This window comes from Embiotoca jacksoni, unplaced genomic scaffold (assembly GCF_022577435.1).
Source record: "Embiotoca jacksoni isolate LCO1_2020_lvr unplaced genomic scaffold, fEmbJac1.0.p SCAF_3, whole genome shotgun sequence".
Classification (NCBI taxonomy): Eukaryota; Metazoa; Chordata; class Actinopteri; family Embiotocidae; genus Embiotoca; species Embiotoca jacksoni.
In genome coordinates, this window is record NW_027185381.1 from 11,919,720 (window position 1) to 12,023,358 (window position 103,639).

The window sequence follows — 103,639 nt, forward strand, 5'->3', positions numbered from 1 at the left end:
CATTTTTAATCCCTGAACATTGCAAATTGCTGATATGCAGAGAAATGTTTTTTTTTTTTAAATTTAGACTTAGGCAAAAGCTGCAAAAACTTCAATGGACTATTATATAATCTTCCAAAAACTAGCTCATCAAATTATTGTAGGGCATGCAAAAATCAGGTCTGTCCACTCTTGGTCCTTGACAACATGTGAGTTTTGCTTCGGATGGACCTGTCAGCTTCATCTCAAAGAAAAAAAGCATTTTATGTAAATTAAACTTTGCAGTGGCACTGAATTAGATATCTATGTTTACATACTAATCCAGTAGTTATCAGTCTTTGAACACACCAGATAATTTGCTTTAAATCAAATATCTGGCAGATTATAATCCTGGCTATTTTGAACATTGGCACCAAACACCACCATGCAGTTGTCGATTTATAATCCGGTTTACTATGCAAAACTTCCGTTTTTCTTCTCCTTCATGCCCCATTCTGCTCTCGGAAAGAAATCAACACCTTGGACGAGCATCTCTGACCATATGATATTTTATTGCATTGAATTCAGTAGCTAAAATAAAATGTGCCTAACATACAGGTGATGAAATCATCAGATTTGGTGGTTAAAAGGCAGCAAAATGAGAAATAAATATATAAATAGATGAATGACTGACACCTTGTCTCCTACACACACCTTTAAGTTGAATGCACTCAAAATAACCTCAAACTCAGTCTGAGCAGATGCCCCTGGCAGGTGGGAGGAGGAGGAGGAGGAGGGTAGTAATGAAGGATTGATCGAGGCCATTGGCAGTGACTGGCTAGTGACTGATAGTATTTCTCTTCCCTGGGGGGGGTTCAGAGTCACAGCAAACCTCAGGTTCAGTAAACAGGCAGCTAAAGCCACTGAACAGGATCCTCTGGTGGTCTGACCTGCCGGCCGGCCGGCTGCTCACAGTTTGTCATCAGCCGCAGGTCCAGAAAGGGAGAGACGTATCATCTAAACACATGAACTTATTAACAAGTAGAAGGACTTTAGAGTCTGTTTTTTTAAAAGCTGTCAGTGATACACGTCTTATTGATTGAGCATAGCATCACAAAGCAGCAATTATTCAACAACAGAAGTCAAATTTTACAATCAAATATTGTACAATGAAAGAGGTAAATATGCAGCAATATGACCCATCAGGGTTTCTTGATAATCATGTGTCCCAGTAACTGCTTTTAGCCCTTTGACTGGTTCAAGAAACATTCACATCAATCTTAGTGCATCGCTAGTTTCAGGATGTTTGATTATCCACGATTGCTTTTTCTTAAAATTCCGCTCCCTTGTTTTAATGAGTTCCAATTAAATTAGAATCTCACTAATTGACACAAGCATTTTGATTCACAGTTCCTTTTGTATACCCATAAAAAAAAAACATAGATTATTGCATACTATGCTAATGGCACACCAACCTCGCCTCATATGGATGTTCTGTACCAAAGTTATTGCCAGACTGAAATGAGTTGGCATCCGTTGTGTGGCTCGCCTGGTTATTCCACAGAAAACCGTCATTACCTTCATGTTCAACACAATCAAAATGAATCCCATTCAGACAGACAAACATTACATTACATTCATTACATAGTTTTTAATGTGATCTGATCTGTGTGACCCATTTGGGTGTGCAATATTGCTGAAAAGCTATCTTGGAAGACATGCCATCATCAAATCTCTACGTTAGGTGATCTCTGAAACGAGCAAAGTGCACAGTCTGTCTCTCCTCACATCTCTTTAGGGGTAAATCCTGCATTCACACGACACTCTCAGCAATGCGAAAGGATATTAAACAGAGGACTGCAATTTTTGGTTTCAATCATAACTCAATACTGTTGTGGACGATTTTAAAAACTCAACAGGTGTAGCTAAAAGGTAACACAAAAATGCAGGTGTCAAACAAATACTTCGAACAAATCACAGACGGTGGTTAGAATATAATACATAGAACAATTTATATTTTCATGAGGTGTTATATATATACCCATCAATACATTTGGGATTTTATTACCATATTCAAAGATGCAATATCCTGTAGAAAAAAATATCTGTCATTGTCCATTATCATCCATTTTCCATTCACTCTGATTAAAAATTAAACCACTGATCTCCAGTTTGATTTGAATAACACACCCTCCTATTTTATAATTTGACAAAGTAGTGGTTAAAACAATGCCAAGACGGAGCAGACCTTCCTTTTATTCAGGCATTACAGGAGGGTGTGTTTGAACCTCACAAGTTGGAGGGAAGTTTGGACTGTTTGTGTTCGTTCTCTAACATTTTAGCAGAGGATCTAGCGTGAGGAGAGTGAACACCGACGGACTGGTTCTGACGTTCAGGCCCTGAATGCGTCCGAATGTCAGGAGTGGCTTGACCCGGGATGGGGGTGTAGGGTTTACTGACAGCCATGGGAGAGGAGAAGGGTCTTCGTGCCCCTGCCACCACCTCAGAGGAGCTGCTCATGGCCAAAGGCCTTTCCTGGTATATAGAGCTGTGAGAGCCTGAGATAGTCTTTATTTCCTGGGTAAAGAGATCCACCGACTCGGCCCTCTCTTTGAGGGTACAGGCCACCCTGGCAGGGCATGAGGTCTGAAGGGTAAGAGGGCTGTGAAAGCCCAGGGTGCTGGGGAGCTCACTGTGGTAAACTGTTCTTCCCCTCACAGGGCTCTGTATGCTAGGACTATGGACTGGAGTTGTGTAACAAGGCGAGGCCTCGCCGGAGCCATACTGGGCCAGAGCGGCGAGGGCCGAGTGCTCCGGGAGAACCTGGGGGAGGAAAGCCGACTGGAGTCCTGCCAGGCTGTGCTGGGCCAGAGAGGATGCAGCCCCGGCTCCAACTGCAGACACTGGCTGAATAAATCCAGTGGAGGTGTGGGTGTTGGTGATGAAGGGAAAATGGGGGAGGTTCAGACCGCTGGATGTCCTATCTGCTCTGTCATGACTGGACCCTATCTGTTGTGTGGTGGCGTAAGAGGTTTGCTGCAAATGGCTTAGTATGGGGCTGACTGAGCTCGAGATCAGAGGGCTTATGATGGAGGTCAAGGGGGCTGGGAATCTCCCGGTGAGCCTCCCTGGCGCCCCCTGTTGGAGTAAACCCATTGGGTATGGCGGCGTTGTCATGGCACCATGGAAGGGCTGGGAGTGCAGCTGAGCGGAGCAGGTGTAGGAGACGGTGGCCGGGCTGATGGGGAACACAGAGGCGATGCCAGAGTGGGGCGGATGGGGCAGAGGCAGGTGTGTGGGCAGAGGGGTCAGGGGCTGCAGGCTGCTGGTGAAGATGGGCTGGGATGTCTGTGTGGGGGACAAAGGCCCAGCGGCAAGATGCAGTGTCCTCGGCAACGGCAGTGTGGGACTCTCGACCCCAAATCGGAAATTGGCAAAGTTGGCCGGAGACCCAGGCCCTGAACCACAGCTACTGGAGGTGTTCGCTCCAACATGTACTCTCTTTGGATAGCTGGTGGGGTCCTTCACGGAGCCAGCGCCTGATGCCAGAGGATGGTGGAAGAGGATGGGAGGCAGCTGGGAGTGGTGAGCCAAGGCCAGAGCCAGCGGGGTGGTGGCGGCAGCAGCCTGGAGCGGGGCTTGAACCAGCGGGGCCCAGATGACTGGGGTGGGTGATGAAGGAGGAGGGTTTAAAGTCGGTGCAGTGCTGGTTTGGATCAGCTGTGTGCACTGGGCCATGTCACGGTCATGCTGCACTATTCTTTGGATGATCTCGCTCTCTTGAAGGTTCAGTGTGCCAGAGCTTTGGTGATGCTGGACTTTATGCTGAAGAACAGAGCTCCTCTTCCCTGTTAAGAAAAGAGAAATAGGACCGTGCTTTTTTCAACAAACTGCCCTTTTTTCACAAATAGGTGCCGACTACATTTTATCAGAGCAATTTAGCAGCACCACAGCCTTAATTAGAAGGTTCAAATACCAAAAACCTATTAATTTGCAACCACAGTGCAATGCAAACACAGTGGTATCAAAATCCTTAAAACGATATGTCTAATTCTGCACACTGCTCCCACAACTCCTCTTGAACATTAAAGCAAAAAAGGGTTAACAAACCACTGCCCACTGTGAAGACTGTGTTTAACAAAAAAGACAAAGACCAAATTCTTAAAGTCCCCAACACATTTCATAAGATTGAATTCAAATATATTTTAATAGCTAATACTATTTTGTGGTACTCTGTAAAGCACTTTGTAACTGTATTTTGAAGTGCTACACAAATAAAGATTATATTATAACATCATGGATGCATTGATGTTGTGAAAATAACGATGATCTACTTTACATTTATTTGTAATAATCCCTTTGTAATATTTATTTTTAATGTACTGGAAAAAAATGCCATTGAAAACGGCATTGAATATAATATGTAAAGAATAGAACTGAACATAATTAATAAATAAAATATAAATAATAACTAAGTGTAAAATATGAAATGGGATCTTGTAAACTTGACAAACGACTCACCGATTCGGTCGAGGCGGTCGAGGGCCACGGTCTCAAATGCCCTCCTCATCATGGGATACTCCTCCAACACCTCGTTGAAGTTGTCCACTGACAGCGAGTACAGCCGGCAGTAGTTATCTGCTCGCACGCTGGCTGTCCTTCTGCCTCGAGTCAGCAGACAGATCTCTGCAGGCAAGGAGGAAAAACAAAGCTCAGTTATTTCTTTAAACGACTTCCTGCAAAGTCCAAGACGGGTACAAACACCAAGGACATTTTTTTTTTATAAATATGAAGTTATTCCCCCCTTCTTAATACACAGCAAAATAATTCCTATCTTTTTAAATCCATTCACAGAAGACAAGTAAAAAATGTTATTATTAGTGTGAGACGATAAAACATGAAAAGGCCGATGCCTCTGAACCCCACAGATGGAGCACTTAATGCAATTTCTGCAGCTTACAGTGTGTCCTGACCTCAGTTGCCCTGCCAGATCAGAAAAATAAAATAATGCGCCATAAAAAATGAAAAAAATAAAAAAACAGAGAGAGACATATTTTTCAGAACAGACATATTGAGGCTATAGACACAAACACGCACGCTCTCTCTCTTCCCAGTACTTTTTAATCAATTTAATATATTTATTACACATGACAACATGGGATTTCTGTCATATTTATCTTGTGGGTTGGTTTCCTGTCCTCACATCTGTGTGAGTGTTAAGCTGTGCCGAATAACTAACTGCAAGCCATGTTTTATGATCGACTTTCTATGTCCTGCAGGAATACGGCTAAACATAAAAATGTAGTTAGAAATTATTTCTATACTGGGATGTGAAAAGCTTTTTAGGTTGTCGATCACCCAACTGACACAAAATTATATATTCATGTTTCCAAGTTGACATTTGATGATGAAATTTCACAGCTGGATACAGGAGATACAATGAGGCGACCTAATTGACCTGAGGAAAGTTCTGTATTTCAGCTTTAAACATGGCGTTAAACAAAAGGGAAAACCCTGCAGATGGAATCAAAGATCACAGAGCTTTGTCCTCTTCGTGCCGAGCCCTTTTAAGGAGATGATGTGCACAATTTCTCTGAGCTGTAACAGTCATGGGAAGTTAATCTGCTGAGTGCCTAGGCAAAATATATCACAACAAATCACACATTCACCACTCTGTAATACACATTCAAACTAGCTCCACTGCTTGAATATATTAGCAGAAGGATGTGTGCGGACTCTACCTCCAAAATAAGAACCGTCAGACAGCTTGGTGTCATTGCTGTTCTTGGTCAGGACGCTGACGACACCATGCTGGATGAAGTACATCTTCTTGCCGATGGTTCCTTCTCTGATGATGTAGTCGCCAGGTTGGAAGACCTCGAAGCGCAGTTTAGTCAGCATGGAGGTGACAAAGTTGGGATCAGCGTTGGCGAACAGGGGCATGGAGGCCACCAGCTTGCGACAGTTAAAGTTGATGATCTCCTGCAGGAGACAGAAAAACGTGCTAAGGCAAGGCCTTCACAGCGCAAGCTCCTGGGCTGCCACATGTGTACATTTCAATCATTATAAAAGCAGGGTGGTTAACAACTTAGTGGTCTGTTAATGACGCTCTCTGTCCTCAAACAGTCTCTGGTCATTATTAATCAGATTACACGGCTATTAACATTATCATGCAAAGTAGGACGGCTACATTAGATTAGATAAATAATTAACTGCACACCGTTTAGAACAGGGATGCTCACTTCATTCTTTCACATATTTACCACAGATAACCTGACAACATAAAATATATATACAATAGTTTTGGCAACATTTTACCGCCATACTGCATTTGGCATTCATAAGCAGTATGTAAACATTTAACAAATGGATTATAACACTATAATGTAGCTGCAAGCCAATAAAATATCAGGATGTCCATACGTGTTTATCAGTGCACGGTATATGTCAAAAATCTAAAATTCTCCTGTAAAAAGTAATATACAATATACAACTGTGACTTCCTTTATTGTCATTGCCTCCCGTTATGGGTACCCACTGGATTATTTTACATGACAAACATATTAATAAGAACAGATATCTGCTTAAAACTGCCCTACAAAGTGTTTTAAACCATTTAAAAAAAATGTTTTGTGTACTTCTAAATGCTAAACAGAAGTATTTAAAATTGTATTTTGTTTTTAACTGTGATAGTTGTGAAGCCCACATGATGATGATTCAGAAGCATTTTTAAGAGGATAACAACATGAATGTGGATTATAGCTGACCTGTCGCAGCGGCTCATTCAGCTCCTCCAAAATGCTCTCCTCATCAAACATCTTGCCTTGATAACGGTGCTCGTAGTAGTCGTGGATCCTCTGCCGCATGTCGGCAGGGAGCTTGTGAAAGGACATGTACTGCTCCACTTGCTTATACTGCAACGACAACAAGAGTCCAATTATTACAATATTCAAATTAATGATAGTATGTGCGTGAACAGCCTCCACAGAAATCCATGTAACTGTAATGTAACAGCATTTGTGTCTGAGACAAAATGCAAAGTCATGTCAAAATGAATATATTTAACTGATTGATGTGTTGGCTCATAGGTGGGCTATAATGTGTCTCATTATGTTAACAGTCAACTGTCAGGCCATCTGTGAAACCTGCCCACAGTGCAATGTTGTGACTCTGCCCCATCTGACAATTACAGTTGCGCTCTGCAGGCTACAGCTAACGACATTAACTACTGTGCCCTTCAGCAGTGTGCTCTACCAGCACAACACTGTAAATGGGCAGTGTACCCAACCTAGGTATGGCATTTCCTGCGCTACGTCTCTGCCACGTCTCTGTCTCCTTTAATGTGTTAGAAAGGAACTACAGAAGCTCTGACATCTGTCAGTGATTTTCTCTGTTCCTCTGTCCTTTCCGTCATTCCTTCATTTGTAGTCTCAAAGTCGGGTGCAGTTTTTCACCTCAATGCCCCGCAGACCACTTGATGTCCGCTTTAAACAGGTGTGTAAAATATGTTTGTACAATCAAAAAGGTGGATTTAGTCTTTGCAACGTTCCTGGATAAAATGCTTTGTCACGTATTAACATTTCAGCCAGTGGTGGAGGAAGTAGTCAGATCTCTTACCCAAGTTAAAATAGCTCAAAGGAAAACCCACAATTACAAGAGCATTTCAAGTAAATGTACTATCAGCTAAATGGAAAAAGTACTCATGCAGATTTAGTTGCCCATGTGAGGGTTATTCTTATGGAATATGATGTATTATATTATAGGATAATTAAAATATATGCTTTAATGTGCGAGTGGCATTTTGCCTGTGTAGTTTTTCAAAGTGGAGCTAATTTAACTCTTTTATATATTTGGTGGTTAAATTTCATGTCTTTTTGTGCATAATCATAATCTAGTTGAAGATGTTAAATAAAAGTAAATTGTTGTATAAAATCTTTATACTCAAGTAAAATACTAAACTGTACAACAGTACAGTACTTACGTGGATGTTTATTGCTTAGTTACATTTAACTCTACTGAGTTACGTTGCTTTTCTATGACACACATTAACAAACACCCACCTTCTCTTGGTACTGCCTCCTCGAGGAGTCCAGAGACTGGATGAGCGCAGTCGCATGCCCCACAAACATGGCAAAGCAAGTAGCGCCCACAATCATGCTGAGGATAGTGAGCCACACGTCAGCCATGCCGATAGGGGGGTACAGGCCGTAGCCGATACACAGCATGTGACTCATGGCCTTGAACAGGGCATAGGAGTACTGCTGACCCCAGGTGTCATTCTGTGAGGGACGCGGAGGAGGAAAGAGAAGGTTTATCAGTATCCACAACATTATTGCTGCGTCACGTCTGAGGGAACGCGAACACAGACGATGAGGCCGTTCGTTCTCCAGGTTTGTCGGCATCCTGCTGAGGAGCTCCAACTGTCCTAAAGCATCACCTAATATGTTTACTTTTCGCTTTTATTCTTATGATATTTTTTGGGAGGTCGATTTCAATTTCTGATTTACCTATCAATAAAACTGACAGTGACAGTATATTTATCATATGATAACTGTTAAAAAAAAAAAAAAAAAAAAAAAAAAATATATATATATATATATATATATATATATATTATAATGTAGTTAGGAGCAAATATAAGGATATTTTAGGTGTTTTTTTAAATGGGCAGTTTTTCCAACAATTATGTCTCCCAGGACACATTATATCATACAATATATCATATATTGTCATTCCTTATCTGTTTGTATACCAGGTTTTGTTATGGATTTCTCACAGAGTTAAAGTTGTTGACAACTGCATGTATGAAAACTTGTATCTGCTAAATGTTTATGAGCAAGGATGAGTGTGTGTCACTGCAAACTGCTCATACATGCTAAACAGGGGAGGTTACAGTGTTACCTGATAGCTCTGCTGGTATTTATACATCTGTTGTGAAGCTAAAATATCAATTCCTTTATGTGATCATGTTATGGTTTTGTGAGGAACACATTTGGATGCTCTGAAATAATCCACTTACCACCATCTTGTTCCGAGTGACCCAGCAGTCAGGAGGGAAGTCTTGCAGCATGGGAACCAGGAACTGCAGACAGCCATCCCAGTGACACAGCAGCAGCATCATACCAATCAGGTTCATGATCCGCACCATCGCACTGGCCAGGTCATACGTCATGTGGAAAACCTATGACACAGATTTTTCAGAATTAAGGGAAAGGAACAATCATACACACGCACACGCACACACACACACACACACACACACACACACACACACACACACACACAAGATCTCTTTGTAAATAAATCTATGAAGCTTCAACTCTCTCTCATGCCATCAAAGGATTTGAAATATACAGTAGGTGCTGCATGTGCCAACAGATACAGGCTTCCTGTACCAGACCACACTTAATCTTCTATAGACCCCAAGAGGCTTTTTCAGTGTTGAGTAGATAGGGATGGAGCCGCAGATGGAATTATAAAATATGACAATGCTGGGAAATATCTGTTATTAAGTAAGTTGATTGCATATGTAAAAACAGTCATCCAGCCGTATTATATGTTTTCTCTTCAGAAAGTAATATCGTAATCGTTTCTCATAATAAAGTTACGAGAAATCTGCAAACAAGATAAACCTCCCTATGCACAGCACTTAGGCAAGAGAAGCATTAGAGAGTAGGGCTGTAACAAACAATCTTCATTAGCAATTAATCTGGTACGAAAAAAAAAATTTTAATAAAAATTATCACATTGAGAGCCACCTCTGTAAGAGACATAATTTCATATTAAATTTGACAAGCTAGCAGCAGAAAATGAGGGCCTTTTTTCCTAAACAAAAATGACTAAAATGGTTATCAAGAGTTCTTTGAGCAGACCATCATAAAAGGTTTGAAATATCCAATCAGTTGTGTGCAGTTTGCTATGAGGAGATCACAAAAGAAGCTCTCAATTGCTGGCCCTCACCTCTTCCCACTGGTGGATGTAGCGAATGAGTCTAGAGAGGCGCAGCAGTCGCAGCAGACTGAGGATCTTCGTGAAGCGGACGATCCTCAGGGCTCGGGCAGTCTTATAAAAGTCTGAGTCAATGCGTGTCTCCACTATGAGAAAGATGTAGTCCACCGGTATGGAGGAGATGAAGTCCACCACGAACCAGCTCTTCAGGTACTTGATCTTGATCTGATGCGGGTCCAGGATGATCTCTGTGTTGTCCTCCTTGACGATGCCTGTGCGGAAGTTGAGGACGAGGTCCATGAGGAAGAAAGTATCCGAGACCACGTTGAAGACGATCCAGGGCGGCGTGTGCTCGTCCTTGAAGAAGGTGATGCCCACGGGGATGATGATGAGGTTTCCAACCATCAGCAGCAACATAGTCAGATCCCAGTAGAACCTGAATCACAGCAATGGACACAACTCACACTGTGAACAACAAAACAGAAACGGGCTCTCGATATATCTATATATTTGTTTATCTGACACAATAAAAGAGGTCTCACATGCCTGCAAAATGTCAATAACACAATAAAGTCCAACACTTATTTCCCCTGTGGTCCTTAATTTGTAATGACAGCATTGATGCAGGAGTCCAGGTGCCAAAGTGACATGACACTAACATGAAATCCAAACAACACATACAATGTGTATCATTAGCAATAAAACACAACAGTAATATCGCTCTAAAACAGATCAAGAATGTTCTATTTTATATGCACTGTAGAAGAACATCTAATTTCATGAGATTATGAGCGTACACAAACTAAATTTCCCACAAAGCTTCAATCTAACGTCCTTGAACTAAAGTGGTTACTTATTGTTGTAAATTTGTCCAGTTTCTTCTACAACAGAATCTACATAAAAACAAATACCCATATTGGTATTGAACCTCAGCACATCATAAACACGGAATCATAAACTTCACTCATACCTTTGAAGGATGATTTGTTTTATTTTTTTCACTTTTATGCCTTCATTAGAGGTTTGACAGAGCAGAGATCACAAGGAATGAGGGGAGTGATGTGGTAAAAAAAAAAAAAAAACATGCAACAAGAATTGAGGGCCAATGTTGGCACCCCAAAATTCCCAAACCACATCGGTGCACTATGTCAGTTAGTTTCACTGTCAAATAATAATTTCATTAAATTGTTTTCTTAAGCAAACCTGCCAAAATTTGCTGGATCTAGCTTCTCAAATTTGAGAAATTTATGCTTTTCTCTGTCAGATGGTCAACTAAATATCTCTGGGTTTTTGACAGTTGGTCAGCTAAAATGGTCATTTATTTGGCTCTGGGATTTTTTTTGAATGGGTACCTTATGTCATTTTTGGACATTTTATATATCAACTGAGAAAATAAAGGGCAGATTAGAAGATAATGAAAATACTTGGATCCCTCTTTGAAAAGTTATCAGCAGCTTGAACTTTTTGATCTGTTGCCTTTGAGTAAAGTAATAAAAATAAAAACAAGAAGATTCACAGGAACAGAGTATGAAAAGAAACTAGTTTTATCAATGGCTGCCTTTTAGTTCACATGAACATTTTTAAAGCAAAAGTCTGATTCAGCTGTGTCTGTGTTTGCTGCCATTTCAAAGCAATTCTGTTCATGTGGAAACTTCCAATAGGCATTAATCTCTGTGCAACTTGCAGTCTCCAACTGTAACTCAAAAGATTTATGCCCAAATGAGCAGAAACAATGCAAACAAGCTGATGGAGCATAAAGAGTAAGAAAGCAAGAAACGGGTTGAATCCAGAAATTAACAATGGCCCAAATTAGTTCAATATTGGGGTTCTGGCCATATGGACAAGGTGAAAAATGGGTTATTGGAATTCATCTGAATTGCTCAGGAGGAAATATTGATCTTCACAAGTAACAGCAGTTCAATTTCATCTATAATTACAGGAAAAAAGAGGCTGCCATTTTGGAGAGTGTTTGTTTACCAGTGACCATCTGTGTGTGTGAATAAAAGGTGAGAAAGCATACACGCGTGTGTTTCTGTGTGTGTGATTGCACGTCCAATCCATTTCAGAGACCTAATTAACAATCGATCGATTCAACAAGGGCCTGTCACACCTGCAGGGTCAGCACAAACTCCAGGAGGGGGGACGGACCAGGAGGATGCATGTATTACATCACTTAAGGCTGCTGGTGCGATGTAGGAAAGCATGCAGTAAACACACGCAAGAGATGAGAGTGTAAGTCAGAGGAAAACCTTTGAAAAAAATCAAAGTGAAAGTTTCACTGTCTCACCAACAGGTATGATTCAAAACTGTAGTCATGAGTGTCCAGGAGAGGAAGGTGGAGTATGTGATGAGAATGTGATGTCTGTGCGTGTCTCAAACCATTCCACAGTAAAACAACTTGGAGGCGCAGTGAGCTGCACTGTGTAACTAACATGGTAACACCTGCTGGGCTTGAATGAAGATACATGATGGGGAAAGGTGGCAACTGGCAGTTAGCCCCTTCATATTCAGCTTGGATGAATTTAGTTCCCTGGGACTCTTAAATTGAAAACATTGAGCAGCACAATTTGAGTCAACAAGTATACACGCCTGTAGATGACAGAAAAGGTAAGAAACTACTGTTCTGTTGTATGCACTCCTAGTATAAAGGTCTATTGTTGCTATGGTTCTAGGATCGTGAGGCTTTGTGCTTTAAAACTATGTGGTATTTGGTTCGGAAATAGGCCGATGCCACCAGCCGTTTATGCTGGTGCGTGTTAAGCGGTTATGATGATGCTACGTTTCTACCTCTTCTAGTTACACTCAACCTTCACATCTCAAAAAGCAGGAATCAGTGAGGGCGGGGTGGCCATTTGTTCTAATCAGCTTTCTGTTGTTCTCTGCCAAACACAGCATTTGCATTTCTCTCTACATCTGCCCATTGTTCATGCAGTGACACACTGGTCCTAATTGCACTTCCCCTCTCAGGCTAAATCCACCGTTATCTCCATGGAATCCATGTCATCTCCAGAAGTCAGCTCCCATCAGCCAGATGTTGAGTAATTAGCATTACTGCTCTGCACACGTCACCATGCTGCAGAGCACTGGAACAGCTGGATCATTTTTTTTATTTTTTTCCCAAAGGTCTGCGGGGGACAGTGCATTACTGCCATCCCCTGCAGACCATCCTGTTGGCTCATCAGCTGACTGTGCACGCAGCATTTGTCCCACGAAAGATCAGACAACTTGCTGGTGTAATCTGATGTTCCCATCAAAATAAAGCTGACAGTTGTGGAGTCTATGGACGATGACTGGTCCAGAGAGGAATCTTGCACTATTTGGGTCAGAGTGCAACCACGTTAAAGAGCATGAGAGCACAAAGAGAGGGGAGTTACAAACAAAGTGAACACAAAAAGGCTTAAAATGGTGAAAGGAGCTTAGATCAATCAGGACAGCTGAAAAAGGGATCACATTTGTACTAGAGATACTTATCTCTTGCTGCCAGAGCGCAGCTGAAGCACAACAGCCTGCATGCAGCTCAGTGGCTTAACACACACCTGTACTGTGGCCCACCAGCAATCATATTAACCATATTTACACAGCATGCCAGTTCAGTATGTCTGCTGCTGCATCCACACAAAGCTTTAATAAGAGACGGCAGTTACTTATGGTATACAGAGACTCTGTTCAGAAAAAGATACAAGGAGACGATACGTGGGTTAATACTGTAAAGAGCAGATGCACAGTCGTCCAAACACATTCCTTACAATTGTTATTGATATCAGGGAGTGAAGTTACTGGTTTGCAGGATCAGAACCTGCAAAACTGGATTCAGCATCACCACAAAATCCTAGAATAATGTTTAGTGATGCAAAGGTTTACATTTGTAACTTAAAATGGGATATGCACAATAAAGCGTTCACCATAGGAGGCCCGCACCGAGAACTAAAACCCTGCTCCTGCTAAGAGTGTGACCCAAACCGAGCATGAAGTAATGACACCTCATACACAGAGTTAACAGCTGGCCGTCCTGAATCCTCAAAACATAATTTTCATTTCAATCTCTCTGTTTGTTTGTTTGTGTGTGTGTGTGTGTGTGTGTGTGTGTGTGTGTGTGTGTGTGTGTGTGTGTGTGTGTGTGTTTGTGGTGTGTCCCCTCCCCGTCCACACCATCTCTGCTCCATTAGACTAATTGTGTTGTAATAATCTCCACTGATGTGTGCTTCTAATATCTTGAATGGTCATGTTACCCTATTTTGATTACCCCATTTCCAAGCCCCTGCTGCACTCTCTGTAATCCATTGCCCTCACTAAATGATAAAAAAAAAAAAAAAAAGTGTAATTCAGATGAGTGGAAAAAAACTGCAGTGACACACATCGGCGTACGACTGACCGGTGAAAATATGATGACAGGGAGCCTCAAGGTTAAATGTCATGAAAATCCCTTGATGGTGATGATAAACAGACTTCTGCTTTGCATGCGGCATGCGATGAAATGGTAAATTAGGGAATTACAGGTTGGCTTAGTTTGGTGCACAACATTAATTCATGGGTATAGAAACCGGTACAGAAAATTGGTTGGTTAGATAGCCTTGTGAGAATGAAAACCATGCACACACATGCACTCACACACACACACGCACACATCTCTAGGCCAAACAAAAAAGAGGCTTATACTCCTGTAATATGAGCAGAATGACAATAAAATTATAAGAAGATTTTGCATACCAGTCAAGTCCCTCATGTTTCCCCAGAGGAATGGCTTCTAATGCATAGTCTTTTAAGAAAATAAACATTTTTAGAAGTTCAAACATGTATCTATTCAAGGTGTGTAACTGAAGCACAATCAGCTTATTATACACTTATTCTGCACCGGTTCACACACCTGATTATCATGTTATTGTAATCATACAATAGAAGACAAACACTCCTGGTATGTAGGGGGGATACGTGTGCCTTCCGAGTGTCCCCACGTTATGGCATTTTATGTCAAGTTTAGAGCATTTCAAAATGATGAGTTTTTTTGTTTTTTTTTACATTTGTAAAATGAGAAAATTAGCCTAAAATGTGTGAGAGGATCACTGTAGCACTCCTTTGTAAGACACCACTGCCTCTTAAGAAATGTTTTCTGCACATGAATTACCTAAAATCACTGTAGGGGTGGATTATCCAGAAGCCTGCAGACTTTACACGTTCCCTCTCATGCTCCACGGCCCTCTCACTCCCCAACATCCGCAGGGAGAACTTGTTGACTCCCGGCTGGAGCATCGCCCCAAACTGCCGGTGCATGAAGCCGGCTTGGTACAGCCGGTCATCTTCTGGTATGATCTGCTCGGTACCCTCCAACTTGATGAAACTTGACTCGTCAAACACTGACGGTTGCCCAACTGCGCCAATCAGCCCGCCCGTTGCCCGCTGCTGGGCCCCGGGGCCGTGCTCACCGGGGAAACTCTCGCTGACACCGGCATCAGCCTCAGGGATGAGACACCGTTGCTCCGCTAAATCTGACGCGGGAGCATGCCGCCCGGCGATGGAAGAGATGCTGCCCCTAAAAAAGCGACAGTCCCCGTTCAAGTTGGTTTTCACAGTGACGTTCCTGTCCCAGTCTTCGCTCCTGGCCTCCTCAATGCTCTTGCAACTGCTTGCAGGAGACGGAGAGGACAAATGTTTAAGCCGAATACTTTTCCTCTTAGTGTCCTTGTCGCTGTTGTCTCCTTCGTCAATCACAAAGGGTTTTTGCCCAATGTTTTGCGGCAAGCTGTACAGCCGTTTGCGCATGGAAGACTGAAATCTTTCCATATTGAAGAAGAAGAAAAAGAAGAAGAAGAAGAAGAGAGGTGCGCTCTAAGGACAGCCCGTAAAAACCGAGGGATGAATCATGAATCTCACACTTGGGGTGCTACTGGAGGCAAAACAGTGACGGCGCATCCGCAGGACAGGTCGTATCTTATCTGACACTTGGGACGTGCCGCTCTCCTCCGGTTCAAACATTGAGATGCGTCAACAATACGGGTCCACTTCAATCAGACAATCATGTAAAAGCGGTAAACGAGAAATGCATGTAAATCCAGGTAAGCTCACTGAGTGCAGACGGGAGCGCATCAGGATGCAGCATGCTGAGCGTCGGACGTGCCGGAGTGGGAGAATGCTGCTGCTGAGCTCCTCAATGACAAAGCATGATCTCCACCTCCCCTAAATATCTGAGCTCTCTGTCAGTGCAAGGTGAACACACACATGCACGCAGCTGGCACCGGCATTCAAAGAGCGCTGACATCACTGATCCATAAGCCTGGCGCTTTCTAATAACGTGAATATTGATGGAGCTGATCTATCGGGTTGCCATAGGAGCCAGGATGGCACATGCGCTTACCCCGCCCGGGCAGGACAACTGGAGAGGATGATTCAAGGATGCGATCTAGCCTTGGAGTTGATAGTGCACTAGTTGACAGAGAGGTGTTCTGGTCTTTATGCATTCAGCCTCATCTTGAACAAACAACACAGATATTGTGCCGACCACTTCATGGTTTACGATGCACTGAACTGAACTTACATTTATAGCTTCATGAAGGGGAGTTTTTATATCTGTATATAGATAAGCATGCATGCATCATTTTATATAATTACGCAACATCTCCACCGACAAATGTTATTCTCATTATTTCTGTATTCTGTATCACAAGGTTAGATGCTTCCTTACAATCAAGAAAAACATGTCATGTTATTCATTTTTAAAACTGTTGCAGCTTAAAAACTCACATCTCTTCTCAGTTAAATTTATATACTGAATCTTAGATATCCCTCAGGTACTCACCATTGTTGGCAGAACTGGTTTCAGGTATTGCAACAAACTGCCATCAAACTAGAGTCTCACATTCCCCTTGCAGGTTTTAAACCTTCGGTATGTGATGCTTTTTTGTTAATTCTTGTGACTTTCCCATGTTTTTCACAGGGGACAAATGTAATCATATACTGTACATGACCACATGTTGCATAATAACTTCTTGAACATGTGGAAAAGTTTCACATGGGAATTTACATGGGCTTCACATATTACAGCATGAAAATGTTCCAAAAATCACATTTCCCATTGGCAAAATACATGGTTCATGTGCACAATCACATAACATGTGCTTCATGTTATAGCGTGAGTTTTTGCACATGTGAAATTCAGTTGGTTTTTATAAAGATTATTTTTTCTTATTAATTTGTCTTGTTTTCACTTATCTGAGAAAAGAGATCTTCAAATGATCAAATAAACTTTAAATAAGACATTTCTATAACACAAAATTGATTTAAAAAAGTCACCAACGTCCTTGGAAGACTGCATTTACAGTATGGGTTTTGTAAGTTTACCAAAGTGTAATAATACAGCAATCAATTAAGATGCATAATATTTTATTAATAAACAAACCCCAAAATGAATGTAAGCAAATATGCCTGTAATTCATCACCCCACAAAGCTAATGTAACTCGACTGTACCTCACCTAGAGAGTTGGGTAGAGGGGCTGAAATATCTGAAATATATATTGATTACTGAACTGATTGTTTACATTTTCTGATTAAGCCTTCAACCTGTTGCTCAACACTGGAGGGCAGTCCTGTGTGAATGATACTCAACCTTAATGTTGAATTTGTTGAAACTTACTGGATGGTTTAAAGCTCAAATACAATACCAAGCTTCAACCTGTTTGGCAGATGCAGTGTTTTATTTCAATAACTGAAGAAGATGTTTCCAGTGACACAGAAAAGTGATGGAATACTTCCCTATACAACAGAAAACACATTGCAAATTAATTTGGTTAAAGGTTGTTGATATCTGGTTGTATTATCATTGTATGATTCCATGTAAATGCCACTAAATTGATTTAAACCATAGAGTAATTTCTTATGGCCAAATAACCAGGAAAACTGAAGAGTTTCTTTCTGTCAAAGTATTTCCTCATGAGACGCTGACAAATAAAATGTACTCTATTCAACAGACAACTTTTCTTTATTTTGCTTCACTTTTCCTATCAGTGGCCACATAGCATTCAGAATTCAAAATAGGGTGAATTGAGTAGAATACAACAAAATAAACAAACATTAAAAAAAATTTCAGGTTATCCAGATTTTTTGCTTGTTATGTGTCTCTACTTTCACTAACTGTGAAACTACAAAATAAATGCTTTTGTGTTTGTTGTCCTTTTTTCACCTGAGTGTTATTTGTGAGACAATATCTACTTTTGACCTCATGTTGGATTTACATGTTAAATGTAATGGACGTTATGCAAAAATAGGCATTTTGAATCCATCACGTGTTTTCAGGTTATCATATTGGGCATCTCGTGTATGTTTTATGCTGTTGTGAACTAAATCTGTAATTAGAATAATTGTAGAATCATTATGGGATAATTAGTCACACAATTAAATAGGAAGGACATAAAAACATTGAGTCTTAAACAACTTCAGTCAGATATCACGTGATGGATAAAAATTACTTACTAAGTGCCATTAAGTCCTCTATATCTAAACACAGGTCACAGGCCAATTTATATGATGTTACTGCTCTAATGTTAAGTGTCATTTGGTTTGTTCGACTTATCACAAAAAGTTTATTTTAACAACTAACTCTGTTTCATTTGGGACACATAAAGTTGGTCAGTTGACAAGTCGAAAACAAATCTGAAAGGAGGCACCACAAATCTCTCCATCAGGTTTGAAGGACTCTCCTGATTTGTCACTAAAACAACCCACTGATCTGTTTTAAAAATCGGTCCATCCCACTGATTTAAACTTCACCTGACATGGGAAGGATTAATCCACACAGCGAGAACAGCAAATAATTTTTCACTAAAGTCGTGTTCTTTCCACCGGTGGCTTTTTTTCAGGGTTCAGAATCACAGATGTCTTTTTGCTCTAAAAACTGACTGATTTTATAACAATTTTTATCCTGGTCATATATAAACTCAGGCCACGGCATTACATCATGGGAATTAGTTCCTGACAATTAATAGAGCACTGTAAAAGGTGAACAAAAAGAAAAACATTACAATACACAATTATTCTGCAGCTGGCAGTGGTTATGAAAATACTGTGGAAAACCCATTAGTAAGAAGTGGACGCAGCTGCTACCAGCCCGCAGCCACAACAACATAGCGCCCCCCTGTGTGCGCTTCTGCAAGTTCCCACATCATGTGTTTAATGTGCTGCCAATTGGTGTTAGAATATCACAGAGGAAAAGCATGGTTTCTTTTCAAATGCTGTCTGTACTGTGACTGTTGATTAAAAATCTCTTGCACTATACCTTCCTCTCTGTTTTAAGATTTGTCTCAGTGAAGTGGTTTCTTGCCTGTATTGAAACTTCATTTATAAGACAGCACAGTGACTCTATCTATCTTGCAAATTAAAATACTCTAATCAGTAAAGTGGGCTGCATATACAAATGATGCATGCACTAAAATAAATCCTCTAATTGTTTTGTTAATTTATTGTTATATATATATATATATATATATATATATATATATATCCGTCTATCACTATGTTTGTCGGCAGAAGATAGAAAGTCACACAGTCCGACCACATATCATTAAAGTTTTTTTCAACAGTTTGTGTTTTTTATTATCATGGTTAAACTGTTAATACAAAATGTATAGTCTGCACAATTGTCCAAAGCTGTGACGAAGCCTTCCCCACAAGGCTACAAACTTAATTTTGATGAAGTCATATGAGGTCAGTGGATTTTAATTTATATTCAAGTCAGAAAACAGTTTAATTAAACAATTTGGGTTCTAAAAATGCCTGAATCTGGTTTACAAATTCACCACACGTTGTTTAAAACTTGCAAATTTCTTGGAGTGAACAGTACGGAAAGAGAAAACACCTTTTGTCTGTTTGAGTGCTACTCTTGAATGGAGGGATGTGGTTTGAGAAAAAGTTCTGTATTTCTCTGCATAAAAAGATAATGTCTTAATTGATGGTTTTAATTGGACAAGATAAGACATTTCTGTGTACCTAGTCCACTTTTTGTCTTAGATTTCCAGGTCCCTGTTGCTCCGATGTGAACTAAATCACCGTCTGCTGTGACCCATTCAAAACCTCACCAGATGGTGCTGTTCTCCACATGCTTATATTTTTCTGCATTGCTGCTGTGTTGCCAATGTGCACCCATTAAAGGTATAACTGAATGTGTTTTTCAAAGGAATCAACTCCACAAGCACATTATCTGTTTTGAGATATTTTATTCTGAAAAATGACTCAGGATCTTGGAATTGCTTCAATACGTGTCAGCTCTGACGTGGGCTTTCTTTCACCGCCTCCCACGTCAGCAAGTCATGCAGCCATGTAGTATGCCATCAACGCTCTACGGTGATCCTAACTAGTTTAAAGCTTTGTCACAGAAATCAAAAGCTGCAATAATTTTCAATATATTGATATGGATAATAATTGCATAGGATAATAGCCATGCTGTACAATACACATAATTATAAAACAATGTTAGAATGATTAGTGTAGATTTCCTAAAGTAGGTCTATACAGTTTTTCATTATTCTCAACATTTAAGTGCATTATATAATATGAATAGTCTTTATATTAATGGTGATCTGATACATCGTTATAGTGATTTAATACATACAGTACATACATACAGTAAAGTAAACCTGAACCAAATTTAGAGGGACATTGCAAAGCCCTTAAAAATGCAATATATACTGTCTGATCAAATGAATGGATGGTACGCAGCAGAATGATAAAACTGTACACATCTGTCATACCAGATTATGGCGGTATCTTCTTTTACATTGCTGAGTTTTTGTTTTTCACAGTACTGATTTTCTACATGAAGCCACTCTCAGGGAAAAGACCAAAAAAAAGCCATTTCTGTATCAAACAGAAGGTCAACATCTTGCATGCATTACTTTAGAAGTAGTAAAAATGTAAAATTAGTGGATAAGAGGGATAAAATCATAACGTCAACAACTGCATGCAGCAACAATGGTTATAATGTTAACAATTCCATAATGGTTAGAGTACCTCCACACCTCACACCCGCACACAATAAAATCATAAGGCATGCCTCATTTAATTCCTCCACAACCATACTTTTAATGGCAGATACATCCTATTAACAACTAGTATGGAGACCCTTCTTGTTTACCTTCATATGGTCAATACATGTTTAATGAGACCTGCAAACAAAGAGAAAATTCAACCTGTTATCCCAGTCTGACAGGAATCTAACATCATATTGGAGTTTTCAGTGGTACATCATCTTATGTTTGTGGCCACAGGCCTGTAATACATATTCATCATCAGGCTTCCTCTTAATAATTTAACACTTACTCAGCAGACAGGCTGCTCAGTTTGTATTCCTCTGGCGGAGATTCTTATCTTTGTGGTTGTTGGTTGAATTAGTTTTCCTTTAGGGGAAAGTAAAGGACACAATCAGTTCCCATCTCAAAAGAAATGTGTATACACATGTGATCAAACAGTTACAGCATTCAAACCACAGATTAGTTGAGTTGAGTGATTGAAAATAATCTGATTCCAACTCAAGTAACCGTTAAATTATTGTAGTCATTTATCAAAAATAAACAACAACAGTTTGCCTTTTCTGATTCATGACATTATAAATTAGACACTTCTGGTTGCCAATCACAGTAACAAACTGATTTGAATTTTTTTTTTACTTTTAGGCTCTGCAAACTCGTGATGAAAATTCAAAATGGATGTAGATGTAGATGAACATCCCTTTAACCAGTAATACAAATAATACTTCTTAAACAGCTAATTAAATGTAAACAAATTCAACTTTTCACTGTGGAGGAGTTCACCAGACCTTGGTTCAGTTATCTTTTCCAACAACCCTTCGTATTGTTTTTACCCTTTAAAAGTATAGGACTTAACTTTAAGCCCCCTTTTTCTTAGAATTTATAAACAATATACAAATAACCAATACACTATGTTGTAGTTATATGCGGATATAAGGACAGTATAAATGTTTATATACTATTACTATTATTATCTACACCAGAGTTACAATTGTTGACATATAGATTAACAAAATCTTAGATCTGCATACAGCTACGTTATAGTGTGTTATAAACCACTTAATAAACAATTATATACTGCATGTGAATAATGTATAGGGAGGAGTTAAAGTGTTGTCATTTAAGTGGTATAGCATCATGAGCAGGGCTTTCCTAAGCCACATAATGTAGAAACTTCTCATTAAAATACATATACATATATTAAAAATATTTTTTTTTAATTAATTTGACACCCTGCCACATGATGCTAATCATTATTTGTGAAGTAATCTACAACGAAACACACATCACTTTACCAAGCTAAACAGAGATAAGGTAGTGAAGGGGAAATGTTTATACTTACACTGGTCCAGCTAGGTCATCATCTGAGGCAACAAGGGAAAATATGGAAAAATGAAGACAAAATAATAAAATGATCGCAAGGAGGTTGCACACGATGAGGTGACAAGTGTTCAGCTTGTAGTTGTGACTAACTAACACGTGGTGCACTCGGCCCTGAGCATTTCTATGCTTCATCTTCACTGTATCTGCAGACTGTGTCATGGAATGAAAACGAGGTAGAGCCAACAACAGGCTGTCATGCCGAAGGAAAACCACCTCATGAGATCACTCACAAACACACAGAATGCAGTTGAACAGCACAATAACACATGGGCCAGTGATAACAATCACATAAAAGCAAAAATTCTAATTTAAAAAAAATATTGAGGTCATGCACAGACAAGCAGCCCTCACAAAGAACACCTGTTTACTCAGAGATTATTGAGAAGCAGCTCCATCAATATCAGCCCTATTCTGTAGGTAATTATTCAGTGAAACAGCGTCTAACAGTCAAAATGATGGATACACACAGTATGTTCTTTACAGTAACTCGCATGCCTTTTACACTGCTCCAATAATCATTGAGTGTGACGCAAAGGCATGGAGGTATCGTTCTCGAAAAATAAAGCCTTACAAAACTGAAAACTCTTCACTCGATGATGAACACAGAGGAAGCTTGACAGAACTGTTTACTGTGTGGGGACTGGAGCAAGATGAGGCTGAATGCTTATTGAAATTCACGAGGCATGCAAAGTCTCACACTTACCACAAACATGGTTTAGGTTGTGCAATTTGGAAAAAAGGGGGAGGATGGGAGTTATTTCAACAATCTGTTAAAATATTCAGTAGCCTAAGATAACCTAATTTAAAGAACTGCAAGTAAATTCTGAATTATTTACATTGCACGCAAGAATTTCCTCTATAAATCACACAATCTCCAACCATTCAAGGTCTCAAGGTGACTTTATCACTCCCCAATTCTGCAACAGTGCATCTCTGGTAAAGTAATACACCGTAATTACAAAAAGTTCCTGTACAATGACTATGAGTGTCAGAGAGTCAGCTCTGATCTGTCAGTCATTCACTGCATGTTGCATCTAACCAGCGTGAGACAACATCAAAATTCTGCTTGAGAGGAAAAGGTCGCCCAAATACCATTAATGCATAATTTATGATATAGTCCATTATAAAAAATTAAAATGAAGTACTGTGCACTATTAGAAAATCGCAGGATGGCATACTCAGGTCATGTAGGTAAATGATGGGTCTGGTATTTAAAGCTTGGCGACACTACAAGGTCCCTGGAAGGCCATTAATAATTAAAAGTGTCCAACTCCAAAACACGGCAGTATCATATGTCTCATGAATATTAAATGCATGAAATTGTTCTGACAAGGTGCGATCTCCTGCAACAGTGTCTGCCTATTGGGTAACCCTCGCCAGACTGAATAATTGAATGCAGGCACCGCACAGTGTCAGCTGACTCTGCTGTTTGTCTCTGGTGAAAGGAGGACTTAAAAGCAAACACCAAAGAAAAGAAGTGCGTCTCTGTTCGCCCTCATCGCCCTACAACTCACTGACAGGGCTTTTGGATGCAAAACGCAAGAATTTGCGTAAAATTCACAGCGGAGATCCTTGTCAAAACCAAAGAATAAAACTCATTTCTACCAAGATGTATTAGGAAACAGAGGACTGATAAAACACCACCACTGGTGACTCACCGTCTTGTAAATCGTCTGGCTTCTTGCGCTTCTCATAAACAACGATGATGACGACCAGGATGATAATCTCAGCCAAAACCCCCAGAAGAGGCCATAAGGGGGCCAAGTGGCTGCGAACCCTCAGCACAGACTTCTCGTCCCGGCTGCCCATCATGTTGGTGGCGTTGCAGTGGTACTCGCCAGGATCCAAAGTAATGTCCAGCTCGCTAATGTGGAGCTCAGTGTAGTTGTCTCTGCTGCTGACGAAGAAGCGTCCGCTCGAGTTGTCGATTTCCTGTTGAGGGGTGAATGAGAAATCCATAAAGGTTATGCTGATGGTCTGACAGCGGCTGTGTTTATATGGACAGAGTTTCTTTTATATTCTGGTTTAGATCATGAGGTTTAAACATATTTCATGCTGCGTTTACAGGAATATGCTAAGAACTAACAACAAAGCACATCAAGCGACAGCTCCTAAGTTTTTATTCTTTTAGTTATTTTATCCCTTATCTTTTACTCTTTTTATTATTACATTTTATTCTCTACTTTTATTTTTACTGAACAAATGCCCGATTTTCCATTTGATGAAATCAGGTAGTCATAAAGACATTTTCTTCAGCTTGGATATTTACAGTAACTCAGTACAAGTAAGTGCATTACACTATAGTTGTTTAAAATATGCTCTAGTTTAAGCCAAACTGGATTTTAACCTCTGAACCTTTAGGTCTATCAACATGTCCTTTCTGCTAGCGAGATGAACTAGTAGATGGACTGGGATGAAATTCATCAACACAATTCAAGATGTTTGTATTGACAGAATAACAGTAAATACTCAGTTTTATTAGACTGAGCTTCTAAATGTGGCATAAAACTACATGGAACTTCTAAGTCTATCTATCCGTTACTGTATCACACTGAAACACACTGTAGCACCTGCAAATGTCGCAAATCATTTACATTGATAAAAATCAAATAATATAATGTTGTATTCTTCCGTACCCTAAAAATGCCGTTGTCAAACTTGCGCCAGGTCCAGACAGGGTATGGGTAGCCCACAGACTTACAGTAGAGGATGGCACGCTGGCCCTCGTTCTTATTCTCACTGCGCTTGTGGCCTGTAATCTCAGGAGCAGCTAAGACAAAGACAATATCAAAGATCCATTGTTCAAATACATTCAAGAAATTACAATGGTTTGTGGTTTTTACCTTTTCATTTTCAATTTCATGTTGAAATTTATAATAATCCTGTCTTTGATGTATTGGTCACATCATATGAATAATTATGAATAAATAATTCTTCTTCTGAAGTACTTTTCAAGGAAGAAGCAATAACACCCTTTTGAGAGTTTGGACAAGAGATGCAGGAAGGATTTGAATTAAAACAGCTGCAGGGTGTAAATCAAGCAGCAAACAATTACACAGCATTTCAGAGTTAAATTGATACTACAGTAAAATAATAAACATAGAGAGAACAGAGGTAATTCCCATTAGGTCGTTCATGTTCCAGAGAATATGCGATAAAAAGCCTGACTAACCTCTGTGTGAACAGAAGTGCTCTTTGGACGTCAAATATTTCATCTAATCTGCGAGGAGCATGTGATCCAATATAACAGTAAGCTGTATGTATTATTCTGTGAATTCTGCAGAAAATAAAACTGCCAGGTTGTAAATCCTTCTTCTGCCTGGATGAATAGAAATGCCCCATAAAATGATAAGTAAACCGCCCCAAAATCCAATTTCCCTGCATAGCGATGCATGTGTGACAGCAGAAAAGGCTGACCAGATTTCCCCGTTGAGACATAATCCCTTGCCATCAGACAAACAAGACACCATCTGCTTCCACTGAGCCGGGCAGTGGCGAGATGGAGGTGTCAAGGGCGCCGGCTGCCCCTGAGCAGCCAGCAGAGCTGTTTGAAATCACAGGTCTTCACATGACAGGGCTGCTAGTGCTGAAGGCCCTTTTTTAATGGTGACATCTCTAATGTGGCCTTGAAAAAGCAAAGATGTCAGGCGCTCAGAAATCAAACACCTACATTTAACCTCAATGGTGGCGTTGGCTGGAGGGGCCATCTCGAAGGTGTAGACACACATGTACACTGCGGCGTCGTCTCCTCTTGGCCTCTTCAGCCTGCAGGTGAGAAACACATCAGGCTGCTGAACTCTGGCTTTACCACACACTCTCTCTCTCTCTCTCACACTCACACAGAAGCTACAAGGTTTTAGCAGAAACTTCCTACCTATACTCAGTGTTCCTGTTTGGGCTGCGTGTTTCCAAAATCTCCTCCCCATTCTTCATCCAGTAGCTTTCCTGGTGAAGACTGTGGGCGCTGGTCAGGTTGCACTGCAGTGTGAGACCGTCGCCTTCCACAGGAAGTGTGGCGTGTTCGGAAGCAGAAATCGACGGCTCTGTAACGGAGACACACCTCAGCCACAACAGAAGGAATGCTCACAAGGACTCGTGGGTGAAAGTGTGTTGGAAGATGTAAATAGCAACACGCAAAGTGTTCACTCAGCCAACCACTTTTTATAAAATATAGCACAGGAATAGAGTTGCAAAGTGGGAGGAAATATTTCAGGCATCCTGGCTTCCTAAAGTAGGACTCCATTCATTTTCTGGCTCAGACCGGCATGAAACTCTCTCAGTTGAATTATTAATACAAAAGATGACCAAATCCATTCCAAGATGAAGTTTTATAACCCAATTTGCAGTTTAAAAGAGTTTATTTTTGGATTATAGGTTAACTTTAGATGATTTCTCAAACTATATTGCCGTATTTTTGTCTCAACTGCAACAATGAAGTATCATTTCAGCATTATAGGCCAAATTTAATGAATATTGTACTATTTAGAGCCACTTTCAAGCCACACTGATGACCCAAGTAGAACATGTGTTTCTTTCTTGAGGCTCAGGATTCTCCTTTTAATAATTGTAGTGCTCCTGTATAGGATACAACTGAAATGTGGATTTTGTATTGCAGCGCTGGAATACAGGCTGGTCTCACTTTACAGTAATTACTTTCCAAAACAATTTCATGAAGCACATAAAATGTATTTATGCTAAAATAACTCAACAAAGCCTAAAAATATGGATTAATCATCAAATTGTAATTATGCAGCTAAGCCTATCAACCGATTCAGTTACGTTAGCTGTTTCTAGGTCAAGGTTCATCCATTGGGTGTCTTATAATGTAGAGCTGAGATTAAAGAATCCCTTTAAAAAAAACACCAAAACACGACAATAACATATTTTAGTATGCAGCTGAAACCCAACCTATGAAAACTCCTCACTCCAGTTAGCTATTAAACACTGAAGATCTTAATTGGAGTTGGTATTCTACTTAATCCTGATTATCTACATCCGGTTTAAACATGCGTGAATTTCCCAATCTGTATTCAGAGCCTGAAAACCTATTTGCTCATCACACATAAAAGCTAGGTATCCTATTTCTGAAGTACTACTGCGGTATTGAGACCTAAGATTCTGTACTTGTGCCAAAATAATACTCTTCTGATATCGTATTTCAAGGATTATGATAAATTTGTTCTTCTTTATTTTATAAAAGATGTGAAACTAAAATGTCTAATGCGAGATAAACACAGTTAGCTATACAACTGAATCAAATCCTAAATGGGCATAATTTTGATTTTGGATCTGAATTGGTAAACAAGAGAAAAAAATATTTCCAGACATGTAGTGGCATTAAATGACTGTTGAATTAAAACTTATTGCACCTAATACTTGATAACTTTGTGTTAGTGTACACAGTCTGCAAAACTCAACACTGCGAAAAACAGATTATTAAAACACGGGTATGGCAATAACGAGAGAAAAACTGAAGTTTAACATTATAATGACTAAATGAGGGCAGTGAGAAGAACAGATCTAGAGGGAAATAAAAATGAAGTCCAGAGGAAATGAAGAAGAACTGGGGTCTGCAGGCTGTTGTCTGAAGGATGTACTGAACTAAGGGTATAGTGCAGAGGATTACTCAACTCTACTTGTAAAAGACACGAGGATGAGCTGATGGTGTTTTTCTTCCTTTTCCAGGTCTGTAGGGGAGGATGGCACCTACGGAAGGAGCTAGCGGTCCTCTGGAGAGGTTTGAGGGAGGCTGAGTCAAACATAAACCGGGGGAGGGGAGATCTACTCTGACCACTCACTCTGCAGCACTGTTATAGTGGCCTGAGCACGGATCCAGGTGGTGGCTGGGTTTTGGTGGAGGTCATTACGGCGCGGGTCATTGCTGGCTCTGCACTCATAGGTCCCAGCGTCATCCAGCGTGAGATGTGACACCCCCAACACGCTCACGGCGTTGACGCCATAGGCCGTGCTGATGGACACCCGCCGCTTACGGGCGCCATCCCACAGCTGCCTGAAAGAGTCGGCTCGGTTGATCTCGGAGTACCACCACTGGATTTCTGGGGTGGGGTTACCTACCACGTCGCAGTACAGCTCAAAGGTGTCGCCCGTGAGCTTAGTCTCAGAAAGAGGTGATTTCACAAAGCCAGCTGGTGGTGGTGGTTTAGTGAGGGGCAGCAAGTCCAGGACCAAAAAAAAAAAGAAAAGAAAAGGAAAGCAGGTGCAGGAAGGAAAGGCAAGAAAATATGAGGTTAAATTAAAAAGGGAACGAGAAAGGACAAACATAAAGAAAACAAAAGTTAAATAATCAGCAAGCCAGACAAATTAATATCAAAATAAAAAAATAAATAATTTAAAACAGATGATTAACCAATTCACTGGTTGCTTATTTTAAGTTTATGTATTCAAATTAGGGTTGCATATAACTATTATTAATCAATCTGCCCATCATTTTCTCAATTAATTGTCTAATTAAAAATGTGGCCCAAAGTGGATATGACTGACAGATCCTATCAGCTCTAATATACAACATGAAATCCTCTTGTGTTGGATGATGTCGGAAACGGTAGAATCCACATTGAACTGTCAGGACTGATCATATCGACATATTCTGGTAAGACAAAGAAAGACGGCCTCAGATCTGCCTGAGCCTTTATTGCTGCTATTCCTGGGAAACTTTAATTCAATTCTGCTGGGACGTCCCTGCGAGGCTGCTCTCCTCCTGGTTTTGTCCAATTAATGACATCAAAGATTTGTGTCAGGCTCGCATGGCACTCGCATCCAAAAGTCCTCCCGTGACCTTGTCACTTTTCAGTACATCTTGTGTGCATGAAAACATCATTCGTGCTCGGAAAAAGCTTGTTTACACGATTGCTCAATAACAGGGACACAGAAACAGGGCAGGTTGTCTTGTTAATTTCACTGGATTGAAACTCCTCCCCCTCAGAAGTAAATGCAATAAAAGTGAAACAATTGATCATGGCTGCACAGAGAGGAGGAAGTAGAGGATGGGGACTGTAGTCACAAGCGTTATCTATAGGCACCGTACAGAGCACGAGATTGAGAGGAGATTTATACAAGCTGCAGCTTTGGGTCTCTGGGGAGCGTGTGGGCGCACGGTGATAGACCCCCTCCGTTTCCATAGAAGCACTCTACGGCAACAAAGTAGGAAGACGCAGAGGCAGCCAACCAGATCAGGTAGACCATCACAAGACAGGCAATCACGTCTCAAGCTGACAACATAAAACCCTGCTGTTCAGCCCACAACTGGTTCCTTTAAGGCCAGCCAATATACTGTGGGCACGTATAGATTCCTGCACACAGGAGTACCAGGTAACAACATGACCGGGACAGAAAGATAAAAGCAACACCTCAGCTCTCAACACAGAACTGCTGAGAGACGGACCCTGCCGCCTCCAATAGCGCAGATGTGTCAAAAGTGCTGAGCCAGTCGTCCCCGTCCTCGCATGCCACTGAACTGCGCATGTCTGAGTGACGTCGCTCATATCAAACTGATGTTAGTGGCAAGTGCTTCTGTGAGTCTAACGTGTGGGATCTGACAGGAAGTAAAGATTATTTCCATCAGTGATTCATGCGATGAATATTTTTCTAATCCAACATTTGGTGTATAAAACAGTGAACATTGCTGTTATAATATTATAGAGCACAAGTTGGTGCATTTAATGACCTATTTGCATGAAGACATTCCATTTTCTTAATTATAGGACAAAGAAAAGCAGGAAACTCTAACTTTTTAGAAACAGGACCGATAACAATTTTTTTTTTTTTTTTTTTAAATATTAATTATTAATTAATTCTTTTTTCCCCTACATTTTCTTTCAATCAATTACTCAATTTATCATTGCATCTCTACAATTTGATTAGTCAAACCGCACATCTAACAGCACAACCTGACAACAGATGGACTTGAATAGTCATGAGTTTTTCCTTGCAGATATTTTCCGTCTTCTGATGGATCCATTTCAACTGGTTTAATATGAAATCAATCTGGCCTCAGTCCCAGTTAATGTACCAACGCATATTGAGTAGCTAGTTGGATGCTAAATAATATCAGAACAGGAAAAAGGAGAACAAGTACAAAAAGTCAACATTGCAGAGGTCAATATTTACTGGATACTCAAAATGGTTTTAATATTCAGAAACGTTGGCCTTATTTCAACAAACATTTCAAAGTGAACGTGCCAACATGTATCACAAATGAACTGACAACAGCAATTACAACTGTCAGAATCAGATCTGAATTTTTTTTTTCCAGAAATTGAATTAAACCTAATCTGTTCTTGGATTTTGATATTTTACATCCACATCAGCATGGAGCTTTAGAAACAATATTTATTACTACTTTTATCAAATTCACCCAGGAGGGACTGCCTTTGATGTCAAGTGTAACAGATAGGCAAAATTAAAGCTGAAGCCATTTATCCATTAATCAGCATCAATAATCAATTTATGCTCAATAAGTCATTTTCACTTTGACTGACTGCTTCCAACCTCTCATTCCCAGGATTTGGTGCTTTTCTTTGTCCTTTGTACAACTCAGCTTAATTTATTTGGGTTTTTAGACAAAACGAGCAACATGAGGATGTTGCTTTCTTCCTGCTATTTTCTGACATGTTGACCAAACAATGAATGAACACACGGAGAAAAGGCTCATTGGATTATTGAACAGTGAAAATAACTGATATTTATATCCAACAGCAAATTAAACAGCAAAGATGTCATTTCAAGCTTTATGAAGTATTAAGATTTCCACTTCAATTCTTTCCACCATTTTTACATATTCCATGGATCAGATATTAAGCCTTCTTCTGCGACTATCGTTTTAGTTTTCTGACAATCTTTAAGTTGAAAAAAACTAAACTCCTAACACCCCCATTTGTAAATTTTCTGGCGTCTGTATGAGAAATGAATCAAAGCAACACATTATTTGAATGCCATTATTAAACAGACTCCTTGCTGAAAGCCATTCTGCTTTAGATGACACAAACATCCCCAGGGAACCTCACAGCTTCACATATGAACAGCCATTATACAAACAACTTTAATATCCTGCATTACCGGATCGGCATGGATAAAGAAACCAGGAAAATAAGATATGCACTGATGATATAAAATATACTCATACAGTGCAACATAACATTCTCTGAGCCATGTTGGAAAACCAGTAAAGAAGATAAGAAAAGAGATATGGAGCTATTACTTTGAACCAAACACCTGAGCTTCATCCGCTACAGCTCTGACTGGAGAGGAGATGTTATGAGTGGGTGTGCAGTATAGGAGGAGATGTGTAATGTAATCCTACACATGGTCCACTCCAGGGAAGGCCACAGCTGAATACATTCTCACACAAGTGTACCCACCAAAAGACACTCACTCAGCTGAGAGAGGGTTACACTGCCCTAATCTGTTTGGTGGGAATGAGATTTATGAGCAGAGGCTCATTTGGACAAGTGGACATGAGAAATCAATGCCATTCTGCAGTGCAGCACATCTCAACGAAGAGTTAACAGATTCACTGTTGCAAGAGGACGTTAAAGCCATGGTTCCCAGTGCAGCATCTCAGCTCTAAAAATAGAAGCATGCAGCAAAATGGACTGGTGCTATTTAGAGCTGCACTCCTCAGGTCCTACATCTAATTACATACAGGTTGGGCTCTGTTGAAAGGACCTGGATTGATGCAGAGAATTATCTCATCCTGCCGGAGAGGAGCTTGCCGCTGTAAATGCTGAATACCTGAGCCTGTATATGAGAGCCGACCCATGCGAGACAGCATGTTGATTGTGTGTGTGTGTGTGTGTGCTCTCAACAGATTTTAAACTTCAGTGGGGCACCATTTCCCAGTGCACCTTTTCATTTTCCTAATGAGCGCAACTCGCCCTTGAAGACTGAACGGCTCATGTTTCGACTCCGTATTCAGCTCCACACTTCAAAGGACATTTTAGGGACATCGCACAGGCCTCTGTGTGGCCCACTTCCGCCTGCAATGAATAGATTGTAAACCTATTCATGATGTATTGACTCTTCATTTCAAACCGCTCAGGAAACAAAACAGCGCTTCGTGCGCCTCGTTTCTTTTAAAGGGATTATCTAATGAGGCTCGTCTGCAGGAGAGATAAGGCGCTCCTAAGAACAGAGTCTTCAAACGAACCATTAAAAAAAAAAATCACCCCCAAAGTCAGTCAACGCAGGCGACCATCCCGCCCTTAAAACCGCATTCTCGCCACGATGCGAGACTTCCCATCATTTATTTTCTATGAGCAGAGCTCATTTCCTACCGTTCTGGGACGAGACGGACTGCAGCATCAGCGCTCCAAATATCGCCACCGAGAAGGACATGACTGCTGCTCCTCGTTTGCCAGGTATCATCGTCGGGGAGTGGAAAATGCCGTGTGGCCGAGCGCTAAGGTGACCGGAGCGGGTTATGATGATGATGATGATGATGATGCGGGGGTGCTCGCACCTCCAGACGCTCCGCTCGTGTCACGCACAAGAGGGAAGTGTCGCTGGGTAGACTGGAGGAAGCCCACAGCGCTACTGCTGGCTACCTGAGCAGCTCTGCTGTCAGTGTCAGCCCGGTGCAGTAAGGGAACCACCTTTTATTTATTTTTTTTTAACAACCCCTTAAATCTTAAATCCCGCGAGATCTTGGAGGAGCGCAGCGAGGAGGCGAGCGTCCAGTCACAAAGTGGAGCAGAAATCATTTAGGCTATGTGCCAATAATTCACAAGATGGACGCAATTATTTTTGTTAGACACGGTCAATTAACAACTAATTACTTAGCTGCTTTCTCTTGACTAAATAAGAAGTAAGACTACTCAAATCCTCCTGAGGCAAAGTAGACCTAGCAGTTCAGCAATATAAAAAAAATACTTAATAATGACAAATAATAGTTATGCATGAAAATTAAGTAAAAGTATAAAAGTATTAACTTCAAAATGCAGTTAAAGTAGCCTATTACAGTAAATGTAGCCTACTGGTTTGGCCCCTCAGCAATAGAGTATTAATCCTGAAGCATCGGTGTGTAAGAAGCATGTTACTGCTGTAGCTGCAGCAAGTGGAGCTAGTTTGAGCTACGTTATACACAGTTACATATCCAGGGATACCCCATAAATGTGAAGGGTAGTCAGATGATTAATTGGAGAGAAAAGAAGAAAAAACTAAGTTCTGATACATAAATCTGTTATCAGTTTTTTTTACTTTTTCTACAATCTTTGATTTCCTAGTGAGATGTTGGGTCATTTGAACATTTATTGAAATTAAACCATGCGATAGGTTTAGAGCTGTTAACAGCTCAAAGACATTTGAAATGTGACCTCCAACAACAACAGTGCTTTTTGTATTTGTATAACAGAAATAAGTGAAGAAGGCTACCAGTAGGTCTACCTCCAAATTTCATAGTTCAGTGTTTGAGTGAGTACATGGTTACTTTCCACAACTGCTATTGTTGCTACAGTTATCAAAAGTGTACTGATTTGGAAAATTTCAAGCCATTCTTAACATTTTACATGAACATCTACCAACCAATCAGAAATCAGTATTTCTCATTGACAGTGAATGCTTTAGTTTAAACAGTGTTCAAAGTTAACGCTCCACTGCTGGGTATTAATTGTGCTGCGAGTTTCTCACTTAGGCTGACTAAGCCTCGACCTCAACAGGACCTGCAGGCTTTAAGCTGACTTTTAATCCTCTTTCTTTTTGGACAAATAGGGTAAAGAAGGCTCACACCTACTACACAGTACCACAGTTCACCACACATCCATGTCCTGTTCACAACAACACTAGTTATGTTCTTGGTCCATGTCAGCTGTCCGACATATTTAAACTGCTTAACCACTTTCAATGCAGGCGTACTGTAGCTCAAGCGGGCACTGTAAATTGTATGATGTAGGAATATATGATGAAAAACTGGTTTATTTTTCCTTTTATGTCCTTTTGTTTGTCTCTCTTCTCCGCAATTGTGCATCAGGACAAAGTTTTGAAATAAAAAGAACAAAAAAAGCTAAATTGAAAAAGGGGCATTTAAACTTGAATGTGGACACTGAAAATAGTAAACTTAGAATTTTACTTTCAGTTGTTGGTTTATGTTCATAAATATGATTCCAGAAAGCAATTTTGTTTCTCGGACACACGCACGTCTCTTGCATTTTAAACACTTCCCAAATATTTATCGACAGTATTTTTGTATCCTGATTTAAGTTTGAATGATGCTGAACATTTTTAGGTTGGTGCTGAGTTCAAAAAGTCATTTATTGATATATGGGCAGTGTATTTTTCCTTTACATAAATTTATCATTTAAATAAATGTGTTTGACAAGGATTCAAAAAATTTGGTTATGAGCTAGATTTAATACAGATAAACAATTAGCCTGCAACTAGTGAAAGTTAGACAATTAAAACACATATTTAACAGACTTCAGATTGGTTGGTTTTTTTTAACCAAGAACCAAAAAAACTCATTACAATACCTCACCTTCACTCAAGCACACACCTGAGGTTGAGACTCCAGGGCCATTTCATCTGGGACATTGGTTGGTCCCTCCTTACAGACACTTCAACATCTGGACAGGAGGCAGGTTAAACCATCATCCCCATAACAGCCAATCTGTTGCATGGATCAGTTAGTGAAAGAAGCAAAAAAAATTACTTAACCTGTAAATACAAAAGAAACTATTTATGACAAACTTCTACCGATGCCTGCAGATGTGCTGCAATGCAGTTGTCCAAATGTTTTTAGACATGACAATGACAATGTATACAATTGTTTAGATAATCAATACAATTAAAATTAAAAAAAAACAACTTAAAAAGTAAAAGGATAAATGTTTAAATGTTTAAAATTTGATACAATTCCTGTTTCCTGAGGTACTTTACATTTAATTTAAAAACAGGTTAGTCGCTTATTTACTGTAGAGGACACCCACTAAAAATATTCTAGTAAAGTCAAATTTAATGTATGTATGTGTTCAAATCTGAATCAAAATAATATTATTTTCACGCTTTGGGAACATTCAAATTTTAAATGTTTAAACACTGACACTTATTGCTCCCACAAAATGTGGTTGTCAAGCGAGCAGACATTTTGAAAAGGCAGAACTCCTGTTGTGATGGCAGCACGGTCACACACCTACACGGATACAGATTGATATCATGGCCGGGATGTCTTCTACACCAGTGCTACAGGTTACCAATGGACTTTTCTATGTAATGCTACTTTACACCTGCTCACTAATTCATTCCACAGGCTTCCCATATAAGGCTGGTATCTTGTGCAATACGATTCATTGCTGTAGAATAAACCAGGCAGGATATTAAATAGTTAAAATTGGCTTCCAAGTTAATGCATACTATTTAGATACAGTAAATAATAACAGAAGAGCCTGTTCAGGAGATATTGCTCAAAATGATTAGTTTAAATTTTGTTATTTTGAGTTCTGCTGGTTGTGGTTCTGTACTTAAATCAAATGTTGAATTTAGGAATTGCATGCTATATTTTTCTAGTGTGACATTGCTGCTTTTACATAAATTAAGTATCTAAATAATGGCCTCCGGTACTGATGTACAATATATTACCAGAAATTGAAAATGGGTAATACGCATTTTCAGTCCAGTCCAATCAGTTTGCCAATCGCCACTTGAAGCTTTTTAAAGGATCTTTGTCTTCACAAAAGCGACAGAAATGACCAAAAGGAGCATTTATTAAGCTGCTGCAGAAATACTTTCTGCCACAAGACTACACAAACTGCGTACAGAGCAGTTCGGGATGGCTCAAGAATGACACTTGTACTAATGCAAACCAGAATTGATACTTTGCTGTTAGGAACTTATTCAGCCCAGCTTCACTGCCATTAGAAGAGTATCATTTACACTATTTAGGTGCAGTCTGTCTCTCTTCTATTGCCCTCTAGTGTCATGTCAGTGCATGCAACCTTAAATTGCTCAGGATTGTTAAACAGAGCATTATGTGAGCAGTCCATGACACCTAAAACATACAATACAGATATCTGAATTGACCCACTGGAACCTGATTATCACGCTTCAGAACAGAGCAATTCATCCCAAATGTGTGGTGCACAAATCTAAAAAGCAGTTGGCTCCAAAAAGGGTTCTGGCTCTTGATTCACATTCAACTTCTGTCATGAAATACACAGTCAATAATTTTTTTTCCATGAGTCAGTTTGGGATCATTCCTTAAAGACACAACTTTTCATTAGTTTTCTGGTAGTCCATCTGAAAAAAAATGTCCATTAATAATTACATATTGGAACTCAAAAAGTGGTATTTTCGAGGGCGTCTGTTTGATTGACAGGCTTGTGATGAATTCATGGGTGGAAGGGGCGTAGCGTCGTCAGGTTGCCAATTAAATTGAATCAGATCAGATTTCTTATTTGTTTTTCCATGCTGAGTTCCAAATGGCATACTTGTGTATTAACACTATTTTGAGTGTATAAGTATGTTCACACTCAAGAATAGAAACAGTACAAGTACTGCATTCAATTGCTATGTTATTTCCCGTATGTATAAAACAACAGTGCGATTTGAGACAACACTACTTGACGAAATTAAGTAAGTGTAAAAACATGTTAGAAACCATATGTGAGTATAACAAGTGAAGTACGTCATTTGGAACACAGCCACAGTCTGAGAAAAGAGATAAACCAGAGAAAAACAAAAAAACACAAGTTCATCCAAAGTGACACATCATGGCCAACACACACTAAATCAAATCGAATGTAGTTTTTTATTTATTCAGTTCCTTATCATATCATTTTTCATATTCTCATTCTTCAAATGTATTTCCTCTTGTTGTTTCTGTATTGATGTAGAAAAAAACTCCAGCAGCCAACACAGCACAGCTTATTGGTTCAAAAAAATCCAGTCTGTGGTTTTCACATATACACCAGGCTGAAAGTCTAAATTAATCTGAAACTTGTACTTTATATTTTTACTTATAAATTAAAAACCATAAGAAAAATTGCTTTTTTTATTCAAGAATTTATCAGTTTTTTATGGGCCTCATAACTATTTTTCACATTTACCAGTATTTCTATATTTTTATGTCATTTTGAATACTCAAAGGCCACAAAGGTAAATGATAAAATATTGTTTTTACAGTGATATTGTACTTATGAAATTATAAATTTACACTTTTGTTCTATACAGAAAACTATTAATGAAATACAACAGAACTAAATAATTGTCAGTGTTGCCAGCAGGGGGCCTGAATGATGCCCATAAGTTAAATATATCCAATAGAAAGTAGCAATTGTCACCACCATAATCCACAATTCAACCCATTTATTGCATATGTATTAATAATATACATTTTCTGTCATGCTGTCATGCTGATCAGCGGTCTGGACAGTGGGAATGTCAACACATTGAAAAAGGAAACTCTTTTTAACTCTCTTAAAGCTCCAACAGTCTCTTTCACTGACTGTGGAATAAAAAAAGACAACGTAATAAACAGCCCCTATAAACAATAAACAGGATAGGACCCAACATTTAATATTAAATATTATAAGGAAAGAGCTTGAACTGCACAAAAGAAGCTCAAGTAAAACACAACTAAAATGTTGATGTTTAAATTTTTCATTTTTCAAGAATTGTACATGTGAAATATAGTGAAAATATCTGCTTGGCCTGTCAATCGACTGTTTTGACTGTTGAATGATAACATGAAAATATCCACAAACACACAAAAAATTGGTGTTAAAAATCTGTCTTTTAACGCACGGTGACATCACCTGGCACCAAGACCAGTCAAAACCAGATGGTCATGTCACTTCCTGTTCTCACTGCAGGTTGTCACTGGCAGTGTCCCAATTCCACACTACATACACATCAGCAGAGATTGGCAATCATATGTATTAAGAGCTTTTGCTGTTTTAATTGCTGTCTCATCAGTCATTCTTTCATTTCCACTATCCATTAGTTTTTGAGACAAAAGCAGACATCAGAGGCACACTCCAAAAAAAATCTGTCAGCTTTGCAGTGTGCACAGAATTGCTGCAAATCAAAAGCTCTTTTCAATCATTCTGTAGTCTGGAACTGAGATTTAACTACTCTGTAATGAAATTTGTTTTGGGGCAAGTTTGTCTCATCTGATAGGTTCATCAACCTTTTACACTGAGTTTGGCTGGTGCCATTTTCACCTGACCTGCGGTCATGCTCCGCACTCTCTTCGGACTCTTAGGACTTTCAGGTTGCTGCAGGACCAGATAGAGCCGGAGACGAGCGGAACACCCCGGTCTGGGCTTGTTGTTTCTTTTGACTTCTTTGGTATGACCACACCCTCTGCAGTTTCTCTTGGAGAGCTGGCTGACGTCCCATGCTGCTCAGATGACCAATTCAGCAAAATGTTTTCTGTCTATTTCCTTTTTGTTTTCTCTCTTTGGTGCAGGATAAAAAAAAGTCTTCTTCTTTGCGCGAGTACAACAGATGTCATTTAAACGTATCAGATAAGACATCACAGTCTACAGTCTCAGCTCCACATCAGGACCAGTGTTGCCCATCAGTGCTGCATCCTGGAGATCAGGTAGTACAAAAAGAAGAAGACCAGGACCAAGCCCACAGAAATGTAGCAGAGGATGCGTCGGTTGTCTCTCCCAGATCGGACCATGGTGGTGAAACGTTTCACGCTGCCCGTCAGCAGGCCTGTCGCACTCAGGAAATTTGAGTCCTGGAGAGAAGAAAATTCCATAATAATGCAGGAACTCTTATTAAATGAGAGAAGACAAACATGCGAGAAGCGGGCCTACATTTGATCAGCCTGTTCATTTTCATTCATGTCTTACAGTTAAACAGACACTCCCTCTATTTCATCAAATGTAACCATCCACACAGACTCTAACAGAAACAACACTGCTTATATTTTTTTACACAGAGACTCCTTTATTTAAATGTGCATTTTAAACCACAGTGAGCACTTTGAGCTGATGGCCAAAGACTTAAGCTTGTCTCTCTCACAGTTGTAAACTTTAGCTCAGGACAACCTGAAAGTCATACAGCCTTAGGATAGACGAAACAATTATCATTTTATAGCCAGTCTAAACTACAACTTCTGTAGGTGCTTTTATGGGTAAGAATTGAGGGATATGATGTTGAATGCAAATAAGAAAAGCAATTTTCAGATCTTTATAAAGACAGTCGCAAGAAATCAAAAGGATATATCAGCTCTTTTTTCTTTAAAAATGGTTAATTATATTTCTCTATACTAATTCACCAGGCAGGAAATGCTTACCATATTATCCAGGTATTCATTCTGATCCTCGGCCTCTCTGTCGATGTCATAAGCTAGCTGTCAGATACAGAAACAGGACAGATGAACAAGGTAAAATTACGAATCTTGCACAGCTCTAATTAATTCATTTTAGGAAAGGAATGATTCATGTTTCCTTTCAACCCATTGCATAATAAATATGATTTTTTTTTTTTTTTTTACATTATTAGCTTTCAATAAAACTGCAGTGAGAATTTTCTGACAATGTGATTATCCATTTTATGCAGTACATTACCAACCTGGTGGTACGAGACCCAAATTCACTACATGAAAAGACACAACTTCATTAAAGGCTCTAGACTTGTGCTGGTGAATTAATAAACAAGTGGTTCTGTTTGTCTGACAATAAGTAGCCCTGTTTCTGGTAAAAATAAAAAATAAAAATAAAAACTTTAGTTTTAATTAATAGAATAAGTTTGACACCGGAAACCAAACAAACTGGTGGATGGAGAGAGTAAGTGCAGGTTGTTACGCACAGATTTCAGTCTGGAGACTTTGGTGGCCAGGTTGTCAGCCAGCCTTTTGTTTTCAGAATCCAGCATGTCGTCCACAGTGCCATGACCTGGAAATGAAATAAAGTGATCACTTTTTTCTAAAAGCTTATGGTGGGGGCTATGTGTATAATCATATTACCCAAACAAACCATAAACTTTATATAAAAGGACTCGTGATAATGGTCTCTTTCATAGGAATTTCTAACTATCTCAACGTGAATGGCATCAAATAAGAGACAGAACTGTCCTATTAAACACAAACAAAGCAAAGCTGAATACTTTTAGCCACTTTTGTGACATACTGTGTTGTCAATATATATTGAGCTTATCTCTAGTAAACTGAGCTGATCTAATGGTAATATGTCATACTGCTGTGCGGACCCCAGTAAGCCAATAGTCATGGTGACAGATCAAAATCGTTGTAAGATAAAAACAAAACAAAAAAAAAAAAATAATAATAATAATAATTCGCCATATCTCATGTTACAATGCAGGAGAAATACACATCGATAAGATAAACAGCCCTCGACACAACATCAGTTACTGACTGAGTATTAGTTACCTCACAGTGTATTAAAATCAGCGAGAGAGGCAACTGTGTCCTGTCAACATTGTTTGTATTGTCTTGGGTAAACAAGTCAACAAAACTCCAGAGCTAAGTTAGCCTGCTAGCCGAGCTCTAAGGCTTGCTTTAGGACTGTACGTGAATGAACCGCACATCCAAACACCAAACACGTGGCTGATGTGATCTGTCGTGTGGGTTAACATCACACGTCGCCTTCTCTTTACCGCCACAGACAAAGAACGGAGGAAAGTTTAGGATTGAATACGTGTCAAAAAAAAAAACACACTCTACCTCTGTTCCAGTCCGCCATGTTGTTTGGTGTCGTCACGATCAGCTGTTTCATAGATGCACGTGATCAGGGGGAAGCTACTACAGCCTCTAACCCTGCTTTTTTTTTTTTTTTTTTTTTTTTTTACTGCTAAAAAAATATATATTTTTACATCTTCATCCGCAATTGCAATTGTATTTCCTAAATTAATAAACATCTGTTTATTCGTCAGAAGGTTATTGAACACGAAAATGTAAATTGATTAAGGAGTCAACATCATGTCCACCGTTTCTTCACCTGCACTTCAGATCTGTGAAGAAGATGTGCGTCAGCTCTTTCAACGACAGAAGATCCGGAAAGCACCAGGGCCAGGATGTCTCCCTCCTGTGTGAAGTTCCCTCCTGCTTCAAACGCTCCACTATCACATTGATTAGGAGTCTATATGTATTTATGCTTCTTAGCTGTATATATGCCTATTTATGTCTGTTTTGTTTTTTTGCACATTGAGAGAGAAGTTATAACCAGAGTTCTGGTATATTTATTTATTAACAAGACTGCAACACAGATTGCTGCATTTAGAGAACTGTCTTCTTCCAAGTTGATGAATGTTTGCATCTATATAAAACTTGTAAGTGTTTTGGATTTAAGTTGTGATTTCAAGTGTGACAAGCATTATGTGCATCTTTAACCACATGCTGAAGATGCTGTGTACCTTTTGGCCATCTTAGAGGTGAGACTCTAAAGTTTCAAAGTTAATGAATCATCCATTATCAGCCACTTTTATACACTGAGTGAACACGTCGTTAGATATTTGCTATCGGTATTGTTCTTATTTGTCATTTACCAAAACTACCACACCAGGAAATCTGCAGATATCTTGTTTGCGAAGTCCACGGCAGCAGCGAGGTCGCTGACGTCACGGTCCGGAAACAACCAAGACTCCGACCACGTGATCATTATTTACGGAAGTCGATCTTCATCGCGAACACCAGTCAGTCATCTCTGTGGTATCGTGTCGTCTGAACATTGTTCTGATAGTTTGCTAAGGACTCTCTTAGCTCTAAAAACAGCATTTTTCTAAGCTGGTAATCTGCTGAACTTCTGCAGGAGTGACTCACGTGTGCTCTCAGCTGACATATCTAGCGAGCTGGAAAGCGCATAGCCAACAAGCCTTTTTTTTTTTTTTTTTTTTTTTTTTTTTTAGCATCTCTCCTACGAACATGGTTGTCCCGTGGTCAGTCCAAGCGTGTTTAAAAACCGTATGAAGTCTTTGCAAACTGGTTATTTTTCAAAGAACCGGGTTATTTTTTTATTATTATTATTTTTTTGCTGCAATCTCTGAAAACGTCCACGAAAGCGAACCGCTAGCTTGCTAACCAAACGCCAGCAGCATGGGAGCGGAACAGAGTGGAGATGCGGAGCACAAACACTCCGATTACAGCTCATCGGGTAAGACCCTCCAAAACCCTCCAAAACCCTCTCTTGTTGCTACTCTGACATGCCTTTTAATCATTTTTCAGTCAGGGGGTATTTTCATAAAACGTCACATTTCCCAAATGCGGTAAAGGAATAAATACCCACTTAAACAAAGAGTAGCAATACTCCAATGTAAAAGAAATAATAATAATAATAATCTTTGTTTAATGCAAAGATCCTGCAATCACTTCCTGTAAGTGCTGAGCATTTGGTATCGAAAATATAAAACGACCTGTGATTCGATGCCCACATGAGGTGAACTGAGTCCTCGTGATGGTTTTAATGGCATTGTTGTCATTGCAGTTGTGCCATCTCCAGCCAAGCAGAAAGCAAAGATGGATGATATTGTGGTTGTGGCCCAGGGGACTCAGTCAATGCGAAATATCCACAACGACCCCGATGTCATCAAGCTCCAGGAGATACCTACCTTTCAGCCGCTTTTGAAAGGTAACGTTCAAGTCTCCCAGCTGCTGTCGGAGGTTTCCAGCAGGAGGTTTGCTGTCTCTCGAGATTTTACTGTATTTTTTTGTTATATCTTTTTCAAGGTAAAAGACATTTCATTCGGTACACCTTTATAAATCTGAACGCAGTTTAATAATGTTTATTTACCTGTGTCGACAAGTGCTCACCTACAGTCAAAATTCTTCATTATCTGGCAGATGTTGAGTTCTTAAAAAAAAAATGACAAGCAATTATGGAATTGCAATTCTTTTGCTTGATTTCCAGCATTTCGGTTTTCACATGTGGAGAGTTTCATCTTATTTTCAACCAGTTCCCACGAGCCCATTTTCAGATTTTGTGTCATGAAGTTGATTGTGGCTGCACCCCATCACCACTGTGTAAGACGGCGGATGAGCCACATTTCCTGTGTTGGCACGCGCACACTGAAATGGCAAGATAGTTATATCAGATCCTGTGGATCACTATAAGAGCGTTAACACTGTGTTACTCTGTTCCAACATGTTCGTGTAAGTCCTTTGTTTTTTTTTTTCTCTCCACAGGAGTGCTGAGTGGCCAGACATCACCCAGCAGCGTGTGTTTGGAAAGGCTGGATGCTGCTCAGGTTCTGCAGCTCTGCATCAGATACCAGGACCACTTGCACCAGTGTGCCGAGGCCGTAGCTTTCGACCAGAACGCCCTCGTCAAGAGGATCAAAGAGGTAAAAGCTGCCAACAACAGAATGAGGCATTTACGGTTGCAAACACTGTCTAATGACTAAATCCTAAAACAACAACACAAACTATATGCATTAGATGTGAAAGGTTTTATTTAAGAAATATATAAACCAATATCTTAGCACACTTTTTTTCCCTAAAGTTATCTGTTGGCACATCACGCTCAGAAGTAGGTGACAAAGGTGACCACATGTTGCCATTAGATATACAAGATACAACTGGGATATGTCTTTAAGCAAGTCAAATGCTTATGCACTGCCTGAATAAGAGGTATGGAGTGTATGAGTGGATGTAAAATGCAAAGCATTAACAAAAGAAAAGGGTCAGTTGGGAGGCCAGATGAGTAGATTGGGCATGTTTGAGGTGAACTGAGCAGCCTTAAAATGTCCCAACACGTAGGCTGTAGTTTACTTTCGGTACGTACTGCAGCTACCCTTAAAAAGTGTGTACTGCTGCATACGCTATGCATACATTTGGAACACACTACTTTATCATATAAATGCGCCTTGAACTTTGACCCTCTTGGTCGTAGTTGTCGCAATCCATAGAGCGGCATTTTAAATAAAAAAAGAAAAGGATGCGATTTGGAACAAGCGTACTGCAAAATAACATTTAACATACTATGTATTGGGACATACTAAATCTATTGTATGGGTACTGGTACGCACAGAAAGACTCCGCTCCACCCTCTGACTTCCTAAAACAAAAACATAGCACAGCCAAGTGGGAAGGGGAGGACTAACCCCGGCGGCAAGAAATGATAGATTATCTGAAAACTGTCCGTCTGGATTATCAGTGAATATTCAAAGTTGTTGATTAATCAAAAATGCTAAATATTCACTTCTTCCAGCTTCTCACATGTGACAACTTGCTGCTCCTGCTGCTGCTTCATTGTATACTTAATATCTTTGGAATTTGGACTATCCCATGACTGAACAAATATCAAGATATCCTAATTATTTAATCTATAACTAATGAAAATAATTATTATTGCAGCCATTTTCAAAAGACAAAAACCTTGACAAATGTGCAAGAGCTTTCATCGCCTAATATATCGGAACTGAAGTTTGATTTCATGATAATCTCTTTTTTTGTATTTCTGATGATCAGTTGGTATGACAGTGCTTGTGCAGTGCATTTTTCCCCTGTAAGCAATTTTCCTGTTTTGTTTTGAGATGATTAAAAGACGTCATAAACGATCTCTGTGTCTCCCTCCTGTCTGTTTCCACCCAGATGGACTTGTCGGTGGAAACCTTGTTCAGCATCATGCAGGAGCGCCAAAAACGCTACGCCAAGTACGCCGAGCAGATCCAGAAGGTCAACGAGATGTCCATGATCCTGAGACGCATCCAGATGGGCATTGACCAGACGGTGCCGCTGATGGAGCGCCTCAACAACATGCTGCCCGAGAGCGAGCGCCTGGAGCCCTTCAGCATGAGGCCCAATGGGGAATCTGCCACCAAGTAGCCCATGGAAAGGGCAAGACATGCAACAGCCAAAGAAAAACGTTAGCTGTTTAGCTGTTTTCCTTTTGATGGTGGAAGAAGCGTTTGACTGTACATGTTTTAGACTGCTTTGGTCAGCTCTCAAGGTCAAAAAGAGTTATTCTTGTGTTTTTATTGCTTGCAAGAGGGTTTGCTGAAAATGTCAATAATCTATAACGTCATGTTTATACCTGCAAGCTGCCAAGATCAACCATAAACGTCTGCCACTGTCCATTTAGCAGCTCTAGAGCAGTGTGCCCTAACTGTACCTTCGACTCCATGGAATGAAACTGGTAATCTTTGATTCATCGTCTTTGTTCATGCAAATGCAGGGAAGGAAGTAATACTCAGAATAATCTCCATATGTTCTGGATACGTGTCCTGCAGGTGTTTTACAGGTTTTAGAGACGCCAGGAAGAGTCGTATAAATACAAATAAAATTGCTGCTCTTGAGATCTGTACACACCTTCAAAACAACATTGGCGCTGCTGAAGAACTTGAAATAAATTTGGGATCTTTCACCTCTCATTACAAATATTTGGTGACCCGGATATTCACATTATGGGCTCACTGTTGGAAGAGCTCATCCAAAAACTGCTTGTGTGCAGATTGACTGCTTTTGATTTTTTTTGCACAGTTTCAGTTTGGGATATTGTGATGAATGTTCTCACGGAGAGAACCAAGAAGGACTCCCCCCACTGGGTTACACAAGGAGCATGGACGTACTGTACAGTGGATGGGAAATCAGAAACCTATTCAACTCGAGTTTTGTGTGGAGACTGGAGAGAAATTGACTTTAATTTATTTGACTGCTGTTGCTTGAGTGTCAAACCTGTTTGCATGCAATACAATGAAAAATACAGACAATGGACTAAACAGAGACTCTAGCAGATCAGTACAGAAAAAGAATGCACATGTCAACACCAAACATTAGTATTTACTTTATATCTTTGTTCGCTTGTCGCATTGATAGCAAGCCAATTCAAAATCAGCTGAGCTGCAACAATCAGAATCACTAAGCCTAAAACACTTAACTTCAAAGCTACAATTTTACTTACTGTTTAAAATTCTCTAATTTGTACTGTAAATCTGTATCAATGTCTGCCATAAAAATAGCTCTCTTCCTTCTCACTGTCACATTAATTTGATTGTACTAACTACAAAAATAATATCCTCATTTCCCTACCTCCATCCTCCACTCTACAATCACAGCTTTATAATGAACTAATAATGAATTTATATTCTTAAAATTCTACAACATTAGATGAAATGACATCAAGAGTATGGCATTTATAATTACTGTAACTAATAGCTGGTTGTTGTTAACGTTGTAGTAACTTTATTCGGTAGCTAGTCTATCTTAATATGTTATCTGTCAGAGATTCTTAAATCTACTCATTTAAAGGGTAAAAATCATAAAAAATGTTTTGATTAAGATGGATAATATGCAATCAGATTCTTTAAAAGTGCTTCACAGTCTGCACTGCTTTAACTCCATTACATTGCTGGTATATACGCTAACTTCCAGGAACCATTGAGAGACTCCACGATCCTCCATTGCTGTAAAAAATGGGTCCATTGGAGTGAACGGAGATGACATCTCTGTCTATATAACTCTGGACCTTCACCTATAGGCATATATCTGAGCTTTAGTCGTTAGTACCGTGACACTCAATGTACACAGTGACTAGAAACCAAATTCTGGGTATTCCACTAATGTATTTGGTCCCTAAAAGGGTTTTGACAAGATTTTTTTAACTGATCCATAGAAAACTGCACCAGCCAGTCCTGCCTTTGGAGGATTAAATGTTCCAACTCCCCAGACAATAAGTGATGTGAAATATAGGCAATTTATGGAGAGCCCCTTTATAAATTAATAAAAACAAATGCTGATTTCTTCTAAAGAAAAGAGAAGTCCATCCCATTTTTTTTTTAGGTATACAGTGATACGTTTTAAGGTTGTCTCCAGTTATAAATCTCTGGATTAAATGGTAGACAACATTTCGGGCGTAATGGCACCCCAAATCTGTAAATTACATAATCTAGCACAGAGAAACATTGCTGCCAAAGCCATCGTCCCACAAGACATGGGGAAGCAAAGGTTTTTCTCCACTTAAAAAAAAAGACTTTTTTTTTTAATTTATTTTTTATTACTGCATCAATATGTTGTTTCAAGGTTAATTTATCATCAATCATCAATCTATTCCTAATAATTTATGATGTGGGACTCTTTTAATAAAGGAACCATTTGAAGGACCAGTTTTCAGAGTTTTGTAGATATCTTTGGTTCTAGACAACAGCGTACATTTTATTCTATCAGCTTTAGACACAAGTTTAAGATCTATAGCACTGACCACTGAAAGAAAGCTCCAGGTTTGTAGTAGCTGAGTTTAGAGTCAGACTAACAGTATAAACTAGTGTCAAAAAAGGTAGTGCAAAAAAGTGGACATCACAGGTTTGCAAAATACAAGGCAGCAAAATAAAACATTTAATTTATATGTTAACTGGACCAGATTGAAATAGGTAGAAATTCTAGTGAAATAAACTGTGCCTTGTCTTTAGTTTTTCCAGGGAGAGGTAGTAAGAGACATCACTGTTATTGCTGCTATGGGATGTTTTTTACAAGTGGTCATTGGACGAGTGAGGAGCCAGACACACCACACAATAGGCAGGAGGTCCTAAACAAATAATATTTTTTAATATCCAAAAACAGGAGCTAAGTTATGAACAGCCAATAATTGTGCTCACAAAAAGCTGGGGCAGGAAGTAATGTCACAGGCACAAGACTTACAAAATAAAACAAGAAACACAGGGAGAAAGGAGTCTTTAAAATGGGTTTATTTTTCACACAAAAACTCTGTCAGTATTTTGATGTTTAATGTTGTTAACTGTCGCAACATCCCACAAAGACATGTTAGGTTAATATTTGGTGATGTTTGGATTTCATATACAAAGCAAACATTTTATTTATCATGTCATTCATGTTTCACTTTTTTTCCAATAAAAATGCTTCTACATAAGAATCTTACAACTGAAATGCAGATGAATGTTATGAGCAAAACGACTGTCAACAAAGTGGCGATGACATCAACAGAGTTGTAAACAAACCAGGAGATTTTGTAGGAGTGTGTCTGCAGATGACGGGCACCTTTATGTCTCATAACATACTCTATCCAAAATATAGCCTGATCCAGAGGTTTCATGGGCTGATCCCGGTGCAGCCTCGAGAGCCTCTGCATATTTTCCCTGTATGTGGGTTTGTAAAGAACCAACCTCAGTGCCTCTGCAAAGATATGCCTATCGAGCATGGTGATATCCACAATCAGAGCTGCTCCTTTTGCTCTGACTCTGGAGAGATTATCGGGTTGATCAAAGAATAAGGGAAGTCCAACAATAGGAACCCCGTGGTAAATTGCTTCCTGAACTCCATTGGTGCCTCCATGGGCCACGAACACTCTAGTTTTGGGATGTCCTAAGAGGTCTTTTTGTGGCAGCCAGTCAACCAGTAATGTGTTGTTGCCTAGGTGTGTTGGCCTTTGTCCCATATACCGCCATATAACCTTTTGAGGCAGCTGAGCAAAGGCTGCAGCAATTTCCTCAGCGACATCCAGAGGAAGCTTGCTGACTAAAGTTCCCAGGGTCATTATAATGACTCCATGATCTCCAGAACTCTGAACAAACTGCTCCAAGTCGGCAGGGAGCGGCTTTGGGGGCTTGCACTGAAATCCGCCCATGTAGATTATATTTGGCATTGTTGGACGTGGAAACTCAAAAATAAAATCATTTCTCATTAACCATATATCAGCATCCAGGTAAAAAGTTGAGTAATCTACATCAGGGCCGAAGTACTGCCTGACGATTGGTTTGTAATTAGGTTCTGTGACACATGATAGTGTGTACATCCCAGCAATATAACTCAAAACATTCTTCACTCTTTGAGGGAAGGTCATCTTATCTGTTAACTCGGTTGAAGTAAAAGGAACATATGCCAGAGGTGAGGGAGCAATAAGAAAGTGAGCTTCGCCCTGAATTGTCCATCTGACGTTGAACACAAGAGGAACCTGGAGCCAACGTGCCAGCATTGCCCCTCCACCGATGCCAGGATCAGTCAAAACCACGTCATATTTGGCAGCATGGAAAGATTGCATTAGGTTTTTATCTTCAAACATCTGAATGATGATATCAGCCACTTTCTTATGGAACTGAGAGAACTGGTCTAAAACCACCCGCTCCGTCTGAATATGAGTCCAGATACGAGACCAAAAAGATGTAGGCTTACTCTGAAGCCGGATCGCCAGCTGTTGAGACAAAAACTTTGAAAAGTTTTCCTCAAATCCACCGAGGCCGGGAAGAGTGACAGAAGTATAGAGAGGAGACTTTTCACTGATGTACCAGCTATCGGACGCCCGAATCACAGTGATCTCATGGCCTTTGGCATGCAGTTCCTCTATGAGCACTTTCATGTTTACCCAGTGGCTTCCATCTAATGGGAACACCAGAATCTTCCCGCCAGATGCAGCGGATAGTTGAATCAACAGAAGAGTAAAGGTGATCAAAGACAAACGAAGCATCGCCATGCTGACCCTCAGATACCTTAAAAACACACAAAAACAAGTTGGTAAGAGAATGCTGCCTTAATGGTTTGTGTACAATCACGCAATGCAAATTGCTCTGGTGGAAACTAACTAAGCACTGTACATTTACTCTAAAGCTCTACCTAATTACAATTTTGATACAATATTTCCACTTAATGCAACATTATTGCTTTGTTCCAAATGGCATACTTACGTACAAACCCTCACTGTTTTAAGTGCATAAGTGAGTTCACACCGACAAGTATGGAAACATGCAGTGTACTATGAGTACCTAGATGATGCACTGAAAACAGTCCAAAAAACAAGTGTGAAAAGCTGGACATTTCCCACTCAACGCTTGCCATCTTGGCTACATTGTGGAAAAGGAAGGACCTGAGGAAGCTGCAGCTTTTGCGGTACACCGGACGAAAGTGTTTTTTTTCACTAAGAACCACCATAATGTTGGATAGACGCCATCAGTGCGTTTATTGTGTGTGTTAAACAGAGGGAACTAGAACATGTTCATTTCTGGGTAAAATACTAAAAGCTATATGTATGATATGTTGGCAGGTTATTTCGTCTTTATTTCTGGTAGGTGCAGAACAGCAGTGTTCGATCTGAGACAACACTAACCTGTCAAAATTCAAGTACTACACAAGAGTCCTGACATGCAATAGTTACTTGTTAGTTACAGATTAAAATGTTGAAAACATTGATGTGTCGTATCAGTGATTGTGGCCCTTTGAAATGTTTCAGATGTCGTTAGTGGTTCCTCCATAAACTGATTTCTCTTCTAACCTTCTTAGATAATTTCACAGAAATAATTGGCTGAGGCTAAAAAATAGACTCATCTTGTAACTCTTTAAAGGGGCGTGGGCACTAGTTTGGGAACCTGTGGACTAAAATACCTCACTGTATCTAAATTAGCTAAATGTAGCTCCACATTAACCAGCTACAACAGTAAAATGCTACTGACACATCAATGCATTGGTATCAACAATCTGATAAGGGACATTTTATTATAAGTATTATATAAGTACTTTTGACACCAAATGTTGCTGATTACACTTCTGTTATTTTATTTCAATAAAATGTTTATTCAAAGGACTTTAAAATAAGATTTCTACTTTGTTTTACTGGTACTTCTGCCAAAGTAAATATCTGGATACTTCTTCCAAACGGCCGTGGACTGTAAACAGTACAGAAAAAATCATTGATTCAAATGTAAACAGAGAGTAGAAACATCAAAATTCAAAACAGACTGAATGTTTTTTTTATCGTATTCAAATGGACTCAGTGGGCATTCAATACAGGACTAACTGTACAAACCTATTAACGACATAATGTTTAAAATCATATGTTGATTGCTCTGACTGTTAACACAATCTGTTAAACTTTACATTTACACTGAAATTGAGAACTGCACAGAAAACTGTGACTGTTTAAACCATGTTTAACACCACATTTCATGGCCACTTTTACTTGAACTCTGTAACAGAACTTTTATTTTTATGTTTTAAGTCATATTAATTCTTACCTGAACGCACTCCTCCAGGAAAGCCTTCTTCAACTTTAGATAGTCACTGTTCTTCAATAAGGTTTTGTCCCTTGTTGTTTAGTGCCCTTCAAAGTCATGACTGGCATACGGCATACAGTTACACAGCATATCAGATAAGGATCCTCTTAAAAGTATGTGCTTTGGACATTGAACTGCTCCAACAAGAGTTCATGTTTGGTTTTAAACTGAACAGATTTATCTGTTGTGCCATTTAGTGTCAGGTTGGTGCATAACTTTGAATGGCTTGTGATAGTTTACCTGAACAGAGCAGTGTTGTTTACTCCATTCACACCATGTTGTAAAGTAATTTCCCAAAAGGCAGGGACCAATAACTACCTTTGGCTTTTAACATAAAATTACACAACAAATAATAATATTATTTTGAGACTGTTTGCTCTGCATAGCTTGCCAAATATAGGTAGAAAAAAAATACAGCACTATAAAGGTTATTGATTACTCAGTAGCTATCATCTTTTTTCACTGCAAACTCAATAAAATCTCAGTGCACGGTTTTTTTTACATGATACTTTACTGTTCCTTCTGGCTGGTAAACATGTAAATGTATGTCTACTTGGATTTCTACTGTATATAAAAACCCAGGACTTTGTTCAATGGACCTAAGAGCTTAACACACTGAAAACATGTGCAAAGAAATAAAACACCAGAAAACCTGGAGTGGAAAATTTGACAAAACATGTATGGCATTATTTTTTATTTTATTTTGCCCATGTTAATAGTATTGTTGATATTTCATTCATTGGAATAAATATCTGCATAGAAAATATATTTGTACTACATTACATTATAGGCATTGAAATAGAGTAGAATCAGCACCTCTCTCACAACTTCAAAAATATCTTAAACTTGCAGGCTCATTGTGTCGCCTTGACAAATAACAATTTCTGAATGCTTAATGCAGGGCTTTTATTCTTATTAATGAAACAGTTTAATTGACTTAATCTATTCTTATAACAAAAAACATATTATTTTGGTTATGCACACTTTTTTACACAGCTGGATTAATGTGTTCAGGTGTTGTTGTTTTTTTTTTTACTTTACATCACATAATATCACAGGACCCACTGATAAGGAAGCTACTGTTGTGGTGCAAATAGGCTATTAGGCTTTGACCCATATATAAAATGTCCAAAACTGACATGTGGGGTCCCTAAAGATCTGATTACTTATCCATGTCTTACTTTTTTTTTTTAATCACACTTTAATTTTATATTATTTTCTTATACATTACGTAAGGTAATATCTATATATGAAATGTTTTCATATTGTTTTTAGAGTTCCTGGAAGCAAAAAAAAAAAAAGTCACGACTATGACTCCACCTGTATTTAAATGAGAAACAAACGCAGGAATAATACAAATTAAATCAAGTGAGTGTAGTGTTGTGGCTGTCAGATGCCCCCTGACAAGTGAACACCGTATACAGATTTATATATATATATAATAAAAAAAATAATATAAAAAAAAAAAAAATCTAAATCTGCAGCCCTTTGTTGTTGTTCTCACGCTAACATGCGAGATCCGTAGACCCGACTCGACTGCGCGGTCGCATTCCGCCCCGACTTCCCCTCCTCGCCAGGCGGCCTCGGTGGTTTGAGATGAGTAGAAGATGTCGGTTTCGGGGCTGAAGGCCGAACTGAAGTTTTTGGAGTCCATTTTTGACCCGAACCACGAACGATTCAGAATAATAGACTGGAAACCCGACGAACTCAGCTGCCAATTCAACGTGACGGGAGAGAAGCTGCTGATCATTCACTGCAACATCACGGTGGGTCCGGGCCGGCTCTACGCACAAAGCTAACGCAGCCTCCGACTATCGACTGAAACCGAATCCGTCCGCGGACGGCGCCGTGTTTACAAAAAAAAAAGAAAAAAAAAAAAAAAAAAAAAAAAAAAAAAACCAACTGCGCATAAAAAGTCTTGGGCTTTTTATTTTAATTTAAAAAAATTTTTTTAAATTTTTAATCTAGTGTTCAGCCGCGACGATTTGATACGACGCTCGTGGATTAAAAGACAACCGCGCGCACGTCCGGCGTTAAAGTGACTTTGAGAAAGTGTTTCGATAAAAAAGGTCGATGAGTAAAAACGTCGCTGCGGATGTAGCTGCTGCTGCTAGCCTCTTAACTGAAAGTAACGACAACGCCAGCTTGTAGCCTCCCCCCCCCCCCCTCAAATAATAATAATAATAATAATAATAATAATAACTGCGTTACTGTTCGCAGCTGATAACTTTATAATGTGTTAGTTTAGACGCAGGAGGGCTTATCGTCGCGTTACGGCTGCTTTGAAACCGCATTTCAGTGACTGCGTTTGTAAAGTCGCGTTCACGTCTGTAACGTTACGTCGAGGCGGTTTAATGAAATGTAGTCCCTCTTGTTTTCTGCCTTTTCAGTAAATAGTCTGATCCCTCTGGCGAACTTACTGGCACCTATTATATATATATATATATATATATATATATATATATATATATATATATATATATATATATATATAAAATAAAAAAGCGGTGCTGTTAATGGCCCCTTTATCAGGACATCGAAACCACATATCATGTACACATGAAGAAGAAGTCTGAACCTCGACTTACTGTTGTTGTTTTTGTTTTTCAACCAAGTAATAATCTGATCTGAACTGTATGTGTGTGTGTATATATATATATATATATGGTGAAGTACATGGTATTTGTATGCAGCTCACTAACTGCCTGAATCATTACGTGATTATACAATTTTTATTAGTGATTTAAATGATCTCAACCATCACCGGTGGTAGGTGGCAGTTGTTCCCCAGCCGAGGCTGGCTCAGGTTTGAGTTTGCACAGATGATCAACTTTCCTGACATCCTGACCACATCCTCCCCTCTGCAGAAACATGCACAAGACGGTGCTGCTGCCGCGCTTGTGCTCACGGTTGGAGGACACAGGCGGGCTTGTTATAATATTCTGGTTGCCCCGTGTCATGTCGAGAGCTTTTGAGTCGGTTCAAAGAAACCAGAGTGGACTCGAACGCTTTTACCGTCGTCCTGCTAGAGAAGGAGAAGCGAGTGAGTAGAAGGTGGTGCCACCCGTAGACTGTGTACATAGGTGGATGTGGTGATTGGTTTGCATGAACTGGTTTGGAGCAAGCCCCCCCACCCCTCCCAGGAACAGCACCGGGTTGTGTAGTGATTTTTAGTGTAATGATCCAGCCGTGTTACTTTACAACGGCTGCGTTCATCACGTGATGCACACCGGCCCGAAGAGACATTTCACATCCGCAAGCATTGGAAAAGGAGCAGCTATGAAACAGCGAATCCTGATATCAGGAATTTTATACCACTTATGTGTGGATGTGTGGGTAGCCAACATGCAGTCTGTCAGTGAGGCTGGCAGAGGCTCTTTTTGTCATCTCCACTGGAGAAGGAAAGAGTCCAATCACGCTTTTTGGCCTGTGCGCCAGTGAACAACGTTCATTGGAAAGGATTTGTCTCCAGTTCTCCCAACACCTCCATGTTGTGAAGCCCGGAGTCTCAGCTTATGGTTGCCACCATCTCACATGGAGCCAGGTCCAGAGCAAACAAGAGTAAGCTTGCAGAAAACACCAACCAGGCCAGTTCATGCATGGGACAGTGTTTGCCACAGTAGCTACATTGTGCTAACGGGGCAGGTGTCATAATCAGGTACTGACAAAACCAAAGATAATCCATGGCAGCATCTGGTGAGGTTCCTTGTAACTAGAAATAGACTGAAATGGAGCCTCCAAAAAGTCAGCGAAGCTGCAAGTTCAGGTGTCAGGAAGACCTGCAGAAAAATAAACTCTCAATAAATGACCATGTAGGATATCAGAGTCTTCAATAAGGCTTTAGATCTTAATAATAGACTAAAGAAATCATCAAAAATGAACGCCACTGCACTTGATCGAGGGCCCAAATGTAATGAGCCATCGAAAAGAAAAAAATATTGACATCATATTTCCACTGAGAAGTTGATGCTTTTTGAATGCGAGTCTGTAGGAGGTGAGGATTTTTCTTGTAGTCAGCATGTAGCAGCTATGGGTGCTGCTGCTATTTGAGGTATTTCAGCACTGGCTTCGGCCTCCAGCTTTGGTAGTTGCCATTTTGTCGCTCGGTTCTGGATCCCAAAGAGATGTGGAGTGAGGCTGCTTTCAGTTCACCTGATAAATATGATCTTGATTATTTGATTTGCTGTTTGGTCTGTAAAATATCAGTAATAAATCAGCAGAGCAGAATGTGACTTCAATGTGACATCTACAGAGCAGATATTCAGTTAGTGAAGGCATGAATAAAATACTCACTGTGGAGTAGCACGAACCGGTGAACTCGTGGCATTTTTGCAAAGAAAGTTACTCAAATATTTACCAGATCTCATCTAGTATGGATAAAACTTTTATGTTGAAAGGGGCCTGCAAATTTCAGTGGCCTACACTATGTTTAGATGATATTAGCGACCATAATTACAAGCGTCCGTGTCAACATTCAAGTTGCAATGATGCTTAGTAAAGTCCATTGTTTTTAAAGCTGTGATCTTATTGCTGTGTACAGCGTACAGCAAAATATGTCTAACAGCTGGCGACTGACCGTTTAACATGAACGAAGCATCATCGCTGCTGCATAAACGTGTTCAATGTTTTGCTCTTTAGAAATTTGACATGGTATCCATACCTTTGCCAACACATTACATCATAGTACCATACATGACTGATTCTTTTTATTTGAAAATACGTGCTGCTCTGCACAGTAATTCAGCTCGGTTTTAGTTTATTTCTATTTTTGACCTTCATGATGGATATTCGTTTTTTGGCATGTTCAGTTATGTAAACTGAAGTTCAATCACGATTTAACAACTGTATGAAGACCTCGTTGAAGGCGCTTAGACACTTGTCACTTGTGCTCGAGGTGCTCTTGCTCGACAGCTGGCAGAGGACAAATCATTTTGCTCAGTGGGCGTGTGGGCATTTGGTCTGAAATCATCTGTCGCCCTCGAAGAAACTTTTAACATTTTATGCATGAGATTTTTAACCCTGAGCAACGTTTTCGTTTCTTAAGCGTTGTGGTGTTCTCTATTACGTATTCAAATGAAGTACATAGACAGTAAAACACACAAACACGACCGGTTACATTTCCATGTCCTGTTGCCGTCTCTGTTGCAGGAATCGTATCCCTCAACATCACCAATATGGTTTGTTGACTCTGACGATCCGAGTCTGGCTGAGGTGTTGGAACGCTTGGAGGATGTGAGAAAAGGCAGCACATTGGTGAGTTAGCTGATATGGATCCCAATATCATGTCACATGGACTCAGAGGGCGCTTATTATGTACATGTGTACAATCTGTTGCAGTTCAATACAACAGTCTTGCCTCAACATGTTTTTAATTTGTTGTCCTTCCTGTATACATACATGATGGAGGCAGAGTATTAGAAACGCATTAATAACATGCAGCCCAGTACCTCAGCGCTAAAACATACAATTTAATTACCACCTCTATGATGGTGTCAACAAAATCTCAAAAGTAGCTCACTGCAGAACAGTGGCATTGGGTTTTTATTAGATTGTACCTATGCACCTCATAAAATACATACAGAGAATCTTTAGTGCTGTAACAGTGGAATCATTTAGTATTTGTTTGTTTCCCTCTATTGATATTTTATTTCCTTGCTGTTGCTTATAGCTTCTTCAGCAGCTGAAGCGGCTCATTTGTGATCTTTGTCGGCTTTACAACCTGCCACAACATCCAGATGTAGAAATGTTGGACCAGCCTCTACCTGCTGGCCCGATCACCCAAGAGCGAAAGGTAGGCAGAGTAAACAAGAGTAAAACTGTCTTTTTGTCGACCTCACTCACAGTGTTTCACCCTTCTACAGCACGGGCCATCAGATGAGGTGACATCTGAAGAGGAAGAGGAGGAAGAAATGGGCGAGGTGCCAATGCATTTTCCTGACAGCCGAGTAGACTGAGATGATCAGTATTTTATTCATGCAGTTTGTTTTACATCCTGTCTCTAAACATTATTGATACCCTTTGGCAGCAGGACATTGACTTGGACCAAGACCTGGACCATTACGACATGAAAGAAGAGGAGCCGGCAGATGGGAAAAAGTCTGAAGATGACGGGATAGAAAAAGAAAATCTGGCCATCTTGGAGAAAATACGTAAAAACCAGAGACAAGATCACTTGAATGTAAGTTCTCCCTCATTTCATGGTTGTCTTTGTGGAGTTTGGTGACTGAGCTGCTTCTATGGCAGTGTGGGATTGTCGTTTGAAATCTAATTCTGTTTCAGACCTCTGGTATGCTGCATCCCTTGTTTGTCCAGGTGTCTTACCTTCCGTGTGAATTCTATTGCAGGGTGCAGTCTCCGGCTCCGTGCAAGCCTCAGACCGCCTAATGAAGGAACTCAGGGAGATCTACAGGTCACAGAGTTACAAGACAGGTGACCACAAGGACACATTTCTCTGTCGTCATGGCTTTTTCTTGTTTGAACATCTCGTCAGCAGATTGAAGTAAAGCTTTGTGTTTGTGTGACTCTTCTCACAGGTATTTATTCAGTTGAACTAGTCAATGACAGCCTTTATGATTGGCACGTCAAGTTAAGGACGTAAGTTGTTATGTTGAGTTGTTTTTCAATTTTACAAATTTGAAAATCTTGCGTATTGAGTCAGACGTGACTTTGTCGTTCTTCTTTCTAGGGTAGACCCAGATAGTCCCTTACATAGTGACTTGCAGGTCTTAAAAGAAAAGGAAGGAGTGGACTACATTCTGCTCAATTTCTCTTATAAAGTGAGTCCTCTGCAAATATTTGTCCATTATTTTTTGGGGTATCGAGTTTTCTCAAGACTTACTTTTTTTTCCTTCTTCTCTATATGACAGGATAATTTCCCCTTTGACCCACCTTTTGTACGGGTTGTCTCGCCTGTGCTCTCTGGAGGGTGAGTTGTGTCGAGGTCTCCTCATGCTCAGTTCACGTGAACTATTCTGAAGAAAGTTTTCGCTCACAGAGACTTGGTTCACCGTTGTTGTGCACACAACTTTTAAATTGACTTTGGACTTTAGGTTTAGAGATTTTCTCACAATATCAGTTTGTCTCATGTTAAATGAAATCACACAAATTTGAAGTATTGTCTCTGGTACTTTAGACTGGATGAACGCTCTGCTTGTCAGATCCTCCTGCGAATCTTTGCATTCATTTTAAGTGCAGGGCAAACCTCGTGTGTTGTTACGCTCGTATTGTACAGGCTGTGCGGTTTGCCTCTGACTGGCTGCAAATTATCATCACTACGCGTAAACAAATAAAAGCGAAATAAAAGTGAAAATAGGCTATAAAAATAAATCTGAACAAGATGTTGACAGTTAGTTCAAAGCTTTATAATTTTGTGATGCCATTCGATCATGCATTTAAAATCACACAGATTCTTGAAAAGGTGGATGGGAAAAAAAAGTGCTTAAACACACGGGTACATTTGAAATTTGCGTTCACAGCAGTTTGTATTGTCTCTTAGCCTAAATCAAAAGCTTTCTCCCTCACAAGGCAAATAAAGATATTCAGTTTGAAGTACAGCAGATTTGCAAAAAAAATCAAGGGAACACTTTCTAGATTATAATATCTTTAGTACATCATCTTTCATGCTCATCCCTAATGCAGTTAATCTTTTTTACTTCAGTTATGTTCTCGGAGGAGGAGCCTTGTGCATGGAACTTCTCACAAAGCAGGTGTGTAAATAAGTTTGATTCTGTAAATCTTAAGCCCAGTTCAGACCAAAGATTCACGACCAGACCAAACAGTTTTTGGAGAAAGTGGCAGCAGTGTGAACTGGCCCGTCTCGGCTCGAGTCAAGCCGACTGACGATGTCACCTGCGAATCAACCTGTCAAAACACACGCGGGACGTTTTAGAACATAAGGCCAGATACTCTGGGTTTTTTTCTGATTATAAGAGGAGGCAAATGACCAAAAAAAACTTACAAAACAGGGGAAACCTCCTGTTCTCAAGTTCATGGTTCGAGGTTTTTTTTTTCCTGCTTTCGCCATTTCATCACCAGTAAAAATGTAACTGTTGCAAGGACATCACTATCACTATAATGTGTTTTGCATCTTAAGACATTAAAAACTAAGTACAGCTCCAAAAAGCCTGAGAAGCTGACAATTTAAACAGAAGCACAGAGTCGCTGCTGTTCAGATGTTACAGCGTCTCGTCTCGTTGCGAACTTTGGTCTGAAATGGGCTTTCAGACATGATTTTCTCACACAGCTGAGGAGCTGGATTCATTGTGTGTGTGTTTTCAGGGCTGGAGCAGTGCCTATTCCATAGAATCTGTCATTATGCAGATAAATGCAACTCTGGTTAAAGGAAAAGCCAGGGTGCAGTTCGGAGCCAATAAGGTAACTTATTGTTATTGTCTCGCGATGGTCAAAACAAGGTTGTTTCGTTCCAGTGGTAGAAAAAGGTACATAGTGTAGTTCTCACTGTAGAGCATTACATTTCTGTGAATTCACAGAATATCTTTTGTCTTTCAGAACCAGTACAATCTTGCCAGAGCACAACAGTCGTACAAATCCCTGGTGCAGATTCATGAAAAGAATGGTAAGTAAATATTTATGAATGATCAGTGCTCTGTAAACACACAGTGGCATGAATCCATTGGCAAAGGAGTTTCTCTTCGTGTTCTTCCAGGCTGGTACACACCACCTAAAGAGGACGGATAAGGAGCGACAACCACTATGCACTAGGAACATGTCTTTGGGTCATCTTGTTTTCTTTGGAATACTTCCCCTCTCTGACTTACTGGGAAAGTATCATCTGTCTCGCGGAAACCATCTCGTTGGCTCATCTGACAAGTATTCCTTCGCCCCTGCTCCAGGAAAGACTTTACTCTGGTCTCACTCTGCTTCTTCCCTCAGTGTTTTAGTGAGGAGGAGGATGTGAGTTTATCACTAGTCCAGTTTTCTAAGTATGCTCATTTGTCTTTTGGAAAAAAAACAAAAACTTTTCTCCCTTTAAATGAGGAGAAATGCTTTTTCTTTAGCTGCTTGGACAAACTGGGCTTCACAGTCAGTTCCCCCTCTTCAAATGGGAATTTTAGAAGATCAATACTGAAGCTCTTAAAGTGGCACTTCAACACCTTTTATTTAAATTTTCTTTCTCTTTTTTTTTTTTTTTCTTTTGGAAATAAACTGGTACATAAATGCAAATGTTGTTTTAGAAATATTATTGGGCTATTGTTTTTTTTAAGCACCCTAGACAATAAATGAGCCAATTTCGTATCGTGGAAGCTATTTTAAAATTACCTTGTACTTGGTATCTTTTAGCTCTTACTTTTTAAAATGTGTGAAGAATTTTGGGCCAAGCAGAATCAAAGCGCTTTAGTGTTGTTGAACTAAGATCAAATTAACCAGCGGCTATTGAGAAAACAAAGCCAATGGACAGGAAACATGTCAGAATGGTGGGAAGAGGACCCATAGTGTTACTTTGAAGTTCTGACAGGCCTAACGTTGACGCTGAAGGGCTCTTTTTTGCCTTATTTCTGTTCATAGCCCTGCAAGTGCTGTTGGTCTTTCTATTGATTATAGCTGTAGAGGTTTGATGGCAACAGTGAAGCCCTTTATGTGCAGAATTAACAGCATGTTGTACAGGAGCCTCGTTTTGACCGCTGTTGTAAAAACTAGTTGGATTTGATTGCAGGCACTTTGTTAACCAGCACTGAGCTTTAGAGGAAATAAATGGAGGTTTGTCTGGATGTTTCATCTTTTATCTCTCTGCCCCAGTCTTACAGCCAATTACTCGGACCTCCCTATTTTTCCCCCTTCTCATTTAAAACTGATGCCCTCTTACTTGGCACAACTTGCAGCTGGACACCCCCACTGCCCCCCACCCCCTCTCTATGCCGTCTCTGCATCCATCATTTAAGGATTCCTTTGCCACCACAATATACCACAGATGGGTTTCCATGTTGCTTTTGGAGAAGGATCATTTGATTAAAACCTGAACCTGAAACCCAGAATGCCTGTATGAAACTGTACATTTTATCTTTGACCATGCAATATACTGTAGTACACCACAAGTACTGCTGTTCCCCATACTACAGGACACACACTGTATCTTATCAATCTGTTGGCGCTTTTGCAGTTTATTTGTTAACACTGTCTGCAAAAGTATGTTTGAATGGCAACTCAGGTAACAAACAATACTTAGGAAGGGGATCTGTACATGTTGAGTTATGGGTCACTTTCTGGGATTCATTCGTGCTCTGAACCACTGATGTTTTGGCTTACTCACCCGCTAAACTGATGTCCAAAACAGAAACTGAGGTGAGCTTTACAATATGGCTCAAATGTTTTTGTATTTCAAGCAATGCAAGCAGGAGATATTTACAGAAAGAGTGCAGAATCGCAGTAGCACGATGACCACCCTGTGTAATGTCTCGACAGAACCCACCGTAGTATCGAGGGAGTCTTTAAATTTTCCTGATCAATAATGTTTGCACAACTGGCAGCAATGTGCCTGGAGAGATGTTACAACAACAAAAAACGTGTTGTGAGCTGAATATTTCCAAATCAGGAAAACTGTTTTTTTTTTTTTTTTTTTTGGGGGGGGGGGGGGGGGGGTTCTGCACACTGCTCTATATCCTGTTGTTGCATGTCTGATATATCTGAGGGGGAAAGGAGTTATTATCTAGAAATGTCCTCACCTCAGACAGGCAGAAAAGCAAAGTTTTAACTGCAACCTCTGCTACAGAGCCTTTTTTCCACCTGTTTGAACGCCTCCCTCCAACACGCCAAAACTCTGGTCATAAGACACACTGAGAGATGATTCAAGTTTGACAATCATGCTGTGATGATTGGACTTCCACGTGTGTTGATAAGATTAATTTCTCAGTTGTCAGTTCATTTTCTGGCACCAACTAACAGATGATCACAGTAAGACTCTGTTGGCTCGCTTTGGTTTCCTTTTGTTTTTCATTTTCCATTTGAAGAAATTTTGACCATGTACAGTAAATTTGTAAACTTGCATCAAGTTTATGAATAAAGAATTTTAAGATTATTGCGGTTTTGCTGGGTTTCCTGTGTAAATTGGAGTAGCTGGGTTGTAAAAGCGATTTTATTTTTTTTTTATTTTTTTTTTTCATTGATGCTACTAAATGTCTTTAGTGTCAATTTTATTAGTTTTGGATTTTATTAATTTTAATTTGATAAAATAACAAATATTAGCCAGTCACTTTATTTATTACTGACGCAACGTTCAGTCTTATTTGTCGCTTCTTCATTTAATGAGTAATGTATTGCAGTGTTTCACCTATAAGACTTGCAATTTCATTATAATATAGTAAAATGTATACAATTTATATAAAATAATGTATAGAGACTTTCCTGAAAAGACCTATGATGTTTGGTAGCAATTCAATGGACATTAAGAACTTCCTTGAAAGAAATACTTAAGTTTAACAAAAGCAAATATTAATTTATTATTGTAAATTATCGTTATGAATAGATCGTGATGAATCGATAAAGTAGTTTGAAAATTGTAAAACAAAATTTAACACAATTTTGTGTCTCATTGTTTAAATGTTCAACAGCCAAAATACAAATTTTATGGGAAGCACTAAGTAATACATCATGATGTATACGAGGTATTTGTTTGACATGGCTTCAAAGCTATCAGAAATATATTGTCAAAACTATGTGAAGTCCAACAGCGCAGTCACTCAACTATAACTTTGAGAACTCACTTTCAGGTTAAAATGACTCCTTAAGAGAGCTAGCCATAGTAAATATTATCTGCATAATACCTCAAGTACAAGGACCTCAACTGTACTTATTTACTACACTTGTGCAAATATCTCTTGAAGCATAGTTCAAGAATACTTCACAGTTGCATTGATTAATCAATTTGTTGACTGACGGAAAACTAGTCAAAAACTGTTTTTCTAATGAATAGCTCTGGATAATTTTCTTAATGAAAAAATGCAAACATTTTCTGATTACAGCCTTTTAAAATTTTCTGGATCCTTCAGTCCACGATGGTAAACTGAATATCTTTTGATTGTGGACTGCTGATTGGGATAGAATATATTTGGGTTTTAGAGGAACACTGGGTGACATTTTCCGCACTTTAAATTCCATACTTCAAAAACAGCTTGTTTTATTGAGAAAATAATTCACACATTGATTGTTAGCAGAAACATTTTCTTATTTGCAACCCTAACAAATTTGCCTGCAGTTTATTGCCATGTCCATCCCTGAAATAAATGAAGTAACTGGATTAGTTCATCCTTATGCTGGATTGAGGCGTCAGAGGAAGACTATAATTACAACATGTTACAGATTCATGTCGGGGGGGGAAATGGTTCATGAAAAGTGCTTATTTTCAAAATGCAGAACATCAATCTGTCCTGAAATTCAAGGTATTCGTAGAAGGACTTGTGTTTTTGAAGTGGTTCATCTTGTTAAAAAAACACATAGGTATTCATCAAGAATAGAAACCTCTCTGTTCAGACTCAGCAGCTCACACTAAATTGGATTTTCAGTGAGTTTTAACCAAGGGCACGAATGAATAATTGAAATTTTGTTGGAGTGGAGATGAGGCTTAGAAACCTTTTCTTTGGATAGGAGAGTGTTAGCTGCCCATGTATTCACTGCATCTCCATAAGTCAACATTTCATGACGAAAGAAAAACAAAGTCTTTGTGACAATCTATTGTTTGCAGAATTGAACATTGTTTTTAAACATTTCTTTTCATTCAATAGAGTCTAATCTTTTGGTTATCCTAAAGCTTTGAAATCACCTGACTGATGGTTCTTCTACATCTAAAACGATGCAGGAGAAATTCTGGCTGGCATATGTGTGCAAACTCATCAAATAACAAAACAGGATGCAACAAGAACTATTTAATATCTATAAGGGTAAGACCAAATAATACAAAAGTAATACACAAAATGTATTTCTCGTTTACGTCACTCATGGAGACACAGCCCCCTCGTTCACCTAATTTGAGCATGTTCCGATTGAACGTGTTTATCCATGGCGAATATTTACCTCACCTCAAGTATTTATATATTCATATCTACTTACGTATAGTACATAATAATACATTTCAAACAACATACAGTACGTGTGGGAACACGGGAAAGGCAATGGGAAATGGCTTTCAGAAGCTTTGATACAGCGACATGAAATGTAAAGTATTGGCTGTCCAATGCACTGCAGTTCCTGCTACACAATAACTACACAGCTGTAATCTCCATTGTCACACTGTATGTACAGTACATATGGCAGAAGGATCGCCATGGGAACTTACTACACCCACAGAAAAGTAACTTGTTTGTTTATCTTTGTGCAAAACTTCACTCGCAATTCGTAGAAATGATCAGCTGTGCATTTGACGAGCCGATGTATGGTAACGTTTACAGGGTTATACTTCATCACTACTGTGTGTGCATCTGCTGGTGAAAAGGTTATGCAACTGTAAAATCATACTAATTGTGTCCAACTTGAAAACAGCCCATTTTTCTATTTCATAACACTTTACGTTGAGGCTGTTAATATATTTGATGCCTGCACAACAGGACCCTTCTCCTCTCTTAATAACTCTACTTTTTAATATATCTATGTGAGTATTGCTCCACTGTAAATTCACTGTGAAGTTTGTTTGCACTGATGTGAACAGTTAACCCAGTGCAAACATTACTTTAAATTTTCAAAATAAAATCATAATTAAAAAAAAAACAACTTTACCCACAGCCATGGAAAGACACAACGAACATGTGCTTCATCCACACATCATCCAAAATACACCCAAAAAAAAGAAGGTTAAAACAAATCAAATTTAACACAACAAACAGCCTATTGACTACCACGTCATAACGATCAGACGAGACGACTCACAGTTTTTGAAATAACGAGCATTCAGTTATGTATCTTCACATCTGTTTCAAATCTAATACTGTATTACTGTAATAACCATCTACTGAATGTTGAAGAAGTTTTCAAAGAAGACTCAAAAGTGACACGAGGCAAAAAAAAGCTTTTTCACTGCCTCACCGGGGCTACGCACAAATATTCTCCCATCAAATTTCACTTTGTAAAGAAATAATTGGCTTGAATTTGATATTCTATTTTTTTTATATGAATACCATATTACACCGACTCATGGAATAACACCAACAGCCACAAAATGACACACTAAGGCCCAAAATCCAGAACTTCAGAAACAAGTAGTCATTGAAGCAATTTACATGTAGGGGGAAGTGGGAGAATTTGCCAGAGGGGGAAAACATTCATCACTTCATACAATGCTATGACCATCTACAACAATTATTACTATGATTTACTGTATGTCCAATCTGCAAGTGTTTTGTTTTTCTTTCACTTTTGACCTGTACAACATTGATTTGGAATGTTTACCCAATAAACTGCAATCCTCAAATACTGAGTGTGCTTCACTTTAACATGTATAGAAAAAAGAAAAAATTCATTTAACTGAAATCAGCCTGCTCAACACAGAGAATAACAGAAACAAACATCCTGAAATGGTTAAATGGGTGTAAAAGGAGACAAAAGCCCGACATGTTGGCGCTCTCCGGGCTTCACAGGTAGAATTTAAAAACAGCTATCACACCTTTCCTGAGAATGTAAAAAAATGTTGATTTAGACTAAATCATCAGTAAAATAAAAAACCAAATTAATTAGGTCACCCAAAAACTATATATAGGCTAAGTTTACATTTTAACATTGCTGACTCTAGTTTTGTCTAACTTTTTATTTTTCAGCAAAAGAGTAACAAAGGAAAAACACAACATAAAAGGATAATAAATAAATGCATAAAGGATGAAATGTACCCAAAACATGATGAAATAGGCAGTTTGACATGATTTGCTTTGCTGCTGAGAGTTGGATAATATGAAGCTGTCACCTCCAGCTGGTTAGCTTAGTCTAGCATAGAGATTAAAAATAAGGGGAAACGGCTAGTGTGGCTCTCCAAAGGTCAAAATAAATCTGCCTCCATGAACGTCTACAGCGAGACGTTACATGTTAATTAAAGAAGCTGCTGTTAATTGGATTTTTCGCCAGAGATGGCTAGCCACTTCAATGTTTCAAGTCTATATGCTGAGCTAAGCAAACAGGCTGCGGGCGGAAGAGTTACATTTATTGTCGGGACATAAGAATGATATTATATTGTCATCTAACTCTTGGCAAGAAAGCAAATATGGGTATTTCCCAAAATGTTTCCCAAAAACTATTCTTTAAAGATACAATCTAGAATATCTCCCTTTTGTTCGCTTTGGCGACACCTATGGCGATAAGCAGTAATTGAAGCTGTGTTTATGAACTTCATTTCCCACAGATCCAAACGGTGTCGCCGGTGTGACATCAGACACTCGACTTGTTCAATTCGAAAAACTACAAATGTAAGAGCAAGTAGACAACAGGCTCAATCAACATTGTGTACCACTTTTGCTGCTGGATCGTGACTTAACAGACAGCTTTACAAATAAAAAATCTTCGAGATTAGTACTTTCAACTTTTCTTTACATGTTTCATGTAAGACCTGTAAGCTGAATAACTAGTACAGTACATTAACTGAGAAACAAACATTTTAGCATTTGGTGACCTTCAAGGCAAAAAAAAAAAGTAAACACTCTTAACAATGCAGCTGTTACAGTACCTTAAGGAACACAATAAAGGTTAATAAAAAATGAAAAGTGTGACACAGGCAGAGAAAGAGAAGTCACTCTGTGTTCACCACAGATGATCCTACCTGAATAAACAGATGAAGCTCAGGGGATTGTTTTTAGCTATATTATGTGTCTCCGTTGGAAAGCAACATACACATTGACCAGCTAAAATTGAGCAGCATAAAACAATGGCAACAACAGTTTTTCTTTAAAGTAACTGTCTGTTGATTTAAATGTGAACTGAATAAAGTGTGTCAAAATTCAATAAATATACATTTCCACCAAAAACATGACTTTTCTCTACATTGTTCTGTTTGAATTCAGCTTGTGTTGTAATGAAGGGCACCTAATTCTGAATTGTGTTCTTAATTGATCCCTTTTATGCTCCCCCACCTGGCAGCCTGGCCCCCTCGTCTGTCCTACATTGGGTCGTCATAGTTGTAGGTGGGAGCTGCTGAGTACTGGTTCTGTTGCATAGCTCCCTGTGCAGCCCCCACGGCGACCTGCTGAGCTGCCTCCTGGACATGTGGGTTCTTCCAGGCCCCCGTGGTCCACTCCTCCTGGGCTTTACCCAGGCTGCCCCCACTGCCGCGGTAGAAGTTATGAACCTGCAAAAAGCAGTAAGTAAGAGTTGGGAGTCTTTCAAGAACAAACAGTATTTAAGTTATTTGCACAGAAATCTGTGCCACAAGTGTAGTAAATTATAACTATGCTGTTTGTTTTGACTTGTGTAATAAGTCAAAGTTGTAGTTGTTAAAAAAAAAAAAAAAAGAAGAAATAAAAGTTGTTATTTTTCTGCACCTACAACATTAATATTCTCCAGGTGGAATGACACTTTTGAATGTAATTTGATTTGTGCAATATCTGCATAGGCGGTCACAACTAACAGTCTCTTATGTGAAATAACCTCCAACAGCCATAGAGGCAATCGACCTTACGTTGTAGCCACTGCAGCCTCGCTGTGACATGAGCACCTCATGCTTAACCCAGTGACGTCGTACGTTATATCACTTTCATGTGTCATATGGGACGAATGATGGAGATAGGAATCACTACCATGTTAACATTTTATCATATTGATTCAGGGCACGTTGAAAAGAAGCAAAAAAAACAAATAGTAAAATATAATATCAGCTAGCTAAGTTCCACTTTTGAAGTCAGTGCCAGTTAGTATTGATTAGGATACAACTTCCCAGCACGATGGGTCCGTAACCAACGCTACATGGACTTGTTGTTTACGAAGGAAAAATGTTTTATATCGGAGCATATAGGGTACAGGAATACGACATACACTGAAATAGTGAAGTGCTGCTGCTAGAAAAGATCACTCAGGATAGGAGAAGCTGAAACATTAACATAGGCAGACATCTGAAAGTCACCTTTGTGAGGGCGATGAAGGAGAGTACAGCTACGGCAGTGAACATGATGGTGGGAATCAGCATGACCACAGCTGAGCCGACGTTGGTGCTGAAGAAAGTGACGGTAGCCAGCCAGCCGCTGAGGGAAAAGACAAAAGAGTCATCACACACAACAAGGCATATTTACAGTGTTTAATCCATTAAATTACCAGCAGCTGCTTATTTCGCACATTATTTTGTCAGTATAATTAATCACTGGTTTAAACTTGTGACAGAGTTTTTTGGACACTTGGGAATAGACGAGCTGTGAACGCAACACTGACATACAGTGTCGTCACCTTTTAATTTCATATGGAAAATTTTGTTTGCAAAGTTAAGCTTATTTACAAAAAAAGCTAAAATTAAGTATCATTAGCATTGATTATGTTTTTTATTTTTTTATTTTATCTACTTATCATTTTTGATAAGTGAACCAAAACAGTGAAGTTGCAGGCCACAGAACAAAAACTATGAGCAACTGCTTTCAAATTACACAGATATTTATTCCTTTATTAATATATAATTTATTCTTATAGCATATTAATAATATGTTAGTATAATAATGTAAAGATAGTGATGAATGATTTTGGAATGAAAAAACTTGTTCTGGATAGCTGTTTTTTATATATTATGATATGTCTCTCGAGTATATAGAAGTTATATAAAGGTTAAATATGTTGCAGTACACTGAGGTGAGGAAAAATTATATTCAGTATTTGTACTTTAAGCTACTTGTTTTGTTTTAAATACAGATGTGAAGTTGAAAATGTAATAAGTGAGTGAAGAAACACAAAAAATAGAGATGCTTGTACGTGTGCAGTCACCAGATCTCTAACCTAACGAAACACTGATGGAGGATTTCATACTGACACATTAAACAGTGCTCTACACCGTCATTAAAACACCAAATGAAACAATATTTTGTTTTGGGAGAATGCTCTTCATTGCTCCTGTGGAGCCTTTGACAATCGATGCCAAGAGGCACAGATCCAAACTTACTTGGCCACTTATGGTTGTTTTGTTTCTCTTTTAATTTTCCCCCATCTGCAATTGCATCTCAGTTAATATACCAAATATATGTAGTTATTTTATTAGACTTACCACACTCCCCAACCTGGAATGCCAACAGTCTGGATAATACTGATCACCACCTGGGCCATGAAGACGAAGAAGAAAGCCATGAAGTTGAAAGAGCTGTCAGTCCTGCACAGAGAGGATAATCCGCATCAGAAACGATCCGATTCAGCACAAAGAAATGTTGCTTACGCTCAGAGGGGAAAACGCTTACTTGAAGGCCTTGTAGATGGGCCTGAACCAGCACACGTAGGAACAAGGAGTGAAGAGGATGAGCCAGAGGATGGCCATGCCAAAGTTGGTTGCTCCACCACCTCCACACATCCATGCCAGACAGCCAATCAGATTAAAAGCTAGTGTGGCAGTATTCACTGTCAACGTCACAAAGAAGGAGAACGGATGACCAAAAGACTGAACAAAAACCTCCCTGGCAAATATATCATGACTCCCACATCGGCAGAATTTACTTTGATTCACTATGAATCTCAGCAACTACTCAATATCAAACTTTCAATTCAATGTTAATGCTACAATAATATAATACTTAAGCTGGAGCTACAATTTATTTAACACACTCAACACGACTAAACATCAAGACTTACGTTCTTGTTTTCAAATGGCAGAACCTACGTGATAACAAAAAAGATACCGTGATGCTCATGTGAACGTAACAGTTACCTACTTTTACAACTTGGGATGCATCGAATGATTCTTTCCCACAACTGATTAATCTGTTGATTATGTTCTTGATTGTTATATTGTTATTGATTGTCGGTTAGGTCCATGTAGAGTCAATAAATAGTGAGTAAGAGTAAAAAATGTCAAAAGAAAGGGCATCACAGTTTCCCAGAACCCAAGACATCTTTAATCATCTGGCCTGAATTTGATTTAAGTGACATAAAACAAAGAATCACAGAAACTCAATGAGATGGAGTCAGAGAATATTTGAACATTTTACTCAAAAATACCTTAAAACAGTTCAATAATAATATTCAAAATAATTACCAGTCATTTTCTGCCAATCAACGTAATAAAAATCAATCTGATCTCCTCCTTTAGATTTGTGAACATTTTGTCAATGGAACAGCAAATGTGTCACCCAAACTTACTTCAAACTCTACAATATTTAAAAAAAAAAAAAAAGAGTAATTATTCATCTGGCTCGGTGCCACGCTGTGAAACCGGTCAGTCTGTACTGCAGTGTCTGATGTTCTTGGATCACATCATATTTTGGGTAAAACAAAGTGAGGAGTGGAAAGTTTAACAGCTCCTAGCACTGTGCAAGCAAATGCTGACAACCCACAAAAACTGAAGATCAAGAGCATTGACCGTGCTGCAAACACACGAGGTTTTCACGCAGGTCCACTCACATATCCAGAGGTAGTAGAGCCTCTTGCACATGGTGCGACGTTGGTCCGGGATCTCTTCGAAGTCTTGGTAAAAACACGGCTTAAGGGGGATGAACCGAGGCAGGGGAGGAAAGTTGTTTTCTAGGATACAAAGACGAAACTCAATGCCACACAACAAATTCATAAAGAAATCAAGTCAAAACAGCACGGAGGATTTTAATTTACAAATGCATGAAAGGCCACAGTTGGATGCTAAGGAAAGCTCACCTGCCATGATGACCACTTAGTATTTTTTTTTCCTCCACTTGCAAACAGGCACACAGACTTCAATCTCAGCAGCTTTGAAAACCAAACTGCAAAGAAAAGAGCAGTCTCATTAAGTGCAGCATCACTCAGTAACACTGCACTCCTCATAAGCAACAGGCCACAACCCTCTACAGGCCTTCCTGTAGTGTGGATCAGCACACACTTCACTGCAATAAATTACTTTCCGTCCTTTTATGATATGAAAAGTGGTGGTACCTGGCTTCTTCAGTGCATCCACCCATCATGGAGCATCCTTCGTTAAATCAAGAGAGATGAAGGTGTTTTCTTGACCTCATATTACAGCTGTGTAATGCGCACAGGAGGAAACAGTATGGCCTTGTCGCGAGCCGTAACAAATGCACATCCTATGGTCGCAAAATAGGCGTGTTACCGGCCTACGGGTTCACAGATTTAACTCTATATAGCACTGCTGATTGCTTGACTCCTTATCATTGCCAGTTTAAGGCCATGATCGACCACCTTCCACGTTATGTATCTGTTTGAAAACCACATTAGCAGTGGATATCATGGAGGAGGTATGGTGGTGTATGAAGGACATCTTTCTGACGCAAATGAAGCAATATCTGCCTCCTAAAAAAAAACCTGGGTGATCTTGGTTGAATTTGTGCATTATGATTCTCAAGCTGTCTTAAATGTGTATTTCTTTCGGCGGATGGCAGTGATGCTGCAGCGGGACACAGTGCATCGTGATCACAGGCGATGGAGAGGCGTCCTTCAGCCCGTGCGACACGGTGCATCGGTGATTCTTCTTCATCCGGACGCCGCGCAGGGTCGAGCCCGCACTCCTCACAATTAACATCGAAGGCCACAGATTTGGAGGTTTTACTGAAGCCAGAATCGGCTTTATAATAAATATTTTGATTTGCCTCCTCCCGTAGCTGGAGTGCGATGAATGAAAATGCAGAGATTAAAACGCCTTACCTCCCGTTTAGTCCGAGGATGTCGCTAGAGTCCCTCTGTTCGTTTCAATTGCATCCTATGACTCACTCTGCATTAAAACACGCTTGTTGGGAACACGCAGATCTGGTGCTGTTCACACAAATATATGGCGTTATTCCTCAAATGATGGGTTCGGGAGTAAGATGCGGTCACGTGACGTAGGTCTTTTCTTTACGCACGTACCCCCGCCGCTGGGTGGGTTGTACCCGCCTGAGCAGGGCCGCGGACCCGAGGAAACACGGGATTTGTTGCTGGCCTGAACATACCAATCAGAAAGCAGATATAAGTCACGAAGCCCCGCCCCTCGCCAACGCTGTCCACAGTGCTGAAAATCAAAGGAGACGTCACACAACCTGACCTGGTTGGCTGCCTGTGAGCATACTGTTCAATATAGGAAGTGTTTCTGACCAAATATAAATTACATGATATTTTATAAACAAAACCAATTATCTAATATCAATTTATATATATATATAAAAAAAAACGATAAATAAGAAATATACAAAAAATTGTTGAAACAAAATGAAAATAAACTAATTTTTAAGTAGGCCCAATAGCATTATATGATTATTATTATTATTAATATCAATGCCATTTCATTTATAACAGACCATGGACTATATAAAACTAAAATGGTACCAGATCTGATCTACAGTACCCAATATTATCATTAATAGAATATTATTTTATTACGATTATTTACAGATGCTTTGTGGATCAGTTGTATGCCAGGATGTGAAAAACCTCTCATCTGAATTAATGACTTACTGGATAAGTTGTTTTATATAATGTGCGCCAAGACCACCAGAAGCAAGAACAGTTTTTATCCGCAGGCCGACACTCTGCTAAACAATTAAAATATTTTAAATCACTGGACCTTTTTGCACTACACCCAACCTCATCAGCACAATTTGCACTCGGTGCAATTGCACCATTGTTTTAGGTGTATATATGTATATATTCATTCATTTCTATCCTGTAAATATGTCTATTTATGTTTTATATATCTATTTATGTCTGTCTGCTTTTTGGACGCTGAAAGCGAACCTAAAACCGGAGTCAAATTCCTTGTATGTGTCAACAGACATGGCCAATAAAGTGATTCTGATTCTGATTCTGACTACAAATACGTCCCAATTGTTTACATCAGATCTACAAGTATTATTAAACTACTAAAGAAGCCGTGAGTTACAACCAATATGACACCCTAATAATGGGTGCATTATGAGAAAGGGGATTAATAATGTGATTCTTCAATTATTTACTACTTAACTAAGATTTCAACGATTTTGTTTTTGTTTTTGTGCATGGGTATATGGCAGCTGAAAATTTGTTTGGTTTATAGTATTTTCCTGACAAACAACCTTGGGAAAGCTTTGGATTGATTTGATTGACTGTAAAATATCTGATTTTGCTGCAGAAGAATTACTTACTAAAAAAAAAAAGAGATCTAAAATCAAGATCAGAGTTTTCAGGTTTCCACAAATTCCCCACAAGATCAATAACAATGACAAATTAAATTTTGACGTGACTATAATAATAGTGGGCGGATGAAAAGCATGATTTATAAGTGTTTTGATGCATCTTCACTCACACAATGCCTGTATCTACCACGTGGTTACAATATGGTCAAACAGATAAGATACCTGTGATACCTGACAAAGTCCATCCTGGGCTCTGGGCAGCAGCTGAAGCAGGAGTGATGTTTTATTTCTGAAACATTGGGCGACTCTCCGGACACCAGTGCAGGTGCTGCCTTCCCGTAACCTCGGAAGATTTAGCTTCCGGCTGCTTCCGGGACCTTGTTTTAACGAGGATTTTTTTTTTTTTTTTTTTTTTTAAACAGCAAACCAAACACGTGTTTAAACCTTCTGCCAAAATGATCTTCGGGCTCTGCCTTTTTCGTTAAACTGCTTGACACAGCTACGATGCCTTTCCATTTTCTAATCCGCCTGCCCCTTTAAAGCGCTTCTTCCTCAGACTGTATAAAGTCCGACAGCGACGTGCGTGTGTGTGCGGCACCTGAACGCAGCAGTGCCAGAAGCTACCCGTGGACGTTAGCGCTTCCTGCTGTGCTATGAGTTGAGCAAGACTCAAGGTAAGGACAATACACTCCGAAATAAACCAGCGCCTGTTTGGCTGAATAAGACCAGCTGTCCCGGGGGACGTGTCCCTAACACCCACAGGAAGCCACAGCAGCGCGGTAAAGCTGGATCTGTCATTAGTGACGTTTCAAATGTCCCACTTGTAAGTGGCTCAGCTAGCGTTAGCTAAGTTTAGCTCCCTCACATCATCCAGTGACAGAAGAGACTCAACTTATCTGAACACAAACTAAAAGTTACAGCCAGCAACGACTTTATCAAATTAACTTGCACTAACTTTGCAGCAGCTGCAGCGTGTAACCTGGTTTATAAATACAGACGGAGGGAGGTGTCGGAAAAGGTCTCCCCTTCAAATGAAGGAGAAGAGGAGCAGGGGAAGGAGTACATGCTGCCAGACATGCGTCACGAAGTCTCGTGTTTAATGGGTCATCTATTTGTTTGAAATGAATTATTGTAAACTAAATGTTTAGGATTACCGGGTGGACCTGACAAGCAATTTAAAAAGGACACTTTTGGTCCAAGGACAGTTTTTTTCCACTCTCGTATGCCTGAAAGACCAAAACATTTGAACACAGACAATTAATCAGTGACAGAAAAAACACACATGGGGAAACAGATTGCAGAGTTTGACACAATAAAGTGGCTTTTCATCCATTTTATGTGAAGTTTTATATATATATATGTTGACTGTGTTTCTTGGTTTGTTTGTATATAATATATATAGATATATAATGTACTGTATATACTGTGCATTTTATATTTTATATTTTTTTACTGCTATTTTATTGCTTTTCTATTATTTTATTCTGTTATTTCTATTATTATCTTATTGCTTCTGTATGCTGCTGTAGCGAAAAAATTTCCCCTCTGGGATTAATAAAGTAAATACCTACCTACCTACCTACCTTATAGCAATCAGTTGTTCAGTGACTGACGGAACGATGGTTGAGACAATTTTGACATCGTAATATGTTTTAAACAATAAAAAAAAAAAGGCCAATTATTTTCTGCTTACAGTTTGTCAAATATGAGGATTTGAATTTGTTGACGTCGTACATGAAATGGTACTGAACAACTTTAGATCTTGAGCTGCAAATTTGACAAAACGAGACACCCGTGGATGTAAATTTGGGAATAAACAAACAAATGAATTATAGAAATAATTGTTAGCTGTAGCCTCACATATCTGTTTGTCCTCATAAATGTCATGATTTCTCTATTGTACTGTTAACATCATTTTTGGCTGCGGTCTCTCTCGTGTGTTCGGATTAGATTTGACTTTACTAATCCCGCAGTGGGGACGCTCGGCGTTATCTTATCATTTCCGTATGCAGTGCTGGGAATGCAGCCACCGCTGCCACCTGAAGCAGTCAGAGAGCTGGTGTGCTCCTGTCTGCACAGAGACCCGGTAGCAGCAGACCTCCGCTGCAGCCTGTTTGTTGCTGCTGCGCAGAACTACAAGAGGGACTCTCTGCTTCGACCCTTCCCCCCTCGGTACATAGGCGGTGACAATAAGGACTTTGAGGAGTTGGTAAGAGCTATATTGACAATCAATAAACCCTATCATTAACTTCAAGTGCCCTGATTGTTGGTTCCTGTGGGTTTCCAATGCCAACATTGCATTCATAATGACAAAACTAAATGTGATGATAACTTTTTGGTTGGTATTGTACGTGCGCTTCATATTACAGATTTGTATCTTTGGGCATATTCATAATACAGAATCAGTGACATGTTCGACGCTTAAATTTGATGACGGACGCAGAAATGATAACTCGCTTTGAGAGACACATGGTTTAAAGAATAAAAGGGAACACGAGACACTCTGACGAGCTTTGACATAATCCTAAAAAAGTTGGTTCTATTCTCTAGTTGGCAGATGTGACCTCGTTGCCTGGTGTGAGAGAGTTGGTGAGACTCCGACCTGGAGAGGGAGATCATCACCTGGCTCTCACTCACTGGATTCTGTCTTCAAAGAGCTTTGCTGTGAAAACACTGCAGAAAGATGAGGTAGGTTGCTGCAATAATGAATACATAAAACACAGCATCTTTTACGACATGCTTTTTGTTTCCTGTGTTTCTTGGATATCCACCAGTATCCCAAACTTTGCAACCTGACGGAAAATGAAGGGATTTCCGCACCCGTGCCAGACTTCCTCTTTGAGCTGGAGTACTCTGATCAGATGAACGCCAGGTTTGAGAGGACAAGAGAAGGACGAGATGTGTTCTATGCATTCCACGGGAGCCGCCTGGAGAACTTTCACTCAATCATTCACAATGGGCTGCACTGTCACCTCAACAAGGTCAGCTCACAAAATTGAGAAATACTGAAATTGTTCCTCATAGACCCCGTATTATGTAATAGAAGTTTTAAAATCTCCTCTTCCTAACGGAGGATGAGTTTTACTGTATGCCGGAAGACTGGAGTTTATGTGACATGGAAAATAACAGGACGTTGATCTGATTTCATTTTTGATATGCAGAACTCTGTGTTTGGAGAGGGGACCTACCTCACCAGTGACCTCAGCATGGCTGTCCTCTACAGTCCACACAGCAGCGGCTGGAGAGAGAGTATCCTCGGCCCTCTACTCAGCTGTGTCGCCTTGTGTGAAATCATTGATCATCCAGATGTGAAGTGCCAGGTGAAGAAAAAAGGTGAGTTTAACTTTGAATCCTGTAACACAGATGTTTAAATAACTGCAGATTGTAGCCTCTCAATTATTTTCTATTTTAGATTCTGAAATCATTGACCGCCAGCGCTCAAGAGCAAAGAACAGCGAAGGAGGAGATGTACCACAGAAATACTTTGTAGTCACCAACAATCAGCTCTTACGAGTCAAGTACCTGCTGGTTTACTCACAGAGGAGGCACCTGTCCAGGTAAGATGCAAAAGCCCACAAAGTATTTATAAGCCACTTTAGGTAAGGTAAACTTATTTATATAGTATATGATCCTGCACCGAGCAGCACAAGGTTCTTCACAGAAATACAATTAAACACAACAAGTAAGAGCATAAGGAATAACAACAAGAAAACCAATAAGAGAATCAAAGTCTACAAAGAACAACGAAAAACCATAGAAACATAGAAAACCAGAGCGACATCAGCAAGTGATGATGATTAAATACAATCAACTGTTAAAAGTTATGTCTTAAGTTTCAATCTGTGATTTAAAAAAAAGAAATCAATCTTTTTTTAAGTGCTGTTGAAATATCTTTTTACTTTTTATACAAACTAACACAGGAGACGGCAAACCAGAAATACAGTTACAAAATATGGGAGAGTTGAGAAGAGTTCACCTTTACGGGAACATCCATACGGTGGAGCCTGGTGACAAATAAAATGGAGCCAAAGCTGATTGTAGTGTTGAACAGCTTCCCAGCTGTTCACAGCTGTAACAAGCTGCTGGGGCTGGAAATGCGTCTCTCGGGAAATTACCTACTTTGTCATCTGCCAGTAAACTGCAGTGCTGATGTGAGAAAATAACTTCCCGGTAACAGCAGAGTACAAGAATCATGTGCTCAAGTCAAAATCACTCCGGACCTTCAGATTTGTGTCCGCCTGTGTGAACGCAACGTCACTCATCTAATAGAACTTGTGCACGTAGCTTGATGTCAAGCAGTGAAACGTAGACATGAATATTATTAGAATTTTTAATTGCAGCTTTTGTTTCTAACACATAACTATACTCTTGTCAAAACTGAGGCTTATCTTTTGACACAAATACAAACATTTTTTATTTTAGATTGTATACATCCAATTTATAATACAGCAGATGCAGGGGCTTTTACGAGGGGGCAACAGACTCAATCAGCATTGTGTCACCTCAATTGCAAATAAAATTAAAACTGCAAGCAGTGATATACGGGCCCTCGCACTCTGTCGTGAATTTAGGTAAACGTGGCTGCCGGGGCATCTCTTTCGGGGGTACTCTCGAGCCATTTGGCCACGCCCACCCGCGACTCCACTAGAATATGAAATTTTTCGCCGGGAGACATATGTGTATCCACTTTGATGAGTTTTTGAATACGATAAATCCTCCAAAAAGGCAAATCACTTTACGTAATAATAATAATAATAAGGAATAAGAAAAAATAAATAAATTCCTTGAATAACAATAGGGCTTTCGCACCATCAGTGCTCGGGCCCTAAATAGTGACTAAACAGAGCTTTATTATAATGAAAATCTTGGTTATTACTTTAAGAGAATAAAGCAGCTATGACTTCTATGGAATTTAAATAACTTGGAAAAATAACATTAAAACCCACTTGATATAGTTGTCCTTTGAATAATATTTTGCTCCAATAAATACATAAAACATGATTCAAATGTGAGCCTGTCTCCGTATAAAGTGAGTTTTGTTTGGTCCTTCTGTGCTGGTAAACATGGCTCTTTGTGTTTTTCTTGGTCAGACATTCCCGCGGCAGCCCGTGGCTCCTCAGACACCATTTTGCCATCATGATGAGTCTCTACCTTCTGCTGCTTATATTCATCGGTGCCTTGAACTCCACCACCTTCGTATCCTTTTGGAGCAGACTGTTCAGGTGACAAGATGGCAGGACAGACGGCCTGGATGTTTTTAATCCGCAGTGCCTTCCTGATCACAGATTGACTGGAGGCCTGAGCAAAGAAAATGTTTTATGCACCTTTATACTGTTTTTTTTTTTCTCAACTATAGTTCTCTGTACATATATTATAATTACTGTTATTTCAAGGTAACATCTTTTCAAATAGCAGATACTTGTATGAATTCATTTTTGATGAAATGTTTAATAGGGCCTTTGTGCATTTTACGAATGTTATGCAATGTTTCACCTGTAATTTTTATGGTACAGTAAAACATCTGTTTGTAGCTCATCTCTGTTGCCGTGTGCTTTTAATCCTGTGTAGACCGTTTTACTAACCGAAGAGGATGAAAGAAAAAAGCTGCACATTCACAGATATCTTATTTACATAATTGCACAATTTAGAGTCCCCAGGAAATGAGCATCAAAGTGTCAATGTTTATTTTTTTTTTATCTTTAAGGTTTTAGAGGAGCAGTGTGTAGGATTTAGTGGCACCTAGTGGGGGAGGTTGTGTATTTCAACCAACTAAACACCTCACCTCACTCTCCTTCTAGTGTGTAGGATAAATCCACTGTGCAAATACAAACGGCCGCTCCCTATGTTGATATCAAAAGCTAATTTTCAGGTCAAGAAAACACAACAATTCTCAATTTAAGGTGAATTATACATTAATGGAATCATAATTGTGAATATTCTATTCGATTTCTGCTAAAAGATTCACCGTACATCCTCTGAACATTTAGGAACTAATAATTTCTACTATGTTACATAACTGCAGTGACTACGAATTGATCTCTTCATCAATTACAAACTAAAGTGCTTCTTTAAATGCTTACATTCTAATGGTGTTACTTTAAGTCAGGACATTTAAGATCTCATGATTTAAGTGTAACTTTAAGGTGTTAAATATAATGTTTTGTGTTTAAACCTTTTTTTGATGACAGCACTGGAGACAGACAGGAAGCGGCCGTTGCTGTTGAGAGTATGCACCCTAAGGCTTTCAGGGTGCTCCATAATTGTCAGTGCCGATTTCTAATGATACAAAGGCCAATCGCAACCTTATTTGTAATCATTTCAAATATGCTTTTATATCCTTGCAGCAGTAGAGGAAGTCAGATGCGGATCCAATTCAAGGAAACGGCTTAAAATTTTGAACCTAATAAAATGACTGTTTCAGGGGTTTTAATGAGGTCGCCCTTTCATGATAATCTCTTGTTCTTTTGTATTGTTGTCGGGTTTTGTGTTGCATTCAAACGTTAACATGGGTTACTCTTACAGGGGCACATTTATTACAGCTGGCACACAGACAGTGCTCTGTTATCCGCTGTTTTTATCAGTAAAAAATAAAAGTGAGGCAGATATATGGGATTGATAAGAGGCGGCCTGCTTTGGTGACAAATCCCGTCGTCCTAATAGAAATACTTGATATGCTGATGTGTTCAGTTAGACGTTTAAAAAAATTTGCAAAAGCAGGAGAGTTTGGATCGTTATGCAAAAGGACATATTATGAACTAAAGTGATGAGGTGCTTGATTTAGAGTTTCACACAAATAGGAAAAAATGTGAAGTATAATTTTCTGGTTCATATAACCAAAGTGCATATTTTAAAGATTAGAAAACAATTTTTGAACCTTTTATCAAACAGTGATTTCATTTATTCACAACGAGTAACGACTAATCCTCTTCTGTCTTTCTGTATTTAGAGGCTGGTTTATTTAGTCTGATTAAACACCGGATATTATTTAGTTATCAGGGCATGTCACAGATGACTGACGAGTTATAAGAAGATGAAAGAAAACGCAGGCCTTTGTTTTATTTTAAAAATCAATTCCACCTTGCGAAATCCTTCAGATAAACTGCTTCTCTCCTCCAGAAACGGCTCACTTTTGAAGGCCGCAGAACAAACTGCCCATTGTTGGTCCACACTTTATTCCCTTTCTGTACAAGCTTCATTATTGCTGCCTCATAAACTGTCTGTTATTCAATAACCATCAACTGTGAGGGGGGGTAGCGATGGTAGAGGGGACTCACTCGTGAACCAGACAACCTCCCAAAATGGGATCTATTAAATCAGAGGAAACGCAGTAGGACACTGATTTGACACAGTCACTGTATTCTAACACCTCTTTAATATTCCACTTCATTCCTTGCCTCAAACTTTGTTTTTAACATCTTTCTTTTAATGTCAGGTTTCCAACGAGGGTCAGTCATTCATGATTCAACACTCACCATGAGGGAAGTTGTTTGTTGAAGGCTAAACTGAAGTCTACACACAAGCATAACATTTAGTGTGTTGGCAGCATGCAGACATTTAGTCCAAAACTCTCAAAACGAACTTCTAAACATGGAGTACTGTTGCGGCTTGATGTAAATTTCACTCATTTTGAAGGTATTTTGTCATAATCCAAATTATCAAAAGCATTAAAACAGAAATCCAGCCGGTTGTTGCCAGGATACTTCAGTGTGGACCAAAGTGGAGACTGATCAATAGACCAACAGCTGTAGAGCCTCGCCTCGCCTCGAGTGTGGCCAAAAACGGCATCTAACGTCATGTTAGTTCATGCTTTTTGAGTTACCATCATCTATTTACTGGTTTTAATGGCCATTGTGGGAATAATTGAGTCCAAATACATAAAGTGGAATATTTTTGAATGTATTTTTATCATTTAGTAACATGTGATGGAGAGAATTCAGCAACATTTACTGTGTATTTCAGGCAGATTTCATAATATGGTACTGAGGACTAATTCATCTTCATTGTCCCAAAGAAGCTACATATATATTCTACAAATCCAAATATGTAAACAAATACCAAAACTCACCATGTAAGCTCATAAAATGATGCACATCAACTGACAGCATAAAAGAAAACCTGGAATACTCTTACTCCAACCTGATCATCTGCACCAGATCAATACAACCATAGACATGTATGAAAATGTATGACATGGAAATGTATTTCTCATCATTTAATATACAGGGCATTTCACAGGTTTGTTATTCAGATTTACATTGCATATAAAATGTGATTGTTGGATGAAGTATGTTCAAGTTATTCACAAAGTTTAAAGATAGCTGCCTTTTCTCATTTTGCTACATGAGCCGGTGACGATTTTCTCTTGAGTTTCTCCTTCGTGCACAAGAAATTACTTGCGTGAGTTTGGACAGACTGGGACCAAACACACAAAATGTCCCTCGCTGTTATTCTACAGGGGGGGGAAGACAGTGCACAGTGTTAGAGTCAGAGTGTGGTAAAGAAAACAGGGTTTAATATTTGTTGATGTTGGTCGTACCTGGAAGTTGTTGTGGTACACAGGACTGAGAGCCGCTGTCAGGTGATTGTGCACACACTTCCCAAAGTGGCGCAGGCAGGTAGAATCAGACGGGGTGCACGTCTGAGAGCACGGTGGGCGCTTCAGCAGCAAACAGCTCGAGCAGGAGGTGTGCTGGCAGGAGCCCTGGCATGTCTTCTTGTCCACAGACACAAACCTACAGAGCAGGAAGGTCAGATCTCTGATGAAAATGGGCAACATACATTAAGAGGGTTTATTAAGTGAATTAAAATTCAGTCACCTGGCAGAGCAGATTTCAGAGGGGTTGGCCTGACAGTACTCCTTGGTGCACTCCGGGTGACAGCTCTCCGGGTCCAGCAGTTCAATCACTGCACGGTTTAAACAAACACCCAATGAAAAAAATGGAAGCGTTGAATATTTCAAATTTTATATTCACATTTTTTCCCCCGAAACAGTGAAAAAAAAAAAAGAAAAAAAAGAAATCTGCACACTTTTAGGATGTCTGATTCCTTATCAATAACGGTAACACTTCCTTTCACCATGGACAGATAAGAGGAGTAATTATGGCTTAACTGTGAGTAGGAACCTTTGAATCAAAGGGAGCCTTGACCACGCTATCAGTGTTCACGGCTCATAAACAGAATGCAGTGGCACCATTCCCACTTCAATGACTGATTCAAGATTTTGAGGTGAGTATTTCCATTTTATGCCACGCTGTAGTAGTCCACACTAGATTTCAGAGAAATACTGCATGATTTTACTCCACTATGTTCTTTTCACAACTAAAGTTATTAGTTTCTTTGCAGATAACATGAAAACAATAATTGCATTGCCATAAATGTTAATAAATCTAAGATGATACAAAATTATAAAGTTGAGTACATTTCCGATAATACTTTTTGTACTGTGTAATATATATATATATTTTTTGCGATGCAAAATTCAGACAGTGCTGCCTCTTTTCAAGACATTGTCCTTGTTTCTTCATATATCAGTATCTAAGGATGTAATGAAATCGTTTATTTCACCTGCTTTACAGATCCCTGTGCGCTCTGCATCGGCTTTGTCAGCGTCTGAGTCCTGACTGACACACACCAGCCCCTCATCGCACTTTCCCACGTAGTCCCACGTCCCTCCGCAGGTCTCCTCCTCGGTTCTGGCGCACACGGGGCAGCAGCCGCAGACGCCCGTTGTGACACCGCCTTTGCACTGGAGCTTCAGCGCCCGCCGGGTGGAGCAGTGGATCCGCTCGCAGGGCGGGCAGTTGAGAGCCTGCAGCTGCTGAGCGCCTCCAGTGGGCGCCTCCTCGGACTTCAGCGTCCCCAGCAAGACACCCAGACAGAAGATCATCCACATGTTTCGTCAGCCAGACGTTATCCTGAGGTGAGAGCACCTGTCAGCGCCTTTTATACACGCGGGCCCCCTGGGATATCACACCAGCACGGCTTCGTAGTTTATGAGCCGCATCCTCCACCTCCCCACCAGCAGCCAATCGATGAGTTTACACCGCGGTGGATTTTGTGTAAATAAACAGTTCATTATCCTCACGTCTTATCTTTACACTATCAACACTGTGATTTTGTTTTGAAACAATTCTTCCTCCCTGATAGATAAGTGTGATGGGGGTGGAAAGACTGGACCCCTTTGTATTTGGAGTCACATGACCTGTGGAGGGGGGAGGGAGGGGTGGAGTAATTCAGCGCACACCTGCAATCAGGTAGCGACCTATTTCTCCAAAGAACAAAAGGATTAAGACACCAGCTGGTTATCTGATCAGGGCATCTCGTAAGTTCCATATCTCTGAATAAATACTCCGGCAGGTCTTCTACATAACGATAAAAGATGGCCACTGTCACTGGGTATCGAGTAGAAGTGTTCATCACCGTCAGGCCGTTTCATTTCCCTTTACTTTCCTTTTTTGAGGGGCTTTATTAAGTCACAATTACAATATAAAGGGGACCATTTCATTATTATTGCAATTTCTGCTGAAACTGAATCTAAATATTAAAACGACCTGCTCTGCACCTCAACATTTATTTGTTATTTAATGAAAGAAAGCCCACAATCAGCAAATAACTGCACTTATTTTGTTATAGTATTTGGGAGATGTACCTCTTAAAACCAGAGATAGACAGTTTCATTTCAAAATAGTTCATTCCAATAATTTAAACCGATGCAATAAAAGTCAAATTTGCACATAAAAATGTTTGAATGCTGAGACAATGTGTTTCTTCCCACATCACAGGTGACTTTTAAAATAATGGAGGCTGCTTAAAAGGCAGCTACTGGGAGCCCTTCCTGATTAATTTAATTGGGAAATTATTGTAAGGAAAAAGGGGATTGCGCCACAAATGTGGCAGAGAAAAATATATTTCTGTATTTGTTGTAGATTCAGATGAGATTCTGAGACTTAGTCATGCTTTCATTGACGGATTGATTTGATACGATTCTCCGTAGAGACCATCCGTGACGTTTTTAGAACAGCTTGTGCACAGTTCACCATTGGACAGCAGTCACATTACACTACCGTAGTAGCACGATACGCACACACAAGACTTGTGTTGTAATTAGGAGTAGGAAGCTCCGAGTCGTATAAAAATGTATTTTATTTTCAAGGAAACCATTGAGTAACACTGAATACACCAGGAGTGATCATTCAATAGTCAATAAAACTCGTGACTCCTACATCATCAAAGATCCCACATACAAGACGTCTTGGAAAACAAGATTTCAAAGCAAACATGTTGGCAATTTGCTGGTGCTACAATTTCTTTCTTTTTTTTTCTCCCCCCACATAACAAATTGAGGTGATACACACCCGTGTAGAAAAGTGACAAGATTTTACATCAACTTACAAAGGGCAGGATGTCAAAGTGCAAGATGCCTGGACCTCACCCACCCTCCCCACCCCCATTAAAGAGGACGATCAAAGTGTCGAAATCAGAAATGGACTCTCAAATACAAATCTCCAAAGTTATTATTCGGCCATTATGGCTTTGTATTCACTCGATACCCCGATCCTAACTTACATTTCATAGCTTCAAAATATCATTTCAGAAACATTTTCCTCCCAAAGATACATTTTTAAAACTGCACCTTATTACAGACAACTGCATGTAATGGAGTAAAGCATCACAGGAATAATGCAGGCATACAACAGAAAAGCAGCTGTTTGTCAGCAACTTTAAACAAAACACAATGACGTTTTGTTGGTTTATAAAAGCAACTGAATCAAAGAATACATACTAAAATCCAAAGTGAAAATAAAAGGACTTAAAAACCTTGAAGAAAAAAAACAATTATGTACAAATATTTACAGGTAAATAGAGTGAATATTATACAGGTTTGACTGGCCGTTCGTGGTCAAGCTGTAACCAACAAGGTCCATATAATCCAACACTGCGTCACATTCAGTTTTGTCAATCCAAAATGGTTGTTAAAGACAAAATACCTTCCAGGAGGCAGTCTTCAAGGTCGCACTAAAAACAAGTGAGCAAAGAGGGACAACCGGCTGCAGCGAGCGGGGTCTGTTTGTTCTCAGTCTGCTTTGAGTGGGTATGTAGAAAACATCCACAACTTTTAGACTCAAACAGCTTTCAATTTTTTTTTTTGCATGACTTTAAAAATATGAATAATAATGGAAATGTTGTTTATGCAAAGAAGAAATCCCCCAAATATATCCTTCTTTTTTTCAGTATTTTTTTTTTTCTTTTTTCAATGTTGGTTCGATTTTGAACTGGAAGATGGAACAAGAGCTCCTCAGTCTGGAGGAAGGAGGTCATGCAAACGAAACCGTTCTCTGATCTGCGGTCTGACGTCGTCATTCTGTGATACAGAAGGGAGTACAGATGGAGTGATGTTAAAAAAAAAAAACGACTTTCTGCAGCGGCACAGCAATGCTGTCAACACCAACATTACCAATGCGAGTCAGCTTCACAGGCTGCGTTACATATCGCATCATGAATCTCAGCAGTTCAGCAGATCCATCAGCTTCCACAAACAAATAATACACTCTGTTGCCAGTTTATTATCATTTTAATTTTCTGGTGTTTTGGTGGCGTTTCCACCAGCAAGGGGGCTTGACTTCACACAACTAGCAAACACATTGAAAATTGAACCTACAATTTATCATCGAGCAGCGCGGGTCCTGTCATAGACTGAACTCAAGATTGTCCGCTGGGAAAAGCAGAAGGAATATTCATAACACGCTGCTGCAGCAGCCGTACGCTGTTTTGGTCTAATTAGACAAATGTGTAAAAGTCACGAGTACATACCAGCTCCACAAGTTTCTCAAGGAAAGGAACAAGCTTCAGAAGCTCGTTGTCATTTCTATCCACAAACCAGCTCTCAATAGGGATTCCATTGGAAAGCTGAAAAAGACACAAAATCTGCGCTGGTATCGTGGTGACACAGAAACATGGGTAATAATGCAACTTTTTGAACTTTCAGGTGTCAAAGTTTTACCTGATAAGCAAAGGCTTGGGGTGAGTTGTCGATTATTATCGTCTTGGAGAGATCCCGTCCGAGAATGTTTAGGTCTTTAATGTAATTTCCCTGAACACACACACAGTGCTCACGAAATAGTCTATGTCTAAAAAAAATAAATAAATAACAAAAAAAACAAAACAATGAGAGAATTATCCTCATTTTAAGGCATGCAATAATACATAGTTTTAACAAACGATGCCCCGAAATAGTGATGCTCTGCTTTTACAGAGCACAACAACATTTGGTTGACTGCTGTAAATTTAGCCACCAGAATTTAAACTTCCCAACTACGCAGATGGATGTTTGCGAGCAAAACAGGTTCTTCTTCAAATTTGTTCATTAGCAAGAAGGAAGAGGAAGTTACTGTCATAATGCAAATATAAAGCTCCTCCACACGTAATATAAAAAGTCAGGTACAATACCATTCATTAAGGAGTTTAAAAAGGTAAGAAAGCAGCTTCACATGTTTATCTTTGCTTCCTTTCCACGTCCGAGTGAATATTAAAGCTCATCAGTTTGCCTGGTTGGATCACAGATTATTTCCTCTAACTTCACTGCAGCTCCACGTCCTGTTAAATCTAGACTGACCCTTAACGTTTAAATTCTCATCACTGCAGCTAAACTCCAGGCACACATTTCACAAAGCAGATAAATCAAAATAGGTTTTTAAAAAGCTGCCTTCAAGTCACGTCACTGACCTTACTAACTGCTTTTTCGGATCCAGGATGTTGAGCAACTTGTCAGCGTAGACTTTCTTTGAAGCCGTGAAGAGAATAATCTGAAATTTTAATGCACAGCAACAAATGAGTAACATTTAATCTGAGAGCAGGTCAGATTAAATAAATACGGTTGGATTCTCTCTATAAAAGAAGACGCCGCTCACCTCATACATCTGAGACATGCGCTCGAGAAACTCTCGGAAAAAGGGCCTCAACCGAACATACACCTTCAGATTAAAAATGAACACAAGGAATTTTAGCGGCAAAGATAGTATGACCCTTCGCTTAGAGAATGACGTTTTAACATTTAGTACCTGGTATATTACATCCTGAAAGAGCACAGGGAACGTCAGGGCTGCATCTTCTAACTCATTCAAACTACAGTGAACCAGAGTTTCATCCTGGCAGCAGAAAGAGAGAAAAAAAAAATCTGTATGAAAAACTGCTGAAAGTCAGTTAACTTTTAATATGAGATAATTGCACGAGAGACATTTCACTGCTTACCAGATCCAGGACGAGAGAAAACTCTGGCGTGCTGCGTGTTTTCAAAGGTAACGCTGGTTTGCGCGTTAACTGCTCTTCTGTCAGCGGAGGCACGTGCTTGATGAAGAAGTACCTTCAAGCGGAGAAACCACAACAAAAACTTTGATTTAATAAAAATCACAGTGATTATTCTGAAAATAAGCAACGATTCTGGAAAAAAAGAAAAAAAAAGAAAGAAGTTAATTAAAAGTAGTGTTGGCGTCAGTGAGGACACCTACAGTACGTTGCATGTCAAGTTGACCCCTTAATAAAACAAAATAATTCAGACACTACTGTGTCTGAAAGGATCCATAAAGCTCAAAGATTATCTTCATGTGAGTGCCAGCAGTTAAAACCATGAATGAATCAACAGAAGAGTGAAATAAATCGTCCAATGAAGTGCAGTCGTGGTGTAAACAAGTCGTCACATGTCATCACAGAGTGATCCGTCACATGCTCAAAGGCTGTTTTTGCTGCCATCTGCTGGTTGAAAGTTTCCCTCTACAGCCAGCTCTGCTCACACACCAAAATGCAATGTCACCTTGGATGTGATATCAAGTGGAATCGGACCACACGTTGTATCACAGTGAGCTGTCGCTAGTGCAGAGTTGGAAGTTAAATTTAAAAAAAATCGGAGCAATAAAAGTGCTTCATTTAGGTTTTGTAATTTTTACTGAACTCCTTTTCAAAGCTTTTCATAAATAAATGGCTTTGAGCTTTAAAAGTTGCTTTAAAAAAAAAAAGCTCTAATTTTGATGAACTCACGGGTCGAAAACTTCCCATTCCTCATCGTAGGAGGTTTCTGCAGGAGCTGAGGGTAACGTGTGCGGGTAGCTGCCGTCTGGCATACACCCCGGAGCTGCTGGAGACACACAGATAGAATCAGAATGTAATGCTCTTGACAAACAAAGAGCCATTTTTGTTACGGTACAACTCATAGACCTGCCCTTGTTTATCGATGCTGACGTCAACAAGACATCCTGAATTACAGAGTGGGGCTGAGGCTTGATGTGAGAGTAGATGTCGCACCTGTTAAAGGGGGCATGTCAGTCTCAGTCACAATCTGTCCTTCTTCTACGGGTGCGTCGGAGGTCATCTGAAGCCTCGGCGGTAACATCGGGCCGACGTGACACGCGGTGATGCCCTCCGTGGAGGTGAGAGTGCTGCTCGGCATTTCCTCCGCCTGCTCGATGTCCAGCTGCTTCATGATTTCCTCTGCCTCCATCGCTTGGCCCGGAGAGTCGGAGCCCGGAGTGGCTTCAAAGAGGGAACACACATGAGCAGACACATCAGTGAAGAGCTTCAGTCACACATCACAAACTACGTCAACGAGGACATCTCCGGTTCACGAGGCTCCGATCTCATTTGAATTGTATGAATGAATGAATCCTAAATGATCTGTGTTTTTTAATGCCTTTAAATGTTTATTTGTTTTTTACCAGTCTTAGTTGCTGGTGAGAAAAAGTTAAAGACTGGGGAGAAGATAGTTCCAAGCAGGGTGGTGCGCGGCGGGCTGCTCGGTGAGTCGACGGGGACCTCGAGTTTACCGTTTGGTTTCATGGGTTTACTGTTGCAGGTCATTGTGTCTAAAAAGAAACACAAATAAAAAAAAAAACACACGCAACTCTTTAATATCAACAGACAAACAACATATCTGTACAGTTTTCTATATGCGACTTTATTTTTGTGTAACCTGGAATAGAAATATGATGAGTCTGCAATACCTTTATTTGGAGTTTTTCGACACACCCTGGAGACCGATTTGTTGGAAAGACCTCTAGTCTGTGGTGTTGAAGTAATTAGATCACTGTCAGAATTACAATCAATACGACTCCTCTTGGCCGGGATATCCTGCTCCACCTGAAAAACAGAAAAACAAAGTCACAGTTACAAACTATTCGCATCGCTTCTTCATACATTTTTACTCTTTCAATCACCAAAGCTTTAAAATGTCCTATTGACAAAATAATGCTAAACTAAATACGTATATAATTGAGTCACAAATGCTTCAAACAAGATGAACGTTTCATTTCTCATTGTGTATGTTTTACCTGCATGGGACGGTGTTCCTTCAAACGTGTGAAATGTTTTGAAAAGGTTAAATTGTCCATGTGACTTTTACGTAAAGATAACGTGGTTCTTATTCCAACAGGAGACTCTCGTGTAAAATAAGCACGACATCAACATCTTGTGGTGCATGTTTGAAAGGGGATGTGGACAAAGAACAGCAAATTATCAAGCTGAGAAAACATTTTTTATAGGATTGCATATAACCTGCACAACTTTTTGCTGGTCATCCATGAAATATACACATCATGTAGTTTCACATGTGGTCATTAACCGATTATTTAGAATTAATATTCACAGCAACTGCCAGAAAGAAAGAAAAAAAAAAACAGAGAAAGTTCGACAACGGTGGCGTGTTGAAATATGTTCACAGCTGAAGTCTTAAAACAGCAGCCTGGTGCCCTTATGAACACCGACACACGCTTTGTCTGCTGCGATCATTCCTCATGTTCTTACTGGGTTTAAGAGATTCCTTCCTTACACACTTTCAGCGGAGGTGTTGGTGAACAAAATTTGCATTCCTTGCAAAGTGTTTTTCTAAAAGTTGATGTGACGTTAACAGGAGGTTTCAGTCGTCTTAAGATGCACATCCAGTAAGTGTCTTCTAATGCAACAGATGCTTTAGTCCAGACTTGCAACTTTTGCGTAGCTCTCCCTCCGCTGAAACTCAACCCCCAGCAGAAAACAAGTGTTCATTTGTGCATCAGGCTGTTGTTTTAAGACTCTCGATCTGTGCTCACCTTGACAGCATTCCCCCGGATGAATTTCTTGATAGTGGAGAACAGGCCTGTTTCATTCTTCTGCATTTTGCCTCGCCCTCTCACCGGTGATGGCTCCACCTCACTGTGTCGCCGTTTGGCCTGGGACGGGTGGGTTCGACGGCCTACGTTCGACTGCTGAGGAGCTTTACGCACTCTCAGCCTCATCATGCTCCGACGTCACATAGAAAAATCTAACAGGAGAAAATAGAAGTGGAGAAATTTTGATTTAATCTAATAAAGCATTAAATGCAGGTTTTGGTTGGAGACCGTGTTGAACAAACTGCAGAACAAAAGTCACAGAGATTCAATACCAAGTTTTCTACATTACATTATAACATTGCCAGTGCACTGGCCTTTTTAAATCATGTAACTTTCAGTTTTGGAGAACTTTTGCCGTCTTGAAACTCAATTTAAGAAGTAAATCGAAAAAATTGGGCATCTAAATTAGAAATCAACAATCAAAAAGATTTGAATCTATCTAATGTGTTCACATTCATGTTTTTATTTGATCAAAGGACAATTATAAGTTTTGTAATCTCAAATCTTAGGACTCTTCTTTTACAGCACACGGCAAAAGAAATCATTAAAACCTTTGTCTGCGAAGAGGGTTACCATTATCTCCTGAGCAGGCAAGTCTAGTTCAAGTAAATATTCATTATAATGACTACAACTCTCTCTGTATTGTACTATTTACATCAACTCAGTCCGACGTGAGCAAAAAGACAAGCGAATAATAACTGCAGTCTGAATGTGAGGCTCAGCAAGTCAGTTCAGATCAACTCAATGAAGTTATAACAACAACAACAACAACAACAAAAAAAGTTAGGAGCAAAAGTTGTTACCAAAACAAAATGTATGGCAGCAGAGTGGGCGGTGGAGGTGGAGGTGGAAAACAATGGCGATAATCGGGACATACGAAGCCTTCAAATGATCGATCCGGAGCTCGGCGCGTGTTTGTAATAATAGTGTGTTATTAAACGGGATCCGACCATCATCATCATCATCATCATCACCGCCGAGTGTCGTTACGTAACATCGGACAGTCGAGCTGCTTCAACACCGACGACGTCAGCTCCCGCTAACGTTAGCCGAGTGCTGGTACGTAGCACCGGGACACCGCACCGGTCCGACGCGGGGCGTCCCACGTCCGGTTTTTTTTTTTTTTTTTTTTTTTTTTTTTTTTATAGCGGTTTGTGTGCGGTCACAGCCGGACCCCCTCGTCGTACCTCTTCGCACCCGCTGGTTCAATACAATGAATCCCAATTTAAACCAGATGCTGTCTAAAGCGTGTTGTGCGGCTAACAAGCTAACAGTTAGCTCCCAGGCTAACACACACACACACACACACACACACACACACACAAACAAACAAACAACAAAACAAACAAAAAAACGCCAAAAGGCAGCGAAAGCAAAACCGGGACGTTTTCCCGCTCCGCTTCTCCCCGGCACGTCGCACGTCCCCCCCCCCTCCCCCACCCCCTCAGCGCGGCAACATGTTTAGTGTTCCGACACGTGGATTGTCATTTATTAATCCCTCGGTAAAAAAAATAATAAAAATAAAGCAAATCGCAGGTCGCTCCGCTCCCGTCGCCTGAATAGTGTTCAGCCATTAGACTACGCCCCCTCCGCCGACTAACATTAGCCGCTAAGCTAAGCAGCGGTTTCACGGGGGACAAACCATTGTTGTTGTTGTTGTTGTTGTTTACATGTTGACGTCGTTCGCTACTTACCGACGATCGAGGAAGCTCTTCAAAACTTGCCGCAGTGTTGTCAGCTCTCTCGGACGCGACCGTGGCGGCCAACCGATAGGAGGTCGGGGGGGGGGGGGGGGGGGGTGGTGGAGGTGGAGGTGGTGGAGGGTGGAGGTGGAGGGTCGCGGTTGTTGCCTTTTTGCAACAGCTGCGTCCGTCGCTCGGTAGCTCGTCACGGATCAACCGTGTCCGCCGGACGCCATTTCCCGCCTCGGCACGAACGCAACGCTGGCGGTGCGCAGGAGAATGCGACAGTCGCGCAGGGAGAACCAACGTGGCGGAGAGCGGAGGCGACAGGAAAATGGCTATGGTGGTGCGCAGCTGGGGCTGAAGCTCTCTACCACATTTAATCCCTGCTGGTGCTGTTGTGTGACTACAAGAAAGCCGCTAAAAAAAAATAATAATAATAATATTTATTTATTTATTTATTTTTTAAAAAGGCACAAACACGTTGATCGTCGACGTTGTTTCGGCGCAGGACGTCTTATTTCTTGTTACGTTGAATGATCAGATTTGAGATTTGAGATGTGCCATTTTTTAACAGCATTTTTTTTAACTAGAGTCTCAGAAGTTTTTTTTAACATTTAAAACAACAACAAAAAAAAAACGTTTTAGCAGACGCCATTAATACGGTGTGGGATGGATGGGGGACAGACAATTTTACAGGGAATTTGGTTGTCTTGTTTAAAAAAAAGCCTGGGATCTAGTCCCCGCTGTCCAAACTTTGCACCGTGTTAATAGTCCTGGAAATAGACTTTCAAATTCATTATGGTGAAAATCAGTCATTTAAACAAACTGTCAAGCCAGTTTCTGATTCTTCAGGAGGTTCATTTAAACACATTTTAACATCGAACAAACTGGCTCCCTAAAAGGGAGACATCAACAAGACAAACACTCAAATTATATATTCTTACACTGACAACAAGGGCTGCCAGTTCGCATTAACAAGTGCTGTCCTGGTGATGACTTTTGATGCTTAGATAGCAGCATAAATGCAACCTTCAACCTGAAAATAGTTTGATAAAACTTGGAAAGGAAGACAATCGTGTAGTTAACATGGAAAAACACGTGCCTTACTTCTAAATAAGCCTTTCTACTACATTATCGTGATGCAGTGGAACTTTACATTTACACTATATCAAAGTCAACGTGTTTGACATTTGAATGTGGACAATGACACCAGCACAGACAGACTAGTATCTACCAATTTCAGAATGTGACTTAAGATCCTATACAGTAATATTAATTAGTAAATACAACTGTATACAAATCAAAGCATAAAAAGCTCTATATAATATTCAATATTGTAGCTGTGACATTTGATGAAAAATAAAATAAAGTCCAACAAGATTAACATTGATTTTTCACCAGTATTTTCAGTTTATAGTCATTTTATAATATAACGATGATACTTTTTTTCAATACAACAATGAACTTAGCATTGACTGTATAGTCACCAAGATGGTTAAAACTCAGTTTAGCACAAATAAAAATAATCACCATGTACAAAACTATCTCTTACTCTGATGTTTAAATATATGAAAAAAAACCTTTTGGTAGTTTGTGTTAAAGGTCAAGCAACCCCAAACACAACTCACATAATGTTTGGTAGAATGAATGATGGTGCTGGTAAAAAGACGCTTTCACAGAGTGGACACTTTAGCTTTTAAGCTAAAGACAGCTGAATCTTTGTTCTAATATAATGACATTTTTAAACCAATACACACAATTTGTAGTGTCCAAGTGTAGCGATCTTGAACAGAGTATATTTGTACATTTTGATTAATGACTACTGTCAACATGACATTCTTAATGACCGGTAAACTGCTTACAGCTGTGGAGTCAGGCGCTCCTACAACATTCTGCAGAGACGACTGAACAAAACAGAGGCGTGTATCAAGATTTTGCTTTGCTTATTTACACTGCAATTTGCACATAAAACACATGGCAGTTATGAGTTTAAAGAAAGCAATATGGGCTCAATTTGTTGCATGAATCTGGACCATGTGGACATGTCCTGTACTCAGCAGAGAAGCTGACTAAAGTTTGCGAGAGTCCCTCTTCAAATGAAGTGGCTTCTAAAAGTTCGCTAAATCAATATGGAATAAAAATATTGAATAAAAGTTTGTTCTCGGCTCCAATAGTAATCGAATTGCTCGTATGAGAGAGCGGGGTTGATAAAAGCAGCAGTATCTGACATTCAATGTGTCGTCAAAACAAAAAAAGATTTACCTATAAATAACAGAGCAACTGATAAGATTCGTTTAACTTTATGCTAATATTAAAGTAGCACTGACTGTATATGCAGGTTTAAATTAGATTTTAATATTTAAAATTTACTATAACTTGGATCAAACTTACGACACTTAGTTATGTTCAAGATATCATTATTACAACTTTAGCCATCTATGTTTTATCTCATGATGAATTATTATGTGCTACTTTTTCCAAAAGCTTTAGAAAAGAAAGTTTAACAAGCAAACTGATAGTGAGATTTCATTTCATCCCAAGATGAAGGAGTTTCCTGTAAGGTCCCGGTCCGCCCCACAGACCCCTGATGAAAGAGAAATAAAGACAGATGTAGCAGCTGCTGTGGCGCGATTGTCAACACCTTGTTAATTAACTATATACGTACCGAAGAAGTCCATGCCAATAGAGGTGAGGCATAAAATCAGCTTTCATGTAATACCATAGTCTTCTCTCTATGGCTTGGTTGATGGGGAATGTTTCCAGTGGTTGTGCATTGTAGTCAAACTCTGCCAGAATTACTGTGTTGTAGCTTGTGACCAACGGACATGACGTGTAGCCATCATACTATAAACAAGGAAATGACTGATTATGCATCTGCATATTTTTCAACAGGCGATTCCAACGGGGAAGTTATAACATGACTCATATTCAACGTTCATGTGTCACTTACCTTCTTATCTGGCTTCTCATTTTTCAGTACTTTGCTGATAGTATTGTTCAGGATCGCAGTCTGTGCAGCTAAAAGACAAAACTTAAGTTAACATTTTTTGCAAAGTACTTACATGATGTTATTGCGATTAACCCAACAGACACTATTGTACTGTTTGACAGACACTGGGTTAAAGCATTCAGACAAATCAATCCTGTTTTTGTTTGCTGGAAGCTGCAGCCTTTCCCAGCATGCACTGAGCAAAAAGGACACATGCCGAACAGGTTGTTCTTCTTTTACAAATATGCTATTGAAAACAATATCCACTGCTGGTTTTAAACTGCTAAATGACCTAATAAGCATCATTATGGCAGCTCTGCCTATTTCCCAAATATGTTGCTTTAATTGCTTTAATAATCTTTGAGACATAACTAGGGGTTTAATGGTCTGTGTATTCTACTAAAGTTCATGATCATCATCGCTTTACTCATCACCTGGTTAAGTCCCGGGACACACTGCCTGTGTGTGGTAGTCAAGGAAAGTCTGACATTTTATTTCAGCACCCACGTTTACAGGAAAGAGCAACCACACAGCCTGCCTGATATGCACATCGTCTAGAGAACAGGCGAGACACCTCTTTTTCACGTAGGACACGTGTTTACCAGCAAAAATAGACAAGGAAAAGTTCTGTGATCACATGTGAACTATTTAATCACAGCAGAAAGCCAACATAGACTTGTTATAATATGTAATTAATTTAACAGGTGAAGACCAGTGTTTTTCCAGTGTGCTCTACCTCTCGCTATCTCTCTGTCTCTGTCTCATGTTTGTGTTTGTGTGTCTTTCTCTGAACGAGGGTGAACAAAAATCAAGTGAAAGCTTTTTGGTTAGAACTCTTCACTCTGTGGACCTCAAACATTTAATCCCTGATGGCCAAGAAAAGGAAAACTCAAATGTACAGAGACAGGGCTGGCACTATCAGCGCCGCAGCACACACCCTGCCAGGGTTGACACACAAAAGCGAGTGAGCCGCAGCAGGACAGCGAGGTACGCATGCCATGAAGGCAGCGTGTCCCAGGACTGTACCGTCCCCTATGGTAAAGCATGTGGTGGCAGTGTCATGCTATCGGTTTCTCAGTAGCAGGGACAAGAAGACTGGTCAAAATTGGGGGAGAATGACTGCAGTCAAATACAGAGAGCTCCTTGAAGAAAACCTGGTCCTGAATGCAGCAGCCTGAGACTTATTTAAGGTTCATCGTTTACAATGACAATGACCTGAAGCCTACAGCCAAGACGAGGCTGAAGAGACTCTAGTGCCACTCCAGTAAAGTCTCTTTCCTTGAGTAGCCTAGCAAATGCCCAGACTTAAACCCAGAACATCTATGGAGGGACCTGAAGATGTAGGCTTGAGACAGTCTGCAAGGAAGAATGAGATAAACTGTCTAAAAAGAGGTGTCCAAAGCATTAAGAGATTTACTGAAGAAGACTCGAAGCTTGACTGCTGCAAAACTGGTTGCTGAGGAAATTGCACAAACACAGGAACTACACATTAGCTGGGAATGTAGTTATACAACTTTTCTCCATGTGTTTGTGTCAAATGCAAAAAAATTCTTTGTGAAATGTAATGGTACATTTAAAATTAAACATAATAATAACTTATTGTGTTCCCCAACAATAAGCCGTGGATCACCAGTGACCTGAAAGTTCTTCTTAATAAGAAGAAAGCAGCCTTCAGGTCTGGGGACAGGGACGAGCTCAGGAGAGTGCAGCGCCACCTGAAGGAGAAGATGAGGGAGTGCAAGGACTCCTACAGGAGGAAGCTGGAGGCAAAACTCCAGCAGAACAACGTGAGGGAGGTGTGGACCGGGATGAAGGAGATGACTGGGTTCAAGGGGAGAGAGAGACAACCAGGGGGCTCCCTGGAGAGGTCCAATGAGCTAAACTGTTTCTTCAACAGGTTTAGTTCACCACCCTCATCTGTCTCCTCCACACCTTACATCTCCCAAACACCTCTGCTGCCTCCCCCTCCCCCTCTGCCCCCCCTGGTGAACTGCATAGAGCCCTCAATCTCAAAGGGCTCTTCCTCCATCGACACCTTGACCCCCTCTCCTACCCCCCTCTCTGTGACGACTGGCCAGGTTAGGAGACAGCTGGAGAGACTCCACCAGCGCAAGGCTGCAGGACCTGACGGCATCAGCCCCGGGGTCCTGAAGACCTGCGCCGTCCAGCTGGCTGAGGTCCTACAACACCTCTTCAACCTGAGCCTGAAGCAGGAGGAAGTCCCGGTGCTGTGGAAGACGTCCTGCCTGGTTCCAGTCCCTAAGAAGACGACTCCATCTGGCCTCAACGACTACCGACCGGTTGCCCTCACATCTCATGTGATGAAGATGCTGGAGAGGCTGGTCTTGGCCCACCTCAGGCCACTGGTGAAATCTTCACTGGACCCGCTGCAATTTACGTACCAGCCTCATGTGGGAGTGGACGATGCCATCATCTACCTGCTGCAACGAGCTCAGTCTCACCTGGATGGGACCGGTGACTCTGTGAGAATCACTTTCTTTGATTTCTCCAGTGCATTCAACACCATCCAACCACTGCTGCTGAGTGAGAAGCTGCAGGTGGTGGGGGTGGACGCGTCCACCGTCTCCTGGATCACTGACTACCTGACAGGCAGACCACAGTTTGTCCATCTGGGCAGTGTGCTGTCTGATACGGTGGTCAGTGGTATTGGAGCTCCTCAGGGAACTGTTCTGTCCCCCTTCCTGTTCACCTTATACACCACTGACTTCCAGTACAACTCAGAGTCCTGCCATCTGCAGAAGTTCTCTGATGACTCTGCAGTGGTAGGGTGTATAAGGGATGGACGGGAGGACGAGTACAGGGCAGTAGTGAAGGACTTTGTGGAGTGGGCGGGAAGAAATCACCTGCTCCTGAACGTGGCCAAGACCAGAGAGATGGTGGTCGACTTCAGGAGGAAGACGACGGCTCCACAACTGCTGAGAGTTCTGGGAGAGGAGGTGGACATGGTGGAGGAGTACAAGTACCTGGTGTCTCCATGACAACAGACTGAACTGGAAGACCAACATCAACGCTGTCTACAAGAAGGGGATGAGTCGACTCTTTTTCTTGAGGAAACTTCGATCCTTCAATGTGTGCAGCAAGATGTTGGAGATGTTCTACCAGTCTGTTGTGGCCAGTGCTTTGTACTTCTCTGGGGTCTGCTGGGGGAGCAGCATTGGAGCCGGTGACACCAACAGACTTAACAAGCTGGTTAAGAAGGCCGGCTCCATCATCGGCTACAAACTGGACAGCCTGGAAAAGGTGGTGGAGAGGAGGACGCTGAACAAACTATTATCCATATTGGATAATCCTGACCACCCTCTCCACCACCTGCTGCAGGGACAGCGGAGCACTTTCTCCAAAAGACTCCTCCAGCTCCGCTGTCACAAAGACAGATACAGGAGATCATTCCTGCCGACCGCAATAAGACTGTACAATAACTCACCTCTGGCAAAATCCATCACACAACAATAACACTGTTGACTGTGTTTCTTGGTTGTTTGTATATAATATATATAGATATATACTGTACTGTATATACTGTATATACTGCGCATTTTATATTTTTTTGCTGCTATTTTACTGCTATTTTATTGCTTTTCTATTATTCTATTATTATCTTATTGCTTCTGTATGCTGCTGTAGTGAAAAAAAATTCCCCTCGGGGATTAATAAAGTAACTACCTAACCTACCTAACCTAACTAAGGTGACAAAACTTGTCAGATACTCTAAGAAGTGTCCTGACATTACCAAATTTAAAGGGTGTGGTCTATGTTTTATTGTACTGTGTAAAAAGGTGATTGTGCAATAAAGTTATTGAGGACAGTGGCTTTAAAATCACAAAAAGAACAAGCAGTGAGCACGATATCAAATTATGAGCTGTGTGCCAACTGCGTACTTTACAGCGTTGTGGTGAAACAATGTTCAAACTCATGACACAACAGTCACTTACCGACAGCGGCGCCAGTTTTGGATGTTGGAAGGTTGGTACAGTCTCCGATCCCAAACACGTTTGGATACGTCTTGTGCTGCAGGGTATCTTTGTTGACATCCAACCAGCCAACCTCATCGGCCAGTGAACTGCCTTTAATCGTCAAATTGGGTCCCATTGGTGGTGTAACATGAAGCATTTCATACTAAATAAGCAAACATGAGTTATTAACCAGATTGTCTTTCCTAATCTTTTATATATTTAGGTGGAAAAGGGGAAAATGTTTAGTATGTTATGTTGTTGATTACGCTGCATTAATTTGTTTTTGTCTTTAAAGTGGAGGGAACTTAAACAGCACATGACACAACAGGCTGTCCTTAGACAAAGCAAGTCCATACTACTATTCAAGTGAAAGTTACAGTTAAAGTTAGTTACCTCAAACACTTTGGTTTCACCTGGTTTGTCAAGATTTTCAAACACAGCTTCTTGCTTGTCCGCCCGCACTTCAATCAGGTTCTGCCTAAGGTTCACTTGGAGGTCACGCTGTTTCACAATGTCCCACAGTGAGTCAGCATATTTCTTGACCCCAAAGAGCACAGGTAGCGATGTGTTGTATATTATGTTGGCCTTTTCCCTTTTTCCTGTCTTAAATATGAGCATCAAAATATCAGGATTAGATTTTATACAACCTCAGTTGATCTTTCAAACTCTAGTCCATTATCATTACATCCACAGTTCAAGTACCTTTCTGAGAAAGGCATCCGATAGGTACATGATCTTCTGTGGAGCTCCAGCACATTTCACAGGAGTATTTGGGAAACTGAACACAGCATTGCCCTCTTTGAAGTTCTGCAGGGCTTTCCATGTTTTCTCCACAGTTTGGACTGAGTAGTTTGAACCAATCTTGGGATGCTCAAACCCCTCTGGCAGTCCTTTGATCTACATATAAACACAGTCTAAGTTTCTCAGGATGTAATAAAATTATACAGACAATAACTACATTTTACTGGGGAGAGGAAAAAGCACGACTCCACCTTCTCATAGTGGAGTTGTAAACCAAGAGCCACAATCAGATATTCATAGGAGATCTGTAGAGAGAAAGAAAAGTTTAGCTTGGGCTAAATGCCCATCAATCATCATCTCATTTCAAAATATTCAACTTTATGTACACACTGCCATTAAATGATAAGCCAGTAGATGACACACTATTAAGCAACTTTATAACTGCAGTTTACACACTATCAGATAACAGTTTCGCGAAGCAAACTTACTTCAGTCCCATCGTCTGTGCGGACAGTATTCGAGTCTGGGTGTATTTCCTGAACTTTAGATTTCACCCACTTCACTCCCGACGGCATAACACTGACAGTGGGACGACCTGATGAGGTGACAGTCTTTGCACCAGCACCAACCAGGGTCCATATTGGCTGATAGTAATGCATCTGAAGATTAAAAGATGTTACAGATGAGTTTTGCACCTTGTTTCTGATGGATTTAAATATAAAAATGTAAACAGGAAGTAAAAGTGAAATAAATGAAAGCCACAATTTTTCATCATTTGAAATGTAGTTTGCTACAGCGATACAGTATCGCAAATATATGATCATAAACGTATAGGTCCTTGCCTCACTGGGCTCCACAACGGCCACATTCTCAGCTCCCATCATCCTCTTCATTCGTGCACTCATTGCAATGCCCCCACTTCCTCCTCCAAGAACCAGCATTTTGTAATGCTGTTTAGCAGAGGAACGGCTGCTAGTGTGAAGACGAGAAACAGCGATGCCTACGGAGCGGCACGGCCTCAGACCACGCAGAGCAGCCATTCTGGGTCTGAAACATGGGGACGAGACATGTTTGGTTTGCAACATCTCAGCTCCACTGTCTGAGGCACAAACCCACAAAATCTGTCAACAGTCACTCCCTCATTTTGCTTTTCAGGAGGGAGAATGTATCTAGTTTAACCTATTTACAGGAATGAGTACTGTATTTCACTCATTCGGACCACTTCTCTGTAGTTTTTATCAGATCACATGTTTAGTCTCCTGAGAATAGGGTCATGGACTTTGCCAACCACAGCTATTGTAACATGAAACTGCACCAGGTCTGACAAAAACAGCACAAAATACATTTTCACTACATTCAACCGGTTTAAAAAGGTAACATTTCTAAACAACTTTTTTTGTAATATGTAGCATAAAGTAGGCACTACTTTATGTTGAGTCTGCAATGTTCCTGGCCTAGTTTAACAAAACCCTTACAGCTGTAGCATAATTTTTTTTTTATCAGGGTGAAATCAGTGGAGACGAGTTTGAACTGCTGCATACTGCGTAGAGAACTACCTCCATTACAACCTCCCTGGACAGACTGATAATGTTCAGATACAGTTACACCTAAAATACAGACTTGCTTAACACTCACCTTCACCAGCAGAACTCTTAAGCTCCCGTTTTACCGTCAATTTAAAGAGGAGGATTTCGTCCGAGCTGTTTTCCTCTCGGTAAACAAAATAAGACTGTCCTGACCCAAAGTGAACTTGCGGTTACCTCCGTCAGGAGACCGGATGGAGCGCGTATCAAATTGAAGCCTCGAGCGTTCGTCCCGCCCATCAGCCGTTTGACCAATCACAAGCGTTCTCCTCTGACTGACAGTAACTGACAACCGCTGCGGTGTCATCTGAACTTCACACAACAACGGAGCAAACGCCGGTCCTCGTCACAAGTACGTCTCCGTAGTGTTTTTCGTTATGTTACTGTGTGTTGTCGAAAAGTTCACAGCTCTGCTCATCACGAATAAGTTGGCACGAAGGCACTTGAAAGGTGGGCGTGTTTGGAGTCCACTGGACAGCATGTTTACAGGATAACCCTGGACGTGTAGTGCTTGAAAATAGCGGATGCAGCCTTTTTCTATAAACAATGAAGAATGACATATAAATCATTGTGATTACAGTACAGGCAGAAAACTGACAGGTGTTATGTCACTTTTGTGACGTTAATGATATGTCCACAGATCCTTGGGCAAAAGAGGCCGATGACAGTTTAGTTTGCAGCTTTTAGAAATGTCACCCGATCTAAACACGAGTGTTGTTTGTTTCCTCGTGTCTTGTTTTATTGATCACTTTCTGATAAACACGTGGCAGCAGGACCCTTAAAGGGTCAAACCCTGTCTTACGTTGATATTATTTGTGTTTCAAGTTTTATAGAAACAAAATCACTTGGTTGTCACGAATCTTAATTATGTTTTATTATTATTTTAAATCAGAAATAGCGTAAATTTAAAAAAAAAATAATCTGGAAATTAGTAACCAAAAGATACACTAATGTTAACATGACAGTGTGTTAACTATAATTGAGGTGACATAAAGGGTTTAAGATTTTCTTTTTCGTAAACAGTTCAATATTGATATTGGACCATTTGTGCCTAAAAAAAAAAACAACCCTCGCAGATAACTGAAGATTTTGTTTCTTACTCTCATCGACACTGCTATAATTTCTAAATACAGCTGAATATTCGTCAAAAAGTCCCTTTAGTGCCACCAAACAGCCGAGCAAATCCACCACAATCTACTATTGAAAGAAAATCTTTTTACCTGAAAAAAAGCCCGCCTGGAGTTCACCACAAGGCACCTGAAGGACTCTCAGACCGTGAGAAACTAAATTCTCTGGTCTGATGAAACAAAGATTGAACTCTTTGGCCTGAATGCCAAGCGTCATGTCTGGAGGAAACCAGGCACCGCTCAGTGGTGGCAGCATCATGCTGTGGGGATGTTTTTCAGCGGCAGGAACTGGGAGACTCGTCAGGATGGAGGGAAAGATGAATGCAGCAATGTACAGAGACATCCTGGATGAAAACCTGTTCCAGAGCGCTCTGGACCTCAGACTGGGGAGAAGGTTCATCTTCCAACAGGACAACGACCCGAAGCACACAGCCAAGATAACAAAGGAGTGTCTTCAGGATAACTCTGTGAATGTCTTTGAGAGGCCCAGCCAGAGCCCAGACTTGAACCTGATTGAACATCTCTGGAGCGACATGAAAATGTCTGTGCACCGACGCTCCCCATCCAACCTGATGGAGCTTGAGAGGTCTTGCAAAGAAGAATGGGAGAAACTGCCCAAAAATAGGTGTGCCAAGCTTGTAGCATCATACTCAAAAAGACTTGAGGCTGTAATTGCTGCCAAAGCTGCTTCTACAAAGTATTGAGCAAAGGCTGTGAATACTTATGTACGCGTTATATTTTTGTTCTTTATTTTTAATCGATTTGCAAAAATTTTAAACAAACTTTTTTCACATTATCATTATGGGGTATTGTATGTAGAATTTTAAGGAAAAAAATGAATTTAATCCATTTTGGAATAAGGCTGTAACATAACAAAATGTGGAAAAAGTGAAGCGCTGTGAATGCTTTCTGGATGCACTGTATATTCGGTGGCCATGACACATGTCTGTGTGGCTTATCAAAGTTTGTTGGTGTATAATTTTTTCATTTTAAAACCATGGATCACAAGCTATCATGATGAGCCTAGTT

At 39.9% G+C, this 103,639-nt stretch overlaps 10 protein-coding genes and 1 pseudogene across 15 annotated transcripts; 3 read left to right on the plus strand and 8 right to left on the minus strand.

The window, feature by feature from the left end:
• Positions 1-511: 511 nt before the first annotated feature.
• LOC138206738 (potassium/sodium hyperpolarization-activated cyclic nucleotide-gated channel 3-like) lies at positions 512-16,451 on the minus strand. 2 transcript variants are annotated; one of them, XM_069163688.1, is made up of 8 exons: positions 15,029-16,451; positions 9,919-10,342; positions 8,978-9,139; positions 8,019-8,237; positions 6,726-6,872; positions 5,700-5,940; positions 4,480-4,644; positions 512-3,806 (listed from the first exon to the last, which is right to left on the minus strand). In XM_069163688.1, exons 1-8 carry the CDS (start codon positions 15,682-15,684, stop codon positions 2,248-2,250), a joined length of 3,573 nt encoding a protein of 1,190 aa, XP_069019789.1. In that variant the 5' UTR covers positions 15,685-16,451; the 3' UTR covers positions 512-2,247. The 2 variants fall into 2 exon arrangements, with proteins under 2 accessions (XP_069019789.1, XP_069019790.1); XM_069163689.1 differs by lacking the exon at positions 15,029-16,451 and adding an exon at positions 14,614-14,697.
• A 3,635-nt stretch (positions 16,452-20,086) lies between these two features.
• On the minus strand, positions 20,087-32,895 carry LOC138206740 (neuroplastin-like). 2 transcript variants are annotated; one of them, XM_069163691.1, is made up of 8 exons: positions 32,592-32,895; positions 26,174-26,342; positions 25,970-26,064; positions 24,936-25,069; positions 23,958-24,231; positions 22,259-22,268; positions 21,209-21,285; positions 20,087-21,054 (listed from the first exon to the last, which is right to left on the minus strand). In XM_069163691.1, the coding sequence occupies exons 1-7, from the start codon at positions 32,680-32,682 to the stop codon at positions 21,225-21,227; spliced, it is 834 nt and encodes a 277-aa protein (XP_069019792.1). In that variant the 5' UTR covers positions 32,683-32,895; the 3' UTR covers positions 20,087-21,054; positions 21,209-21,224. The 2 variants fall into 2 exon arrangements, with proteins under 2 accessions (XP_069019792.1, XP_069019791.1); XM_069163690.1 differs by having other exon boundaries at positions 22,259-22,280.
• Positions 32,896-37,596: 4,701 nt separating this feature from the next.
• On the minus strand, positions 37,597-40,991 carry bet1l (Bet1 golgi vesicular membrane trafficking protein-like). Its single transcript, XM_069163253.1, has 4 exons — positions 40,946-40,991; positions 40,072-40,157; positions 39,557-39,613; positions 37,597-38,995 (listed from the first exon to the last, which is right to left on the minus strand). The coding sequence occupies exons 1-4, from the start codon at positions 40,962-40,964 to the stop codon at positions 38,828-38,830; spliced, it is 330 nt and encodes a 109-aa protein (XP_069019354.1). The 5' UTR covers positions 40,965-40,991; the 3' UTR covers positions 37,597-38,827.
• A 907-nt stretch (positions 40,992-41,898) lies between these two features.
• On the plus strand, positions 41,899-47,313 carry LOC138205818 (BLOC-1-related complex subunit 5). The gene is made up of 4 exons (XM_069162102.1): positions 41,899-42,371; positions 42,702-42,845; positions 43,400-43,557; positions 44,807-47,313. The coding sequence occupies exons 1-4, from the start codon at positions 42,314-42,316 to the stop codon at positions 45,038-45,040; spliced, it is 594 nt and encodes a 197-aa protein (XP_069018203.1). The 5' UTR covers positions 41,899-42,313; the 3' UTR covers positions 45,041-47,313.
• A 564-nt stretch (positions 47,314-47,877) lies between these two features.
• Positions 47,878-52,616, minus strand: LOC138205814 (UDP-glucuronosyltransferase 2C1 pseudogene; annotated as a pseudogene).
• Positions 52,617-52,720: 104 nt separating this feature from the next.
• Positions 52,721-60,935, plus strand: LOC138205815 (ubiquitin-conjugating enzyme E2 Q2-like). 2 transcript variants are annotated; one of them, XM_069162097.1, is made up of 13 exons: positions 52,721-52,973; positions 56,356-56,460; positions 56,876-56,998; positions 57,069-57,125; positions 57,233-57,385; positions 57,552-57,636; positions 57,741-57,801; positions 57,893-57,983; positions 58,074-58,132; positions 58,865-58,913; positions 59,485-59,580; positions 59,716-59,782; positions 59,873-60,935. In XM_069162097.1, the coding sequence occupies exons 1-13, from the start codon at positions 52,815-52,817 to the stop codon at positions 59,902-59,904; spliced, it is 1,137 nt and encodes a 378-aa protein (XP_069018198.1). In that variant the 5' UTR covers positions 52,721-52,814; the 3' UTR covers positions 59,905-60,935. The 2 variants fall into 2 exon arrangements, with proteins under 2 accessions (XP_069018198.1, XP_069018199.1); XM_069162098.1 differs by having other exon boundaries at positions 57,236-57,385.
• Positions 60,936-64,067: 3,132 nt separating this feature from the next.
• On the minus strand, positions 64,068-72,141 carry scamp5a (secretory carrier membrane protein 5a). Its single transcript, XM_069162101.1, has 7 exons — positions 71,938-72,141; positions 70,957-71,042; positions 70,711-70,830; positions 69,555-69,711; positions 69,368-69,469; positions 68,249-68,366; positions 64,068-67,477 (listed from the first exon to the last, which is right to left on the minus strand). The coding sequence occupies exons 2-7, from the start codon at positions 70,961-70,963 to the stop codon at positions 67,289-67,291; spliced, it is 693 nt and encodes a 230-aa protein (XP_069018202.1). The 5' UTR covers positions 70,964-71,042; positions 71,938-72,141; the 3' UTR covers positions 64,068-67,288.
• A 1,784-nt stretch (positions 72,142-73,925) lies between these two features.
• Positions 73,926-78,914, plus strand: parp16 (poly (ADP-ribose) polymerase family, member 16). The gene is made up of 7 exons (XM_069162100.1): positions 73,926-74,053; positions 75,392-75,588; positions 75,930-76,067; positions 76,154-76,360; positions 76,541-76,712; positions 76,792-76,936; positions 78,470-78,914. Exons 2-7 carry the CDS (start codon positions 75,400-75,402, stop codon positions 78,603-78,605), a joined length of 987 nt encoding a protein of 328 aa, XP_069018201.1. The 5' UTR covers positions 73,926-74,053; positions 75,392-75,399; the 3' UTR covers positions 78,606-78,914.
• A 2,398-nt stretch (positions 78,915-81,312) lies between these two features.
• On the minus strand, positions 81,313-83,392 carry LOC138206363 (cysteine-rich motor neuron 1 protein). The gene is made up of 4 exons (XM_069163005.1): positions 82,944-83,392; positions 82,196-82,283; positions 81,916-82,111; positions 81,313-81,828 (listed from the first exon to the last, which is right to left on the minus strand). Exons 1-4 carry the CDS (start codon positions 83,269-83,271, stop codon positions 81,769-81,771), a joined length of 672 nt encoding a protein of 223 aa, XP_069019106.1. The 5' UTR covers positions 83,272-83,392; the 3' UTR covers positions 81,313-81,768.
• Positions 83,393-84,503: 1,111 nt separating this feature from the next.
• Positions 84,504-92,562, minus strand: ctdspl2a (CTD (carboxy-terminal domain, RNA polymerase II, polypeptide A) small phosphatase like 2a). Of its 3 annotated transcripts, none has more exons than XM_069162000.1 (13): positions 92,206-92,562; positions 90,452-90,663; positions 89,369-89,504; positions 89,084-89,230; positions 88,674-88,901; positions 88,410-88,503; positions 87,627-87,738; positions 87,437-87,523; positions 87,287-87,349; positions 87,102-87,181; positions 86,380-86,506; positions 86,190-86,285; positions 84,504-85,740 (listed from the first exon to the last, which is right to left on the minus strand). In XM_069162000.1, the coding sequence occupies exons 2-13, from the start codon at positions 90,638-90,640 to the stop codon at positions 85,675-85,677; spliced, it is 1,425 nt and encodes a 474-aa protein (XP_069018101.1). In that variant the 5' UTR covers positions 90,641-90,663; positions 92,206-92,562; the 3' UTR covers positions 84,504-85,674. The 3 variants fall into 3 exon arrangements, with proteins under 3 accessions (XP_069018101.1, XP_069018099.1, XP_069018100.1); XM_069161998.1 differs by having other exon boundaries at positions 88,410-88,506; XM_069161999.1 differs by lacking the exon at positions 92,206-92,562 and adding an exon at positions 91,315-91,902 and having other exon boundaries at positions 88,410-88,506.
• Positions 92,563-93,582: 1,020 nt separating this feature from the next.
• LOC138205778 (sulfide:quinone oxidoreductase, mitochondrial-like) lies at positions 93,583-101,664 on the minus strand. The gene is made up of 10 exons (XM_069162002.1): positions 101,536-101,664; positions 100,743-100,947; positions 100,389-100,559; positions 100,152-100,205; positions 99,862-100,056; positions 99,553-99,762; positions 99,139-99,322; positions 95,147-95,214; positions 94,862-95,040; positions 93,583-94,780 (listed from the first exon to the last, which is right to left on the minus strand). Exons 2-10 carry the CDS (start codon positions 100,938-100,940, stop codon positions 94,723-94,725), a joined length of 1,317 nt encoding a protein of 438 aa, XP_069018103.1. The 5' UTR covers positions 100,941-100,947; positions 101,536-101,664; the 3' UTR covers positions 93,583-94,722.
• Between the last annotated feature and the right edge of the window lie 1,975 nt (positions 101,665-103,639).

Coding starts and splice junctions, on each gene's coding strand:
- LOC138205815 (XM_069162097.1), top strand. CDS start 52,815: ATGTCGGTTTCGGGGCTGAAGGCCGAACTGAAGTTTTTGGAGTCCATT. Junction 56,999..57,068: donor CGATCACCCAAGAGCGAAAG/GTAGGCAGAGTA, acceptor ACCCTTCTACAG/CACGGGCCATCAGATGAGGT. Junction 57,386..57,551: donor AGAGACAAGATCACTTGAAT/GTAAGTTCTCCC, acceptor ATTCTATTGCAG/GGTGCAGTCTCCGGCTCCGT.
- LOC138206738 (XM_069163688.1), bottom strand. CDS start 15,684: ATGGAAAGATTTCAGTCTTCCATGCGCAAACGGCTGTACAGCTTGCCG. Junction 9,140..9,918: donor ACATCCACCAGTGGGAAGAG/GTGAGGGCCAGC, acceptor TCTGTGTCATAG/GTTTTCCACATGACGTATGA. Junction 3,807..4,479: donor CGACCGCCTCGACCGAATCG/GTGAGTCGTTTG, acceptor TTTTCTTAACAG/GGAAGAGGAGCTCTGTTCTT.
- LOC138206740 (XM_069163690.1), bottom strand. CDS start 32,682: ATGATACCTGGCAAACGAGGAGCAGCAGTCATGTCCTTCTCGGTGGCG. Junction 26,065..26,173: donor AACAGGAACACTGAGTATAG/GTAGGAAGTTTC, acceptor TCTCACCTGCAG/GCTGAAGAGGCCAAGAGGAG. Junction 21,286..22,258: donor GATGACCTAGCTGGACCAGT/GTAAGTATAAAC, acceptor TTTCCCCTAAAG/GAAAACTAATTCAACCAACA.
- scamp5a (XM_069162101.1), bottom strand. Junction 69,470..69,554: donor CCCATCTACAAGGCCTTCAA/GTAAGCGTTTTC, acceptor CTCTCTGTGCAG/GACTGACAGCTCTTTCAACT. Junction 67,478..68,248: donor CCTTCATCGCCCTCACAAAG/GTGACTTTCAGA, acceptor TGCTTTTTGCAG/GTTCATAACTTCTACCGCGG.
- ctdspl2a (XM_069161998.1), bottom strand. CDS start 90,640: ATGATGAGGCTGAGAGTGCGTAAAGCTCCTCAGCAGTCGAACGTAGGC. Junction 87,739..88,409: donor GAATGGGAAGTTTTCGACCC/GTGAGTTCATCA, acceptor CTCCGCTTGAAG/GTACTTCTTCATCAAGCACG. Junction 87,350..87,436: donor TTCAGGATGTAATATACCAG/GTACTAAATGTT, acceptor TTTAATCTGAAG/GTGTATGTTCGGTTGAGGCC.
- parp16 (XM_069162100.1), top strand. CDS start 75,400: ATGCAGCCACCGCTGCCACCTGAAGCAGTCAGAGAGCTGGTGTGCTCC. Junction 76,068..76,153: donor AAACACTGCAGAAAGATGAG/GTAGGTTGCTGC, acceptor GATATCCACCAG/TATCCCAAACTTTGCAACCT. Junction 76,361..76,540: donor TGCACTGTCACCTCAACAAG/GTCAGCTCACAA, acceptor TTTGATATGCAG/AACTCTGTGTTTGGAGAGGG.
- bet1l (XM_069163253.1), bottom strand. Junction 39,614..40,071: donor AAGTCTCCAGACTGAAATCT/GTGCGTAACAAC, acceptor TGTATCTGACAG/CTAGCTTATGACATCGACAG. Junction 38,996..39,556: donor ATGAATACCTGGATAATATG/GTAAGCATTTCC, acceptor TCTTCTCTCCAG/GACTCAAATTTCCTGAGTGC.
- LOC138205778 (XM_069162002.1), bottom strand. CDS start 100,940: ATGGCTGCTCTGCGTGGTCTGAGGCCGTGCCGCTCCGTAGGCATCGCT. Junction 100,560..100,742: donor CCGTTGTGGAGCCCAGTGAG/GCAAGGACCTAT, acceptor TTTAATCTTCAG/ATGCATTACTATCAGCCAAT. Junction 100,206..100,388: donor GCACAGACGATGGGACTGAA/GTAAGTTTGCTT, acceptor TTCTCTCTACAG/ATCTCCTATGAATATCTGAT.
- LOC138206363 (XM_069163005.1), bottom strand. CDS start 83,271: ATGTGGATGATCTTCTGTCTGGGTGTCTTGCTGGGGACGCTGAAGTCC. Junction 82,284..82,943: donor CACAGGGATCTGTAAAGCAG/GTGAAATAAACG, acceptor TAAACCGTGCAG/TGATTGAACTGCTGGACCCG. Junction 81,829..81,915: donor TGTACCACAACAACTTCCAG/GTACGACCAACA, acceptor CCCCCCCTGTAG/AATAACAGCGAGGGACATTT.
- LOC138205818 (XM_069162102.1), top strand. CDS start 42,314: ATGGGAGCGGAACAGAGTGGAGATGCGGAGCACAAACACTCCGATTAC. Junction 42,372..42,701: donor CTCCGATTACAGCTCATCGG/GTAAGACCCTCC, acceptor TTGTCATTGCAG/TTGTGCCATCTCCAGCCAAG. Junction 42,846..43,399: donor CTTTCAGCCGCTTTTGAAAG/GTAACGTTCAAG, acceptor TTCTCTCCACAG/GAGTGCTGAGTGGCCAGACA.